Genomic DNA, 144179 nt, shown 5'->3' with positions numbered 1-144179 from the left:
AGATGTTAGTAAGGTGAATATAGGACATATGACTTTAGATCAGCTAAAAGATCGACTTAAGTTGTTTGAGGATAAGAAGGAAACTAAAAGAAAATCTAAAAGAAATGGGAAGGTAGGGATTAATAAACACAACAATTACACACCTGATAGGTATGCTCCTAGAAAAAGCTGTGTGCATTGTAAAAGTGTTAATCACCTATCTGATAATTGCAAATCTGTTAAAAATGCTCCCATGCCTTCAAATCCCTCCATACCTAACATGTCTATGTCATCTCTGCATGCTATGCCTGTTATGTCTCACCAGAATCCCCATGCACATTTTGCAAACATGCCATACATTAACAATCCTTATTTTACTGCATTTAGTATGCCTCAAATGCCATACAGTATGCCTATGTGGAATAACATGCTTGCACAACATATGCCTTATCAAATTCAATCAAATGTGTTAAATGATTCTGTGACTAACCCTACACTTCAACCAACCACATCTGAGACCAAGGTTGACCCAAAGTTACATAAGTCAAAAGATGCAGGAGGAATGAAGTCTAGGAAAAAGACTAACAAGGGTGGACCCAAGGAAACTTGGGTACCAAAATCAACTTGATTGATTTTGTTGTGTGCAGGGACAAAGAAGGAATCTATGGTACTTGGACAGTGGTTGTTCAAGACACATGACAGGATATTTCACCCTGCTCACAGAGTTTAAGGAGAGAGCTGGCCCTAGCATAACCTTTGGAGATGATAGCAAAGGATTCACTATGGGATATGGCTTGATTTCAAGAGAAAATGTCATCATTGATGAAGTTGCATTGGTTGATGGTCTCAAACACAATTTATTGAGCATCAGTCAACTATGTGACAGAGGGAATACTGTTTCCTTCAATTCTGAAGCCTATATTATCACAAGTAAAAAGGACAATAAAGTGGTTCTAACTGGAGTTAGAAAAGGGAATGTGTACTTAGCTGATTTCAACTCTATAGATGCAGAATCCATTACTTGTCTTCTCAGCAAAGCAAGCCCAGTTGAAAGTTGGCTATGGCACAAGAAGTTGTCCCATTTGAATTTCAAGACAATGAATGATCTAGTCAAAAAGGACTTAGTTAGAGGAATGCCTCTAGTGGAATTCACAAGGGATGGACTGTGTGATGCTTGTCAGAAAGGAAAGCAAAAGAAAGTATCATTCAGTAAGAAGCTTGAATCTGCAATTGATGAACCACTGCAACTTCTACACATGGATCTTTTTGGACCAGTCAATGTATTGTCAATTTCAAGGAAAAGATACTGCCTAGTGATTGTAGATGATTTCTCAAAGTTTTCATGGGTTTATTTTCTTGGATCAAAGGATGAAGCTAGTGAAATCATCATCAATCATATCAAGCAAGTCAACAATTATCCTGATTTCAAAGTAAGGAATATTAGGAGTGACAATGGAACTGAGTTCAAGAATTCAACCATGAAGATGTTCTGTGAAGAAAATGGGATCATGCATGAGTTCTCAGCTCCAAGAACTCCACAACAAAATGGTGTGATGGAAAGGAAGAACAGATCACTAATTGAAGCTGCAAGGACAATGCTTGAGGAGTCAAAACTCCCAACTTATTTTTGGGCTGAGGCTGTTAACTGTGCATGTTACACTCAGAATATTTCTCTAATCAATCAAGCAAAATGCATGACTCCCTATCAATTATTCAAGAGAAGAAAACCAACTTTAAACTTTCTACATGTCTTTGGTTGCAAATGCTACATCTTAAGGAATCAATCTGATCACAAAGGAAAGTTTGATGCAAAGGCTGATGAAGGAATATTTATTGGTTATTCTGCTAGAAAATCATATAGGGTCTATAATCTAAGAACCAACATTGTCATGGAATCTGTACATGTTGTGTTTGATGATAAAAAGATTGATGGACTAACAGATGAGGGACATCATGAAGGACTCAAATTTGACAATATTGAGATATATTGTGATGATAGTGAAGATGAGAATGATGAAGAAGGCATCTCAAGAAGAAACCAGAGTCTGCCTTTGGATAATGCACAAAATGCTGCATCCGTTGAAAGTCATAATTCAGCTTCCGTTGAAAGAAGCAATGCAGCATCCGTTGAAAGACAAAGTGCATCATCCATTGAAGTTCATAACGAAGCATCCGTTGATCACAGTCTGTCAACGGATAATCAATTCACCTCATCAGTTGATAGAACTCCCAATTCCTTTCAAAGGATCAGCAACTCAGGGGGAGTTTCAACAAATCAACATTCTATCTCACATCATGACAATACTGAGGCAACCTCATCAAGGGCTAATCTACCACCTCAAAGGAAATGGACCAAGAATCACCCTTTTGAACTGATCATTGGTGATGCTACATCAAAAGTACAAACTAGGAGGGCTACTCAAGATGAATGTCTGTATAGTAGCTTTCTATCACAGGAGGAACCTAAGCGAGTGGAAGAAGCTCTTTTGGATCCAGATTGGATTTTAGCAATGCAAGAGGAGCTAAACCAATTTGAGAGGAACAAAGTATGGAAGCTGGTACCCAAGCCAAAGAACAAGAGTTCTATTGACACAAAATGGGTATTCAGAAACAAGATGGATGAAAATGGCATTGTCATAAGGAATAAAGCCAGATTGGTTGCTAAAGGCTACTCTCAACAAGAGGGAATAGATTTTGATGAAACATTTGCTCCAGTTGCCAGACTTGAAGCCATCAGAATCTTTCTAGCCTATGCAGCTAATGCCAATTTCAAAGTCTATCAGATGGATGTCAAGAGTGCATTTCTAAATGGAGAATTGGAAGAAGAAGTTTATGTAAGCCAACCTCCAGGTTTTGAAGATCCAAATTTTCCAGACCATGTGTATTATTTGTTGAAAGCACTCTATGGACTAAAGCAAGCACCTAGAGCATGGTATGAGACTTTATCAAAGTTCCTTCTAGATAATCACTTCACAAGAGGTACTGTTGACAAAACTCTCTTCTTTAGAAATGTTAATGGCTCTAAGATACTTGTACAAATTTATGTAGATGATATTATATTTGGATCTACAGATGATAAACTTTGTAAAAAGTTTGCTAAATTAATGCAAAGTAAATATGAAATGAGCATGATGGGAGAGCTAACTTACTTTCTTGGTTTACAAGTTAAACAAGTTAGTGGTGGAATTTTCATTAGTCAAACTAAATATATTTATGATCTTTTAAAGAAGTTTGACTTAATGGATTGTTCACCTGCAAAAACTCCCATGGCCACTGCCACTAAGCTTGAATTAAACAAGGCTGAAAAGTCTGTGGATATTACAAGTTATAGAGGCATGGTTGGCTCACTTTTATATTTAACTGCTAGTAGACCTGATATTATGTTTTCTACTTATCTCTGTGCTAGATTTCAAGCTAACCCTAAAGAATCTCACTTAGTGGCTATTAAAAGAATTTTCAGATATCTCAAGGGGACTCCAAATCTAGGAATTTGGTACCCTAGAGAGTCTGGTTTTGATCTAATTGGCTACTCAGATGCAGATTATGCAGGTTGCAAAATAGACAGGAAAAGCACAATAGGCACCTGTCAATTTCTAGGGAACAAGCTTGTATCATGGTTCAGCAAGAAGCAGAATTCTGTTTCCACATCAACAGCTGAAGCTGAGTACATTGTAGCTGGTAGTTGCTGTGCACAAATACTATGGATGAGGAACCAGTTATTTGACTATGGTATAACTGTTGACAAAATTCCAATATTTTGTGACAACACAAGTGCCATTGCCATTACTGAAAATCCAGTGCAGCACTCAAGAACCAAGCACATTGATATCAAGTACCACTTCATTAGGGAACATGTGATGAAAGGTACAGTGGAACTTTATTTTGTTCCAAGTGAAAAGCAGATTGCAGACATATTTACCAAGCCACTTGATGAATCAACATTCACAAGATTAGTAAGTGAGTTAGGTATGCTTAACTATTCATAATCTATGTCATCTATGTAATCTGTCTTGTAGCCTGAAATGAATTTGCTGCAAGAACAAAGTTGGCTTTAATCAAGACTTATCCTGTCAACGGATATTCCCTATCCATTGAAAGCCAAAATTGTTCTATCAACGGATATCCGTCATCCGTTGAAAGACAAATACATTTATGGTAATTTTATCCCTCAACGGATAAAATGGTGTTGTTCATCAACGGATAACTATTTACCTTATCCGTTGATGTGTCACGTCAGTGAGTAAAGGCCGTTGATTCTTTTACTCAACCGTTGATACAGATATACAGTGTTGTATGTATTTGTATTTACGGTAGTTTTCAGAATTTCTACAGTTTTTATTTATTCCTGAACGGCTGTCACTTACTTAAAAGTATCATTTAATTATTTTATTTATGTTTTAATTCAAGAAAGTATAAAAGCCCAATTGAATTCTTATTTTCACTTTACGCTTTCTTGCAATTATCATTCTCTTTCTCTCTAAATTCTCAAGTTTTTCTCTGCAATCTCTACTCACAACAATGGCACCAGTAGTCAAAATTATGTCTCAAACAGGATTTGTTTATGAAAAGAATAATTTCATAGTCTTGGTTGAAAAGAATGAAGCCCATTCTGATTATCACAAGATAATGGACTTCATCAAGAACTGCAAACTGAGCTATGCAATGCTGGAAGCCCCAACCATCTACTGTGAAGTGATTGAGGAAATTTGGACAACTGCAGAGTTCAACTCCACAGATATGACTATTGCCTTCTCTCTCAAAGGTAAGGACTATTGCATTAATTGTGATGATATACAATCTTGCTTTAAGTTGCCTGAGAATAATGCCATGACACCACATACTGATAAAGATGTCTCTGCAATGCTAGATTCCATAGGCTATGCTTTTGATTCTGCTAGTTTAGGTAGTATTAGAAGGAAAGGCCTTAGGAAAGAATGGAGTTTTCTTGGAGATGCCTTTATTAAGGTTTTCTCTGGGAAGATTAGCAATTTTGATGCTATCACTTCATCTCTTGTTAATATGCTCTATATGCTAGTTTCTGATAGGTACTTTAATTTTAGCAACTGTGTTATGCTAGAATTAGGTTCCAGATTAGGTAACAAAGCTAATAGACCACATAACATCTACTATGCTAGATTCTTTATGTTATTGGCTAACCATGTTGCTGAAGGTTTGGTTATATCCAATGAGAATAATAAACTCAAATGTTGGGCACAAGAGAAAAGGATCCTTGCAGACCTTTTGAGAATGAACCTCAACAGCCAGGTGCCATTGGTATACTTGCCAATCATGAATGCACCACAGGTAAGTGAGGTAAATACTTCTATAACTCCTACTATTTCCAACCCCAATGTTTCTTTGCCTTCTAGTGTGGCTATGGAACCTGTGTCTTTGTCCAAACAGGCTCCTACCAAAGCCACCAAATCTAAAGTTTCCAAAGTCAAGTCAAAGAAACCTACCTCTGTTGTTTCTCAAAAGACAACAGTTGTAATAACTACCATAAACCCTGAAGGGAGTGAACAGGGTGTGAGTGGTGAGGGGAGGGGTGAACATCAAAAATCCCCCCAGGATAAGGTGGGAGAGGTGAGTGGTACCCAAACCAGCCAAGCCACAGTCTCTCAAAAGACTGTGGTGGTTCAAAAGGAGTCCAACACATCCCTAGTTGCATCCTCCCAAAAGGTTGTAACTATTGAAAATAGTCCCCAACCAGGGACACAGAACAAAAGAGGGAGGGACACTGAAGCCACACATTCACCATTTAAAGCCTTTTCAAGGAAGAAGAAGGCCAAAACCCTAGTTTCCACACAAGGGACACACACAGCACAGATACATCCACCAGTATCTGTGCCTTCTCAAATTCAGCTTGATGTGATTCCAGCAAATGTGGAATCACAGCCCCATTCTCTCAATATAGAAATACACCATTCATCAAACTCTCCAACACCCTCTCTGGATGTGGATATGATATTCACATCAATTCCTGATTCTCCCTCATTAAAACTCAGGGAGGAGCCCCACTCAAAACCTGGTGATCATCATCTTTTAGATGATTTGTTGGATCATCAGCCAATTCTTTCAGATGTAGTTGCAGAATCTGTGTCACCACACTTAAAATCAATCCACACAGATTCAACAATTATGTCACTTTCTATATCTACATCTTTTCCTTCTTCAACAGATATCTCTCATCCGTTGACAAGTGGTTGTTCTTCAACGGATAAGCTTAACAGCAGTTATCCGTTGATACCATCAGTTTCCACTTCAACGGATATTCCCTATCCGTTGATGGTCTCTACACACTTAACAGAAACAATTCCAACTGTAGAGGACATGGCAACTGTACAATCACTTTTAGGCTTGAGGGAAGGGAGTGATTTTTTGAGTGAGAGGCTGGGTTGCTCCCAGGCAAAAGGAGAGGTTGAGAGTCACCAAATGCATGCTATTTCTTCCAGCATGGCAAAAGTAAGTGAGAGGAGTGCCACCTTAGAAGGTGAAGGTGAGGGTGTGAGGGTGTGTGTGAGCCAGGGGGAGCCCCTGATGCAAGAACAGAGAGAAATTGAGAGAAAGGCAGGTACAGAAGCTATAAGGGTGGATCCAGCCATTGCTAGTGAGTTAATGAAAGTGGATGATGCAGATAAGGAAAGACAATTTCAGCAACATTACAAAGCTGTCATTGATAACATTTCCTTGGATGCTGACACTTTTACTCACCCTGTTTCAGCCTTTCAATTTTTGGCTGCTCAGGGCAATGTGGAGGCAGAACAGACACTACACATTGTACACACTTCAGAATCTCTTCTCAGAGACAAAGCTGCTGTCAACAGGCTGCCTTCTCAAGCTGGTGAGCCATCTGAAGAATTTGGAGTAAATTCTAATGATGATGACTCTAATTCTTTGAATGAGAGCATGAACTTAGGGGGAGTAGAAGGCCCAAGTTCTGCTCCTGCTCTTCCTGAATGGGCACTGGCCAAATCACCAACACCAGGAGAATTTGGTGTCACTTTGGTCAGACAAGTCATGACAATTCAGAAGGCCTTTCTGGAGACTCAAGATGCTGGTACCAAGGCAATTCTTCAAGCTCATCTAGAATCTCTGCATCTCTTGCAGTTGCAGCATTACCAGCAAAATCTAAGTGTGGATGAGCTCAAGCAGGACATTATAGATCTGAAATCCTACAATGCTGAGAAATTGGATTCAGTTATACCCTATGGTACTATGCAAGATTTGTTGGGGAGACTGAGGAAAGCATCTGATGCTGACAAGAGGCTGGCCAGATTGGAAGATAGGGTTCAAATCATTGAAGACTCTATGGTCACCATTCTTCAGAATCAACAAACTCAATCAAATCTACTCATGCAGCTGGCAAAAGCACAAGGCTTGACCCCTACCCTTGATGATAACAAAAAGGGGGAGAATAAAGGGGAAGGGGAAGGAGAGCCATCTACAACAGTTCAGATTTCTCAAGTGCTAGTTCCTGTCATCACAACTTCTCCACCAATTCAAGTCAAAGGAAAGCTAGATGGAATTGATCTAATCCAGATAGCAGCAGCTGAATTGCAAGTCAAAGAGCAAAGGAAGAAGATTGATGAAAATATGCAACTAATATTTGGTTCTACAACTTCTCAATCACAATCTGTGAAGCATAACATAAAAGTGGAATCAATTATTATGGAACTCAAGCCAGTAGAGAGGCATAAGGATGGAGAAACTTCTTCCAAAGATCTGCAACCTATGGTTCTCAAGCCCAACAACAGCTTCAACAAGGACTCTACAAAGAACCCTCTAAGCCTTGCTCAAATGAAAGGAGTGGATTTTCCTCTTCCAAAGCCTGATGAAGACAAGCTTTTGGGTAGAAGTATCATAAAGCTCAAAGAGAACATGGATGAGGCTGTAAGGAGGAACATGGCTGTTATCTTTAGAGAGGGAAAGAGCATCTATGTGATGCAAGGACATCCCAAATTCTCAAAAGCCAAGAGGGAAGAAACCAAGAGGTTGAAGGAAGAAGCCAAACAGCTAAAGGCTAACAAAAGAGCACAAGCAAAGCTTGAAAAACAGCTAAAGTTAAGTCAGGCTGAAGAACAGAAAGAAATTGAAGACAAAGGTGAGGATAGAGCTATGGGGGACATGGTTGGTACTGAGATGGAGGAAAGAAGTAAGGAAGAATGGCAGAAAGGGAATAGAAAGAAGGTCAATGCAAAGAGAAAGATGGTAGATGAGACTGAAGAAAACCAATCAATATCCAAACCACTACCCTCTATTCCTGAACCCATTGTGCCTGACCCCTTCATAAACATTCATGGTGAACCAATCATTCCTAAGGAGGAACCAATTGATTGGGACACCATCAAATTTCCCACCTTCCTAACCTCTTTTACACCATCAAAGAAGCAGAAAAGAAGAATCAAATCAACACCCCCTAAAACCTCAATCAAATTCACACAGAAGCCTAAGCCTAAACCTCAAACCTCTAAAGATGATTATGTTCACATTTGTGACATAAAAGAATTTTTAGACATTGAACTCTATCTGGATGAGCTGGAGGATGTAAGGGGAATAGCTGCCTACAGACAGCTACCAGAAAGACTAGTGTTCAAATACAAAGGAGCTGGGGAAAGAACATGGCCTCTTCACAGAATTCTGAATGAAGGCTACTCTACCTTGATTAGAGTCTACTCAGCCATACAAAAGGATTCTGGCTTTACCAGGACTACCAGGACTGAGATTCTCAACAAGATTGCCAACATAAGGAAAACTTGGAGGGAGCCCAATGCCTTGCCTAGAACTTTACTCATTCAAGAGAGAGGTATTACAATTCACAAATCACCTCATTGGTTGATGGAGTTCAGAGACAACAAAGGAGTCAGAAGATTTTTCAGAATTGAAGATCAGCTAAAGATTGCCAGTAATGAAACTCTCAAGGATATGCAGTCTAAGTTAGATATCAATGAAGAAGATGAAGCTGAATTCTACAGACAACTTCAACTTCAAATAGAGGAGAATGACAGGAGGCTAGGAAAGAAAACCAGGGATCAAAGGAAAAGAAAGTAATTTGCTCAGGCTAAAGGAGCACCCTTGGAAACAATGTATTTCTTCAATTTCATCTCAGCATATACACTTTTGTAGCACTTTTGAATTTCTGCTTTGTTACAGTTTATATATTTGTTAAGTGTTTTGTTATCATCAAGCTAAACCCAAATTTATGCCTACAGTTCTAGTAGACATAAATAGGGGGAGATTGTTAGGAATATGTGTATTAGTTTGATGATAAGTTCAGCAAAACACTTAAGTAGAAATCTAGTATTTGTAGCCTCAACGGATAAGACCATCTTGGCTATCCGTTGAAGGAGTAGCCTTACTTAGCAATAAGTTTGGTATTGTAGCACATTTCACTCTCTGGTTTCTAGCTGTAATTCTTAGATGTTGTTAGGAAATAATCAGTCATGTTGACTACTAATGGATGTACAAATAAGAGGGCTAATTGTAAATATTTCATGCCTTGTAATTTTATATAAGTGAAGAAGTGTCAACGGATATTGAAGACCTTCAACGGATAAGAAACAAAGCTTCAACGGATGTCTATAATGCTTCAATGGATAATATCCATCAACGGATAAGTACTTCAACGGATAAAGCTTCAACTGCTAGAGCATCAACGGATAAAGCCATCAACGGATGAAAGCTTCAACGGATGCTCAGTCTCATAGCAGTTGATAGTGACAGTTAACAAAGCTGACAGAGGCACATGGATTGACAGAGATGTGGTAGCCTATTTCAGGAACAGCAGAAAAAGCAGCCGTTTTTAGTCTGGTTCAAAATGGAAAGTCAACAGATAATTCCATATTACACTGGATAAAAATGGAATAGAAACAAGTGGAGAACTATTGTCTTATTGTACTTTATCTTTGTCTTCACTTGTAAACTTGGTGATATATAAACCAAGTAGTAGCTAGTAATTAGATGTGAATTTTCCCTGAGCTGTTTAGAAATATCAAGAGAGAAAATCATCTAGTTTGTACTAGGAAGCAGCTGTGATTTAATTTTGAATCACAGATTTTCTGAAATAACACATCTCTGGTGGAACAACAAATCCACCAGAAAAGTTTTTAAGTTCTTTGTGTTCATTACATTTGTGTTTGAATATATATCTGTCTGCATCAGCTCCAAGCAATTCACACACATTTGATCACTCAAACACTTAGCCTTACAAACTGCTCAAAACTTGAAAAAGTTTTGAGATTTACATTCAACCCCCCTTCTGTAAATCTCATTGTTAGTCCACTGGGAATAACATTAAGCCTCCAAATCATTCTCAATCTCTTCCAAGAAATCAATGAAGAAGATAATGAATAGTGATTTCAAGATTTTTAACTTGATTTTTCTTGTTTTTCCTTTAAGATCCAAGCATCCCTAAGACATCTCAAGGCTTCTTAAGGCTTCCTAGCTACTCACATCACTTCAAGGAAGGTATAACATCTTCAAACCCTAGATTTACTTTTTATATTAGGATGATTTTGGTTGATATGGTAAAAGAGTAGCTTGATGCTTGCATGTTTAGAGTTTGGGTTGGAGTTGTAGTAAATTGGATGTTGAAATCTTATTGATTAGTTAAAGGACTTAAGTATAGTTTTAAATCCATGTTTGAGAATAACATAAATTGGAGAACTTGAGGTGTTGGGGCTGTTGTAGTGTGATATGGATGGATTTTGGTTGTATGAATGAATTGGGGTTGATTGATGGTTGTTTTGGAATGGTATAAATTTGGGAAATCGCGTAAACATAGTCGTCGTAATGTCCGATTTACTTTAGACTGCTTTTGTTCATAACATTAGGACCTGATAACTATCTGCTAGGTTTTTACCATTGCCATGTTTAGATAGTTCATGTTACGAGCTTCGTTTTGATATGTGGTTCGTTTGATTCCGATGTACGGTTTAGGAGAAACGGCCGTTTTAAGTAACGACGTTTCACGAACGAACCATTACCCCTCGCCTTACTTTGAAACATAGGATAAAGACCTTAAAGGACTAATCGGGACTGATTTATTTTAATAAATCAGCAAGTACACCAAACATTCTTAAAAATATTTTCGAGTCTTCAAAATGATTTCTAAAAGTTAGGGCGGATCCCAAAATTCATTATTTTATATTTAAGATCCTCCTTTCGAAGGGGATTTAAATACTCGCTCAAAACCTGGGGGATCCGGCTCTGTGGTGTATTTTACATTCGCAACGTGGTTGCTGTTTCGAGAAAACAATTTGATTACTTGCCCAACGTTCGGGAAGTAAGTCCCTCTAATTGAGTCGGCATAAGCGACAGGCCGGGGTACGGTCTATCAAAGTGTAAGTGGCTGGGTGGCAGTCCATCAACGCGTAAGAGGCCGGGTGGCGGTCCAGCACAAGGTCCTTATGTGACCAGGGTGATGACCGGTGGGGGATTCATCCATCTACTACTAGAAAAGGTTACTTATTGGTATCTTTGCCTGATCAGCAAGATATCGGGTTTATGCCAAAATTCTTTTCTTTCCAAATTCATTGGATATTGCAACTATGTTCATACTTTACATGACAAAGGTTTTCAGGAAATGTATGAGAGATATATATGGATATATATATATATATCGGGACTTAATGAAGTATCTCATAACTTCATTTCATTCAATAATATTTCAAAGATTGAATCTATTCAAGTCTTATCTTGTAGTCTCATCTATATGATGAACTTTTGAATCTGATTATACCTTGAACGGTGGTAGTTCAAGTAGTATTCGGAAAAGATATAAGTATATTGGAGTATCTTATAACTTCATCTTTTCAACTTATAAGTGGTTAATTATTATCTTATGCATGACAAAGATTTTCACAAAAATGTTGAGACAAGGTTAGATATATGAGATCACCTTGCAACGATATTTTTATACAGTTATAAACTGGAACTCTGTGTATATTATGCATGGAAGAGGACTTCCAAGATTTTGAAAAGTATATATGTATATATACTGAATATTTTGCGACTTCATCGCATTAAGATATCAAACTTGGTTCATTTCTTTTGACCAAGACTTTCATGAGTACTATGAGAAGGCTCATATATTGTTAATCATTATATATATTATTTTGGTGGGCTTGCTGCTCACCCTTACTTTCTTCTTTCATCACACAACAACAGATAGAAAAGATGAACAGGACCAAGCTCCCGATTTGCAAGCGGTTGAAAAATGTTCTGCAGTCTTCTGGAAGCGTTGGTGCCGCCGTAGCTGAGGTAGGAGCTACCAATAGGCTAGGTTTTCAACTATTGATGAACCAGACTTATGTATAATATGAATTGCATTAATGGCAAGGAATATGTAAATTTATTCAGAACTCTTTTAAGGTGTAACGGTTTATAACTGTGGAATATAAGGACTTGTGTTATTTTTTGAGTGTTCATCTCTGAGACTATAACTTGTGGTGTATGTGTTTATTGTGGGGTCACAGTACAGAGTAGTTGATTATTTATTAAGATTGGGTGTTATTAAGGGAAATGGAACTCGTGACAACCCGGATCCCCGACCCCGGATTCGGGGGTGTTACAACTATAATCTTGATGAAACGACTCTTGATGAAATTTATGGGATGCTCAAGACTCATGAACTTGAGATGGAAAAAAGAAGCAAGAAGAAATGAGGAAAGTCAAGGACAGTTGCTCTTAAGGCTGAAGAAGAATCCCCCAAGGCAGCTACCTCAAGAAAAGGCAAGGGTAAAGCTCTCTTCACAAAGTCTGATACTGAGTCATCAAGTTTTGATAGTGATGATGACTCAGAATCTGAAAGCTTGCCTGAAATAGATGCTGATGAAGACATGATGAAGCTGTGTGCCCTTATGGTGAAAGGAATCACAAATATTGCATACAGGAAGTTCAGGAAGGGAAAGAAGTTTTCCAGGAAAGGTGCAAGTTCTGATAAGAAGAATTTCAGAAAATCTGAGGGCAAAGGAGGAAAGTCTGACAGAGGAGATTATACAAATGTCAAATGCTACAACTGTGGTGAGAAAGGCCACATATCTCCTGATTGTAATAAAGTGAAGAGTGACAAAGGCAAGACTCTTGTCACAAAGAACATAAGCTGGACAGACACCTCAGATTCTGAAAGTGAGGAGAATTATGCCTTGATGGCAAATGCTGATATGGCAAGTGCTGAAAGCAGTTCTGAAGCTGCTGAGTTAAAGGTACCCAAACTACTTATGCCTTTCATACTGATGATATTAATGAGTTGAGAAGATATCTTAAAACTGTTATTCCCAGTGGACTAACAATGAGATTTACAGAAGGGGGGTTGAATGTAAATCTCAAAACTTTTTCAAGTTTTGAGCAGTTTCTAAGGCTAAGTGTTTTAGTGAGCAGATGTGTGTGAATTGCTTGAAGCTAATACAGACAGATATATATATTCAAACACAAATGTAAAGAACACAAAGAACTTAAAAACTTTTCTGGTGGATTTGTTGTTCCACCAGAGATGTGTTATTTCAGAAAATCTGTGATTCAAAAAAAAAATCACAGCTGCGTTCTAGTACAAACTAGATGATTTTCTCTCTGAATTTTTCTAAACAGCTCTGGAAAAAAAAAATCACAGCTGCGTTCTAGTACAAACTAGATGATTTTCTCTCTGAATTTTTCTAAACAGCTCTGGAAAATTCACCATCTAATTACTAGCTGCTACTTGGTTTATATATCACCAAGTTTACAAGTGAAGACAAAACTGTAAAATACAATTAAAAGATTCTTCACATGTTTCTTCTTCATTTCTATATCCAATGCAATTTAGGTTTAGCTGTGAATCTTTGAATACTTCCTTGTTTGCACCAGAATGAAAATGCTGCATTTTCTTGATTCCTCCTAGAGGCTGCCACATTCCAGTTTGTCTCTGTCAACCCATGTGCCTCTGTCAGCTTATGAATTGTCACTATCAACTGCTATTGAACTAAGCATCCGTTGAAGCTTTCATACGTTAATAACTTTATCCGTTGAAGCTTTATCCATTGATGCATTAGCAGTTGAAGCTTTATCCGCTGAAGCACTCATCCGTTGATGGACGTTATCCGTTGAAGCTTTAGAGACATCCGTTGAATCTTTGTTTCTCATCCGTTGAAGGCCTTTAATATCAGTTGATACTACTTCACTTATACAAAATTACAAGGCATGAAATATTTACAATTAGCCCTCCTATTTGCATATCCTCTAGTAGTCAACATGACTGGTAATTTCCCATAACATCTAAGAATTACAACTTAAATACAGAGAATGAAATGTGCTACTATACTAAACTTATTTCTAAGTAAAGCTACTCATTCAATGGATAGCCAAAATGGTCTTATCCATTGAGGCTACTAACACTAGATTTCTACTTAAGTGTTTTGTTTAACTTATCATCAAACTAATACACATATTCCTAACAATCTCCCCCTATTTATGTCTACTAGAACTGTAGGCATTAATTTGGGTTTAACTTGATGATAACAAAACACTTATCAAACATATGAACTGAAATAAAGTAGAAATTCAAAAGTGCTGCAAAAGTGTGCATACTGAGATAGAATTGAAGAATTACATTGTTTCCGAGGGTGCTCCTTAGCTTGAGTAGATTAATTTCTTTTCCTTTGATCCCTTGATTTCTTCCCTAGCCTCCTGTCATTCTCCTCTATTTGGAGTTGGAGTTGTCTGTAGAATTCAGCTTCGTCTTCTTCATTGATGTCCAACTTAGATTACATATCCTTGAGAGTTTCATTACTGGCAATCTTGAGCTGATCTTCAAGTCTGAAAAATCTTCTGACTCATTTATTGTCTATGAACTCCATCAACCAATGAGGTGATTTATGAACTGTAATTCCTCTCTCTGGGATGAGTAATGTTCTAGGCAAGGCATTGGGCTCCCGCCAAGTTTTTCTTATGCTGGCAATCTTGTTGAGAATCTCAGTTTTGGCAGTCCTGGTAAAGCCAGAATCCCTTTTTATAGCTGAGTAGACTCTAACCAAGGTAGAATAGCCTTCATTCAGAATTCTGTAAAGAGGCCAAGTCCTTTCCCCACTTCCTTTATATTTGAACATTAGTCTTTCTGGAAGCTGTCTGTAGGCATCTATTCCCCTTACTTCCTCCAGCTCATCCAGATAGAGTTCAATGTCTGTAAATTCCTTTATGTCACAAATGTGAACATAATCATCCTTTGAGGTTTGTGGCTTAGGCTTAGGCTTCTGAGTGAATTTGATTGAGGTTAGAGGAGGTGTTGATTTGATTTTTCTTTTCTGTTTCTTTGATGGTGGAGAAGTGGTTAAGAAAGTGGGAAATTTGATGGTGTCCCAATCAATTGGTTCCTCCTTAGGAGTGATTGTTTCACCATGGATGTTTACGAAGGGATCAGGCACAATGGGTTCAGGAATAGAGGGTAGTGGTTTGGATTTTGATTGGGTTTCTTCAGTTTCATCTACAGTCTTCCTTTTTGCATTGGCCTTCTTTCTGTTCCCTTTCTGCCATTCCTTTCTTTCCTTACTTCTTTCTTCCACATCATCACTAAGCATGTTCCCCATACCTACATCTTCACCCTTGTCTTCAATTTCTTTCTTTTCTTCAGCTTGACTTGACTTTAGCTATTTTTCAAGCTTTGCTTGTGCTCTTTTGTCAGCCTTTAGCTTTTTAGCTTCTTCCTTCAACCTTCTGGCTTCTTCCCCCTTGGCTATTGAGAATTTGGGATGTCCTTGTATCACACAGATACTCTTTCCCTCTCTAAAGATAATAGGCATGTTCATTCTTTCTACCACATCCTTGGTCTCCTTGTGCTTCATGATATTACCACCCAAAATCTTGTCTTCATCAGGCTTTGGAAGAGGAAAATCCACTCCTTTCAACTGAGCAAGGCTTAGAGGGTTCTTTGTAGAGTCCTTATTGGATCTGTTGTTGGGCTTGAGAACCATAGGTTTCAGATTCTTGGAAGAAGTCTCTCCAACCTTATTCCTCCTTTCTGGCTTGAGCTCCATAATGATTGGCTCCACCTTTGTGCTATGCTTCACAGATTATGATTTTGAAGTTGTAGAACCAAAAATTTGTTGTATCCTTTCATCAATTTTCCTCCTTTGCTCTTTGACTTTCATCTCAGCTGCTGCTATCTGGATTAGATCAATTCCATCAAGCTTTCCTTTGATTTGAAGTGTTGGAAAAGTGGTGATGGAAGGAACTAGCACTTTAGATATTTGAACTTTTGTTGATGGCTCTCCTTCCCCTTCCCCTTTATTCTCCCCCTTTTTGTTATCATCAAGGATAGGGGTCAAGCCTTGTGCTTTTACCAGCTGCAATAGTAGATTTGTCTGAGATTGTTGAGTTTGAAGAATAGTGACCGCAGAATCTTCAATGACTTGAACTCTATTTTCCAACTTGGTCAGCCTCTTGTCAGCATCAGATTCTCTCCTCAATCTCAGCAACAAATCTTGCATTGTACCATAAGGCATGACTGAATCCAACTTCTCAGAATTGTAGGATTTCAGATCAGCAATATCCTTTTTGAGTTCATCCACACTCAAATTCTGTCTGATTTGCTGCAACTGCAAGAGATGCAGAGAGTCTAGATGAGCTTGAAGAATAGCCTTGGTACCAGCATCTGTAGTCTCCTGAAGGGCCTTTTGAATAGCCATAACTTGCTTGACCAAAGCTACACCAAACTGTCCTGGTGTAGATTTCTTTGTCCATGCCCATTCAGGTAAATCTGGAACAGAACTTGGGCCTGCATCTCCCCCTAAGTTCATGCTCCCATCCAAAGAAATAGAGTCATCATCATTAGAATTTACTTCAAATTCTTCAGATGGCTCACCAGCTTGAGAAGGCATCCTATTAACAGCAGCTTTATCTCTTTGAAGAGATTCTGAAGTGTGCATTATGTTCAAAGTCTGCTCTGCCTCCACATTGCCCTGAGCAGCCAACAGTTGATAGGCTGAAATAGGATGAGTAAAAGTGTCAGCATCCAAGGAAATGTTATCAATTTCAGCTTTGTAATGTTGCTGAAATTGTCTTCCCTTTTCAGCATCATCCACAATCATTGACTCACTAGCAATGGCTGGATCCACCCTTATAGCTTCTGTACCTGCTTTTCTCTCATTTTCTCTATATTCTTGCATCAAGGGCTCCCCCTATCTCACACACACCCTCACACCCTCACCCTCACCTACTAAGGCGGCACTCTCCTCACTCACTTTTGCCATGCTGGAAGAAATAGCATGCATATTTTGACTCTCAACCTCTCCTTTTGCCTGGAAGCAACCCAACCTCTCACTCAAATTATCACTCCCTTCCCTCAATCCTAGAAGTGATTGTACAGTAACCATGTCTTCTACATTTGGAATTGATTCAGTTATATGTGTAGAGACCATCAACGGGTAGGCAGTATCCGTTGAAGTGGAAACTGATGATATCAATGGATAACTGCTGTTAAGCTTATCCGTCGAAGAACAGCCACTTGTCAACGGATGAGAGATATCCGTTGAAGAAGGAAAAGATGTAGATATTGAAAGTGACATAATTGTTGAATCTGTGTGAATTGATTTTAAGTGAGGTGACACAGATTATTCAACTAAGTCTGAAAGAATTGGCTGATGATCCAACAAATCATCTAAAATATGATGATCACCAGGATTTGAGTGGGGCTCCTCCCTAAGTTTTAATGAGGGAGAATCAGGAATTGATGTGAATATCATATCCACATCCAGAGAGGGTGTTGGAGAGTTTGATGAATGGTGTGTTTCTATATTGAGAGAATGGGGCTGTGATTCCACATTTGCTGGAATCACATCAAGCTGAATTTGAGAAGGCACAGATACATGGAGAAGGCACCTTGAGTTTATTGTGCCCAACATTTGAGTTTATTGTGCATTCATTATTAGAAAAGAGTTCCTGTGCCCAACATTTGAGTTTATTGCTCTCATTAGTTATGACCAAACCTTCAGCAACATGGTTAGCCAATAACATAAAGAATCTAGCATAGTAGATGTTATGAGGTCTATTAGCTTTGTTACCTAACCTGGAACCTAATTCTAGCATGACATAGTTGCTAAAATTAAAGTACCTATCAGAAACTAGCATATAGAGCATATTAACAAGAGATGAAGTTATGGCATCAAAATTGCTAATCTTCCCAGAGAAAACCTTGATAAAGGCATCTCCAAGAAAACTCCATTCTTTCCTAAGGCCCTTTCTTCTAATGCTCCTTAAACTAGCAGAATCAAAAGAATAGCCTATGAAATCTAACATAGCAGATACATCATTATCAGTTTGTGGTGTCATGGCATTATTCTCACGTAGCTTAAAGCAAGACTGTATATCATCATAGTTAATACAGTAATCCTTACCTTTGAGAGAGAAAGCAATGGTCATATCTGTGGAATTGAACTCTACAGTTGTCCAAATCTCCTCAATTACCTCACAATAGATAGTTGGGGCTTCCAGCATTGCATAGCTTAGTTTGCAGTTCTTGATGAAGTCCATCATCTTGTGATAATCTGAGTGGGCTTCATTCTTTTCCACCAAAGCAACGAAATTGTTCTTTTCATAAACAAAGCCAGACTGAGATATAATCTTGACTACTGGTGCCATTGTTGTGAGTAGAGGTTGCAGAGAAAAGATTGAGAGTTTTGGGAGAGAAAGAGAGTAAAAATTGCAAGAAAGCGTAAAGTGAAAATAAGAATTCAATGGGCTTTTATACTTTCTCGAATTAAAATGTAAATAAAATGATTAAATAATACTTTTAAGTAAATTACAACCGTTTGAGAATAAAGAAAACTGTAGAAATTCAGAAAACTGCCTTTAATACAAATACATACAACTGTGTATATATGTATCAACGGTTAAGTAAACGAATCAACGGCTGTGACTCACTTAAAGTAACTGATGTGACACTTCAACAGATGAGGTAAATAGTTATCCGTTGAAGATTAACACTATTTTTATCCGTTGAAGGATAAAATTACCAGAAATGTATTTGTCTTTCAACGGATAATGAACATCCGTTGATAGAACAATTTTGACTTTCAACGAATAGGGAATATCCATTGATAGAATAAACTTTACTTAAAGCCAAATTTGTTCTTGCCACAAATTCATTTCAGGCTTCAAAGCAGATTATAATGAGGACATGAATTTATGAATAATTAAGCATACCTAGCTCACTTACTAATCTTGTGAATGTTGATTCATCAAGTAGCTTGGTAAATATGTCTGCAATCTGATTTTCACTTGGAACAAAATGAAGTTCCACTGTACCTTTCATCACATGTTCCCTTATGAAGTGGTACTTGATGTCAATGTGCTTGGTTCTTGAGTGCTGCACTGGATTTTCAGTAATGGCAATGGCACTTGTGTTGTCACAGAATATAGGAATTTTGTCAACAGTTAGTCCATAGTCAAATAGTTGATTCCTCATCCACAGTATCTGTGCACAGCAACTACCAGCAGCAATGTACTCAGCTTCAGCTGTTGATGTTGAACCATGACACAAGCTTATTCCCTAGAAATTGACAGGTGCCAGTTGTGTTTTTCCTGTCTATTTTGCAAGCTGCATAATCTGCATCTGAGTAGCCAATTAGATCAAAACCAGACTCTCTAGGGTACCAAATTCCTAGATTTGGAGTCCCTTTGAGATATCTGAAAATCCTTTTAATAGCCATTAAGTGAGACTCTTAAGGGTCAGCTTGAAATCTAGCACAGAGACATGTAGAAAACATTATATCAGGTCTACTAGCAGTTAAATATAAAAGTGAGCCAACCATGCCTCTATAACTTGAAATGTCTACAGACTTTTCAGCCTTGTTTAATTCAAGCTTGGTGGCAGTGGCCATGGGAGTTTTTACAGATGAACAATCCATTAAGTCAAACTTCTTTAAAAGATCATAAATATATTTAGTTTGACTAATGAAAATTCCACCACTAACTTGTTTAACTTGTAAACCAAGAAAATAAGTTAGCTCTCCCATCATGCTCATTTCATATTTACTTTGCATTAACTTAGCAAACTTTTTACAAAGCTTATCATCTGTAGAACCAAATATAATATCATCTACATAAATTTGAACAAGTATTGTAGAGCCATTAACATTTCTAAAGAAAAGAGTTTTGTCAACAGTACCTATATGAAGTGATTATCTAGAAGAAATTTTGACAAAGTCTCATACCAGGCTCTAGGTGCTTGCTTTAGTCCATAGAGTGCTTTCAACAGATAATACACATAGTCTGGAAAATTTGGATCTTCAAATCCTGGAGGTTGGCTTACATAAACTTCTTCCTCCAATTCCCCATTCAGAAATGCACTCTTGACATCCATTTGATAGACCTTAAAATTGGCATGGGCTGCATAGGCTAGAAAGATTCTGATGGCTTCAAGTCTGGCAACTGGAGCAAATGTCTCATCAAAATCTATTCCCTCTTGTTGAGAATAGCCTTTAGCAACCAATCTGGCTTTATTCCTTATGACAATGCCATTATCATCCATCTTGTTTCTGAATACCCATTTTGTGTCAATAGAACTCTTGTTCTTTGGCTTGGGTACCAGCTTCCATACTTTGTTCCTTTCGAATTGGTTTAGCTTCTCTTGCATTGCTAAAATCCAATCTGGATCCAATAGAGCTTCTTCCACTCTCTTAGGTTCCTCCTGTGATAGAAAGCTACTATACAGACATTCATCTTGAGTAGCCCTTCTAGTTTGCACTTTAGATGTAGCATCACCAATGATCAGTTCAAAAGGGTGATTCTAGGTCCATTTCCTTTGAGGTGGTAGATTAGCTCTAGATGAGGTTGCCTTAGTATTGTCATGATGTGAGATAGAATGTTGATTGGTTGAAACTCCCCCTGAGTTGCTGATCCTTTGAAAGGAATTGGGAGTTCTATCAACTGATGAAGTGAAATGATTATCCGTTGACAGACTGTGATCAACGGATGCTTCATTATGAACTTCAACGAATGATGCACTTTGTCTTTCAACGGATGCTACATTGCTTCTATCAACGGAAGCTGAATTATGACTTTCAACGGATGCAGCATTCTGTGCATTATCCAAAGGCAGATTTTGAATTCTTTTCAAGGTGCCTTCTCCATCATTCTCATCTTCACTATCATCACAATATATTTCAATGTTGTCAAATTTGAGTCCTTCATGATGTCCCTCATCTGTTAGTCCATCAATCTTTTTATCATCAAACACAACATGCACAGATTCCATGACAATGCTGGTTCTTAGATTGTAGACTCTATATAATTTTCCAGCAGAATAACCAACAAATATTCCTTCATCAGCCTTTGCATCAAACTTCCCTTTGAGATCAGGTTGATTCCTTAGAATGTAGCATTTGCAACCAAAGACATGCAGAAAGTTTAAAGTTGGTTTTCTTCTCTTGAACAATAGATAGGGAGTCATGCCTTTTGCCTGATTAATTAGAGAAATATTCTGAGTGTAACATGCACAGTTAACAGCCTCAGCCCAAAAGTATGTTGGGAGTTTTGACTCTTCAAGCATTGTTCTTGCAGCTTCAATTAGTGATCTATTCTTCCTTTCCACCACACCATTCTTTTGTGGAGTCCTTGGAGCTGAGAACTCATGCATGATCCCATTTTCTTCACAGAACAACTTCATGGTTGTATTCTTGAACTCAGTTATATTGTCACTCCTGATATTCCTTACTTTAAAATCTGGATGATTGTTGACTTGCTTGATATGATTGATAATGATTTCACTAGCTTCATCCTTTGATCCAAGGAAATAAGCCCATAAAAACTTTGAGAAATCATCTACAATCACTAGGCACTATCTTTTCCTTGAAATTGATAATACATTGACTGGTCCAAAAAGATCCATGTGTAACAGTTGTAATGGTTCATCAATTGCTGATTCAAGCTTCTTACTGAATGATGCTTTCTTTTGCTTTCCTTTCTGACAAGCATCACACAGTCCATCCCTTGTGAATTCCACTAGAGGGATTCCTCTAACTAAGTCCTTTTTGACTAGATCATTCATTGTCTTGAAATTCAATGGGACAGTTTCTTGTGCCATAGCCAACTTTCATCTGGACTTGCTTTGCTGAGAAGACAAGTAATTGATTCTGAATCTGTAGAGTTGAAGTCAGCTAAGTACACATTCCCTTTTCTAACTCCAGTTAGAACCACTTTGTTGTCCTTCTTACTTGTGACAACACAGGCTTCAGAATTGAAGGAAACAGTATTCCCTCTGTCACATAGTTGACTGATGCTCAATAGATTGTGTTTGAGACCATCAACTAATATAACTTCATCAATGATGACATTTTCTTTTGAAATCAAGCCATATCCCATAGTGAACCCTTTGCTGTCATCTCCAAAGGTTATGCTAGGGCCAGCTCTCTCCTTGAACTCTGTGAGCAGGGTGAAATCTCCTGTCATGTGTCTTGAACAACCACTGTCCAAGTACCATAGATTCCTTCTTTTTACCTGCACACAACAAAATCAATCAAGTTGATTTTGGTACCCAAGTTTCCTTGGGTCCAGCCTTGTTAGTCTTTTTCCTAGACTTCATTCCTCCTGCATCTTTTGACTTAGGTAACTTTGGGTCAACCTTGGTCTCAGATGTAGTTGGTTGAAGTGTAGGGTTAGTCACAGAATCATTTAGCACATTTGGTTGAATTTGATAAGGCATGGATTGTGCAAACATATTATTCCACATAGGCATGTTGTATGGCATCTGAGGCATACAATGCAGTAAAATAAGAATTATTAACATATGGCATGTTTGCAAAATGTGCATGAGGATTCTGATGAGACATAACAGACATAGCATGCAGAGGTGACATAGACATGTTAGGCATGGAGGGAGTTAAAGGCATGGGAGCATTCTTAACAGATTTGCAGTTATCAGATAGATGATTAACACTTTTACAATGCACACAGCTTTTTCTAGGAGCATACTTATCAGGTGTGTAATTGTTGTGTTTGTTAATCCCTACCTTCCCATTTCTATTAGATTTTCTTTTAGTTTCCTTTTTATCCTCAACCAACTTAAGCCTATTTTTCAACTGATCTAAAGTCATGTGTCCTATATTCACCTTACTGGCATCTTTGGATGTGCTAGCTCCTTCTTTGACAAAGTTTTTGAAAGTTGAACCAACCTTCTTATTGAAATTTTTCTTTTTAGAATCACTTGCCTGTTTTAATTGATGAGCCTTAAACGGATGCTCTTTTTCTTCCTTCAACGGATAACTTTCATCATCCGTTGATTCCACATCCGTTGACAATCCATCAATTAATTCTAACTCCTTTTTGTTTTTCTTCCAGGCATTCTCACAGAATGATTCAATTCCCCGAACCTTGACAATCTGAGCACTAACATCCCTAGATGTTTTCCAGGCCTTGATTACCTCTTGCTTACTTTCTAATTGTTTAGAAAGAATTTCTACTTTCTTAACAGCTTCTTCTAGTTCACTCTCAACAGTCAAGCATTTAATTTTAATCTTTTCAAACTCAATTAACTGATCCTCTAACACAACATTCCTATCACTTAAAAACACATTATTCTCTTTGATTCTTGTGTTTTATTTAGCTAGTGATTTAAGGGAAACACACATATGATATAATTCATTGGACATATCATTTATGGCTTCATTGCATTCAATCTTAGAAAGCTGAGAGAGATCAGTAGTAATTACCTGGTTGCTTGATGAACTAGTTTCATTTTCATCAGAATTAGCCATCAGGGCTAGGTTGACATATTCCATATCATCATCTTCATTGGCTCCATCAGCTGCCCAATCATTTTCCTTAATCAGAAAAGCCCTTTCCTTTTGTTTGAGCAAATCAAAATATTTCTTTTTGTAATCCACTTGCTCAAATTTCTTCTTATCAGAAGTTGGCTTTCTGCACTCATTTGCAAAGTGCCCACTTATGCCACATTTATAACATTTGAACTTAGATTTGTCCACCATGTTATTGTTTGGCTTAGTGAATCTAGCATTTTTATTGAATTTCATCTTTGCAAACCTCCTGGACAGAAAAGCCAGATGTTCATCAATATCATCAGAGTCATCTTGACTGGAATTGTCTTCATCCGCAGCTACTTGCTCCTTTCCCTTGCTTGATTCTGATTTTCTTGTGCCAATTTTGAGACTTGGCATTGTCTTTTCCTCATTCCTGGCTGCAATCTTCTCATTGTCAGCTACAAGTGCAACTGATCCTCCTTTTCTCTTTCCCTTTTCCAACAGCTCATCTTTCTCCATCTCAAGTTCATAGGTCTTCAAAATTCCATATAATCTTTCAAGTGTGAAGTCCTTATTGTGGCGCCCTCCAAACCCGGGTCAGAAGTTTGGGGTCCACAACACATACTCAATATATAAACCTGTATATAAAATATTATTTGCAATGACCCTGCTTTACATAACCACGGATCGCAACAGGTTAAAGTATGAAAACAAGCCACAACCTTAACTTTTATTACAACGTACCAAATCCCAACTAATTTAGTTTACAACTGATATGAAATTATTCTTACAACCTTATGATCTCATTACTGCATTAGGCTCCTGCTAGCTCGATCCAACATAATCTGGAATCCTAACTCGTACATTGAACTGGGAAACCTCGCTATCAACCGTATCCTTCTTAACTGTAAAATATATAAAAAGATTCGCAAGAGTGAGCTAACTAGCTCAGCAAGTCATAATAGCAATAACTGAGTTTAAACAATGATCAAACGAGATGATTCAAAGGAATCAAGTTTCTTGTTAAACAACCAATAGAAATTTTTAAAACCAAGGTTAGGCTGCTGATCACTCACGCACTAACCCCGAGCAAAGCACACAGCACTACTCTAACTACTGGATCCAAGGCACACATTGGCCTAACTTGACCATCGATATGGTCTGACCACGAATCTGGTCCATACAAAGAAAACTATCCAATTCTAAAGCAGTTCAATATGATAAACAGTATAATTCAATAAAACCAGATAATAATCAATAGCAATAAAACATTTGTATAAGAGCATGGTGAAAATTCATGGGTACCAGAAAGGGTATGTCAAAGTATATAAAAGAAATGGCCTTCAGCCTGTAGGATAATCGGGTATTAAATGAATAATGTTTTTACAGGGTTTTAATATTTTGATGTCACAAGGTAGGGTTGAGTATAAAAGTTTCTGTATGTTTAAACAATTATGTTCCAGTATTTGGTACATGATGGTTATATATTTGTGGAGTAGTATCGTATTTGTGTGGTTTAATATCTAGTAAATCAACAAGAAATGGTTCACAAAGAATAAGGCTTACGGCTCAAAGATCAAAAGATGTGGCTCAGGTTCAAGGCTGAAGGATTCAAAGTATTTCCAATATAAAACAGAGCTATTTTGAATATTAATTATATGTCACAAGAGAATTTAGAAATATTTGCAATATATCTTGAGAAAGGTTTAGAAGTACTTGCCTTATCATAATCAATTTCAACTTCAGTTGTACTTGTCTAATGACCCCATTCAACAATCACTCGTCGGCTTCTTCTATACCTCGCTTTTATCCTCTGATCACTTGCTGTATTTTTTTACATGTAAATTCTATTTTCTGATCACCTGCTTCTCTTTCTTACGCCTTGCTTACTCTTCTAGGCATCATAAGTATCTATTAATATTTAACTCATACGATTCTATTCGACATACATTTCTATCTACCCTTCATTTTACCCAAATCCGATTAACGGATTAAAAGTTACGCTATAAACAAGTAATCACCGAACATATAGACCGACAGTCAACCAACAAGTCACATATAACACATAACACATCAAATAATCAATGACATATCATTTATAAAGAAGTCTCGGGTCATAAACAGGCTTTCGGGTATTTAAAATATTTTTTAAAACATTTTTCAGAATTAAAACGGGTTGTTGGATCAATTTCAGAGTAATAAACAAGGTTCGGTTGGCCAATTCTGGCTTCAAAACAATTTTATAATAATTATCGAGCCTTGAAAATAATATTTTAAAGCTCGAAACTATTTTTCGGAATTTTTAAATCATTTTTAAATAATTAAATCTAATTAAATAATTAATTAAAATCAATTAATAATCAATTAAATCAATTAATCAATTAATGTTCGAATTAATTGATCAATTAATTAATTAAATATTAACTAAAATTAATTAACTAATTAATTTAGATTTATTTTTGAATTAAAAATAATTTTTAGAATTAAAAATAATGCTTTTTGGAATTTAAAATGAATTTTAGAATTTAAATAATGAATTTCTGAATTATTTTTAAAAAGGAAATCCAGAAACACTTTTTAAAATATAACAATGGGTTGAGAAGGATCAAAACCGGGTTGTGATAACCAGGTAAACGGGTCGGTAACCGGGTCGGGACAAACCGCCGGTTTCTGGGATGAACCCAGTTTCCGGTGGCCGCCGCCGGACTCCGGCGACCTTAATCTGCCCGCCACCATGCTTTTCTGTCTTGCTTTCTGTCACGAATTCATTCCTCAATGTTCTGAGAATCCAAAATCACCATCCAGAATCACAAACTATAGCAGAAACAAGAAATCCGGCGAATTCGAGCATGAACTCCGGCGATAATTAAAAAAAACAACTCCGTACTTTCCAGGAATCGTTTGTGACGTATGAATACATGATTCGATTGCAAATTTGATGAGGAACACGATGCACCCATGCAGATCGACTGAAAACCCCTAACAAAGATTCCCCCAAATCGAATTGAAAACATTCAAACAATATAAACCCTAATTTCTTCAATCAGAGAATCAAACTTAAAATTAAACATGTTATTGAACTCCAAATTTGAAGTATAATATACCAAAATGATCAGGAAAACAAGCTCTACAACATAAAATCATCAAATCATTCAAATAATCATCCGTACAAAAATTCATAATTTAAATACCAAGAAATTCGAATATAAATAATTTAATAGGAAATCACCTGATGTTTCTGGGTTGAAATTGATGGAAGATTTGGATTCTAGATTTCAGTAGCTTCGTTTTGAGTATATGTACGCCAAAATCGGATATCGATAACGCCTCCGAATTTGTGTTTGATTATGAAGAACATAATATAATTATAGTATTTTCTCTGTAAAAATTCTGTAAATACTGTTTGCAAATGATTTCTGATACAAAATAAAATACGGTAGAGGCTATTTATATTTACGGAAAAATTAGTATCCCGTCGGATCATTCCGGATATAAAACAGTACGTTTATTTGTAAAAACTGATCCAAACGGTATCGGTTTTCGGGATAATTATCCAAATCAGTACAATTTGTACTGTGGTCTTGGTCTCAGCGTCTGGTTACACGTATTACGAAGTGATAATTGTAATAGTTTAATAAAAAGCTCCCGTTTATCGAAAATACGGGTTTTATTGATTTACCGAAACGAATATTTGTATCGAAAATGTTGCGCCGGGACCCGCGCAGGACAAACCGTACGCCGGATCGAAAAAGTCGAAATATGGAAAATGCTCGGAATATTACAATTAGGTTAGGAAGGAGTTCTCGGAAGAGTTTCGGGTTCCAAAAACGTAACAACGGGTGACGTCGGTTGGTTCCCGTTTTTATAAAATAGATTTTAAATACCCGGAAAAAGATTTTATAAATTTCATATGATTCTTATAAATTCATAAATCACCATAAAAATAATTAGGAAGATATGACAATTATCTATATTTTATTTTGGACATATAAAAATTAAAATACTCAATTAATATTATTTTTGAATATCCAAGTACAGATAACACTTAACAATTAATTCACAGAATAGATACTGAACACAGATAATAATTATTCAATAGCAAAAATAATTACACGATATATCCCGGATATTACACTTATAATCTTGAGAATTTCTTAGAGAAACAGTCATAGGCTTCCATTCCTTTGGTAGAAACCTCAGAAATTTTAAATTGGAGTCCTTGACTTGGTACACTCTGCCATACAACTTCAATCCATTCAACAGTTTCTGAAATCTGTTGAAGGTATCATTCAATGATTCTCCTTCTTCAAAATGAAAATATTCATACTGTTGAATGAGAAGCTGCATTTTGTTTTCTCTAACTTGCCCAGTACCTTCACAGATAAGTTGCACAGTATCCCAAATTTCCTTAGCAGTTTGGTTGTTAATGACATTGTCAAACATATCTTGATCTAGGCCATTAAACAGAATGTTCATGGCTTTCTTATCCTTGTGAACCTCTTCATTATCTTCAACAGTCCATTCTGCTTTTGGCTTGGGAATAGACTGTCCAACAGCAACTATTGCAGTGGCAGATGTGGCCACCTTGTGAGGGATGTGAGGACCATTTTCACTTTCCAGTGATGATAGTTATCTCTTTCCAGGATTGGAATCTTTACACCAATATCTTTCTTACTCATGATGTTAGCAGAATAGATCTTTAAACTCTTTGTATGTTAAGAGCTTGCTCTGATACCAATTGTTATTCCCAGTGGACTAACAATGAGATTTACAGAAGGGGGGTTGAATGTAAATCTCAAAACTTTTTCAAGTTTTGAGCAGTTTCTAAGGCTAAGTGTTTTAGTGAGCAAATGTGTGTGACTTGTTTGAAGCTAATACAGACATATATATATATATATTCAAACATAAATGTAAAGAACACAAAGAACTTAAAAACTTTTCTGGTGGATTTGTTGTTCCACCAGAGATGTGTTATTTTAGAAAATCTGTGATTCAAAAAAAATTAAATCACAGTTGCGTCCTAGTACAAACTAGATGATTTTCTCTCTGGATTTTTCTAAACAGCTCTGGAAAATTCACCATCTAATTACTAGCTGCTACTTGGTTTATATATCACCAAGTTTACAAGTGAAGACAAAACTGTAAAATACAGTTAAAAGATTCTTCACATGTTTCTTCTTCATTTCTATATCCAATGCAATTTAGGTTTAGCTGTGAATCTTTGAATACTTCCTTGTTTGCACCAGAATGGAAATGCTGCATTTTCTTGATTCCTCCTAGAGGCTGCCACATTCCAGTTTGTCTCTGTCAACCCATGTGCCTCTGTCAGCTTATGAATTATCACTATCAACTGCTATTGAACTAAGCATCCGTTGAAGCTTTCATCTGTTGATGACTTTATCCGTTGAAGCTTTATCCGTTGATGCATTAGCAGTTGAAGCTTTATCCGTTGAAGCACTCATCCGTTGATGGATGTTATCTGTTGAAGCTTTAGAGACATCCGTTGAAGCTTTGTTTCTCATCCGTTGAAGGCCTTTAATATCCGTTGATACTACTTCACTTATATAAAATTACAAGACATGAAATATTTACAATTAGCCCTCCTATTTGCATATCCACTAGTAGTCAACATGACTGGTAATTTCCCACAACATCTAAGAATTACAACTTAAATACAGAGAATGAAATGTGCTACTATACTAAACTTATTTCTAAGTAAAGCTACTCCTTCAACGGATAGCCAAAATGGTCTTATCCGTTGAGGCTACTAACACTAGATTTCTACTTAAGTGTTTTGTTTAACTTATCATCAAACTAATACACATATTCCTAACAAAAACCATGTTCATTAACTATAGAGATCAAACTTTAACATGTGAAAGATTAACTTCTGAAAATCTTGCTTGCAAAAAGAGGAATGATTATTTAGAAAAAGAGTTAGTCATGTTCCATCAAACTCAGAAAGATAGAGATGATGCTTTCTATGTTAGGGATGAAGTGCTTAAAATGAATGAATCTCTAAAAGCTGAGTTAGAAAAGGAAAGAGAGATTATCAGGACTTGGACTAACTCTGGCAGAACAACTCAGAATTTGTTAAGTAGTGAAAACTGGAAAGAGGGCTTAGGTTATGGAGATGATAAGAATGATAAAGGAACTGTAGAAATTAAGCCTATAGTTGTTAATCAAAAATCTAAGTTAAAGCCTGTTAAGTTTGTAGCTGTAAAGTCTGATAATAAGAAATCAGAAGTTAAAAAGGAACTAACTTCTGACAAACTAAAACAGGAAAAGACAACTGAAGTAAAGGTAGGCTTAATGACAAAAAAGCAGCTTAAGCATAAGCTGAAAGATGTTAAGAATGCAAACAAGGTAAAATCACCTAGGAAAAATAGGAATGGAAAGGAAGGTGTGAATAAAAGCAATGATTATAAGCCTGTTCTTGATGCTCCTAGAAAAACGTGTCATAACTGTGGAAGTTCTAGCCATCTGGCTTCTTTTTACAGGAAGAATAAGAACATAAACTCCTTACCTTCAAAGTCAGGAGTTAAGAGTCAGTCTGTTAGATATAAGCCACAAAATCCTTGTTTTCATTGTGGTAGTTTATGGCATTCCATTTATACTTGTAAGGAATATCATAGTCTGTACTATGATTATTATCAAATAAAACCTTCTTTAAAGAAAGTTAGCATTGTTCCTTTGAGTGTAAGTTCTGATTCAAAGTCTGATAGTGTAAATTCTGATAAGAAAAATGTTAACATAAACTCTGATGCTAAATCCACTGCAAATGTTAACAAACTTAATAAGGCCAAAGGATCCAAGCAAGTCTGGGTCCTTAAAACTAATCATTAGTGGTCTTTGTGATTGCAGGGCAACAGGAAAAACATCCAAGTTCTGGACAATGGATGTTCAGGACATATGACTGAAAATAAAGCCCTGCTATCAGACTTTGTGGAGAAGGCTGGCCCAAGTGTTTCTTATGGAGATGGCAACATTGGAAAAATGTTGGGATATGGCAATATCAATCTTGGGAATGTCATCATTAAACAAGTAGCTCTGGTCTCAGGACTTAAACACAATCTGCTAAGTGTTAGTCAAATCTGTGACAGAGGTTATCATGTGGATTTCTTTGAAGAACACTGTGAAGTTATTAGTAAATCGACAGGAAAAGCTGTTCTAAAAGGATACAGGCATGGTAACATCTATGAAGCCAAGCTTTCAACAAGTACTGATGGTTCTGCAATCTGCACTACGCCATAGATGGCCTATCGCAACCGCCCTCTTCAAGAATGTTACATAATATGTTACCCTAGATATGGTACTCATGACCTAATCTAACATTGTATTTTTTATGTTACCTTAGCCAAAAATGTGATGTTGCACTAGGTAAAAAGTGTTGCAGCTTGTCACATTCTTGTCAAAATGTTACCTTAGAGTATAAAAACATATATATAATAGTTTTTAAAATTATATCTTAATTTTATAAGAATACTTAAGGTGATATACAAATTTAATAAATGAGTTACATGTGGATATAATAAATATTTAATGAAATTTTAAATAGGAACTTTTAAAACTAGTAAATTTAAAAATACTTAAAATTGAACTTTAAAAGTAATAAAAATTAAAAATAATTAAAATTCCTCGTGTTTTAAGACGAGCACTAATATAAAAGTTTTAAAAATAAAAAGTATATATATATACGAATTTTTAAAAGTAAACAAATAGAAATAAGTAATTAACGTTTTTTGTAAAATAATAACTAAATTTTTATTTATTAAAAAAATAAAACACAAAATATTTTATGAAACTTTTTGGGTAGTAAAATGTTTAAAACGGGGCAAAAAAATTTAACTAAAAGGCCGCCCAAATTTTGGGTAAAAGGCCGCCCATATTTTCATAACCCTATAAACAATCTCTCTCAAATCTCAAACTCCAACAATCTCTCTGGTTCTCGTATCCGGCCGCCCAAATTTCCAGTACACTCGTCTCTCTCATATCTCTACTGTTAGCTTCCAAAATCTCTTCAATTATATTAGCCGATCATCGGTGTTTGAATCTACAACAACAGATTACTTCTAAGTATTTCGTTATTTTGTCGATTAAGTCTCGAATTGATCTCCTCGATTCTGAATATACAGATATTTCGCAACAATTCAGGTTGTTTTTCATTTTTCGTATATGTCGATTTAGCTGTTTCTCGTAATGACATTGTTATAGTTGTTGGCTGAGATGCACTAATTGAATTCATTTGGTTATAACTCATTTTGTCAAAAACTAGGGTTTTGAAGAGTGAAGTGCAGGAGCTGGAGGAAAGTGGAAAGGAGATTCAGGAGCTTAAGAATCATGCAGAACAAGTATATTTTAAAGTTAGTTTAGCTATGTTGTATGTTTATTGAAATGGGATGTTTGTTTAGTTTTGATTGTTTGATCTGTTAGGTTTTTATTGATTTAAAGTTTTTGTAAGTTTTGATCGAGTGATTTATTGTGTATGATGTTATAAGATTATCCTGACTGTATCTAAAATCTAGTAAAATGGATGTTATGTAGACGTAGTACTGTGGAGTAAACCATACCGTGTTGTGTGTGTTGATATTTTTGTTATTTGAAGAGTAGGCTTAGGTTCAGGTAAGTGTAGGCATACAGAACTGATTGTGCTAAATTCAGAAGGTTGAGTCTAGTTCTGTAAATGATATGTAGACGTAGTCCAGAAATGATCGAGTGTAGCACAGCCACGTAGAAGGTTGAGTCGAGTTCTGTTAATGATATGTTGTTATTCATATGTTAATGATATGCCTCATTTGTTTGATCTTTTTGGCACAATGTCATCCTTCTTGGCACAATGACAGACCACCTCAATGTTGGGTTTTTGTGTTAGTTTGTGGCTAATTTGGAAGCCTATGGTTTGTGGTTTGATATGACTATTGATTGTTGGTCAGATTTAAAGTTGTTTGGTGGAGATTATGAAGGAATGAAGATTTGTTCACTTCATGCTATGCCTTCTTTCATATTTCCCATGTAAAGCTTGTCATTGTCTTATATTAGTCATGACTTATTGAAAATTGGATGTTAACCTCTGCACAAATTCAGTAGGTTGTATCAGAAGTACGCAAGACAGTTTAATCTTTAGGCTTCATCGAAGCTAAAACACCAGTTTTACAGGTTTGTTTCGCTTAGGCTTGCATTTTGTTATGTTATAATTTGCATAAACTTCCTGTTACGAACTCAAATATGAACTTGTACTTTTACGTATTTGGTACCCCGTGCATTACATTTTCTAGCTCCATGATATTTCACTACGCAGCTGGTTCCAGTGGCAAACCCTTGACCAGGTTCTCTGTTTCCTTAGAGCTAACACTACATACGACCTTAACTATCTCTATTCACATCTCTTTGATCTTCTTTTTGCCCATGGTTCCCATCTGGCGGTCCTCGTTTGTCCTTTGCCAGCGGTGTTTCAACCTCAGCTTCTCCGCCTTGAAAACCATCGATGGATCTGACATGCACCTTAAAATTTTCATGGTCATCATACTTCTACCCAAGTCTTCGATGAACTTCAGACACTTGAGCAGAATAGGGGGAGATAACTCCAATTGTAACCTTTACTTTGGCTGCTTCGCATGTTGTACGTTGTAAAATACGGATTTAGAAAAACTGTCCGCTATAGCTAGTTACTACAAACAGAAAAAGTATAATCCTCCAGTAGGGTTAAATTTTGTGCGACTCAATTTAATTACATTTAAACAACTACATATGCTAATAAATAACTCCCTTAATATACCTCTGTACAGCAGCTGAATTATTTTAAGCAGGACAACTATTTCTAGCATGTTTTTCAAGCTATGCAAGTCAGAATTATCCTCCCTACCACAAGAAATATTCAAAAAGGAATAGGTGCCAAACATAGGACCAGGTATGTAAAGCTTCTCATAAATGTTACTTCTGACAATTTCTGCATCCATTATTCGATTCTGATAAAATTTTGCATTTGGAAATCTACTTATACTGGGATGCATTCGGTATTGAATGTCAAGGAGGTTTCTGGAAACACCAAGGGCACTTAATCTCTGGAACAAGCTTCAGCCGATGCCAACTTCAGCAGAAACCTAACATAGATAGCACATGGATTAGGTAATTTACTCTAAAATCGAGATATATATATATATATATGTTACTTCCATTGATATTACACTAATGGACTTATTCTATAAATTAAATATATCTATACATTTTTCTAAAATACTGGACTCAAGTTAAAAAAAATTATCTTATTGCAATTCTTAGAAACAACTTTCTCTACCTTGCTACTGACAAATGCTGGCAGCTAGCATTCATCGCCAAAGAGAACAGCATGATTAATTCTGGGGACTTGTAGAGGGATCAACAGTTCACACTCCTTCAATTGGGCAGCTTCAATTGAACAGTGATGTTATGTTATGATTTAGGATGTCAAAATAAGTAACAGTCCATTATAAAAATTGCAGTTTAATTTTATTTCTGCAAATTTTTCAGTTTATCTGTCGGAATGCATATTATTTTTTTCTCTGCACTGACTATTTGTATATGTTCATATATATTGGGATTTGATGAATAGATGTAAACTGAATTTTACATCACTGAGTCACAGGAAGGAAGAGGTAACTTGGAGTCAAACTAATTTGTGCATTATCTTTGGGGTATCGTGCGGTTAGGGACATGCTGGTAAAAGAGGACACTTAACAAAAAGTGGACCAAACACTATGCATTTGAAGTCGAGGAGAATGTCATCTGGTGTTGCTATTTTATCAAGTTTATCTTTTTTTTCTAATGTTTAGTAAAGAACTTGAACTATTTTGTTTAGTTAAAATAATTGTTGTTGTCTTAGTTTTAGACATGTGATGGTTTGAATGTTTGAGTTGGTTTGGATGTAATACATTTTGTGGTATGTAATGATATTTTGGGATTATTCGATTTCGAATCGTAGAATTTCATGTAGTATTGCTTTTTACATATGAAAAATATGTTAATGGTATATATGTTCAATTTACAAACAAATCCAATAAAATTAATATAATACAAATCATTATAAAAAAATGGGGCCCACCTGTGGGCCCCAATATGTGTCCCACAAGTAGGCCCCATTTTTTTTGCAAATTCAAAGTGCAAAGGTAACATACATAGTGTGATACTATAGACATACATTGATGTTACCTTTGATGTCTATTGTAACACAAAAGTCCATGTTGCACCAGGGCAAAGGAAATGTTACCATAGGGGTCAAAGGTAACTCGAAAAAAAGCAACTTAAATTTTATGTTACCTTAGGTCTTTTGGGTGGCTATGGTAACATTTTTTTGGCCTGTTGTAACATTTTTTGGGTGTTGCTGTAGGCCATCTATGGTGTAGTGTTGTCTGATGAGTAGAGCATCAATTGAAGAAAGCTGGAATTGGCACAAGAAACTCTCTCATTTAAATTTCAACAATATAAATGAACTAGTCAAGAAAGATCTTGTGAGAGGACTGCCAAAGTTAGTATTTGCTCCTGATGGCCTTTGTGATTCTTGTCAGAAGGCTAAACAAAGGAAATCCTCATTCAAGAGCAAGACTGAATCATCAATTCTTGAGCCTTATCACCTACTACATGTTGATCTATTTGGTCCAGTAAATGTCATGTCTATTGCAAAGAAGAAATATGCTATGGTCATAGTGGATGAGTTCACCAGATACACATGGGTGTATTTCTTGCACACAAAAAGTGAAACTGCATCTATCTTGATTGATCATGTCAGGCAACTGGATAAATTGGTCAAAGATTCTGTGAAGATAATAAGAAGTGATAATGGTACTAAGTTCAAGAATTTGATAATGGAAGAGTTCTGCAAAAACCATGGAATCAAGCAGAAATTTTCTGCTCCTGGAACTCCACATCAAAATGGAGTTGTTGAAAGAAAGAATAGAACTCTCATTGAAGTTGCACGTACAATGCTTGATGAAGCAAAGCTTCCAACCTATTTCTGGGCTGAAGCTGTGTAGACTGCTTATTTTACTCAGAATGCAACACTCATTAACAAGCAAGGAAAGACACCATATGAGATGGTGAAGAAAAAGAAGCCAAATCTGAAGTATTTTCATGTATTTGGATGCAAATGTTTTGTTCTTAAGACTCACCCTGAACAGCTATCCAAATTTGATCTAAAAGCTGATGAAGGAATCTTTGTTGGATATCCACTTTCCACAAAAGCCTTCAGAGTCTATAACTTGAGAACAAGAGTGGTCATGGAATCTATCAATGTCTCTTTTGATGATAAGAAGATTACTGGACTTGAAGATTTCGATGATCATGATCAGCTGAGATTTGAAAATGAAGACTTAAATTATGATACTGAAAATCCTGACAGTCTAAATCCTGATACTGTAAACTCTGATGGATTAAACTCTGATGTTATTAAAACTGTGGTGACTACGCCAAAGGAAGATGCACCTATACAGGGGGGGCATACTCAAGATACAACCACATCTCAAGAAGTATCAGAACATACAACTGGCTCTTCAAGTTCTGATTCGTCAAGTTCTGATAAGCCAAGTTCTGATAGTTCTAAAAACTTAAATTCTGAAGGATCCAACTCAGAGAGCATAGTTTTAGGGGGAGCATCAGAAAATGTTGATAAAGATAGAATGGATCATGGGGGAGCATCCAGTTCTAGAGAAAACCTTCCATCTGCAAGGAAGTGGACTAAATCACATACACCTGACTTAATTATTGAAAATCCTGATGCAGGTGTCAGAACTAGAACAACTACTTCGAGTGAATGTCTTTACAATTCTTTTCTCTCTCAGAATGAACCAAAAAAAGTGGAAGAAGCTCTTCAAGATGCTGATTGGGTGCAAGCAATGCAGGAATAGTTAAATGAATTTGAAAGAAACAAAGTCTGGACCCTAGTGCCAAGACCAAAGAACGGATCTGTTGTTGGTACAAAGTGGGTATTCAGAAACAAAACTGATAGTGATGGCATAATTACAAGGAATACGGCAAGGTTAGTTGCAAAAGGATATTCTCAACAGGAGGAAATTGATTATGATGAAACATTTGCACCAGTTGCTAGATTGGAAGTCATAAGGATATTTTTGGCTTATGCTGCTCACAAAAAGTTTACTGTCTTTCAAATGAATGTGAAAAGTGCTTTTCTTAATGGAGAATTGGAGGAGGAAGTATATGTTGAACAACCTCCAGGCTTTGTAGATCCCAAATATCCTAATCATGTCTACAGGCTTGATAAAGCACTTTATTACCTTAAGCAAACTCCAAGAGCATGGTATGAGACTTTAGCTCAGTTTCTTCTGGAAAGTGGATTTAACAGAGGAACTATAGATAAAACAATGTTCTACCTCAACCATGGAAAGGACTTACTTCTGGTTCAGATATATGTTGATGATATCATCTTTGGTTCTACAAATGACAGACTTTGCAAGAAGTTTGCCAAACTGATGCAGTCAAGATATCAAATGAGTATGATGGGGGAACTTAGCTATTTTCAGGGCCTTCAAGTCAAGCAGAATGAAGAAGGCACTTTTATTTGTCAAACCAAGTACACCAGAAATTTGCGGAAGAAATTTGGAATGCAAGATTGTTCAAGTGCATCCACTCCCATGGCCACTGCAACAAAACTGGATAAGGATACTGGTAAATCAGTAGATATTACTGATTACAGAGGTATGATTGGCACTCTACTCTATCTAACTGCTAGTAGACCTAATATCATGTATGCTACCTGTCTTTGTGCAAGATTTCAAGCAGATCCAAGAGAACCTCACTTAACAGCTGTGAAAAGAATTTTCAAGTATCTTAAGGGAACAGCTGATCTGGGACTGTGGTATCCCAGAGAATCAGATTTTAAACTAATAGGTTACTCAGATGCAGATTTTGCAGGTTGCAAAATTGACAGGAAAAGCACAATTGGAAGCTGCCAATTTCTTGGAGGCAGATTGGTTTCTTGGTTTAGTAAGAAACAAAAGTTAATTTCCACATCAACTTCAGAAGCAGAATACATTGCTGCAGGAAGCTGTTGTGCACAGATTTTTTGGATGAAGAATCAGTTACTAGATAATGGGTTAACATATTTTAAAATCCCTATTTACTGTGATAATCAAAGTGCTATTGCTATGACAGGTAATCCAGTTCAACACTCAATGACAAAGCACATCAGCATTAGGTACCACTTCATAAGGGAACATGTGGATGAAGGTACAGTGGAATTGTACTTTGTTCCAACAGATCAACAACTAGCAGATATCTTCACAAAACCACTGTGTGAATGTACTTTTACAAGATTGGTAAATGAACTTGGAATGGTTTCAGGTTCTTTCTCTAAATCTGCTTAGCTTTTGTTATGATGCATCAGCCTTTATGATCAGTATTTACAGAAATTACTCTCTTTGTGTATTCTCTGCTTAATTGAAAATTGCATAAGTACTGATTGTTGTTTGATGTGAATTTCTAAACTCTGATAGTGAACTGACTGTTTCTGTGACTATTCAATCCTATGAGGATAACTGTGCTAGATGCTGACCTAGTAGTCTTTAACATACTAGAGATCCCATGTTAGAAGTAATTATTTATGTGGAAATCTATTGACACAAGCAAATTCTGATATTGAGCTTAGTCACGTTTACTTTGTCTATCTTATTACTAAGTCAAAAACTAGAATAATGCTTCTCATCTGTTAAGTTCTGATGTTAGTAAATCTGATGGATGTACGAAGTGCTGATAAACCTCACTCATCAAAAGAAAAAGTAAAAGAAAAGGGAATAAAAATCAGGTACTCCTTTGAGATCTAGAGTAAAAATGTGGAAGGGACGACCCAAGTGCATTGCCGGTATTAAGTAATATGCATCAGAAAAGGAAATAATTATTTTTCTTGGTGACTTTTCATACTCTATCATCACTGGAGATATACTCTGATAATAGCATAAATTCTGATAAGCAGTCGTGATTCACTTACACTGAGAAGCCACTGTAAAATGGAATTTCAAAAGATGCATAAAATAAGCACAAAACAGTTGAGGTGGACTCGTGCATGAACTCATTCAAAAGTAAACTTCAGAATAATGACAGATTTTTAGTAAAGTTCTTAGTTATGCCTTATTTCTAAGATGTACTGAAGTGAATCAGACTTTACTCTTTGTCTGATATTTTGCTTAATGCACACACTTACACTCCATATGAATGATGAAAATTTCTGTGGCGTTCAATGTTGTTTTAGATGAACAGTTTATGTGTCAGATTGCATAAATTCTGAGGACAAGTTCTGATGGAAGTTCTGATAAATAAGTTCTGAAGAACCGAAATCAGAATTTGTATGAAGAATCAAAGAGATAGACATTCATTTTTCGAGTTAAGAAATCATGTTCTGATGACTGTTAAGTTTTGATATAAGTCTAAGTGCTGATATTAAATTCTGATCCTCTATTTGACTTATTTGTGGTTAAAATCTGAAACGGTCTTATTTTAAATCAGAATATGTACAGGTGAGATATTAACAGTCAATACAATTAGGGTTAGTGGAACACGTACATGCACAATAATATTTACTTGTTTCTTGTGCGCATTAAACCCTGTTTTACACTTCCAATGACTGTTTTTCTTCTTCCCAGTCTAGGGAGACGAGGTAGAATTATTTCTACCTGTTAGCATTAAATTTCCTTGCGTCTCCTGGCATTCTATTGCCTATATAAACCAACACCTCAAATCAGCCTACACATCATTTCTTTTCTCACATACTCACTCTCTTTTCCTCCATACCAACACAATCATGGTCAACTATAATATGTTTTTAAACTATGAGACCTTCAACATGGAGTTGAGCTGTGAGGACTGGCAGCAGGAATGGCACGTAACTGTCATTCCTGATGAGATTTGGGACTCGGTTCCCCAGGAGGTTCTCACACACCTCCTGTTCTTTTACATGGACTACCATCACCATCTGGAGTGATTGGAAGAAGAAAGGCTGGAAGCTCTCCGTCAACAAAAGCGAATCATTCGACTCGCTATTCTTTTTGTAGAAAGTCGGAAGAAAAAATAATTTGTTTTCTTCTTCCTGTTTTTCTTCATCGTCAGCTTTGTCCGGCTTCCTAGCCAAGGACAAAAGCTGTTGATGTTGGAGTTTGTAGCTTAGGAAAGTCTTGTAATGTTCTGATGTAAATTTCAATTTCATGAATGTATTCTCTTAATATATTAATGAAATTTTATATTTTTGCAAGATTTTGTCTCTGAGATGTTTTAAATTCTGCTGCATTTTTAAATCCTGATATATCCATATTCTGTTGACCATTTTAATTACTGATATAAATTAAGTTCTGATTTTAAAATATCAGTACTTGTTTACTTGATTTATTTTTTTGGTCATTCTCACACTTGAATATTTTTACAGAATATTGGTTTTGCAGTGAAAATGATTAAATAAGTGGGAACAGTTTAAATTTTGAATTAAAACTGACTTGCCTCAATTAATGGGATTACTTGATAATGGTGGTGCTACTGGTACTCCCAGCATTGTTTTTGAAGTCAATGATATTGAACATGTGGTAACTCCTGGAACAGTTCGTAAAGCTCTACATTTACCAGAATGCTGCATTTTCTCAACACCGGAGGAACCAGTTCTACAGCAGCTCATGGCCAATTTGAGGTATGAGAAGAGTTTGGCTAAGCTTGGACAGTTGAAACGAGCACATATCAGAAAGGAATGGAGCTTTTTCTTCGACTGCATCACTAAAGCCTTCGGGAATAAGTGTTCCAACTTTGATGTCATTCCAATAATGAGTCAGCACATCGGGTATGCTATTATTAACCAAACTTATTTTGATTTTGCAAGTGTTGTGCTAGGTTTTATAGGGGATAGGATGACAAAGGATAGGAATGTTGTCTACTTTGCTAGATTCTGTCAGCTTATACATAATTTCTGTTGTGCTGATGAACCCCAACCTACCACTGACTTATTTCCACCCTTTAAACTTGCAAAACGAGCTTTTAATGACTTGGTAAATGCTGATCTTAAGAAAATGGTGGTTAGACCTTTACAGATTCCTCAGTCTGTAAAACAGATCCTGGTAAATGCTGATCCTCAAACCTATAGATCTGTTTATCCTGATGTTCAACCTACCACCACATCCCAAACACCACAACAACCATCCGAACATACCACTCATACATCTATACCTCAATCCTCTATCAGAACACATCTCAAACCTTCACAGATAGCTCAACCTTCATCATCAACACATACTGTGAAGCCTTCATCTTCCAAGCCCAAGAGGACAAAGACTGTTCCTCAGACACCACAGAAGAGAAGGAGGATTGTTCTGAGAGATGAGTCTGATAGTGAGGAACAGGTTTCTGCATCAGAACCTGTTGTTAAAGAAGCTGAGAAGGTCCCTTCTCAGAAGGATTCTGGAATTGGGGGATCTAAGCTTCTCAAAAGGCTTAGAAGAATGACTTATGCTGAACCTCCCAAGGAATCCCCACCTTCTAAGAGATACAAGAAACAGAGAGCTAAAAGGCCAGCTTCAGATGATGAGGAAGCAGCAGCTAAGGAAGGAGATCAGGAATCTCTGATCTCAAAAGAACCAGAATTTGCTGAAACTACTGCATCTCCCTCTCCATTGTCCCCAACTCAGGAAGCTGCTACCGATAAGGCAAACACACCATCTGTGTCTCATGTACATGAAACTGTATCTCCTATAGACCCAGGCACAAGTGCTGAAATTGATATTCACAACCTGGTTGTGCCTGAGGTTCTCTACTTAGAAGCTCCAACATCAATTAATCCATCAACAACACCTTTTACTGATGCTACTCAAACTCCAGAATTATCTACAACACCTTCTCTGCATCTAGATGTTGATGATCAGAATATAGGTGAACATCAGGATATGGCTGTTGATCAGAACTTGGAAACAGATCAGCACTTAGAGGATGATGCTGAAGCCTCAATTGCTTCTCATACTGTTGTTTTATCAGAAGATGCTGATTCTGTCAGTTAAGATGCTTCAAATGCTGATACTACTGGTGATGCTGCTATTAATGCAGATGCTGATGAAGCTGGTCCTTCAGGACATGCACCTCAACAAACTGTTCATAAATCTGAACTAGTTAAGAAGTTTATTACAAGAACAGCACCAGTATCTTGAAGTGAAACTCCTAGAGGACAGGAGTGGAATAAGGAATGGAACTCAGTTACCTTTGTTCCATCTGAAAAGATTCTTGTTGAGCACTTGGCAAAAGCTGATGAAATGTTAGTTAATGATGATTTCAAGACACAGCTTCGAGTCACTGCATTGAGTACTAGACATCTTCAAGGTCTCCATTCAACAACTCATGCAGAGTTACATAAAATTCAGGAACAATTGCTCAAGCAAGAAACAACTCAGAAAATTGATAAGAAAAAATTCTTCCAACCTACCTTTGACAGAGTTGCTTACATTGAGAAGACCCAAGAGAAGCAATAGTCTCAGATTGATGATATTTTAAAAAATCAAGCTCAACAATCTCAACTCGATGAAATCCAAGCCTCAGTGGAATTGCTTGTCTCTCTTCTCTTACCTGCTGATGCCAAAAAGGGGGAGAAAGTAATTAAGTCCAAATGCAAAACTGTTAAGACACTGAAGGGGAAGGATGATGAAAAAGATGACCAGGGAAACTCTAGAATGGGTGGAGGTCATGGTCAAGGTAGAAGTTTCTCATCAAGAAGAGCTGAAATTACAAGTCACAGGATAAGTTCTGATGCTGGAAAAAGAATTACTTCTGCTACTGGTAAAAGGATAAGTTCTGATGAACTTTTGGATCTTGATGAAGAAATATCAAGACAACTATTTCTGAAAGAAAATTCAGGAATGGACTTTGAGAGTCTGATGGAAGAAGAAGCTAGACTTAAGTCAGAAAAAGTCAAATCTAAATCTGAAGCTTCTGTTGGTAAAAAGAAACTTCCAAAGGCCAAAGGCATTGTGATAAAAGAAAGAACAAATCCTGAAGCAACCAAGGCTAAATCACAATTGCAGATAGATCCAAGGTCCAAGGGCAAAGAGAAAGTTGGTGAACCAATCAAGGTCTCCGTGCCTCCTGTGGATGAAGAAATTACTGTTGAAGATGTTGATCTTGCTCTGACTTCAAGAAAAATTTCTAAGACAACCTCTGACATGGCTCAAGTTGTTCAGAGTAAAGATATAGTTATTTATGATATCTCAAAGAAGCAAGTAACCTCTGACATAGCTCAAGTTGACTTGATATCAGAAGATAAATCAAAGGAAACATCTGACATTGCTCATGTTAAACCTTCAAAGTTACTCCTACCAGGATTCACCAAAGCCAAACAGACTCAACCTTTGAAGACTGCATCAAGTGGTTTTGAAGCAAGAGTGGTTACTGGAAAGGAAGCAAGAGATAAATCTGGATTGGGTAGTGCTGATGAAAGAAGAATACAGAACACAACCAATGATCCAACTTCCTTAAGTGAACCAGGTATTGGAGCAACTCCTGAAAGATTGAATCAACTAGAATTTGTACATATGGTTTACCATACCTACTTGAAAGAACACATCTTGTTATACTTCATGATAAATGGTAGGGTTTATCATATAAGGGAAAATGCCATTTCACTGAAGTATTTTGAAGAATTGGAACATGTATTATTCTTACTTCAAGTGAATGACAAAATAACAGAAAGTGCTGCAAACTATTTGAAGAGTCAAATTCAGAGACAAAAAAGGCTTTATTCTGTAAAGTCTGACAGCACATATCTTCCAAAGTACAGAGATCACAAGGGTGATATTGTTGAGATGAAGCCTAACTCTGCTAAGATTATAACTACCTTTCTGGGTTACAAGGCTGTGGAATTCAATCTTGAGTTTGACAAGGCATATTTGATTAGACTGGATCAGGACATAAGGAAAGCTAAAATTAATGATCTCAGGGCTGCAATCTTTCAAACTGGTGAAGATTCTGCAGAACTTAAAGATGCTAAAAGGAGGATGATTGATGAACTCAGATATGCTGAGAGATGTTTGTTAAAGAACTATCTCAGAACAACTCATGACATCAGAGAGATCAGAAAGTGAAGCCAAGTCAAGATCTACAACTGCTCAAATTCTGATATGTATACAGACTGAAGTTGTTATCAGAAGTTAAAGTTGGTAAAGCTTTAATGACTGTAAGTTGTAGTTATCTAGTCAAATTCTCATGCATTTGTACTTAATGTTTTTGACATCATCAAATATCTGTTAAACTTGTATATTATGCTAATTTAGAAGTTGGGGGAGATTGTTAGATATATTTAATAATGTCATGTCTAATATGATTTATGTTTAGTTTTCAGATCTTACTTAAACAGGACAAATCAGTAATTAACTGAAATCAGCACTTATACTGAAGTCAGAACTTAAGTCATCAGTACTTAAGGTTCAGGAGATATTTATCAGAAGATAATATCAGGACTTAAAGGAAATATTCAGATAAGGAAGGCAGTTGATTAAAGGAAAAGAAGATCAAGACAAACGTAAGAAGAGATATGCATGAAGAAGGAATTCTATGAAGAATAGAATACTTGGAAGAAAAGATATATGATTGATATATTTGAGGAAGCCGAATTATATTCCATATCAATTAGCGATTATCTTGTAACTCTGTAGTATATAAACACAGACATAGGGTTTATACTATAAATGTTATCATTATCGAGAAGATTATTTATTGTAACCCTAGCAGCTCTCGTGATATTTGTTCATCACTGAGAGAGGACAGTTCCATACTGTAACAGAACTTATTACTTTGAATAAAGTCTGTTTTCTGTTACTTGTGTTATTAGAATTTGATTTGATTGTGCTGTACACTGTATTCACCCCCCTCTACAGTGTGTGTGACCTAACAGTATGATATGCTATTTTGTTACAAGAAATAAAGATATCATAAAGATATGAATTATATAATTATAGAAATTGTGATGTCAAAACCACAATTACAAATAAGGCAGAATACATAATTGGCCATATTTTGGACAGAAAATCAACTATGTCATAGAAAGATAACCTCAAAATTGTTACCTGTGGTCAGTTTGTAAATATCACGAACTTACGAAATCCCTGAGTTTCCAAATTTGTAGTCATTGAAACCATGATTGTGAAACTATAGTTTTCATGAGATATTAGTTATAATAGAAGTGTAATTCACATGTGTTTTAAATATACACGTGGGGTATCATATGCATTTTCAGTAGACCCCAAAATTTTATGTGCAATTCATAGGACTTGAGTTGATACTATGATTAGTTAAGCACCTTAATGGAATCACCAAAGGAATTAATACATAAGCCCAATGGCATCTTTAGTCGATCATTATAAAAAATCTCAACAACTCAGTTATACCAAACATGGAAAATGCCAAGTTTGCAATGATACGTCTACAAGCGAAATCCATGCCAAAAGAATTGGCAATTATATCAACATTACATGTTTTTGATGGTAGCGTAAGTTAAAAACATTGGAATAGTTCATCAGAAACGACATCATGGTCATGAGATGTTTTCAGTCCAATTCATCTCCATTCCATTATCCCTCAACTATGTTCCCTGGACATTATCTGCATCAACAAAAAGATCATTTGTATCTTTAAATGTGTATTTTTAAATTGAGGTAAACAATCAGTTAAATATAAACCAGAAATAGTCTATGTAAGTTCAGCAATGAACATCAATTAATATGATGTGCAAACAGAGATGTTATTAGTAGAGTTCTCACCAGGCTTTGGGGTCTGATTTCCAAACATCATTTGCACTCCATATTTGTCAAAAATGACACCATCAAACCGATCAGTTTTCCAGTTTGTGAACACAATAAAATCTCCCAGGTTGAGTTCAATATTTTCTGGGATTTTATTGAGACCAAAGAACCTTTTCTCATATTTATATAAATAACCTGTAAACACTGTGTCCAAAGGGAGACAGTAGAGAACAACATCGGGAATATGCTTTCCAAAGCGTGTCATGAAAGGATGTGGAATATCCTGCATCAAAATTGATTACATATTTATCCTATGTGTTCCTATTACGTAAATAGAAAGTTTTGCCCGATTGAAGCATTTTACAAGTTTAAAAGAAAATAACTTACAACCAAGCCATCATAGATTGTATTCTCATTAGCTTCAACTAAAAGTTTCCATCCAGCTCCAGCAACATTGGCTGATAAAGTTGTAAAAAGTATCATTACAGTCATGCCTTAAAACAATGTCAATGGCCAGCCATATAGTGAAGAGCATATTACAGTTTTACCTTGCTTGGCCACATAGAAATTTGGTTCTTCTGGTATGACATACTCGATTTTACAGCCCGTCTTATTAAAAATGTGACCCCATAAATTTCCTTCACCTTTGTAGTTGAGAAGAAGTTTACAACCAATTCCATCTTTGAACAAATTGTTTAGTTTCCCAACTCTACTTAAAGCTTCCCTGTTTTTCTCATAGGAGAAGTGTAGACATTGGCCATTTGGTAACATTATTAATCCATTACCAGGAAGATTTTCGCCATATGTAGAAACAATTGAGAGTGGTAATTTTTGAAGGCATAAGCAATGACTTATTTATTAACTCTATTATCAAAGTCAGTACATGTATTGTGACAAAAGATTAAGTTATTTACCAATTCATCCATGAGAGGTTGCATCGTGGCATCAACCTGAATGATAAAGTCTGGAAATTTAACAGCCTCGCGATTTTGCTGTTAAGATGGAATAATATACATTAAAATAATTAGCAACTACAAATTCTTAAGTCAAATTGGCCAATTAGCGAGACCTGTGCAATGTAACAATTGTAATTTTATTATTTTTAAGCTTCTAATCCAAGCACAATAATTTTGTTAATGGATTACAGAATATTGTAGTAGCTCGTGCTACTGTGAATCAGTCAGATGCAAAATCCAGAAGCATTGTTAAACATCTGTTATTACAATCATGGAAGATACCATTACAAATCAATGTAGACGACTTGAATATTTACAATGACTGCCCCAGTAATAAACCAATATAACCAAAATCACAACATACGCTGCTAGGCAAAACGGATTAAGACTATCAACCACATTCTTAAAAGAATCGGATTGAATTTTTACCATATAAGTCAACAAATAATATGGAAATACTATATGAAAAAATACCCAATATAAATCAATACACAATGTTATCATGAGATTACATTGTCAATCCTAAACTAATCTTAATAAGTAATTTCATAGAATCATCAATGTAAACTATTCACTATAGTTATTTGTATATAAACATGAGCAAAGATAATAAACATCTATTGAAGATTGATATTGAATCATCACGTTCCCCGAACTGTAACGTATAAAACAAGAACTCATTTTAGTGATTGACTCCTTATAAAACAAGAACAAAGTACAAACATACCAGTTCCCCGAACTGTAACGTATGATCTGTAATAACCTTAAAAAACTTGGCATAATGCTGAACATCATCTGTCTCACCTGTTAAAATGCAACATGGGAAACAATTTTAAAATCTCATGTTTTTAAATAGAAGTTGTTAATGACAGAATACCTCCATAAGTTCCATCTTTTGGAATGACAGTTTCATCTAAAACACATATTTTAAACTTCAGTGCTTCGTCAATATGGTAGAGAGCAATGGTATCACCAATTTTAATTTGTGTATCTCGAATGAACCAATTCCACTCATTAGTAAAAAGGACTGCGTCAAGAACCCGTTTTACATGTATAGGTCATTCTTGATCCTCAAAACAAAATATAATGACTGGAGACTTTTCACATAACCCCAATTTGTCGCAAGTATCTGAATTAATAACCTAGAAGGAACAAAACTATTAGAGACAACACATTAAAAAAATGATAATGTTTAAAAATACATTTTGAAATATGGTAATCTATTTGTTACCTCTGTGAATGATGTGCCCAACAAATATTTGCCTTCAATAAGTATGTGCTGAACAGTGCAGAAATTAGTTGTAGCATTATAACAAAAAGTGGTACTCAGTCTTTCTAGCTCAGTATCAGTCCAGGTCAAGTTAGAATCCCATGCCACTTCTGTATATTTCATTTCCACCGCATACGGATTATATACTTGAAATTTGAACTGCGCTCCTCCTTCATATTCCAGTAGAACCATGTGGTAGGGCTTCATTAAGTGGAAAGTCATCATATCAGACATATTTTGGATGCTCTTAGAGTTTCTCGGATATTTTCCCGTCCAAACAATATTCAAGGGTCCTAACAACTTAACATCACCAGGGAGGTGACTCCCATAGTTTACATAAAATGGCAATGGCGGAAACTGCATAATTTGAACAAAGTAAGCAAAACAGATACTCTAATATATAACAATTATAATTATCACATAATGAGCAATTGAACTTTAAGAAAGTACAGAGTTACATACTAATACATACCAATTCCCCCTTTCTGTAAAAATCACCCATATTTGTACAAACAAACATATCTGAACTTCTTTTAGATCCATTTCTGCATCAATTTACATTCAACGATCAATCGAACATCAAATTCTTATTCTAATAATGAGAATACGTAAAAGAGAATTGAACAACTTACTTCTTTCGGAATGAGTACCCCCGATGAAATGGTATGGATTAGTTATTGTACTGAATGCAACACTTCAAGCTCTAAGCATAAATTACCTGAATCAGCTTCAAATTGAAAGAGAATGTGTGAATTGTGAATTTTAAGTGAGTTTTGTCTATTTCAAATTGAGAGTGTATGAATTGTAATTGAGCTATGCTGATTTGCTTTTTCTTTTTGTTTTTGGAATATGTTTGTGTATTATTCAACTATTTTGTCCATCCTAAAAACCTAATTTTAAATCTTAAATTCATATTATACTTTTCCTTATAAATTGTATGGAAATATAAATGCTCTATTAACGTATTTTAATTAAAATCAAAAAATTCTATAATTATGTTTTATATCAATACAGTACATAAGTTTAGAAAATCTTTAATAATTTGCCGATGTACATACTTTTTTAGATGCAGAATATGTGATGTCATCTAAGAATGAATGTGAGTGTTGTATTATATGTATATCTTTTTTTTCATTAAATTAAATCACATTATTTAATTTTGGTATTGTCTAAACTATTCATGACAATATTATTTGACAGTTTTTTACCTAAACTCGACACCGTTATATTTCAGTGAAAAATAAACTATTCAAATGGTAAAAAAAATGGTAAAAATATTTATTTGGTGCGAATCGTAACAATTAATAAAAAAAAATTGCTGGCATGCGTAGCTGACTCATCAAACTGGAAAAGTCATTTTACGTTCTCAGTTACTAATATACAATAAAGACAATTAACCAACAAAATTCATTTAGCACATAATTTATAATTACAATACAGAATTATACTTTATTCACTTAATCACGTCGCAAAATTCCCAGTCACTACAGTATGGATTGCTCAAATGCATGATTGTAACATTTGATACAAAATATTCTATCAACTCAAACTCAATCCCCAAGTTTTAAATATAATTCATTTCATCTATAAATGTTATATCATTATATGTTTACTTAATAGTTATTTGATTTTATGATATGAAGAACATGCATGGATGAATGAAATCAGATTCGAACAATTACTTAATCACTCATCACTAATTTTCAACAAAATTAAAGATATACACAGAAGTATCATATGTAACACCATATGGGAAAAAAAAATCAATTATATAAAGGTGTATATAGAGGAGGAAGTAACAAAATGGACCTGGTGAATAACAATAATGCCTCCGTTTTTTATTTAAGTGATAGTTACTTTGTAGTTGTAGTAAAAATAAAAATTGAAACTTTTTGGTGCCTGATAAAAAAATAGGAGATGTGTCAATTGTATTTCAATTTGGCCACAATTTGGTATCCATACATTTTTTCGTAAAATTAAACCACATTAAATAATTCATGTTATTGTCTAATTTGAAACTTTTGTTTTTCTCTTATATATTAGCAACAAAAAAATAAAACTAATATCATATCGCAACTATTCGTAGCAATATTATTTGAGATACTTTTATCTAAACTCAACACCATGATTTCCGGTGAAAAATAAAATATTCAAATTATAAAAAGAAATGATAAAATAATTTATTCGGTGCTAATCGTAAAAAATAATAAAATTAATTTTTTTTTGCTAACACGCGTAGCGCGCGGGTAAAGTTCCCTAGTTTTTCCAATAAAAAACTTGCGAGAGTTAATGAATCGGGTTTGTTCTGAGTTATAACCTTACATGAATGCAGAACATAACGGATGGTGCAATTGTTTCCATCATAAATACGGAGGATGCAAGTTAAAAGAAAGAGGGAGCAATGTCAATAAATAAACCATAAGCAATCTTTGTGTCGAAATCCTAACCCCCTAAAAACAACTCCTCATGCACTAGGCATTGTTAATTTATAAACATTTTCAAGCACCGAAGTTGCATGCTTATGTTAATTAACCCTCAAATATTGGTTAATAACTCTTTCATGACAGGTTCTTAAGAGCACACCAGCCAGATTATCATTCCTGTCCTTGGACAAACACAAGTTCACTCAACATACCAGAATAACTATTCAACTTCTTTCGCAACAAAATGCCCCTTTTAGCACCTACTTTGTCTCTGATTCTCTTAGCTATATTCATATCATGGACTCCTGCAAACATTCAGGCAGCAAAGAGCAAGGATTTGCTTGCAGCAATTGAAGAAATGCAGAGATCTACGTACTACACGTATGTCGTACTCCTCAACATGGCACCCGACGATTTAAATATACAGGGGAATGTCACTTTCCTAATGCCTAATGATCGGATTTTAGCTAATTCATCCTTCCTCAATAATGATGTTTCCCAGTTCTTACTCACTCATGCTATCCCCGGTTCATTGTTTTTCGAAGACCTGCAACATTTTCCAACAGGCTCCATGATTCCCACCCTAAAACCTGATAGCATGCTCCATGTTTTGAATAGTGGTAGGCGGCATTTCTTCTTAAACAACATTCAGATCGTTAGTCCGAATATATGTACTAATTCCTCAATCAAATGCCATGGCATAGATGGCGTGATCACGCAGGTTGATCAGCAACATTCCAATCCTCCTCCAATCTCGTGTTCTAATTCTACAAATGCCCCTGATTCAACGGTTGCAGCCCCAGCCCCCAGCCAGAATACGATTGCTCCTTCGCCAACAGAAAATACCATTAGTCCATCACACTCAGCTTCTAACCCTCAGTTTTCGCCTGCTGGATTAATTCACTTCCTAAGTACTTGCGTTTTGATACCAGGACTGTTTTTCATATAGCTAGATAGGCTGGTTGTCACACAATTTTATGTATCGGGTGTTATGATGTTCTCTAAATTTATTATGCTCCCATGATCCATTTGTTTCTTAAATTCTTTTAAAAAAAAACTACACAAATCTCTTTCATGTTTCCTCTATGTTCCTCCTCTTTATTTTTCCAATCAGTAAAGACTTATAAAAACTTGTCTACAAATAAGAACACACGATACAACAAGAAGCAATCATGCTAAAACAACAAGCTGGTTAAAACCAGGTACTATTTTAACAAGCTGTAATGCAATCATTTATCACCGCTCAGGTGAAAAAAATAGATACAAAAAACATATGCTAATCTATCATCGCTCATTTAATATGGACAAGTGAGAAAATAATAATGCAAAATTTTAGATGTACGTATGTGTACATGTAGGGGTGTGTGTGTATAAAAAGATAACAACTGTAACGTGTAAAAGATTTGGGGGTATTTGGTTTTCTGCCTCTTTTACTTGCCAACTGACAGAGAGTGATGCACACACTCGGTTCTTTTTTTTGAACTCGTGGTTGATGTATCGGGTTCGGATACTTGGATGGTCAAACCGGACATTTTGAAAGTTCGATGCTTCATATGTATAACCATGTCATCATAAATGGTTAGGGAGTAATATAACCATAAATCACTGATTACCACAGAATCATGTTCAAAATGACCTCGACATAGCTCGTATTTCATTTCACATAACTTTTGAATGATTCACATACATACCTCCATGATAACAACTATGACCACCACACTGCTAATCTTTAACTGAAATACCGACACAGATGCAACACCGTTATAAAATATAACCAAAATACTTTGAATTAATTAGGAAAATGAAGGTGATCCTCCTCAAATGTAATATTCAACTATAGCATCATAACAATGAACCAGTGAATTGTACAAATGTTTAATTCCAGAAGAAGACATTCAGAAGTGCTATTGATCGTTCTCAGAAGACAATCAATTTATTGTAATGCACACTTTTACTAAGAGCTCATAGAAGGGAACTTAGGTCTTTGTTGGTTGCCAGGACTGGTACCTGGTCCAGTCTCTCTGCCCAGCATGGAGAGTGTGTCCCTTGGAATGATAGATGTACTCGTCACCCTCTCCGGACAAGTTCTCCTTGTGGTCCAAACCGTACCTCTTTGGTTTCAGGCTCAAGAGCTACAAGACAGTATTTTACCATATTCAGCACATACTCAAGAAATTAGTTTTCAATTGCTTTACAAAAATACTATATAAAAAGACTAACCTCATCTCCTGTACGATCAGTTATGAAGTGTAACCACCCATGCCATTCTGGTGGAACTTGAGAAGCATTGTATCGCCCCTTCGAGGCATATTCCACCCACCTATGCCTTCCTATGTAATGAAAAACAGTGTCATTGGAAGAATTAAAAGGAATACTGGTGAAACACTACATACATTTTGTTTTTCCTGACTTGCTTCAAACAAAGAAATCAGTGGAACTTGAGCATAGCTGAGTTATATATGACCCCTGAAATTAAACTAAGCTACAATTGCTTTATTTAGTACTAAAACCATAGTGTGGTTATCAAAGCGCGACTAGTCGACCTATCTGATAAAAAGTTTGTTGACTTGTCATGTATTTGAATTTAAATGTCATTCACGTACCGTAAACTTTTAATGTTTCGACTTTTTTTGAACGAAAATATATATATATATATATATAATTTAATAATATAGCCGGACTTTAATAATATAGTATAAATATTTTATAAATTATTATAATTATTAATTTGTTGACTAGCCGGACGTCCGACAACTCAACTTGACATACTGTCGTGACAACCATGAATGATAATAGACGAATATATAAATAATGTTGTCAATCTATTAGACTTGAACTGGTTCCATAAGGCTTATGGTGAAATATCTAATTGTGATACTGTATCACTGTAACTTTAAGTTTAAATTTGCAAGACATATGGAAAATGGGTAAAAGTTCTAACAATACAATATGTCACTATAATAAACAGTCAAAATAAATGCCCACCATATTGAGTGTCTCCAAGCTTTTCGTAGTATTTATTACCAAACTTATCAACGCCGACAACAGTTGCACCTAAATTATGTAACTTTGTTTGCCTGCAATAAATAAATCATAAACTTGTGTGAACACTGTGTTGCAGAAATCAAAATGTGACTTGCTCAGATATGGCAAATCCACAGGCAAAATAAATGAAGATGATAAAGATGAGCGACACCGAGATTTTTTTTATAAAACATGATTAAGATCAAAGACATGTTTGCGTTGTACAAATAGAGAATTAGCTAACACTGTTTGTTGGTTTCCAAGTCCTGTAAAAAATGGTGTAACTGAGAGCCAACAAGCGCATATAAAATATATTACTTACAGAAGATTTCCGTCTGCAAGGCACTTCCTGTAAATTGGAAAACAGAAGCGCACCAGTTAATATATACATCTACAAAACTATCAATGTTTAACAAAACACAGAACCACAACCGCATTAAAAAGTAATTATGTGAAGGAAAAAAATAGATAAAGGTTACAAGGCTACTCTTACGTCAAACATGAAAAAGGCTCTAGTTTTCGAGTACCAGGGCTTGCTATTTATGTATTAATGTGCTGAAAAGTGAATCTATACTTAATTTTTTTTTAAAATTAACCTCATCTTCTGATGGATAAGTCCTAGTCGCCAAGTTCACAAATTCACAATCAACTTTCACTTCTAACACCCATTAACATCCCTACACATTCGTAGGTGCCAAGATTAACAAAATTAGTCATTTACTACCTCGATTTGATAAATGATTAGGGTCTAAAATGTTGGAGACAATAATTATGTGCTTCATATAATCCTCTGGATGTATTTATACATCTAGCGTTTACTATTTGCTTTAGACTATAATCTAACAAAAAGTTAATACATAGGGATTTTAATTATTCCCTAGACTTTTGCATAGTCTGTACAGTGTGTACATATAACGGACTAGGTGGGATATGCATCACAAATTATACCATAATGCTAGAAAAGAAAATTAAGAATCAGGAGGTTTGGGAGGGGACATGTAGTGCGTGAATGGGCCGAAGTGCAAAGTATTCTTTCAAACAAAATTAACATCACGCAATGCATTTATTACGATTATGGTGTCCAGGATTAGCAATCTTTTGAAACAAATATACAGCAGTATTTGCATACAACAGAATCCAAGAAAGCAATGTAACGACTCAAAATTAGTCAATGCAAATTCAGAGCTGAGATATTTGTTGATAGGGTGATAAAAGCACGCAATGATACGGTGACAAGACAAGACAGAACCATGGTAGGGACGTAGTAGAAAAAGGATGAGTCAGATCTACAACAGAAAAAATGAAGGCCTTGTAGAATATTTCTCGTCGTGTCTTGTAGCTGGAATCAGATATAAAAAGGGTGATTGATGTGATCACTTGGTCAATAGTGAAAGCAACATGAACTGAAAGGGGTGAAGGAAGGACAAGCGGTAGTAAACTGGATGCCGGGGGGGGGGGTATGGATAGCAATAGACACGGAGGGAAGAGAAAAGGTGAGGAGGGGTTGAAAAAGGTGGCGGCATCATTAGACATTGATGAAAGAAGTGGAGGGTGGAGGATCCTTGACAAGAAAGAAAGCTGACCGATGAGGAGGTGCAAGCAAGTGTGTGGGTGGGTGGTGGTAGACTGTGCTTTTTCTGGACTTTGGAGTCTTGTGGAGGAGAGTAACAAGAATCGAATACAATGTAATTCCGGTAAATCAAGTGGGGTGATTGTTCCCTGGGCTCTTGCGTTATCTGTAGAGCATGTACAAAGTGAAATGCATAATATGTATACTGCTCCGTGGATTATATTTGGTGGCAATAACAACACAAAACTCTAACAAGTGAAATGCATAATATGTATATTGCTCCGTGGATTACATTTGGTGGCAATAACAACACAAAACTCTAACAAGTGAAATGCATAATATGTATATTGCCGATAGAAATGACAACCAACAATAACTCTAGGAAGGTAGGAGACTGCGTAAAAAAAATCAGTAATTTATAAGAGCTACTGATAAATCATAAGCCTGCATCAGAAACCCGAATGAAATGAAATATACAGGTGGAAATGTAATAAAAGGTGAATTTGCATTAGAAACACAGTTGGCCCAGATTATCGATGAGCATTCACTAATCCTTAAGTTAAAACGAAATCAGTGAATGAATAACTCTATCCGGGCAAAATAAGATAAAATGAAATTGTAAATGAGCTAACTAAATTCATGTCAAATTTAATTTATCCCTAAAATTTTCAGATGCGCACGCAGAACAACAATTAAATCAGAGGCTTGAAAGCAATAGGGTAGCTTACAAATTATCAGGCAACATAAGTAAATCCAAAAAAAAAAAAAACAAACAAAAAACAAATTGAATTAGATTTATATATAAAATTAAAAGAATAAATGTATATAAGGAGGGAATCAAACGAATTACAAGTATCCTTCGTGTTTGATATCACGAATGAAGGTGAGCAAGCCCTTCTCCTTGATAGATGCAAAGACGGTCTTGACCAGGGTTGTTGCCATCCTCTAACCCAGCTGCTGCCCTCTCTCCACGCCTCTTCCGGTATCTATTTCCTTCTCAACAATTTTACTTCTTCTTTTTATGACGATGCAGTAAACTTTTACTCACTGCAGGAAGCAGGATTACAAATATGACCCTTACTTATTTTCTGTGCAAAGAAAAAGCATTTACTACGTTAACGAATCCTACGAATGCATTAAATTCTCCTTCATATCTATAAATAAAAAATATAATTAAAAAATAATTTACTCTTTTTACGGACAACGTGTAACTACTTATCTATTATACCTTGATGAACACTCTTGATGAACACTAGTGAAAAAACCCTAAAATTTGTACTAAGAATGGCACTTTGGTAATTATTTCGAACCATATTTTCAATTTTTGACCAGTAGGTAGGGGTGAGTATTTGGTTCGGTTAACTGAATACCGAACCGAAATAATCGAAATAATTTGGTTCAGTTACTGAACCGAAATAATTCGAACCGAAATAATTCGGTTCTGATTTTTTATGTTATTCGGTATTTCGGTTTTTTCGGTTTTTTCGGTTTTTTTACCGAAATACCCGAATTACCGAAATTACCGAAATATAATAAAAAATATATATTAATATATATATTTATATTTATATTTATATATTACTTATTTTTACCTAGCTAATTTCTTTTTTTTCACTTGAATTATCAATTCCCCGTTCCCAACTTCGCTTTTCCTCTCTTTTTATTTGTTATATTTAATTGCTATTTGCCTAATTTAGATTTTAATCTATTTAGTTTTCATGATCTTCAATTTAGTTGCTAAAATAAAAAACTAAACTAACTATTTAGAATTACTTTTATTGTAATTAAGACACCACATCATAATATTCAGGTGCATGAAAGTGAAGTTAAAAGTATAAGGTTAACTGTTGTACGATCATTAATCTTTGTTGTAATTTATTAAATATTTTATTATTAAAATTTTAATTTTTTTTCCTAATTCATTTTTTTAATTCGATTTTCGGTTTTAACCGAAATAATTATTTTGGTTCGGTAAATAACCGAAATTATTTCGGTCCACTATTCGGATCTGATTTTTACCGTTATTCGGTAACCGAATTATATTTCGGTTCGGTTACCGAATAACTGAATACTCATCCCTACCAGTAGGTCGACCCATATTCCTAAATCAACTAATTCCTATATGAAATTGCAAAGATCCATGGAGTATCCATATCTTAAATGGTACTCCCTCTGTCCCTAAATACTTTTCCCATTTGTGTCGGACACGTTTGTCAATGCACGTTTTTTATTGTTAATATCTTTAATTTCGTATTAGTATTAAATATAAAAATTTCACTGTATTAAAGTACCGTAAACACGAATACAACAAGATCACTCATGACTATATTTGATCTTTTAGATTAACCGTAAATTAATAGTCAATCGCTTAACGTGAACAGTAACAAAAGTCAAAATGAGAAACGTATTGTGGTACGGAGGGAGTATTTATCTATACTATACTATAATAACCGGAATGATGTATAATTTGGTTCAACGGTTATTCCCTAATTTTGAAAAAATTAACAGATTTCTATAACAAAGCTTATATATATTATTGATGTTATCGGACCATTTTCAACTCAACTTCAACTTTGTACTTTCATATTATTATTATTATTTTGCAAATTTATTCTTTAATCCAATTCTAACTTTTATGTCAAATATTTTTATATTCGTGTAGACTTTGTTAAGATTATTAGTAAAAATTTATTAAAATAACTTTTCTGAACAAGTTATTTTACAATTAAAAAGCAAAATTTTATATGTGATTAATATAATTACTTAGTATATCTCCTTTACTATTGAAAAATCATATTTAATTTGTTCAGATATGGCATTTTAACTTTGAAGTTAAGTCAATATATTAAATTTTATTCATAGTAAAAACTACAAAAACCATAATATTAGGATACTAAAAAATGGATAAATACAAATGTCACACCCGGAGATTATTATATAAATTAGTTTATAACTTTATTAACATCTATTTTCGTATGAATGTGAGAAATCGAAGACTGTGCTGATGGAGTTTTTCATTTAATGTTAGGAGGGTTTTAAAGGTAATCACTCGTTACTGCATGGACTAAAATATTACTGCATTTAGCAGCACCTTTTTTATTAGTTATTTTTAAATGATTTAAATATTAACAATTTTAATAAAAAATTTAATTGAAATTTAAAATTTAGATAAAATAATTAAAAAGGCATTAGGTTGTATATTTGAATATCGAGTCTTGTTGTATTTCATTAGGAAATTATATTTTGTGCAAAACTTGTAAGAAAATGTTTTTTTTATAAAATAAAAAAATTCTTTTTTGGAAATGAAAAAATTGAAAACTATATCAAGAAACAACATTTTTTGCAAATGAGAAAATTGAAAACTGTACGAAGGAATTGTTGGGTTTGTGAAATATATAAATTAAATCTATGAAATTAGAATATTTGTATTTAGATTAGTCTTCTTTTTAGGTTTGGACTATATTTTATTTAATCTTGGTATTATGATATGTTCCTGATTTGAAAGATATCGTTTCTATATATTTTCTAGTTATTTATTTATTGTGACTCATTTTAGGTAGAGGATAAACTTTAACATCAACTTATAATTATTAATCAGAATTAATAATTATTAAATATTAGAAATTTGGACTATGCCAAAATGCGGCATAACAACTAGCCCCCGGTTTTTCTGTGTAGTTTGCTGCGGTGGAGAACTAAAATTCTTCGAGCTTCCAAATTTCCCGAGTCACTGGAAAAAACTGATAATAATATATCAGTAAACCACATGGAGCATTATAGTGCTCATATTCACTATGTGAGTGCAAGTATGACATCATGTGAAAACCAATGTATGATATATTTTTTGCCAAGGTTTTCAAAAGTGCGAGTATAGTAATATCGTTTTGAAATCCATTATGGTCTTCATTTTCAAGTTAGGACCTTAGCGTTTTGTATATATAATCTAAATTGGTATGCACGTTATTCAAGTATCATTGACTACACATTAGGATGTGTTAGGCGTTAAATCAGCTATAGAGGGGGTGAATACAGTTTAAACAATCAAATCGATTTAAACAACTCAACAGAAAGAACAGTTTTTATATTAATGGATAAAAACTGATTACAATACTCTCTCAAAGGATTAACAAATATCCTTGAGAGTTGTTAGGTTATATGAATGATATATCAATTCGAACCAACATATTAAGTGTAAACCTAACATGTGCTTATATAATGCACAAATACACAATCAATCTAGAATATATGTTACAATAGAATAAGAAATCCTAATACATATCCATCTATTTATTGCTACAATAAGTAAAGTATTACACCGACACATCTCTGCAAATATATCCTCCTTAGATATCTCCTGATTTCCAGCTTGACATATACATATATGAATAAATATTGATGACAAATACTGATCAACAAATACTGATGATAAATGTTGATGACGTCATCATTGTTAAACTCTGATATCAAATACTGATTGGCAAACTCTGATAGTTAAATACCGATATTATCAATTTCTTCTTACAATCTCCCCCAACTTGTGCATTATGAAAATATGTACAAGTTTCTAATTGATAATATGAAAACAATCTAAATGTAGAAATACTAACAAATGTACAATCTTACAGTCAGTGGTTTAGACTTTAACTTCAGTCTTCAACCTTGGCAAATCCAGTAGCATCATCAAAGAATTTCTTGAGTAGATTCTCTTCAAGAATATTTAGATACATCTACATTTTATGTTTGATATCCTTGAGCTCTTCTGTAGATTCATCATTCTGATAGATAGCAGCTCCGAGGTCATGAATATTTGATCTTCCAAGTGACAAATCATCCAGCTCCAAGAAACCAACTTTCTTACCATTTGGATTGAAAGTAAGAATATTTATACCAAGGGATGTAGTCACTATGGCTCCTAATATAGGCATATCAACACCATTTTCAGTATCATCAATGTACTTTAGAGTGTATTTTGATTTGTAAGTCATTCCTCTCTGCTTTCTGAATACCAGGTCTTTCAGATAAGCAGATCACCTAACAGTTGTAGAGTTGATTATCTTTAGTAAAGCTATGACATATTCCAACTCTTGCCGTGATTTGTCTCTCATTTGCTCTTGAGAAATCTTCAACCTCTTTCCAGACTCAAGAAAATACATTATCTTCTCTTTTGACTTCTTTGTATCATAAAAATCAAGCACTATCTGAACTGATAGAATCTTCTGTAAGTATTTAAGTTTCACATTCTCTCCTACTCTTGTCAGATTCCCTGGCTCTCTTAGAATTAAAGCATTATCAGTGAAATTATCAGCATTTGGAAGTCCCAAACCACCTCTTCTTCGAGCCATTCTTGCTTGTGAATTACCACTGTAGATTTTATTAATGGTCTTAGAATAATCTCTTTTTGGTGCAGGTATCTTGCTTCCCTATAGTAGATTTTTATTCTCTTCAAAAGTCAATTCTGGTTTATCAGAGTTTAAACCTTCAGAATCAGAGTTTGAGTCTCTTTCAGGAATAGGATGATCGACTTTTATTTCTTGAGTTGTTTTATCAACAACATGAGTAGTTACAGAGGTTATGACTAGTTGGGCTTCAACATTTAATTCTTCAACTTGAGCAATGTCAGTGGTTGGAATGATTTGTAATTTCTCAGCCCAATCAGATCCAGGAATCACTTTTCTTTTCTTGTGAACCTGATTGGATTGTTCTTCAAGAACCTTTCCTTCATCATCATCATCATCATCATCATCATTATCATCATCATCATCATTAGCTTGGCTTACTGAATAGACTGTATCTATCAGTGTTTGAGTTGTAGTGGATGCTGATTTAGGCTTTGATTTTGACTTTGACTTTGGGTTTGACTTCTCACCAACCTTCTCTTTTCCCTTATAACTCCTATCAGCATTTAAAATGACTTGAGACCTTAGAACATGTCTTTTAGCCTCAGTTTGCCTGATTTCTTTGATCACCACTCCTTTGGTTGGCCTTTTTCCAGGAACATCTTCATATAGCGAGACATTATCAGTATTTACTGGTCTCAAATATTTAAATTTCTCCTCTATCAGCCTTTCAACTCCTGGATTTTCTCTTTCAAAGATTCTTCTACTCACCTCAAAATCATAAGCTGATATATTAGAATCCCTATAAAATAGATTTATCTTCCTTCCTTTGTACTTCAAAGTTTGTAAAAACTGATTTGCCTCAGCATCAACTTCTATCTCCAGAATACCTTGGTCTTCTTCAGCATTTGTGACTGTCATAGTTTCCTTTGTAGTCATAGTTAATTCTTTTGTAACTGTTGTAGATTTCTTCCTTCCATCTCCACTACTCCTTCCACCGTCACTCTTTCTTTGGATAGTGGACTTAGAAGTGCCACTAGAGCCAACAATATTTCCACCCTTATTTCTCCCAACTAACTTTCCACCCGTGCTCCCACCATCTGGAGCATCATCCTTGTCATCATCTTTTACTGGAGCTGCTTGCATTTAGATTTGATATTATCTCTCCCTTTTTGACATCATCACAAGCAAGAGGGAAACAATCATCTCCATGGATTGTTGGACTTCATCCAGTTGCACAGACATTTTATTCAGAGTGGCTTTCAACTTAGCCCGATTGGATTCAAGTTTGTCTTGTCTGGCAAGGACAAGCTTCAATTGCTTTTACAAATCAAGCTCATATTTAAATTTAACCTCATATCTTGAGTCAGTCCATGTGAGAGTTTGATTTTGCCTGAATAGTATGAAGGGATTTGACCAGTAACGCTGAAGCCTTGAGATGGGTGAGTACATCAGGATTTGAGATTTTTTCTCAATTGTCTCTAAGTGTTGAACAGCATGAGGAACATTAATAAGATAATTTGGATCCTTCCATTTAGATACCCATTCCTCATCCAAGTACTTCTTGGTGTTGGCTTTATCCATTTCAGCTATCTTCAGTTTCCTGTCTATTTCTGACATGCTTTCAGGAAAGATGATCTCATCAAGATCTTCATCAGGATCTAGTGTTACATTGATGTTGGATACATCAATATTATCTCCATCATTAGACTCACTATCATGAACAGATTCATCATCAGCAACTGGTTCATTGACTATCTGTGTTACTTCATCTTCAACATCGACATTTAAGATTGAGTCAGGATTTGGAGCAGTATGTGATCCAGGTGCTTCAAAAATTGCCATACCATCAGCATTTAAGTCTGCATCTTTAAGAATGGTGGCCATATGAACTGGAGCATCAGTTTTTAACTCCATAATATCAGTGCCATTAGAATGTTATGGTGATTCAAGAATTGTGGCTTCAACACGAGTGGACTGTTCTATGATTTGATTAATAGCAGGAATAGGGAGTGCAATAGTGGATGGATGAGAAACTTGAATGGACTGCTCTAATACCATATTTGATGAATCAGAGTCTGATGGAGTATCATCTGATATTTCTTGATTTGAATCACTTGAACTTGACTATTGATGTGAATCATGTTGCTCCCCCTCAACATGTGCTTCGGTATTTGTAGTATTTCCACTGATATGTGGCTCATCAGAGTTTAAAGTGATATCAGGATTTGTATTTTCAGAGTTTGTCAAATCATCGGGATTTATCTGTTTAGCATATGGTACTTCATTTTTAAGCTCAATTCTTCATGATCATCTACATTTTCTAGACCTGTAATCTTCTGGTCATCAAAAGATACATGAATAGATTACATGACCACTCGTATTCTCAGATTGTAAACTATAAAAGCTTTTGTAGACAGTGGATATCCTACAAAAATGCATTCATAAGCTTTTAAATCAAATTTTGTAAGCTGTTCAGGATGAGTTTTGAGAACAAAACATTTGTAGCCAAATATGTGAAAGTACTTCAAATTTTGGCTTCTTTCCCTTCATCATTTCAAATGGTATTTTTCCATGCTTGTTTATCAGAGTTGTATTTTATGTGAAGCATGCAGTTTGTACAGCCTCAGTCCAGAAGTAGGTCGACAATTCTGTTTCTTCAAGCATGGTCCTTGCAACTTCTATAAGAGTTATGTTCTTTCTTTCAACAACTCCCTTTTGCTGTGGACTGTGAGTTCCAGGGGTAAAAAAATCATGTTTGATCCCCTTGTATTTACATAATTCTTTCATAATATTCTTGAATTCAGTTCCATTGTCACTTCTAATGATCTTTACTTTATGTGTTGATCCTTTTTCCAGTTCCCTTACATGATCAAAAAGAATGGATAGAGTCTCGTCCTTGGTGTGCAGAAAATACACCCATGTGTATCTTGTATATTCATCAACAATCACAAGTGTATACCTCTTAACAAGAAACAAAGAGCAAAAGAAGAGTGCAAGAACTTAGCCATACAAAATCTAGATCTTTATATAAAGACATTAAACTTTTTACCAGAGTAACATTATAATACCCGATTTAACTCTTGTATATTCTTAGGGACATTATAAACACTATTCGCTAATTAAATCGTAAGCCATACAAAAGCTAGATCTTTGTATATGATTTAACTAGCTTTGCAGCCCGTGTAATGCATGGGCATACTCTAGTATTCACAAATTGATGCTCTATATGTTGAGTTTTATCATGTTTCTTGTTAGGATTGATTGCAATAGAATGTTAGTATGCTTTTACAACTGCTATATTTGCCAGATGTTGAAGGTAGAAGCTATCTTAATGTTTGAGAACACATCAGAGAAAGATTTAGCAGCCAAGTTGTTGGTTAATAGGTAAACTGTTGTGAAACCGTTGAGAGGCGGGAGGAGCCAAGTGAAGAAATTATATTTGGTTTGGGAGCTGTAGACTTGTGTATAGTGAGTGTGTGTTTATCTCAAAGCCTGTGCACATACAAGCTTGAGTTATGTGCCAACAAAGTATAACTCTAGTTTTTCAATGATATTGATTTTCATTTGCCTATGCCCCATGGGATACTTTGAAATAAAATGATAAGTGGATTTTATATCTACTTGAAACGCTTCATTTCAGGCTTAAGTTGGTGTTTTGGACTCAAGTTGGTGGTATTTTTGATGTGCTTTTGTGTTTGTGCATTTCAGGCATCAGTTAAAAGAAGAAGGAATCTTTTTAAAGAATTATGATGAAAAGAGATCAAAATTGGAAGCCTAGGCCATTCTCAAGTTGTAGATAATCTCGTTAGCTTCGTGTGGGCAGTTGAATCACCTAATTCTGACGAGCAGAACTCAAGATACGGACAAAAGAAGAATTGTCAGAATTTTTCCAGAATTTCAGCGCGGCCGCGTCAGAACCAGCACGCCCGCACCGCTGAAAACACTATTCCAGCGCGAATGCGCCCGAAAACAGTGCCCCTGCGCCCGGTTTCTGCCCCAGAATCTTGATTTTAGTCGAAATTGAAGATTTTGAGAGTCCTGGTCATCCTGGAGCCTATATATACCCATAAAAAGACGTTTTTAAGAACAAGGAGACCTGATAGAGCAATAAAAAGACCTAGAGAGCACGAGAAGGCTACGAAGAAGAAGATTTTTGTTTTCTTTGATTTAGGCGATACTTGGATGCTTGTTTTCGATTTGTTCTTGAACCCTAGTACTCTTATATTGTTTATTATCATGCTTTCATTGGAACTCATGGTGATGATGAGTTCGATTATGAACTAATCATTATCATGGGGTTCTAGCGGATTTATTTATGGATTTTTTTAGTTAAATTATATCGATACCTTAGTGTGTGGTGATTGTATGATAACCTAGTATTGGTTGTGCTTATTCGTCTTATGTGTGTATCTAACATATAAGATAGCGTGTTAATCTCTATTGAAGCAAAAGTGAATATAGAGATTTGGAACTTGCCATGCTAGCATAGGTTCATGTGTTATTGTTATGCATGATTCGTAGGTAATTTTAACCATCTTACTTGCCCTATGTAATCACGATAGATAACTTGCACATTAAACCGTTATGTTTTCAATTCTTTTAGACATATAAAGACTAAGCATAATTCGTGTCTATTTAACTTCTATCTCTTTTATGGATGCTTGGTAGTATGGTACTCGTGCAACAAAAGTTGGCGTTTATCAGTTTCGTGTTATATGATTAGTGTCATCACCATTACATGCTAAGGTTAAGAATAATGACTTTGAATGAAGTATTTAATGAAGTTAGGATCCCATGTTTATCATATATATTAATTTGACAATTCTTGTTCTCTTAGTTATAATTGTTAGTTTAATTCTTAGTTATAAACAATCTCAACTTGTTATTTGTCTTAGCATTGAACGATAGCCATACCATTGTTGCATATGTGCATAATCTTAAGTTAACCTAAACCAGTCTCTGGGGGAACGAATCTGATCTATATCTTATACTACTTGCAAATGCGTATACTTGCGTGAATTTTAGCGCGTGTTTTCGCCCTAACAAGTTTTTGGCGCCGCTTCCGGGGACTCGGTATTAATTTTTAGTTTATGTGCTTGTCATCAGTGGTCGTTAAAGTTCAATGACTCGGACTCTTTTACTTTCGTGGTTTACTTGTTGTGTTTCATGTACTCATTACAATGGGAGATCCAGCAGCACGAACTAAAGCCTTGATGGATTTTTCTCAACCCGCGATCAATGACATTCAATCTAGCATTGTCAGGCCAACTATCACAGCTAATACCTTTAAGATCAAGCCTGGCATAATTCTTATGGTACAAAATTCAGTTCAGTTTGGGGGTGCTCCAACGGAAGATCTCAATACGCACATTAGAGATTTTATAGAGATCTGTGACACCTTCAGGTTCAATGGTGTTTGTGAAGATGCTATAAAGCTTAGGCTTTTCCCATTCTCTCTGAGGGATAAAGCTAAGTGCTGGTTACATTCTCTACCAGCAGGTTCTATCACCACTTGGGAGAATCTTGCTCATAAGTTTCTTACTAAATTCTTCTCTATGGCGAAGACAGCTACAATCAGGAATGCTCTTACTCAATTTACGCAGCAATCGGGAGAATCATTATATGAAGCTTGGGAGCGCTACAAGGAGATGCTTAGGAAGTGTCTTCATCATGGAATGCCTGATTGGATGATCATCAATTATTTTTATAATGGTTTGGGAGCACAGTCCAGACCCATGCTCGATGCAGCATCAGGTGGAGCCTTATGGGCTAAGAGCTACGATGAAGCTTATAATCTAATTGAACTGATGGCTGTTAATGAATATCAGTATCCAACCCAGAGATTGTCACAAAGCAAGGTAGCAGGAATTCTTGAAGTGGATATAGCTACGGCTATCACTGCTTAACTAAAGGCGTTGTCTATGAAGATCGATTCCCTGGCTAACTATGGAGTTCATCAGAGGATGAGTATTTATGAGCTATGTGCAGGTTCACATGCGACGGAGCAATGCGTTATATCTAGTGAATCAGTTCAGTTTGTGAGCAACTTTTAGAGATCGCAGCAACCAGTTCCAGATACTGATCATCCTGACAACTGGAATTATCCTAACTTCAGATGGAGCAACAATCAGAATGCGATGCAACAGCCTTATTAGCAGTATGTAGCAAAGCAATTCAACCCTCCTGGTTTTCAGCAACAATTTGTACCATGACAACAACTCCAACTTCAACAACAAATTCATGGAGGTGAAGGTCTATCTTTGACTAAAAAATCTGAATTGGAGGAGTTGCGGCTTATGTGCAAAAATCAGGCTCTTATATGCCAAAGCCAGGCTGTTTCTATCAAGACTCTAGAGGACCAAATAGGGCAAATTGCTAACGCCTTATTGAATCGACCACCAGGAATGCTTCCTAGTGATACAGAAGCCAATCCAGGCAAAAGGGAAGTTGAAGAACAGGTGAACGCCATCACCTTGAGGTCTGAAAAGGTCGCAAGACCCAAAAATTCAGCAAGACGAAGAGCCTGAAAAATCTCAAGTTTTAGAAAATGAAGTTGTGACTGAAGAAGAAGTGCTGAAGGATGCCGAGGTGGAACCAAGGAAGAAAACTGTGAAACACACTCTTCCTGAGGGTAATACAAGGGAGAAACAGGTCTATCATCTACCCTTTTTTTCTAAGAGGCTGCAGAAGCAGAAGTTGGATAAGCAATTTGCTAAGTTTCTAGAGGTGTTCAAGAAACTTCACATCAACATACCTTTCACTGAAACTCTTGAACAAATGCCTAGCTATATGAGGTTTATGAAAGGTATTCTCTCTCGAAAAGTGAAGCTCGATGACTTAAGACCGCTGCTCTTACGGAGGAATACAGTACTGTGCTGCAACAGAAGTTGCCTTTGAAGCTTAAAGATCCTAGAAGCTTCATTATTCCTTGCACCATCGGAAACTTGTCGCTCGACAAGTGTTTATGTGATTTGGGAGCTAGCATCAATCTGATGCCCTTGTCTATCTTCAAAAAGCTTGGTCTACCTGATCTGAAACCAACATGCATGTCACTGCAACTAGTTGATCATTCCATCGCTTATCCGCGAGGAATAGTGGATGATGTCTTAGTTAAGGTGGATAAACTCATCTTCCCTGCTTACTTTATAATTCTTGATTTTGAGGAGGATAAGAAGATTCCCATTATCTTGGGAAGACCATTATTGGCTACAGGTCGAACAATGATCGATGTGCAAAAAGGAGAGCTTACGATGAAGGTTCATGATCAAAAGGTCACTTTTAATGTGTTCAAGGCAATAAAGTTACCTAAGGAGGAGTGCTTTAAAGTAGAGTGGGTCGAAGATGAAGAAGGAACAGAGCAAATGCAGGTTTTGAATGCACCTCCGTGGAAGAGAAAGTTGGATATGCCATTCGATTCTCTTGGGTTAGCAGGGCTGAAAATTTCTCAGGAGCGTCTCGAGCCGCCTATTGAAGATACTCCCACGTTAAGCTCAACCCACTGCCAGATCACTTGAGTTATGCATTCTTAAGTGCACCCCCTGACAAGGGGCTGGGATATATTTGTGATGATATAGAGGGTGGCCGAACGAATACTCTAGTGCCTACATAAAGTTCTTCTCATGTGCAGCAGGTAGTTGATAGGACTGGTGTTGGTGATGAGCAGTACATGCGAGTAACTAAGCGTATGAAGTCCATGCACGACATTCACCATCGTTTTGCTGCAGATTTGACACAGGCTTTGGGAACTATTTTCCGAGCCACTGGTGTCGAGGTTAACTGGCCACCTGATCCTCCACCCGAGGAGGGTGATCTTTCTGATAACTAGGTATGCCTGAAATCCTTATTATTACCTTCAATGAGGATATTGAAAATTTTAAGTTTGGGGGTGATAATGTAAGGATTAGTTTGTGTGTGTCCATATAGATTCATATGGATTCATATTGCATGATTAGTAGTAGTTCATTCATATTTTTGCATGATTGTTCATTTAGGACATATTTGTTTGCATTTTTGTTCGTGTTATTATGTGAGTCCATGTAGTTGCATTTATATGCATATAACATGATCCCTTAGGTTGAGCTATTTCTGATTGATTGGTTGAAGTTGATGTGAGTGTAGTGATGACGAATAGAGGGATGTTTAAGTCCTATTTAATTGATTTGCATGCCAGAAATAAATAATTGCATAAAGTCTTATAGGATTGCTCTTGATCTAGATCATGATCATAGTTGTTTGTTGTTGAGATTTAATCACTTGGTTATATTTAGAATTTGTGATACTCTCATAATGACAAAAAGAACACTGAATTTTTAAACTGGAAAAAAACTTGGATTTCATTGCTAGTTGTGAATCAGGCTAGGTGTCAAATGGCTAGTAGCCGGCTCATATTTTTATGAGTAGTCTAGGGTTGAATGAGATGGGGCAAAATGTACTCATTCAGAAATTGTTGAAAAAAAAAGAAAAAAAGAAAAAGAAAGTATGTGTTTATGCATAATTGATCAAGAGTGAACTCTTTAATACTCGAGTTATTATGTTCTAGGGGACTTTGTGCTTAGTGACCTAAGGATTTTATAGTCTGGGATCCGCTAACCTAACACTCGCTACATGGGTATTATTGCATAAGTCTTTTGGGACCTCATTTATAGCACGGTCAAGTAAGCATCTTTGTTATGTGTTCAATAATAGCATGAATCCTTGTATAACTCTAGTAGAAAGGAGGTGTTGTGAGTCATTATGCGGTTAACGTCTATTCTAGTTATAAACTTGTGATTGTTTTGATGAAAGATAAGTTATGGTTATTGATCTAGTATCGAGAGTATATCTGTTAAGCATCCCACACACGCACGTTTCTGGTTTGTGAGTTGGTTTATGGGATTTATTCAAACTCTGTTTTAAGTCATTGTATTCTTAGATGCATTGGCTTATTCATTTGGTTATGGTTATTCTGAGGGGATCGATGGCATTATCATTTAGTTGCATTCACGTAGTTGCATTCATGCATTAGGTTTGTTTTATAGTTTTTTGAGTCTGTTTATGCTTGAGGACAACCATCGATTCAAGTTTGGGGGTATGATAAGTGGATTTTATATCTACTTGGAATGCTTCATTTCAGGCTTAAGTTGGTATTTTGGACTCAAGTTGGTGGTATTTTTGATGTATTTTTGTGTTTGTGCATTTCAGGCATCAGTTAAAGGAAGAAAGAAGATTTTCAAAGAATTATACTTAAAAGAGATCAGAATTGGAAGCCTAGGCCATTTCCAAGTTGTATAGAATCTCGTTAGCTTCGCGTGGGCAGTTGAATCGCCTAATTCTGACGAGCAGAACTCAAGATACAGCCAAAAGAAGAATTGTCAGAATTTTTCCAGAATGTCAGCGCGGCCGCGCCAGAACCAGCGCGCCCGCGCCGCTGAAAACACTATTCCAGCGCGCCCGCGCTCGAAAACAGCGCGCCTGCGCCCGGTTTCTGCCCCAGAATCCTAATTTTAGTCCAAATTGAAGATTTTGAGAGTCCTTGTCATCCTGGAGCCTATATATACCCATAAAAAGACGTTTTTAACAACAAGGAGACCTGGGAGAGCAATAAGAAGACCTAGAGAGCACGAGAAGGCTATGGAGAAGAAGACTTTTGTTTTCTTTGATTTAGGCGATACTTGGATGCTTATTTTCGATTTATTCTTGAACCCTAGTACTCTTATATTGTTTATTATCATGCTTTCATTGGAACCCATGGTGATGATGAGTTCGATTATGAACTAATCGTTATCGCGGGGTTCTAGCGGATTTATTTATGAATTTCTTAAGTTAAATTGTTTCGATACCTTAGTGTGTGGTGATTGTATGATAACCTAGTATTGGTTGTGCTTATTCGTCTTATATGCATAGCTAACATATAAGATAGCGTGTTAATCTCTATTAAAGCGAAAGTGAATATAGAGATTTAGAACTTGCCATGCTAGCATAGGTTCATGTGTTATTGTTATGCATGATTCGTAGGTAATTTTAACCATCTTACTTTCCCTATGTAATCACGATAGATAACTTGTGCATTAAACCGTTATGTTTTCAATTCTTATAGACATATAAGGACTAAACATAATTGGTATCTATTCAACTTCTATCTCTTTTTTGGATGCTTGGTAGTATGGTACTCGTGCAACGAAAGTTGGCATTTATCAGTTTCGTGTTATCTGATTAGTGTCATCACCATTACATGCTAAGGTTAAGAACAATGACTTTGAATGAAGTATTTAATGAAGTTAGGATCCCATATTTGTCATATATATTAATTCAACCATTCTTGTTCTCTTAGTTATAATTGTTAGTTTAATTCTTAGTTATAAACAATCTCAACTTATTATTTGTCTTAGCATTGAACGATAGCCATACCATTGTTGCATAGGTGCATAATCTTAAGTTAACCTAAACCAGTCTCTGTGGGAACAAATCTGATTTATATCTTATACTACTTGCGAACGCGTATACTTGCGTGAATTTTTGCGTATTTTCGCCCTAACATAAAAGTCAAAGCTATTAATGAATGTTTGATGTTGAAGTCATTATAATATCATGGTGATAACTTTACATACATCCAGAAAAATATACCATTTCCAGCCTCACCGGATTATGCTTCAAAATTCAAAAAGCATATAACTGTATCACTTGATCTATTTTTGCGCGGCAAGCAGTGGCAACATGGGATACAAGTTCCCTCAACTAGAGCATGTAAACAGTATTGATCCACAAACTGAGATGCTAGTATTTACGTGCCTCGTTCCGCATACACATCTTATGGCACATAAAATATTATAAAGTACTTATGAGCATCTGGTTTACGGATCAAATTTATTACAAATTCTTAAGAATACCGACCGAATACTGGTCATAAGTTCGGTAGCTATTATGTTTTACCGAGTTGATTGTCGTATCTTGTGTTTTGTAGAATATGAAACCCTTAAGAAATACTAAATGGGTTGTGTTTTTAGTTTCACGCCTTACATCTACCCGAAATTAAAACTCAAACCTAGAAGTATCATTTACATTTACGGAATATCGCTGTGTGTTTTATAAAATTTCTAAATGAATCAAATTCTGTGGACAATAATGGCGGTTTGAGCGTCCGTCATTACTACTTGTGCAGATAATTTTCGTTGTTTAAAAGAAAAATTTAGCTTTTTTCAGTAGTACCTGATTCTTGTGATTCAACACAATTGTTAGTTTCTCACTACATAATATGTATATCCATGTATGTAATATCCCGTATTTTTCAGAATTATTATTATTATTATTATTATTATTATTTGAATATATTTATGTAATTTTCTGATTTGAAAGGAATAAAATGGTGGATATTTTATTTCCGTTTCTTGAGTTCGTGTCTTTAATTGGATTAATGTGGTAATTAATAGCTGGTATCAATATTTGTCAGTATTGTGAAAGTATTTAAATACTTTTAATATTTCAAAATTTTATCTGAAATTCGATCGTTTTATCAATATCGGTAAAACTGAAGGTGTTTCCCAATTTTGGGGACCGAGTAAATATTTTACTCGCCTCAATATTTTATTTGTGTCAGAAATGCTATTTGGTATTTTACTCGTGTTTACATGGGCATAGGGTGAGTTTTAAAATATTAAAAATGATATTTTATAGCTATTTTGTTACATGTTAAATGAATTATTATGTGTTTATTATTATTTAAAAATGTGTATTGTCATGATTTAGCGTGCGATAGATTTATATGTGGTCCTGTAAGGACCAACATGTTTTCCGGATGTTTATTATGTGTTTAAAGCGTTTATATGAGAGTTTACACAATCTGGACGCGCGTCCAAGTGCGTTTTTATCGAGATACTTGTTTTATCTCGTTTTATGTGTGTTTGCATGCATTATATGTGTTTTCGGGGTTTTCTGTTAATTTAGGTAATGTTTCAGTTTCTCAAAAATCAACGGACCGGGAACCCACCGGGACGTCAAAGCGCACAAAAATTGTATTTTCATTTTTAGAGGATCGTGAGACTTTCAAATATTCAATATTTTTGCATTTTCGAATTATTCATAATTTTTGGGGAATTTTGGCATAAATTTTTATATTTATTTAATTAAAAATTATTCCCCGAAATTATAGTTTTGGGGCCTAATTATTTTAATCAAGAGATAAAAACACCCTGAATTGATTTTGGGGTATTTATTTTCCAATAATATAAATAGCTACTTTTTTATTATTTTCATAATTATTCTAGAATAGAAAAACAAATTTGGGGTTATAATTGTGTTCTTGACACAAATCCAATAATTTTGAGAGCGTTTCCGATCCGTTCTTGAAGCTTGAATAACCGATTTAAAGCTCTCATTGAGCCCTTCATTTTGATATCAATTTCAGCAGTTGAGGTGGGTTATTGATTAAAATCGATATTTTATGTTCTTGAGTCGAATTCGATTTATGATTTATGCTAGTTGTTGGATGATTTGGACGTTATAATTAGTTTTACCATGTCCAGAACAGTCAAATTAGGTATAAAATTGTATTGTTTGAATTTGGGAATGATTAAGTCGAGTTCATAAGTTTTCTAGTTTTTAATTTTTGATTTTTCAGTTTATTGATGGCGTGTTTGTTGATGCTGTGTTGTGTAATAGATTGTAGAGAATCCCAGCTACGTTTTGGTATTTAATTCATCGAAATTGGTTGAGAATTGTGTAGTTTCGGGTTTTGCCAAAAAATTATTTCGGATTTGGCCGAAGAATTCAATCAGATTGTTGTTTGTTGTTGCTGGTAATCAAACAGAGAAGAGGATGTTACGTTGCTGGAGTTTGGTTGAAAAACAGGGTCTAAAGGTGGTATTTTGGGTCGATAGAGCTCGACTGGAGGCTCGCCGGACTACCGGCCGGAATCTAGAAATTTCCAGATTTCCGGTGGCGTTCTTGGAAGCTCCGGCCAAGTTCAGCCCTCCTCCCCACCATTTGATTCAGGGTTGATGACAACCCATATCTCCAAAAGTGTTTGTGTGATTTATTTTTAAAAATAAATCAAAATTCTAATTTTAATTCCTATAATCATTTCTTCTTTCCTAAATAGATTTGGGTAATTATTTTAATAATTAACTGAATTATTTTAATTTCAAAATTTTATTTCTTTTATTATGTTCAAAAATCCAATTTGATTTAATTATTTATAATTTATTTTAGTCTATTATTTATAGATTTAATAAATTGATTAATTCATTTAATCAATTAATTTTATTTATAAATAGTTAAATAAAGTATAATTATTTATAATTAATTCAAATAATTTTAAAAAATTATTTTTTGAGCTTTTAAAATTTATATTTTGGTATTAAAAAATCAATTAATATTATTATTAATTAATTTATTCCCATTTTATTCTTATTTTATTCGTAATAAATAAACCGTTCGTCCATTTTATACGAAACGAACGCGTCTAGACTCATAAAAATATTCCGCTTTCATTAAAAATACTTTCGAGACCCAAATTCTTTTGTTTCAAAAGGTCTCTTATTTTACGAGTCATTCTGTTTCGATTATTGATCGATAAATCATATATTTGACCCGGTTTCAGTTTTAAACATACCAAGTCGAATGTTTTGACGAACCGAGGCATGTGTGATATGAATATGTGATGCTTGGTTATATTTTTATATGTCATGTGAATTACGTGCGTACGTGGGTCAAGAGTCTTATGTTTGACTATTTTCTTTATGTGTGGGCTATCGTATGGGTAGATGATAAGGTTTTGACTCGTAGTTCGTCGAGTAATTATTGTTTAGACGATTAAAGTTGTATCTTTTAATTATAGATATGGATCGCTCAAGACGATCTAGACCAAATGTTGGATAAAGAGTGAAATGGAATAGTGTTGGCTATTAAGCTTCTAGCAATCGCAGGAGCAGCATATCAGTGAATTATTGGAATAAAAGACGGTGATGTCTCGAGATGCCAGACTGAGATAATTATGTTATTGCGAGTGTGACTAACTGTTAAACACCAAAGGCAAGTATCCCTATCTTCACTTATCGTTCAAGTGATATTTATTTTGAATCCTATTATGCAAATTCTCTATACTATTCTAATTCCAGAATAGTTTAATGATTTACATATCAAACTGCTTACTTATGATTATGCAAGTACTCTTATGCTATTCTAAGTTCAGAATAGTCTAGTGTTTTTACTTATCCAAATGTTGGATTTATAAATGCTTTATATTTTAAGAAAAATGATTTTTTATAAGTATTCCTACCCAAGAGAATGAGGGCATAAAAATTATAAGGGTGTCGAGTATTATGACCCATTTCAATAAAAGGTTTTAAGATTGGAAGGTTACTGGTTGCGTAAGAGGCCGAGGCGGCGGTCCATAGGAGCGCCATGTATTATACATGATATAATACCTCGCTAGGACAATATGTGCCTTGGGTGCCTCCGTTTGTTTAGTTGGATATGCTTTAGCATACCGGTGTTGCTCCACGACTGATCACCGGCGATAAAACACCGTCGTTCGAGGATTCCAATCTAAATTTTTATATCATTTTTGATAATCATATGATAACTAATTTATCAAATATATCTATTATGGATTAAAGGAGAAATACAGTTTGATTCAGTTTCTGCTTGATATTGATATTTAGTTTGTTGTTAAATATCAAAGGTGGTAATAATTTAATGATTGATGTTGACTTCAGTATGGGATGTTGTGAACATCAAAGTTATTATTTATATCTAATTTGATATGACAATAAAATGAGTATTAATATCAAGAGTTCGGTTTTAAATAAAGTTTAAGATTCAATTCCATAATCATTATTTCATGTTATTGTTGTTTACGATATTTCCATAAACACTGTTTTGCGAGTTTTATTCTCGTCGAGATTCAAAGTATTGCTGAAGCATTTTCACTCAAACATACCAAAAGAATTTTGAATACAATTAAGGAACCAATTATGGGGTTCCTTATCCAAATTTTTTGGTTCAACAATCATGATTTTAAATGTTTTGCTCTAGTGCAGATGTCGGTTTTATATGAAGAAGACCATCTATATGCTATAATGAACTTGCTGAGCATTTCTTTCGCTCATACTTGCATGTTTTTAAATTTAACCTCCAGTGAGGATTAGCTGGCGCTGCTTAGCTGCATAATTCGAGAAAGCACAGAAAAAGCTTTTGGAAGGTGGTTGGTCCAGGGTTTGCGGACGTAAGTAAGTTCTATCTTATAAAGTTATATATATATATATTAGTTATGTTATCTTAAATTTGGGCCTAGTATACTTCTTTTCGAAGTTATACTAGTGGGTTAAGTTTTGATTTTGGGAATTTTATGAAAAGAGTTTTAAAAGAAAGAGAAAAATTTATTTTTGGAATTTGAAATTCTTGTTTCTAGAACTATAACCTAAAAAGATCTTGGATTAGTTTGGGGTCATAGATGCTAAATATATCTTTTGCTGGCATTTATTTATTGATTAAACAGGTTATTTTGGATTGAGGTTTCATTGTGATGACCAAATCCTCTGACCCCGGATTTGGGTGTTTTACAATGTAGGTGTAAAAAAATTTAGTAGTGAAGTGGTGTTCTATTATTAAATTTATATATTATTACTATGTGTTAGTGTGCGCTCGATTATGTTTTTTTCTGCATGAATGTACTTTAGTTGTTCATCTGAAAATTTTACTTTGATCTTTGAATTTGTATATACAAGAGTACATTGATATTATTTCGTTGCTAAACAATAGCACATATGGTACTCATACTAAGTGTAAGAAGTAGAAAGTGAAATGAGCTTTCAGTCTGCTTTGACTATTAAGAGAAATGTGTCTGAGGTTGTGAGGATCATTATACTCTTTCCTTTGATATGTAGTTGGATGTAAGCTAAAAATTCATTATTATGTGAGTAATGACAAAAAGGTTCTCTGGCTGAAAGGTGCAGTATTATGTCCTCCCTTTCTCTCACATACCTCGTTGATCCTCTCTAATTTTTCTTCTCATGCTAATCTATTAATTAATCTACTTTTTTATTCTTGGTTCCTAATGCTGTAAGTTATATATCTTCTTTTGCTAGTTTTTAAGATTCTTTTTTTGATTTGTGACTTACATAACTTCTACATCCCTAGGTAGAATTAATATTTCAGTCTCTAAATCTTAACAATGTTTTGTTATCAATATTTCAAGCATGTTGTCACCTAGTTTTGTCTCCCTAAATTTCCCCTTTCTACTTGACATTTTCCTAGATATATATTTCTCTCATTTTTTCCACTTCCTATAAATTTCACATAGCCAAAATTTCCCTCAAGGCATGTTAAATCTACTATGACCATTAAGAAAGCCTATTCTTTTGGCACTGAGGGAGATATATATTATAAATTTATAAGAAAACTTCTATGTCATTTGAAGGGGAAATTATAGAGAAAGGAATGATATCAATTGCAACTGAATTTATGTAAGAAGCATGATGAACACTATTGCTGCAAATCTTATTATTGCCGAAGAACTTGTTGGTGCTTGTATCCTTACCCAGGGTAAAGCTTAGCTAAGCTTTCATAGCAAACAGGGAGGACAATATATAATTTTGGAGCAGAAACATCTTTGTTTAGGGCTCTCTACTAAAATTCTACACGCTGGCAATGACAACGGTTGTAGTGTAAAAATAATATTACTAAAGCAAGCTCTCTTTGTTCCAGTAATGGCAAAAAAAAATGTTGTTCTGTAGTGTTTACATAATTGGGACAAGAAAACACCCTTAGCACATATGTTCGAACGTCATTACGCAACCAAATTTCTCCGTCCTTTTTAAACTCCATTGAAAAATGATGCCTCTTAACACTTGCACATTCCGTTAAATACAAACAAATTAAATCTTCACTTAGACTGGATTTATTAAGAATCAATATTTGGTCTGGAAAGTATATGTGTTATTCCCAAACAATGCAACAAGAATTAAAGAAGGGGGGTTTGAATATAATTCTGGCCTCTTTTTCTGATTTTAAAATTATTCTTACTAAATATATAACATGTTTGATTTTGCAGGAAGTGCGAAATGAAAGTAAACTAGATTTCAAACACAAAGCAATAAAACACAAGGTTTTAAAACTTTTGGATGGATTCGAACTTACCCACCAGAGATATATATATAAAGTAGAGAACTCTGTGATGCTTGAATAGCACACAACTGCTTACAAGTGAACTTATAAACTTACAGAGAAATTCTTAACAGATACAACTTTTTCAATCTCTCTGAAAATTATGCTTCCTTCAATTATTGTTCTACTTGTTACACTTGGTTTATATATTACCAAGTTACATGGCAGTAAGAAAAGATAATAAGATAAACTATATCTAGTCTAACTTCATGTTGCTTATTACTCTATTCCAGCATCTTTGAATATCTTCTTAATTGCATGAAAATGGTAATGCTTCTTTGTTCTCTAAAACTTGTACTTAGGCTGCCACATTCCTTTTGCATACAATCAACGCATGTGACTGTTAAGTCACTATCAACTGCTCTTTTGAATTTGAACATCCGTTGAGACTTCATTGGATCATCCATTGAAGCTGTAGTTAATCATCCGTTGATACTTTGGTTGATCATCCGTTGAAGCTTTATAGATCATCCGTTGAAGCTTTATCTGAGCATCCGTTGAAGCTTGATTAATCATCCGTTGAAGCTTTGTAACTTATCCGTTGAGACTCTTTTCTTGATAGTTAATTCCATTTCATTTATACAAGATTACAAGGCATCATATATTTATAATTCATCAACCTATCTTGCATATCAATCTAATAGTCAACATGACTTAAACGTTTCTCAAAGATCTAGTTCACTAAGCTATTCAAGTATGCAGAAATGTGCTACTTAATCTTATTTTACATAAGCTACTCTTTCAACAAATATTGAAAGTGATCATCCATTGAAAGCTACAAACACCAAGTTAAATCTACTAAGGTATTTTGTTCAACTTATCATCAAGTTCACAACATATTCCTAACAATCTCTCCCAATTTATGTCTACTAGAATTGTAGCCATAAATTAAGAGAAACTTGATGATAACAAAACACCCTAAATGTACAGATTGAATTATCGTAAATAAAACTAGCAAGTACTGCAATTTATTTGAAAATTGAACAAAGTAAAGTGTACAAAGAGTTCTCACAATCATTATCAAGGTGCTCCTCTAGACTGAGCAGATGTTTTCTATTTCCTTGATTGTCTGGATTTCTTCCCAAGCTTCCAGTTATTTTCATCTATTTGATTTTGAAGCTGTCTGTGAAATTCAAATTCTTCAGCATTTGATAGATCCAGCTTTTCTTGCATTTCCAATAGAGTCTCATTGCTTGAGATGCTCAATATGTCATCCAATCTAAAGAATCTTCTAACACCTTTGTCATCCATGAATTCCATCAGCTAGTAAGGCCTCAAATGCACTGTACTTCCTGTGAAGGGAATTGTTAGAGTTCTTGGAAGTGCATTTGAGGCTTTTCTGCTCCTCAGTTCTTCTATCTTCTTTAGAACCAATTTCTTGCCTGTCACATTGAATCCAAAATTCTTCTTGAAGGATGAGAAGATCTTTATCAAAACATTACAACTTTCTTGGAGAATTCTGTAAAGGGGCCATATGATCTCTCTACCACCTTTGTATTTGAATACCAGTCTCAGGGAGATGTCTGTGAGCATCAATCCCTCTTACTTCTTCCAATTCATCCAAGTAGAGATTTATATCTAAAAATTCCTTGATGTCACAAATATATAGAAGATCTCCCTTATTGACAGTTGGTCGAGCTTTGGCTAAGCACTACGCCATAGATTGGATTCCGCAACCCCAAGAAACCGTTACTAAAGGCCAAAAAAGCGTTGCTAAAGGCCAAAAAAAGGCTATGGCGACTCTTTTTCGGGGTTGCAATTTTAGGCGTTGCCATAGAGTTTTTTACGACCCCGGTGACACCCTATTGCAACCCTTGTTTATCCGTTACAGACACGAGCTATTGCAACACCAATGGGGTTGCAATAGGTCTTGAAAAGTGTTATAGTAGGGTTTGGGCTACCAGTACAATATTTGTGGGCCATATATGGGGCCCTTTATCATCTATGGCAACACACCTATTGCAACACCTTTAATGTTGCCAAAAAGAATTTATGTGCATAATTTAGCACCCTATTGCAACGTACTAATAGGCTATTGCAACACCTGAACTGTAAAAAATTGAAATATAGTTTTCAAATACTTGATTTCCCATAAATTCAACAACATTTATAACCAATTTAATTCATCCAACCAGTCTTAACTACACATCCAACCATTACATTCTGTCCAACCAATAATTATAATCCATCACACCAAAATATAACTTAAGAAATACAAGTACTCTTGCTAAGAACTAAATGTGCAAGATAACGCAAAAGCATACAAGTCTTTGAAAATAACGCAGAAGAGAGATAACAAATGGTCCAAGTGCTACGACCACCGATAAGAGGAGTACCATCAGCTCCTCCCGTGTCACCTGAAATTGTCCTACATATCTAAGCCATGTCAATGTTCAACCCGGGGTTTGCTTCAAGTAATTTCTGCAGGACCAAACTCACGTTGTCTTGAACCTTCTTATGCAAGTGCTATCTGCGGTCTTATAATCTGTTTCGCGAACCTGCATGGAGATGAATTCAATCAGTGCTAAAACAAAGATAATATAAGATTGATCCCACTCTTCCGGGTGACTGGAAATACAACAGATACATCTTTTAAGATAAAAGATAAAATACTGTTGTAATTAAAGCTTATGACCTGTATTGGATCAAGCAAACATCTTCTAAGACATAAAAAAAGACTATCATAATTAAAGCTTATGCTCTGCCCTTGTTTTTTATGGGCTCTTACCAGAGGTTTTAAACGTGTGACCAAGGATAAGAAGTACACACAGGACCATCACGTCAAACAAGGTCATCTTTCTAACATACAATTCAGGTTTGGTACATGTGAGCTTTGGACACTCTGTCCTAATGTAATATTTTGTTTATTTATGTAGATGGAATGATGATTCCTATGATTCTGTGAGTAAATTTACTACATCGTAGCATAGGAACCTGGGGGATTCTGCCAAGGCAGTGAAATTGGATTTTCAATAGAACACAAGTTCACAAACCTCTAGTATGCCACAACTTTATACAAATTCAGATTAAGTTTTTTATTCTACATGTAGTTAAAATTTGATTTCAATGTGTAAATTTCAAACATACATTAAACATCCCCCACCCACCACATGTCCAGAGATGAGAAAAATTAGACAAAAAATAATACGTAACCAAAAACAATGTACCTTAATAAATTGGCCATATGTAACACATTGGCTGTTTGGGTATCTATAATATACAGCAAATCCCGCACTCACGTTCACATATCGATTCATTTTTCTGAAAAAGACGATAATGGCAGTGGTAAATTGTCATAGAATGCATGTAGCAAGAAAGTAGATTACCAACCTTCCTCCATGGACCTGTCTTTGCTGCAGTGGATATTTGATAATCAGCCTGCAAAAACATAAATTAAGCATAAGAAATAAAAGGATCACAGACCGATGGACATAATTTACGATTGATATATTAGACAGACTAGTTCACCTCTTCAAACTTTTCAAAATTTTGGGTATCCAACTCATCATTAACTTCTGGAATAAATGCAGCTTTCATTTGATACAGTTTGTCCCATTCAATACCAGCGAACCATGGGTGAGTTCTCCATGCAAGTGAGTTCAAGTGAGTTCTCCAATTCACTATCTGCACCAATTAGAAATATTTAATTTGTCAGCATGATGCAGACTATAAGTAGGTTTAAGAGACACATGGGGTTAGAATTATGTATGCAACTGTACAATTAATATCATTTAATAATTACGTGACAGAAAATCTAATAATTCTTAACATATTTGGGTCAGGAAAAAACCACATAAATTTAACAAATTTTGATATGCATCATGCTTCATTGTTATATGACGGAAAATATACACTGAAGTTGCAACTATTAGTTACATAAAGGGGGTGGATCTGGAATTAATGGCAATCATCTCTTCATGCTTAATGTCTAGCCCATATAGCGGGTAAGATTATGACAAAACACTCAACCTGGTAGAATTGCCAACCCCCTATGATGAAGAGATTGACAATCCTGCAAGAGTCATATTTTAGTCATAAACATTAAAACTAAATACAGAGGATTGGTATCTTAGGATGAGTCTTCACTCTTCACATGGTCTGTAATTATATATGAAACTAAATCTTATAGATATACAGCAAATGATCAGAAACTTTTGATGCAAAATATGAGATTTTTCTTTCAAGATGCACACAACTTTGCCATAATAAACGGTGGAATGATATTATTACATACAAATGGAACAAAAGGATAACATTATAATTTGCCTTGGCATGTTTGTAAAGATGTGAATCCAATGAATACATTAAACAAAAGTGACAAGTATGAGAGAATAGGATAATACAAAATTGACTTGGTATAAAAGAAACTGATCAATGCAATAATATTCATATTACCTTTCTACAAGTAGTCATGGGTTTGTCAGAATAAAAAGGAGGATACCCAACAAGCATTTCATACATAATAGCACCAAGAGACCACTTGTGATTGTACAAAACATAATCAATCAGGTAATCTTTAGAAAATAATACTTTTAATTAAAGAATAAGGGATAATTCAGAATCAAACCAATCGCATTCCATTCCATATCCTCTCTTAAGTAAAACTTCTGGCGCAATGTAATCAGGTGTGCCAACAGTTGAATAAGCCTGTATACAAGAGGATTCATATTTTTATTAAAAAAGTGTTTTCTAATAAGGCATAAGGTTAGAACATTGAGTTGTACACTACATTGCTTGAATGTTTAATTAGCACAAATTACAAAAGAAACAAGGTATTGTACATATCTCAGGAAAGAGAAAAGAGAGTATAATCAAGAGAACTCTCCATCTTAAGATGGTAATACGTTTCATGCTTGCAGACAACCGTTGTCTTTATTGTTTTATGCCAAGTACAAATTCAACTAGCACCAATATGTGAAATACTCTTAAATAAGGAAGCAAGGAATCCATGATTTACCTGCTTCACAAAGACAAAATTTATACAACTCTGTATCCCAAATGGACACTCAACAATCATTATGAAAGGTGAGCGACTCAACGACATTATTTACACTATAAGCAAGACCTTCTATTTTGTCATCCGCATTGAGACTAGTCCTAATAGCATCTTACACACAAATAAAATCATTACACTCTAATATTTGTCATTACACTCTAATACTTCCAGTGTAACAAAAGACGATTCATCTATGACAATTTACTCAATCAATTACGAATTCACCACTGCCATCTTGAAAATCTGTAAAAAAAAAAAGAAAAAATAACAAAGTGAAGGAGAGGGAGAGAATGAAATAAATAGAGCGAGATAGATAGATAGAGGGAGAGAGATACACAATAATTACACACATATCAAGTGAGGATTATACCTTAAATCAAAATCAAACTGAAAGTTCAAACCCTAATTGAACACTTGAATCCCAACTCACCTCGGACCATAATTTAGATGTAGAGACAAAGGTAGAAGACCTAATTTGGATAGAAAGAAAGAAGAAGATAAGAGTCAGAGTGGGGTGTACTGATTCCCCCTTTTCATTTTTGGCTCTCAATGAAAATTTCATTTGCCGCCTTATACAAGACTTAACCGCCCAGTCCCAAACCCAAAATTCAACCACAAGGCCTAATATATTTAATTTTACATAATTTAAATGATGTTTTCAATATTTTAGTCTATAATATTTTTTAAATTGTACACATTATATTTATTATAATTAATTTATTATAATTTATTTTTATAAATTCAAATCTATTACATACTTTGATTTTTTAATTAAAAAATTATTTTTGGAGAATTTAATCAATATTTTAAAATAATTATTAAAATTTATTTAATTAGTTTTAAACAAGTAAAAGAAATTTAATATTTATTAAATATTAAAAAATTAGTTATTTTGCTTATATTTAATTTCTACAAAAGTCCATAAATTAATTTATTAAAATCACTTTTAAAAAAATAATAATTTTGAGTTATATTAAAGAATATATTTCAATTATTATATCATTTCTATGTTAATTATTAATTAGTTAAATTAAAAAATTATCTTTAATCATCTATGTCATTTTGGTAACACATTTTGACTATACCGCAACATCAAAAAATAGGGGTTGCGATAGACATGGGTTTAGAAGGCTATTATTACACTTTTGTTTACAACCCTAGTGTGAACGGTTGCGGAATCCAATCTATGGCGTAGTGAAGGTTTTGTTTCTGAGAGTCACAGGCTTGACCTTCTCGATTGCTCTTATCTTTTCTTCTTTGCTTTGTTGAAAATTGGTAAATTAAGCTCAGGAAGAGGCAAACTTTCCCAGTCTACTGGCTTATCCTTGGGAACTATTGGCTCACCATGAAAGTTCCTTGTAGGATCCACCTTAAATTCTTCCTGCACCACTAAGGGCTTGGATGTTTGAGTTGTAGTTGTAGACTGGTTGGGAATGTAATCTTCCATCTCATCATCACTGAAGTCCAATTTTCTTTTGGGAAAGAGCTTGTATCTGAAATTCCTTCTCTGTTGAGGTTCATTTTGCATTTTCTGATCTTGACCTTCAGCTACTACATATGGTTTCTAAGAAATCTCAGTTGCAGTTTTCATAACTTGAAGCTTGGCTACTACAGAAGCTTGCTCTTTCTTCTGTTTGAGCTTCTTAGCCTCTAAAGCTGCTTGCTTCTTTTCTTGCTTGATTCTTTGTTTTTCTTCCTTTTTAGCTTCTGCAAACTGAGGGTGTCCAGCCACCACACAAATTTCTTTCCCATTCCTGTAGATTTTGGTAATTCTTTTCTTTTGTACTGAGTCAGTTGGATATTTGAAGAATGCAATAGACCTTGCCAACAGCTTCTTTTCATCTAGCCTTGGAGTCTCAAACATAAGATCCAGTGGGTTCTTGTCAGATGACTTTGGATAATTTCTTTTGGGCTTCAAAACCAAGTTGGCTTTTGGAGACTTTATGCATGAGGGTTGGCCCTTTTCCAAATTACCCAGACTTATTTCATTTACAGAAATTTGTCTCAACTGAGAGAAATGAGAAAAGACCTTGTCTTTCTTCTCAATTGGACCAAAATTCTTCTGGATTTCTTCATCAATTTGCTTCCATTTATCATCCAGCTCTTTCTCAACTGCTGTTATATCAATCTTTTTCAATTTGTCACTTGATTCCAGCTTTGCTGCTGCTAGATTGATTAGATCAATACTATCTATGGCTGGTGGCTTAGTGAAAGCAATTGATGGCACAATCACTTTGCTGACTAGAATGTTGATAACTTTATCCTCCTCACTTGCTGACTCCCCTTGACTAACTGAGATGATTAATTCTTTCTCACCATTTTTGTTAGCATCAAGTTGAGTAGATGGAGGGAGTTGTGCAACCACCAATTGTTGAAGCAAACCAGTTTGGGCTTCCTGATGTGCAAGTATTTTGGCTACTAACTTCTCCATATTTGTTAGTCTAGTTTCCATGGCCTCAACCTTTCTGCCCAGATCAGCTTCCTTCCTTAGCTTTTGAGCTATTTCAGTCATAGTGGTTCCTGGAAGTCTGGCATCCAACCGTGCTACAAGATCTTGCTTGACATCAGAAATTTCTTGTTTGATTTCATCCATATTTTGACTGTGTTGGAGAGCCTGAATCTTGTGTAGCTGCAGAGATTCCGGGTGTGCCTTGAGTAAACTTTTTGTGCTGGCACTTGTGGATGCTTGAATTGTTGTTTGGGTGTCATGAATAAGCTTGAACAAGGTGGAATGGAGATGTGAATATGAGCAGTCCTTGGTTAACATCCAGGAAGGAATGTCTGCATCTCCCCCTATGCTCATGTTGTCATCCTCATCATCCTCACCATCATACCCAAAGGATTCTTCATCCAATTCAAAGTCATTACCAGCTGTGGAAGGCATAGTATTTATAGCATCATTGGCCCTTTGCATTGAAGCAGTAGTGTGCACCAAATTTAGCATTCTTTTAGCGTCCTCATTGCCCTGTCTAGCTAGAGTTTAATAAGCCGAGACAGGATGAGTAAATGTCTCCGCATCCAAGGAGATAGAATCTATAACAACTTGATATTCTTGCTGAAATAGTCTCTCCTTTTCTGCATCACTGACATCTATTGACTCACTAGCAATGGCTTCCATCCTCATCTCTCCTATACTTGCTTTTCTCTCATTTTCTCTCTCTTTTTGCATCAAGGGATCCCCTTGGCTCACCACCCTCACACCCTCACCTTCACCTACTAAGGTGGGACTCCCCTCACTCACTTTTTCCAGGCTGGAAGAAATAACCTGCATATTTTCTCTCTTTTCCTCTCCTTTTGCCTGAGAGCAACTCAGCCTCTCACTCAATTCACTCCCTTCCCTCAGTCCTAAAAGTGATTGTACTACTACTAAATCATCTGCACTTGTGACAGTTGTTGAAATGTGAAGTGGTGCAGTGATCATCAACGGATGAGGAACATTCGTCGAAGTAGTAGTTTGAAGTGTCAACGGATGACTGCTGTTAAGCACATCCGTCAAGATACAATCACTTATCGACGGATGAACAATATCCGTCGAGATAGAAGAAATGAATGAGTTTGGAGTAGAGACTACTGTTGAATCTATGGGGATTGATTTGAGATATTGCACAGATGTTTCAGTAGACTCGGAAAGAAATGGCAAGTGAGCCAACAAATCATCTAAAAGATGATGCTCACTTGCTTGGATTTTTGGCTCCTCCACGAGAATTAAAGATGGAGAATCAGGAACTGATGTATGAATCATATCTACATCTAGTGAGTGTGTGGGTGAGTTTGGGTATTAGGTGCTTCTATGATTAAAGATTTTGGCTATGACTCCACATTTGATGGAGTCACATCAAGCTGACTTTGAGATTGTGCATGTACTGAGTCTTTGACTGTAGTAGACACTGTATGTGCACCTTGTGTATCCCCGGTATGTTTAGATTTCTTCTTTCTGGCATAAGTTTGGGGTGAGCTTGTGTCCCTTACCCTCTTGGCCTGTGCTCTTGGCTGAGTGCTTTGTTCAATAGTCACATCCTTTTGGGAGGATGTAACTAGCAATGGGCTAATATCCTTATTAATCACTGCAGTTTGTTGGGAAACTGCAGCGTGGCTAGGATGGGATTCACTCACCTCTCCAACCTTATTCTTAGGGCTTCTTTGATGTTCACCCTGTCCCTCACCTACCTCACTCTCCTTTACACTCCCCTCTTGGTGTTTGGTGGACTTTGCAACTGGTTTCTTTTGAGAGAAACCAGAGGGGGCTTTCTTTGTTTTAGATTTAAAAAATTTTGGTTTAGAGGCTTGGGTAGGCATCTGTTTGGTCACATTCACATATGCCATTGCCACTGTTGAAGGCAAAGAAATAGGTGGTTGAGAAGTAGTGGTAGAGACATAGATGTTTACCTCACTTACCTGAGGCAATTCCATGACTGGCATGTACAAAAGTGTAACATCCTTGTGATGATTTTCCCTGTTCAACTCAGCAATAATTCTCCTCTCTTGGACCCAACAATCTAACTTGTTTGTTGGGTTCTCAATAGAGAGATCCTCAGAAACAAAATTAGCTAACATCACAAAGAATCTAGCATAATAGATATTGTTAGACCTTTTCTTAATATCTCCTAATTTACTTCCTGTCTCATACATGACAGATGTGCTAAAATTAAAGTACTTATCACTGAGAAGCATATAGAGAATGTGCACAAGTGAGTAAGATACTGCATCAAAGTTGCTAATTTTACCAGAAAATACCTTAATAAATGAGTCACACAGAAAACTCCATTCTTTCCCAATACCTAATCTCCTAACATCACCCAATTTAGTGGCATCAAGAGCATAGCCCATGGAAATTAGCATGTTACTCACATCAGTGTCAGTATGTGGAGCAAGTGTGTTATTTTCAGGCAACTTAAAGCATTTTTCAATAGCATCACAGTTAACACATTGTTCATTACCTTTGAGAGTGAAGGTAATAGTCTTGTCCTTGGAGTTGAACATTGTTGTAGTCCAGATTTCCTCAACAACTTCACAGTAGATGGTTGGGGATTCAAGCATGGCATACTTCAATTTGCAATTCAGTATAAAGTCCATCATCTTGTGAAAGTCTTCAGGTGACGGAATCTGCTTGTTCACCAAGGCTACAAAGTTGTTCTTTTCATAGACAAAACCAGTTGAAGACATAATCTTGACTACGGGTGCCATTTCTGAGATTGAATTTAGTTGCAGAAGGGAAGTACTTACTTTGGAGAAGAAGAGAGTTAGAAAAATTGATTTGAGAAGGATAAAAGAAAAGATTAGAAATGAATTTTGCTTTTATACTCTCATAGAAATAAACTGTCAAAAATGATAAAGAGAAATAAAGTAACCAATCAAAATAGACCAAAATTACCGTTTAAAAATAAGAAAACTGTCAAAATTCTAAAATTATCCGTTGAAATATACATATAGATTGTAAGTAAATTCGACGGATAATGTTCAGAATCAACAGCTAAGATTGAGACACTTCGACGGATGATAATAAAGGTACCCAGAGTAATAATTGATACTTCGATGGATGATGTGTTTCAACGGATATTCGTTCTCAACGGATAATGAACATCCGTCAAGATACAAATTCCGACTTAGTCAAAATTTTATCAAGAAAAGGAAATATCAATTCTAACTCTGGCTACATTACAACTTGCAAAATTATCAAATATGATTTAAGAGTAATTAAGCATACCCAACTCACTTACCAAACTATAGAAGGTGGATTCATCAAGTGGCTTGGTAAAGATATCTGCAAGTTGCTTCTCACTTGGAACAAAATGAAGTTCCACAGTACCATTCATTACATGCTCCCTAATGAAGTGGTACTTGATGTCTATGTGCTTTGTTCTTGAATGTTGTGCTGGATTTTCAGTAATGGCAATTGCACTTGTATTATCACAGAAAATAGAAATTCTGTCCACTTGCAGACCATAGTCCAACAATTGGTTTTTCATCCATAGAATCTGTGCACATCAACTACCAGCAACAATATATTCAGCTTCAGCTGTAGAAGTAGAAACTGAATTTTGCTTTTTACTGAACCAGGATACTAGTTTATTTCCTAGAAATTGACAGGTTCATATTGTACTTATTCTATCAATTTTACAACCTGCATAATCTGCATCTGAATAACCAGTTAGATCAAAACCAGAATCTCTAGGGGACCAAATGCCAAGTTTTGGTGTTCCATTGAGATATTTGAAAATTCTCTTAATAGCTACTAAATGAGATTCTCTAGGATCAACATGAAATCTAGCACAAAGACAAGTAGCAAACATTATATCTGGCCTACTAGCTGTTAAGTATAAAAGTGATCCAACCATGCCTCTATAGCTTGAAATATCCACAGACTTTTCAAAAGTGTTTAATTCAAGTTTAGTTGTAGTGGCCATGGGAGTTTTTGCAGATGTGCAATCCATTAGGCCAAACTTCTTTAAAAGATCATAAATATATTTGGTTTGACTAATGAATATTCCATCACTAACTTGCTTAACTTGTAGACTAAGAAAGTAAGTTAGTTCTCCCATCATGCTCATTTCATACTTACTTTGCATCAATTTGGCAAATATTTTGCAGAGTTTTTCATCTGTAGAGCCAAATATAATATCATCTACATAAATTTGAACAAGTATACTAGAGGCGTTAACATTTCTAAAGAATAAAGTTTTGTCAACAGTACCTCTTGTGAAGTGATTTTCTAAGAGAAACTTTGACAGAGTGTCATATAAGGCTCTAGGTGCTTCCTTCAATCCATAAAGTGCTTTCATAAGATAGTAGACATATTATGGAAAATTTGGATCTTCAAAACTAGGAGGCTGACTGACATAAGCTTCCTCCTCCAAATCTTCATTCAGAAAGGCAATTTTGACATCCATTTGATAGACTTTAAAATTGGCATGGGCTGCATATGCTAAAAAATTCTGATGGCTTCAAGTCTTGCAAAAGGAGCAAAAGTTTCATCAAAATCTATTCCTTCTTTTGACAGTAGCCCTTAGCAACCAATCTAGCTTTATTTATGACAACTATGCCATTTTCATCCGTCTTGTTTCTGAATACCCATTTGGTGTCAATTGGATTCTTTCCTTTAGGCTTGGGTACCATCTTCCAAACCTTGTTCCTTTCAAATTGGCTTAGCTCCTCCTGCATAGCTAAAACCCAATCAGGATCCAACAGAGCTTCTTCTACCTTTTTTGGTTCTCCCTTAGAGAGAAAGCTGCTATATAGACATTCTTATTGAGTTGCTTTCCTTGTTTAAACTCTAGAAGATGCATCACCAATAATAAGCTCAAAAGGGTGATCTCTAGTCCATTTTCTCTATAGTAGTATATTATCTCTAGATGAAGAGGCCTAATTGTTGTCTTGATGATTAGTAGAGTTTTGATGATCAGAAACTCTCCCTGAGTTTATGGATCTTTGACTTGAAGATGGGGTTCTTTCTGACTGTGATCTTACTTGACTTCCAATTCCTATTGAGGGATCAACGGATGTTGTTCTTTGCTTGTTGACGAATGATGCAGATTGTCTTTCGACGGATGATGCACTTGGTCTTTCGACGTATGTTGAATTATGTGCTTCATTAGTTATAGACTTTTATGCATTGTCCTTGGATACTAGTTCTTGATCACTATCATCATCACTATCTTCATAAATCATCTCCGTATTGTCAAATTTGAGGCTCTCATGGAAATCTCCATCTTGCAATCCTTCAATCTTTTTATCATCAAATACAACATATACTTATTCCATAACAATGTTGGTTCTTAGATTGTAGACTCTATATGCTTTTTCTACAGCATATCCAACAAAAATTCCTTCATCTGCTTTGGCATCAAACTTTCCATGTTGATCAATTTGATTTCTTAAGATATAACATTTACAGCCAAAGACATGTAGAAAGTTTAGAGTTGGCTTCCTATTCTTGAACAATTGGAAGGGTGTTATGCACTTTGCTTGATTGATCAAAGAAATATTCTGAGTGTAGCATGCAGTATTCATAGCTTCAGCCCAAAAATTTGTTGGTAACTTTGATTCTTATAGCATTGTCCTTGCAGCTTCAATGAGAGATCTGTTTTCCTTTCCACTACCCCATTCTGTTGTGGAGTCAGTTCCATTGTCACTCCTGATTCTTCTTACTTTGAAGTCAGGATGATTATTGACTTGCCTTATGTGATTGATGATGATTTCACTAACTTCATCTTTGGATTTTAGAAAATATGTCCAAGAGAACCTTGAGAAATCATCTACAATTACTAGGCAATATCTTTTCCTAGAGATGGACAACACATTGACTGGTCCAAACAAATCCATGTACAACAGTTGCAAAGGTTCTTCAATTGTTAAATCAAGCTTCTTTCTGAATGATGCTTTAATCTGCTTTCCTTTTTGGCAGGCATCACACAATCCATCCTTTGAAAACTCCACCTGAGGAATACCTCTAACCAATTATTCCTTGACTAGTTCATTCATGGTCTTGAAGTTTAGATGGGACAACTTCTTGTGCCATAGCCAACTTTCATCTTGACTTGCTTTACTGAGAAGACAAGTTACAGATTTTGCATTAGATGAGTTGAAATAATCTAGTTACACATTTCCTTTTCTCACTCCAGTGAGAACTACTTTGTTGCTCTTCTTGTTGGTCACAATACAGGCTTCTGAATTGAAGGTGACTGAGTTGCCCTTATCACAAAGCTGGATGATACTCAATAGATTATGCTTGAGTCCATCCACTAGGGCAACCTCTTCAATGATGACATTATCCTTTGAAATCAAGCCATATCCCATAGTATAGCCCTTGCTGTCATCTCCAAAGGTGATACTTGGGCCAGCTCTTTCCTTGAACTCAGTGAGCCGGGTAGAATCTCTAGTCATGTGCCTTGAACAACCACTATCCAGATACCAAAGATTATTTCTGTTTCCCTGCACACATCAAAATCAAATCAAGTTGATTTTGGTACCCAAGTTTCCTTGGGTCCTAACTTGTGAGCCTTTTTCTTTGGTTTCTTAGGCTTGTCCTCATTTGACTTAGGCATTTGAAGTTCATCCTTTGTCATTTGAGTTGGACCTTTGAGACCATTCATTGGAACATAATTATCATGCACATTTTGGTTAACATGAAAAGGCATACTGTGTGCAAACATGTTATTCCAATAAGGCATGCTAAATGGCATTTGAGGCATACTAAATGCAACATAATAAGGATTAGGTGCAAATGGCATATTAGAAAATTGTGCATTTAAATTCTGTGGAGGCAAAACATTCATAGGCAGTGCAGGCATAGTAGTCATGTTGGGAAAAGAAGAAGGTGTAGACATGGGAGTAGGCATGTCATGTTTGTAATTAACAAATAAATGATTAACACTACCACACTTAACACAGATTTTTCTTGGTGCATATTTATCAGGTGTATAGTTGTTATATTTGTTAATTCCTACCTTCCCATTCCTATTATTTTTCCTTTTTGATTCTGTTTTAACCTCAGTCTTTTCCAATCTATCATTCAATTGCTTGATAGACAGATGTCCAACATTAACTCTCTTTTCTTTTCTCACTTGACTTGATTCTCCTGGAACAAAGTTTTTAGAAACTGATCCATACTTTTGATTTAACTTAGCTAACTTAGCTTTGCTAACTGGCTTTTTCTCAGTCGACGGTTGTGGTTCCTTGTCTTTCGACGGATAGTCCTTTTGGTTTTTCGACGGATAACATTCATCATCCGTCAAATCCACATCCGTTGACAATCCTTCAATCAAATTGGAATCAAACTTCTCTTTGCTCTTTTTCCAGGCTGCATCGCAAAATGACTCTATCCCTTGAACTTTAGTGATTTGTGTATGGATATCTCGAGAAGATTTCCATGCTTTAATCACTTCTTGTTTTCGTTCTAGCTGCTTCTTAAAAATCTCTTCTTTCTTTAAAGATTCAGTCAGTTCATCCTTGGCAGTTTTACATTCAATTCTCACTTTTTCAAATTCAATGAATTGAGACTCTAGCACATTATTCCTTTCACTTAAAAACAAATTATTTTCTTTTATTTTAGCATTTTCCTTAGTGAGGGACTTAAGAGTTACACGCAAATAATATAGCTCAGTAGACATATTATTGATGGATCATTGCACTCAGATTTAGTTAAATGTGCTAGGTTAGTGGTAAATACCTAATTACTGGATGAACTAACTTCTGCTTCATCTGACTTGGCCACCAGGGCTAGGTTGACATAGCTTGTTTTTTCATCTTCATCCAATTCATCTGTTGTCCAGTCATTCTCTTGTGTGATGAAGCCCTTTCCTTTTGTTTGAGCAACTCAAAATATTTTTTCTTGTAATCAACAGGCTCAAACTTCTTCTTACTAGAATCAGACTTTCTACACTCACTAGCAAAATGACCTACCAAGCCACATTTGAAATGTTTGAATTTAGATTTATCAACCATATTTCTATTTGGCTTGGCTGCTTCAAAATTCTTCTTGAATTTGAGCTTGGCAAATCTCCTGGATAAGAATGCTAGATGTTCGTCTATATCATCCATGTCATCTTGTCTCAACTGTTCTTTATTTTCAGCTACCAGCCCTTTACCCTTGCTTTCACAGACCTTTGATGTAGATTCAACAGCTTCAACCTTCATCTCATTTTCCTTCTCTTGCTCAGCAACCAGTGCAATGGATCCTCCTTTCTTCATTCCTTTCTCCATCATTTCATCTTGCTCTATTTCAAGATCATAAGTCTTTAGAATCCCATATAGTCTTTCCAAGGTGAATTCCTTGTAATCTTGAGAGTTTCTTAAAGAGACTGTCATGGGTTTCCATTCCTTTGGTAGAGATCTAAGGAATTTAAGGTTTGAGTCCTTTGTTTGATAGACCCTTCTATGCAACTTCAGAGCATTCAGTAGCTTTTGAAATCTACTAAATATATCAGTGAGTGACTCACTTTCTTCACAGTGAAAATGCTCATATTGCTGAATTAAGAGTTGCATCTTGTTCTCTCTTACTTGCTCAGTTCCATCATAAATGATTTGAATTATGTACAAAACTCTTTTGCTATTTTACAGTTGATTATGTTGTCAAACATATCACCATCAACACCATTAAACAGTATGTTCATGGCCTTTTTATCTTTCCTGACTTGTTCAATGTCTGGAACAGACCATTCATGTCTGGGTTTTAGAATTGATGGTTCATTGCCTGTTGTAGCTCTCATATGTACATGAGGACCCTTCTCTATGCAGTCCATATAAGCCTCATCTTGGGAAAGAAGATGTAGGTGCATCTTCACCTTCTAGTGGTGATATTTGTCCTTGTCCAGAAATGGAATTTTCACTCCAGCATCTTTTCTAATCATCTTGTTGATTGTAGTGATCTTTACACTCTTTGTACTTCAAGAGCTTGCTCTGATACCAATTGTTATTCCCAAAAAATGCAACAAGAATTACAAAAGGGGGGGGGTTGAATGTAATTCTGGCTTCTTTTTCTGATTTTAAAATTTTTCTTACTAAATATATAACAGTGTTTGATTTTGCAGGAAGTGCGGAATGAAAGTAAACTAGAAATCAAACATAAAATAATAAAACACAAGGCTTTAAAACTTTCTGGTGAATTTGAACTTATCCACCAGAGATATATATATAAAGTAGAGAACTTTATGATGCTTGAATAGTACACAGCTGCTTACAAGTGAACTTACAAACTTACAAAACATTCCAATTTCACCTACAAGTTTGGTAAAAGTTGCTTCATCCAAAGGTTTAGTAAAAATATCAGCTAATTTTTTTTCTGTAGGAACAAAAATGAGCTCAATGGTACCATTTGCAGCATGTTCTCTAATAAAATGGTACCTTACATCAATGTGCTTTGTCCTAGAGTGATTAACTGGATTAGCCACAATAGATATAGCACTAGTATTATCACATATAATTGGGATTTTGTGTAACATTAGGGCATAATCCATTAACTGATTTCTAATCCAAAGCACTTGAGCACGGTAGCTTCCAGCAGCTATGTATTCTACTTCAGCTACGGAAGTTAACACAGATTGTTATTTCTTTCTATGCTAAGATACAAGTCTTTGTCCAAGAAACTGGCAGCTTCCACTAGTACTCTTTCGGTCAACCCTGCATCCAGCAAAATCTGCATCTGTGTATCCAACAGCTTCAAAACTAGTTCCCTTAGGATATCATAATTCCAAGTTTGAAGTTCCCTTCAAGTATCTGAAAATCCTCTTCACAACCATCAAATGTGATTCTTTTGGATTGGCTTGAAATCTTGCACATAGACATGTTACAAATATGATGTCTTATCTACTTACAGTTAAGTAAAGCAAAGATTCAATCATTTCTTTATAGCTTAAAATATTTACACTCTTGCCTTTTTTATCTTCATCCAACTTTGTTGCTGTAGACATAGGTGTAGAAGCAGGTGAAAAATCAACCATACCAAACTTTTTCAATAAATCTTTAACATACTTAGTTTGGTTGATGAAGATCCCATCACTTCTTTGACTGACTTGAAGTCCAAGAAAGTAAATTCCCCCATCATACTCATTTCATATTCACTCTGCATAAGCTTAGAGAATCTTTGGCAAAGATTTTCATTGGTAGAACCAAAGATAATATCATCCACATAGATCTATACTAGGATCATATCATCACTATGCTTCTTATAGAGAGAGTCTTGTCTATGGTACCTCTAGTAAAACCATGTTTAAGTAAGTATTCTGACAATGTATCATACTAAGTTCTAGGTGCCTGCTTTAGTCCATATAGAGCCTTGACTAGCTTGTACACAAAATCTGGAAATTCTGGATCTTCAAAGTCAGGTGGCTGTTGCACATAAACTTTCTCTTCTAATTCACCATTTAGGAAGGCACTCTTGACATCCATATGATACACTTTGAAATCAGAATGTACAACAAATTCTAGAAAACTCCTTATTGCTTCAAGTCTTGCAACTGGAGCAAAGGTTTCATCATAATCAATTCCTTCTTCCTGTGAATAGTCTTTTACAACCAACCTTGCCTTGTTTCTAGTAACTATACCATTTTCATCCATCTTGTTCCTGAACACCCATTTTGTTCCAATTACACTTTTGTTCTTTGGTGTAGGAACTAACTCCCAAACTTTGTTTCTTTCAAACTGATTAAGCTCTTCTTGCATGGCAGATATCCAATCAGGATCCATTAGAACTTTTTCAGTTTTCTTAGGCTCTAATTGAGACAGAAGGCATGCATGTAGGCACTCATTAGCGGTTGCACTTCTAGTCCTTACACCAGTGTTGGGATCACCAATTATTACATTTGGATTGTGACTCCTGTCCCATTTTCTGGTGTGAGTTTGTTGACTGGTGCCTTCATCATTTTCTTCATTATTGGTATGACTAGTAGATCCTTCTTCTCTTTCTCCCCCTGAGTTTGTGCTATCAAATTCAGGTGTGTGAGATGAGCTTCTATTTTCATGATTTTCCTGTTCATTAGTATCTTCAATCATCATTTGTTGTGCATTGACTTCAGCCTCTTCATCAGAATCACTGTCAATATTGAGATTTTCAAATGCAAGGGCTTCAGCTTCATTATCATCAAGGCATTCCAAGCCTAGACACTTGTCATAATCAAAAGTCACATCTGTGCTTTCCATAATTTTCTTTTGATCAGTTACATAGACCTTGTAGGCAGTTATTTCCAATGAATATCCCAGAAAAATTGCTTTAAAAACCTTTGAGTCAAATTTTCCCACATATTCAGAGTTGTCTTTTAAAATGTAACACTTGCTTCCAAACAGCTTTACAGTAGGCTTTCTCTTAGACATGATTGAGTAAGGTGATTTGCCATACATCTTGTTAATGAGATATCTATTTTGAGTATAGCATACAGTATTAACAGCTTCTTCCCAAAAACTAGTTGGTTATTTGGCATCTTGCAGCATTGTCATTACAGCTTCTACTAATGTTATGTTCTTTCTCTCAACTACCCCATTTTGTTGAGGTGTTTTGGCAGCAGAGAATTCTTGAACAATGCCTTTGTTTTTACAGAATTCACTCAATGTTGCATTTCTGAATTTTATTCCATTATCACTTCTCAATCTCTTTACACAGTTTTGATCTTCAGCCTATTTTTCTATCTTCTTTATGTGCTCGATTATGATTTGTGGAGTCTCATCTTTAGAGTGCATAAATTCTACCCAAGTATATCTTGAGAAATCATCCACCATCATAAGTGCATATTTGTTTCTTGAAATTGATAAGACATTCATTGGCCCAAACAAGTCCATGTGAACAAGTTGCAATGGTGCACTTATGAAATTCACAGTTTTTGACTTGTAACTTGATCTTTTCATTTTTTCTTTCTGACAGGATTCATAGACCTCAATTTAAGCAAACTCTAATTTTGACATGTCTCTCACCAGCTCTTTCTTGACCAGTGTGTTGATTGCCTTGTAGTTTAGATATGAGAGTTTCTTATTCCATAACTTGTTTTGCTCTATGGATGCCTTGGTGTAGAAGTAAAAAATTCTATCCTCATTTGTTGATTCCAAATCTGCAACAAACAGGCTTCCTTTCCTTACTCATTTCAGAGCAACTTTATTGGTTTTCTTGCTTATAAAGATACATTCTTCTTTGTCAAATAGAACTTTAAAACCTTTGTCTGCAAATTGGCTGACACTGAGAAGATTTACTTCAAGACCAGCTACCAATACTACATCATCAATGACAATATTTCCAGAAATAATCTTGCCATATCCCATTGTGAATCCTTTGATGTTGTCTCCAAAGGTCACCAAAGGGTCAGCCTTCTCCTCAAATTGTGATAGTAGGGCCTTATCACCTGTCATATGCCTGGAGCATCCACTGTCTATGATCCATATGACCTTCTTCATTTTTTGCTGAATACAATGAGTTTAAGTGTGTTTAGCAATCCAAGTAGTGTTGGTTACTTCCTTCTTGTTAACTGATTTAGTAGAAGTAGAGATAGAAGTCTCAGAAAGAATAGCATTCATAGATGTTTTTGCATTTTCCCTTGCAGCTGTAGATCCAATACTGACATCTTTGAGATCTACTCTCAGCTTGTGACATCTTTTCATTACTTTAAAGTTACAGGGAATGTAGTCAAATTTATCATAAAATGAATAGGGATCATTTGCCTTGGCTTCATTATACTTGCAGGCTCCTTCAACTGGCTTGCTAACAACCTTTTTACAAAGGTAAGTTAGGTGATTCATAGAGCCATACTTTTCACATTTCTTCCTTGGAGAATCTGCAACATAGGAAAAATTGTTGCTTTTGTTTATCCCAATTTTCCCATTTCTATTCTTCTTCTTCTTTCTTGCATCTACAGTTTTCACTTCCTTGACAGGTGTCTTGGAATCTTGGTTGACCATGGGTTTCTTTTCATCTTTGGAAGTTGGAGTTGTTTCTGCATTCTTCTTCTCATTATCTTCATCAGCAATTTCTTGCTTTATGATCAACTCTTCTTCACTGAAATCCACTTCACATGCATTGAATATAGGTGAACCAACCTTTTTAAGCATAACTGGAAGATCTTCATTTTCATTTGCTTTTCCTTTTTCACCTACAGCTTTCTTTTTGTTGTTCAAGGCATATTAATCAAGACCAATAGCAATATTAGCACATGGATTGTTCTTCTCATGGTATTATCCAACTAACTCAGATGCATTCCTGAAAGATTTTAGCTTGACTTCATTCTTTTCTAGCTTCTCCCTTAACACTGCTTCAATCTCATTTACACACTTGAGCTTGTTATTCAAATATGCATTTTCTTATTTCACAGCTTCAAGCTCCACCAACAACAACTCAGTTTCTTATTTCTCATTTATCTTTGTCAATCTGCTAACCTTTTCATTAGCATTAACCATACTTGTATGAATGTGAAACATTTATGTGCTCTTCTTTTCAAAAGTTTCTTTATATTGACTCACATTTAAATCAGTAGTGGTAAGAGTTGGTACCTGTGTCTTTGATGAGGATGACTCTCCTTGCCCCAAGGCCATAAATACATAATTTCCAACTTCCTCATCTTCATCATTATCAGAATCATCCCAACTCTTTCCCTCTGCAATATAGGCTTTGCTTTATTATTTCTTCAGAAGAGCTTCATACTTTGCTTCCAGTTCAAGATAAGCTATATCTTTCTTTTCTTTCTTGGGTTTTCTGCATTCTGTAGAAAAATGTCCTAGCTCATCACAGTTATAGCATCTTATTTTTGATCTGTCAACAGATCCGGTTTTGTAGCCATTTTTGCTATCAGATGTGTACTTCCCTTTTCCTTTCCAGCCGTTGTCTTTGTTGAATGATTGTCCTTTTCCCTTGAAGAATCTTGGCTTACTTACTCTTATGTTAGAGAACTTTCTTTCCTGATAGGCCATTAACTGATCTAGCTCATCAAGTTCATCCAGGGTGTAGAACTCATCTTCTTCCAATTCTAGTATGACTTGTTCCTGTGAATCATTGTTTCTTTGCTCACTAGTTGAGACACTTTGAGTCTGGAATTTTGGCTCATCATTAGAGATCTGGCTTTCATTAACAATAAGAGCACTTGAACCATCTACAACATGCCTTTGGCCAGCTCTTAATGATTTCCTTTGAATTATTTCCAATTCATATGTCTTTAAAATTCCATATAGAACTTCTAAGGTCAATCTGCTCAAGTCTCTCCCTTCTCTGATTGCTGAAATTTTCTGTTCCAAATGGTCAGGGAGTGTGAGCAAAAATTTCAGGTTCACTTCTTCAGCTTCATAATATTTATCATGCAGCTGCAAGTCATTAATCAACTTGTTAAACCTTTCAAACACATTAGTAATGCTTTCCTTTGGCTTAGCCATGAAACCCTCATACTGTGAAATCAGTTCCTTCTTTGATTTGACCTAACTTCCTCTGTTCCTTCACAAAGTATCTCTATCTTCTCCCAGATCTGTTTAGCAGTGTCATAGTTTACAATGTTACTTTACATTACATTATCAAGTGACTCAATCAAGATTAACTGCAAGCCACTATCTAGGGAGACTTTTTCTTTCTCAGGCTCAGTATATTCTGAAGGATCTTTAGGAGCATAATGAGCTGGAATGACCATGTCTCCATTTGTAGATTTCTCAACTCTTACCATAGGAGTGAAATGCCCATTCTTGAGAATCTAAGTGTATAATGGATTGGCCATCCAGATAAACAACAACATTTTCTTCTTTCATAGAATGTAGTTAGTCTTACCAAAAGTAGGGATTTTGATGCTACTGATTTTCTGTGTATTCATTCTTCCAAGATCTTGAATCTGTTTACTTTCAGATTTTGCTCTGATACCACTTGTTAGGTAATGAATTACACACAGAGGGGGGTGAATGTGTTTTATGTTTTTCTGCTTTCTTGAAGTGTTTTTGGTGATGAATAAAGTAAAATAAAACCTTATAGTGAAATGTGTTAGTACTGAATTTAAACAGATAACATAGTGAACACCGATCTTTCAAAACTCACTTAATTTTATATTAAAATTAAGAATGTTTTGCTATAAAATTTCTAGGCTCTTTGTTAATAAGAGCTTAGCTTCTTCCTTGAAAGAATACAAGATTTCTGATCTAAATTGTTACATCTAAAATAAAGCATCCAGTTTTTACTTTATAGAACAATAAACACTGGTTATTACACAGTATGCAGTAGCATGTACCAAACCCTATTTTTGGATAACCAAAACTTTCTATTTCTGGCTTAGTGTATCTTTTCTAATCTTTCATGCCTGTAACTTTACTTAGCTAGTTAATCTTGGCCTTTGATCTCGTACTCTTCAAGCTGCTTTTGTAGACTTGTCAATCCAACTGATTGGATTATTTGTTGATTGATAATCTTGGATATCTAATTGGCCTGTACTTTGTACTTTGAGTTTTACCTCGAGATCTCCAGTTTGATCAATAGAGAACTCGACATCTCGATAAGTATATTGGCTTATCAAGATCTCTAATAACTCTATAGATGTTTGACTTATCGAGGTCTCTGAGTTCTCTATAAGAGAATTCGGCTTTTCAAGATCTCTTATCTTCATGTCTTCATTTTTAATTATTGATGTCTCTGAGTTCTCTAGTGATAAATAGACTTATCGATATCTCAGATATCTCTAGTGATATTTTGACTTATCGATATCTCAGATATCTCAGAGTTCTCTAGTAAAGAAATGACTTGTCGGTATCTCCAATCTTCATGTCTTCAATTTGGCTTGTCGATATCTCCGAGTTCTCTAGTAGCTTTCCTGACTTCTCGATAAGTCATTCTGGAGTTCTCGAATGACTTCTCTATAACACTTAATCTGTTACTTGTAAGGATCTTGACTTGGAATATTTTTCCCAAAACATATTTATTCAACTTCAAGCTTCTTTATAATTCTTCTAAGGCATGATCTTCTTGATCTTCTTCTAGATAGAATTCTTAGGCTTAATACTGTTTACAAAAAAAGACTCCAGTCTGCCCTTGAACATTTTTACAGACTTAAGTGGTACAATACAAAATGCAAACTTAGATTAAAATACAACTTACCTGGGGTTTTCAATTTGACTTAATCTTGTTATAGTAAAGGTATGTCTTGGACAACAGTGTCATCTCTCACTACCACAATTATCTTATAGTTATAACACACAATTTACATTCTTATTGAGTGTGAGCTAAAAAGTATGTTGAATGGAAGGAAGTTTTATGGTGTTTTTGTTAACATATAAGGGGAAGGCAATGAGCTTCAATTATTTATCTTTGAAAGTTACATACTAATAGATATAACAACCCACGAAATTTTTTGGGAATACCGTATTCCATTATCAATCCTTATTTTACACGGGCACTCTGGGCAGGAATTGTAGTACCAGCCATCGTGGCGGGAGACATCAATATTTTTTTGCCTCACATAAAAACCTTAAAACCTTTTTTGCTTGAAGAGAGAGTTAGGAAAAAAAAGGTTTGTTTAATTTAAAGTGCGGAGTGCTTTTATTTGTTGTGATTACCTATTTGCCTGGTGGGAGTTCAGCGTCTAGTAACTCCTGGATTGTTGCAGGCGTGACAACATTTTCTTCCATGGAACAAATCTTTTTCGGGACGGTGGCAGCAGAGTTGTTGGGCCATTCCCTATTGATGCTAGCATTTTGTCCATGAGGTCTTTGACAGGTTCGTACTCTATGTTGAAGTATGATTTTGTAGCATCCCCGTTTGATAAGATTATATTAGTGCCTGAGGTGACATAATATGATTGTAGATGTAAAACTTATTGGTTATGCTACCTGATGACTTAAATATTTTGTTCCGGATATCATATCAGTAGCCTTCTATTTTAGTTAAATTGGTTTTTTTCCGTCTTCTTTATGGGCCTATTATTTGTGGAATTGAAATTGTTAGCTAGGTTTTAAAAATGTTGTTAATGTAATAGAATCAATAGAGCTATATCACTTAAATGGGTAATTTTAATGTGATTGTTTTTAGGTACACAATATTCTACATTGTTTGAGAGACTAAGTTGGCAGTAGAGAACCTGTGTTTGGCCTACTTTCTCGATCATACATGTAATGTGAAACATGAGTACTCCGTTAAAAAGGAAAGTTTGTTAACATTTATATTTGTGAATTTGGCTAAACCGAGTTTCATAAATCTGAGTGTTAGCTATTGAGTGCAACACAAAGGGGGGTGAATGTGTTTTCTTGATTTTTAGCCTTTTAAACAGTTTGGATATTGGTGAACAAAGCAATCTCTAATTTGCAGAGATATTGTGTTAAACAGGATCAAGACAACAAGCACAATAATTCAAAACTCACTTAATTTGTATTAATTAAGTTTATCTTAATACAAATTTTGTGTTCTTAAAAATATAAGAACTCAGCTTCTTCCTTGAGAGTATACTATAAAATTTAGATATGTTTGTTACAACTAAAAACAAAGGACCGGTGTTTACTTTATAGATTAGTAAACACGGGTTTACACAACATGCAATAAGATGTACTAAACCTTTTTCTAAGCAATCCCTGATTCTTTCTATTTTTAGCTTAGTAAATCTTTGCACAATCATGTAAGTCTATGACTATCCTTTGTCAGTTAATCTTGTATTCTTCCAGCTGCTTAGTAGACTTTCCAATATAGTGAATAGATCATTTATTGATTGATAATCTTGAATATTTAACTTGTATGCATTCTATATTTGAGAGGCATATCGAGATTTGCAGTTTGTTCTATAAAGAAGTGACATCTCGATAAGTATAATGACTTATCGAGATCTCTGATTCTCTATAGGTATACTTGACTTGTCGAGGTCTCTAGATACTTGCATGGAAAATGACTTGTCGATATGTTTGAGATCTCTACATGTAGAATTGACTTGTCGATATCTCTGAGATCTCTATAAGCATTTTGAATTGTCGATATCTCTGAGATCTCTAATGAGAAATCGACTAATAGATATCTCCAATGCTTCACATCTTTATTTAGGCTTGTCGATATCTCTGAGTTCTCTATATACAGAAATGACTTGTCGATATCTCTGAGATCTCTATAAGCATTTTGACTTGTCGATATCTCTGAGATCTCTAATAAGAAATTGACTTGTAGATATCTCCAATGCTTCACATCTTCATTTTGACTTGCCAATATATCTGAGACTTCTCTATAAGCCATTTTGGACTTCTCGATAAGTCATTCTGGACTTCTCGAATGACTTCTCGATATGACTTGATTTGTGACTTGTCGATATCTTGACTTAGAACAATTTTCATAAAATAATTTTATTCAACTCCGAGCTTCTACACTTTTCTCTGAGGTATGATCATGGCTTGATCTTCTTCCAGAGTTTATTCCTTAGCTTGAATATGTTTACAGAAAAATACTCCAGTCTAATCTTCTAACCTTTTTACAGACTCAAGTAATACAATACAAAATACAAAATTAATTATCAAATAACTAAATCGCAGGGTTGTCAATGTGACTTAGTCTTGTTATTTATATAGGCATGTCTTGCACAACAATCTCCCCCAATTTGTGAGGAGATTGCTTATCACAAATTCATGCCTGATAACAAGACTAACCCTAAGATAAAATAAATTACCTAAAACTTGATAGATTAACAAATACAAACTTTTATACATTTGATGATTACATAAGTTAAACAGTTACATCCATCAAGTGAATTTTTATATCCTGATTATTTCTTAATGAGGTCCTTTAGATTTACTAGCACTTGGAGTTATTCTATTATTTCAATCCCTCTTAGAGCTTTACAAGCTTGAGCCATTCATCTAATGTGTAACCATTGAGGTAACCAACTCCGAATCTTGTAAATCTTCCAACTTGTATGTTCAGAAAATGTCCATCCTTTGATATTCTACTCATCCCCCTTGACTTGAGCTCATTTGATCTCTGCTTAAACATCTCTATCTCTTTTGCATATTTTATGTCCCCTTCCTCTTTTTCAGCCTTCAATCTTGCATGTCTTTCATCCCTCCCACTCAACCTTTTAGACATCACATCCTTCCACATTCTTGTGCTTGTATCCTTATCCTTCATCAAGCTAATTGCCCACTTCAATTCTGTGGTTGAAAAAGTTTCCATTACTATCATGTTAAGCAAAATAAAGGTGCCATCCATGTAGCAGATTCTGACTTCTGCTAAAGATATAACATCAACTTTGACAATTTCTTTAGATAGTTGTTGGAAAAAGTCATCATATGTGATGCACATGTTTAGAGGCAAAAAGCTAGTTTGATTGAAACAGTTCCAGATGACCCCAACACCAGTTTGCATTTTCCTTGGTTTTCTTCCAACATTCTTGTAGTGAGTTATGGTTGGAGGTTTGAATGAAGTTAGGTTTGTGATTTTCTTTAGTATGCAATGGCTTGATCTGATTGGTATATTGAGTAGGGTGTTTGCAGTTTGTTTGTACAAGTATTTTGGATTTTGAGATGGGTTTGGTTCAGATAGTGTTTGGCTAGGTTTGGTGGTTTGAGTTTGTGAGATTTAGATTTGTTGGACAAGTTTCTTGGTACGTTCTCCATCTTCCTTTCTCTTCCTTCTACTTTCATCTCCCTTCTTTCCATCATCTCTTTTCTTTTCATCCTTCTTCTTACTGCCAATTATCTTTGTAGATTGACTCGGATTTGAGACAAAAGGTTTTTTCTCATCATTCTTCTGCTCATTATCATCCTTGTCATCTTTTGTATTGAATTGAGTTGTTGGTAACATGGTTTCATCATTCTGTAGATATCTACCCAAAATCCTGATCATCTCCTCATCTTCAATTATCTTCTTCTTCTTAGATTTGGGATCAGTTTCCAATGTCATGATGAGTCTTAGATTACCCCTTACACAGTTCTTGGGGATTGTGAAATATTTACACTTCATGGTTTGTGAACAGATGTAGGCCCACCCCTTGCTTGGATGGAGATAGGATTCAGGAAAAGTAGCTATCTGAGCTTTCTTGAGTTCATTCAGCAATTGGGTGTCCTCTGCAATGACTGGAATAACTCTAGCAATTATTACAGCCAGCTGAGATGCTCTCATGGATTGAAGATTTAAGAGAGACACCTGTACAAACCACGGTCATTGACATTGGCCATTATCCTTTTCTCCAAAAAGTTTCCAACCTTGACAATCACCACCCTAAGAAAATTGATGTTGTTGGCCAAGGCTCTCTTCAAAGTGATGTAGTTATTGTGAAGAGAGACTCTTAGCACTATTAATAGCTCATTGAACTATTTGTCTTGACAGAGTACTTCTGTAGCTTTTTGGAGTCTGTATTTTCCAACATCTTGAGAAATTTTTACTTGTCTAGAGCTTTGACCTGAGTGAGATGTAGATTTTCCAGTTCCAGCTTCTTTTGATTGTGTATATTTTCCATCTTCCATAGATTGTTGAATTATAGCTTTTATCTCCCCCTTAGTCTTGGTAGCAGGTAGAAGTAGAGGAGTTGGAATTTTTGGCCTCACAGCTTTAGGTAGGGCAGGTAGTGGAACATTCAAGGCACCCACAATAGCTCCCAAATAGACAGAATTCTGCATTTGGAGATGTTTGCGGGAGTCTACTAGGGTCCTTATGTCATTTTGTTGACTCTGCACTAGAGTAGTGAGAGGTGTGACCTGAGTTGTGAGCGAATCATTTGAGGCTTGCAGACTGGAGACTTGTTGTTGAAGAGATTGAATTTGGAGATTTGTGGATGTGGAGACTGGTTGTTGTGATCTTGAGGAGAGAGGAGCACTAAAGGTGGCTTGAACAGATTCATTGATGCCTTCCATCAATAATATTGAAGGTTCATATCTTTCTTGATGAACTTGGTCCAACTTGACTCTTGTGTCATTGTTGTTTGTGATTTGATTTTGGACAACTTCATGAAGAGCCATAAATGATTGCTTTAAGTTCTTGATGCTCTGCTCCATACTAGTGACATCAAATCTGGCCATTTGATCATTAAACTTGTTGGACTTATTTTTGATTTCTACTTGAGTTGGCACAAGGTCATCCAATTTATCTTTCACTAATCTCCTGATTCTGTCTTGATGACTGTTCATTATCTGTTGTAGTGCTTTACCAATAAGGTGAAAAGCTTTGAGTTGTGCATTGTAGACATCTGTAATGGCATCATAAACTTTATGTGGACTGAGATTCTTGGCATTGCTTCCTAAAATAGTGACATACTATTCTCTAAATCTAGCCAAAACCTCATCCATTTCAAGACTGAAATCTTTATCTAACCAAGCATCCACATTCCCATCCTACTCAGCTTCATTGACAATCTTCTGTTGCTATTTTTCAACATCTTCTTTGTAAGATAGCCTGATAGTCCTGATTGGACATGTCAGTTGTGAGTAGCTGTTGGGTAATGTTTGTAAGGCCAGAAAGTTGGTCCACAAGGAGATCATTCATGGTTATTAGCTGGGTTTGAGCATCCTGCAACCATTGTAAGATGAGGTGTGAAGGTTGTTGGGCAGGATTGGATGTAGATGGGATGTCTTTTTGGTACGAGGTGGAGGGTCGTGAGGTGGTAGGTAACCCTGTGATTGGTATCACAGTTGAACTCACAGTAGAAATTATGGTTGTGACAGTGTATTGTTCACCAGTAATGAGAACCTCCATGGGAATTTGAGGGAATTTGACTAGGTTACTGTCATTTACCATGGCCTCAAACCCTTGTTCTTCTTACAAAGAACTGGCACCTGAATGTGCTTGACTTGTCTCCCTAATAGTTGGATCATTGATAATTGGATTCCTAGCTACAATTGACAAAGCAATTTCAGCTAGGGCTTTGAGGGAAGTTGTCCTTACATGAGGAACCTTCAATTGAATTGGAGAGGATTTAGATATCTCCTCCTCAGGAGTACTACCCTCAAACCTTTCAATCTATGTAGATTAATTTGCACATGAAGGTGCATTTGGTACTACCACAGGGTCTTCAGTAAAAACTGATGAAACCCCTGTGTTTTTGTTGGTGTCATCAAGATCTACCCCGGCTTATAGCCTCTCACCAACTGAATGTGTTTCCTAGGTGGTGAGCACAGTCTCTTGAACTGTGTCACTTGATTTTGACAACACTTGAGAAGTGAATTAAAGTGTTACATTGTATGTAGAATAAATTTGATATATAAGATTAGTGATTTGAGAGTTGAGTGTTGGCAGCTCCCCCCGAATAGATGAGGGAGCTTCAAAAGATGTGCTCTCATTGTGTGTTCCATCATCATTTCTTATTTCATAAACTTGAGTGTGCTCAAGTTATGGTGCAGACTCTTTACAAGATGCACTAGGGAGAATGCTTTGTTCAATAGAGACACCTTGTTGAGAGGATGCCCCTAGAATTTGTTTTAATCCCTCTTTTACAACTGCATCCATTTGGGAGGATACAGAGGTAGTAAATTGAGTGGTCAACTCAGTTTTCTTTACCTTCTTTGGATTTTTGACCAAGGTAGACTCTGGTTGTGTTTGGTCCTCACCACTCTTATTCACAACAGTCAAGGGTGCCTGCTTTTTCTTCTTTTTATTCACTCCACCCTGTTGGGAGGATGAAGTGGTTGGTTTCCTACCTTCTAATGGTAGAGAAGGAAGGGTATTAGTTTGGGAAGGCCCATGTCGGTGTTCCCGTGTTTGTTCTTCCACAGGCATATGAGCCATAATTGTGCTATATGTTACAGTAGACCTCATATCAGGCATAGGGTAAGGGTAAGTCATGAATTTCTCCAACATAAATGTAGTGATTCTAAGACTTACAGGTACCTTATTCTTTGTAATAAGCGAGCCAAATAGTATTTTGGACACCTATTTACAATTGCATATATTTGTTCTATCAATACCATTAAGTAAATGAATGTCTTGAACTTTATGATTTAAAGTAGACATTATAAACCTAGAAAAGAAAATTTTCTTACCTCTTGTAGCCAAAGGCACTGTGAGCCTGGTGCTGAGTTCCTCCAGAATTAAGAGCACCACATTTATGTGTCTGTTGTTAGCCATGGAGAACACCAGCTTCTGAACCACACTTGAGATGTTGTCATACCCTGTCTTTCTGCAGGTGAAAGCCCTTACTATAGAATCAAACAAGAATGACCATTCCCTCCTCAAATGCTTCTTGTTCAAGCTAGCAAGGTTGATTTTTTCACTGTAATTGACAAAGTCCATGAATTCAGCTAGTTCCTATTGAGTAGGCACCTCCATCAAGTTATTAGTAGGAATTCTCAGAGCTTTGTTGACATCATCCTCATTAAATTCAACTTGTTGGCCTCGAATTGAGCAGTCCAACACTAGAGATACAACCTGAGACTCATGCACAACTGTTCTCACCACAGATGAGTTCCATAATTCATTGAGAACATCCATATACAAAATAGGATTAGCAGTTAAGGCACCTGCAAAGTATGTCTCAGACAGAAACTGGACAAAGCTCTTGAAGCTGTCAGGAACTTGATTAGCATCTGTAGAAGCCATGTAGTAGGTGCCCTCCTTGGGGATGAAAGCTCTAACAGTTTTTGATGCCATTTTAAGTATTTGAATTTGAGTGGGTAAGAGATTTGAAAGAGAAAAAGTTTAAAATGAGAGAGAACGGTTAAGATTTGCAAAAGCTAGGTCACTTGAGATCTCGAAAGTGTATAGAGGGGTTATGTCGAGATGTCTTGGTATTTATAGAAAAGGTTAAGTGACTTGTCGAGAAGTAGAAATAAACGGTTGGGATTTTCTTATCGAGAAGTCACATGTGAGAGTAGATACATATCGATATGTCACTTTCATGACTCTTATTGAGAAATCGGTAATGACTTATCGAGATGTCAAATAAATACCCAGTTTGTCCTGAATGGACTAAATTTTTCCAATTTTTTTTGAATAAATCAATATAAAATTCAATGAGTTTGTATCAAACGTATTTTACTAAAATAATTTATTAAATTAAATTATTTTAGTTCTAAGTTTTTCGAGAAGTCTAATATATATACATATAGAGAACTCTATGAATTAATATATATCGAGATCTCTACAAGACTTATCGAGAAGTCATAATGAGACTTGTCAAGAAGTCCTTCGAGAAGTCAAGAAAATGACTTGTCAAGAAGTCCTTCGAGAAGTCAAGAAAATGACTTGTCGAGAAGTCAATTAGACTTATCGAGAACTCAGTTCTCTATATACTTTTGTTCCTTTTTATTATGTCTTATGCTAATTTCACATATTGAAAATGTAAATTAACAATTAAACAGTTTTCTTAGAATTTGAAAAATTCCAAGCTAAGGTTGGAATTATGAAAAATAAATATGCAGAGAATTCTGAAATATTTATAACTCATATTCCAGTTAATTTCCAATTAAATTAAATAAACTTTGATTCACTGGTAATTAATCTGCTGCAACGCATTAGCTGAGTTTTTGCCTTTAGGATGAAGAAATTAACATTCCAATTTCACCTACAAGTCTGGTGAAAATTGCTTCATCCAAAGGTTTACTAAAAATGCCAGCTAATTATTTTTCTGTTGGAACAAAAATGAGCTCAACAGTACCATTTGCAGCATGTTCTCTAATAAAATGGTACATTACATCAATATGCTTTGTGCTAGAATGATTAACTGGATTGGAAATAATAGAAATAGCACTAGTATTGTCACACAAAATTGGAATTTTGTAACACTAGGCCATAGTCCATTAGTTGATTTCTATCCAAAACACTTGAGCACAGAAAATTCAAGCAGCTATGTATTCAGCCTCAGCTATGGAAGTTGACACAGATTGTTGTTTCTTACTATACCAGGATTCAAGTCTTTTTCTAAGAAATTGACAGCTTCCACTAGTAAAAAATTTTTCAACCCTGCATCCAGCAAATTCTACATCTGTGTATCCAACAACTTCAAATCCAGTTCCCTTATAATACCACAATCTCAAGTTTGGTGTTCCCTTCGAGTATCTGACAATTCTCTTTATAACCATCAAATGTGATTCCTTTGGATTGGCTTGAAATCTTGCACACATATATGTTGCAAACATAATATCTGGTCTAATAGCAGTCAAATAAATCAAAGATCCAATCATTCCTTTACAACCTAAAATGTCTACACTTTTTTCTTTCTTATCTTCATCAAATATTGTAGCTATAGATATATGTGTTGATGCATGTGAACAATTAACCATTCCAAATTTTTTCAATAAGTCTTTAACATACTTGGTTTGGCTGATGAAGATTCCATCACTTCTTTGACTGACTTGAAGTCCAAGAAAGTAACTTAATTCTCCCATCATGCTCATTTCATATTCACTCTGTGTGACGGCCTCAACCCCGGGGTCAGGAGTTGACGTCACTAAACACAATTACCCAAAATTATAACAATAGAGATATTATTAAAATATACTAACTTGACCCCAAACCAAGATCCGATCCAGGTTCAAGTATAATTCAGATTCTCACTATTACAAACTCTTTATTCACTATCTAAGACACACTAACTTTATTCAGCAACTCTTCAGACCTCATGGTCTGATACAAACTACCTCAGAGGAGCCAGGTCCAGTAGGGGCGAGAACACGGGTCGGTCTGACTGATCTTCTAGGCATCTGCGAAATATACATAACAGTTTGCAAGGGTGAGCATAATCGCTCAACAGTACCAAATATGAATAACAGATTAAAACGGTAATGTAACAATAATGGGAACAGAGCTGTAATCATGATATCAACATTTCATAATGATAATCAAAGTAACTGGATATCACTAACTAGCATGCTTTGTGAAAATAACATTATAGTGTGTTGCGTAATACCAGAGTCCAATTTTAGCATGCTAATCATTTTATAAAAACCGCTGTATCAATCAATCATGCTTTCATATAATTCACAAATCCCAATCAGATACATAGCGGATATGTGAAGACAGCTGATCAGGCTATCAACACCAGACGGCTCTAACTGGCATCCCATTTACCTGTTCCGGAACTCAGAGACTAGCTAGGTCTCTGACCTGCTGGACTAATCGGTTTTATAATGCGCGCAACCGAATTAGCCTCTTACGCCACCTCAATAGGCCTACTCTGGCACCAATGTATCCCATATCTGACTGTTTTATCCAGTTTTCAAAACACTCGTACCTATCTCATTTCAAAACCATTTATTTAACCAGCACACATATAAAAATCCAGTTCGCAAATCATTTCATTCAAGATAGGTACCTTTCGAAGTTACTTCTCCCCAAAACAATTCGAAAACAGTGATTTTATAACTACGGGGGATACGTAACTTAAAACGTTTCTGTTCCATTACGAGAATAAAACATTTAGCTATTCATATACACTGAACCATAAAAGAATGGTCAGGGATACTTGCCTTGCAATGCTTTACAAACCCTAATAGCTTTCACGCTGACTTTGATCCTGGAACAACTCGACTGGGATCTACAATTACAGAATACCCTAATTATACTGACATGCTTGATATCCTCAAATCCTAATAACCCCAAATCCGACAACCCGACTCGTATTATTATTATACATATAACCATGTAATTATATTTCTCGAACATAAATAGGAATATCACGTAAAACATAATTATATACGATTACAAATATATTTTTTTTAGAAAATTTTGGCAGCAACTTCTTTATTTATAAGACTACCCGTCGATTATAATCGACGTCAACAATTTTTAACAATCCACAACATTATTCCGTACAATCCAATACCAATCAAGATTAGTTATTTAAATCCAAACATAATTTACATAATTATTTTATTTTATTTATTTATAGAATTTAGGACTCAGAACATCGTCATCACCGTCCACCGTTGACTCACCGAAGTTCATTGTCAACGGCGGCACAATTTATTGGCGCCCGATATATTATGGGTTCCCAAATAAATTATACCGATTATTTTAAAATTTATTTCCAACACGAAAAATTAATATCACGAATGTTAATCAATAATTCCCTGCAATAATGGAATTTAAAAAAAAATTAAAATCTGCAATAATCCAACCCAATAGAACATAAACAGCCCACAAAATCCAAACCAACAACACTCAAACAGCCCAACAAGGCCCAACAACCAAAAACCCAACTGCAAAAACAGGCCCAACAGTAAGGCCCAAAATGTTCGGCCCAACTGCAAGCCCAAACCACAGAGAAGCATCGCACACAGCCACAGCACACGGCTGCAACCACACCAACACACGCGCCACCGCGCAGAACACACACACAAATTACAAACACACACGCACATCACAAACACACACACACACTTACTCACATAGGCACAAATATATATAACCACATGCATATACACAAATTAACAGCACAATCGAACCAGCCAAGCAAGGAATTCAAGCGGCGGCTCACCGAAAATGGCCGGAAAACAGAAACGGCGACGGAACAGGGTAGCCGAAACACGGGGATAACAAGAAACGAGAAGAGAGAGTGAAGAGAGATAACGAGAGAGATGAGAGAAGATAGATTTTGAGAGAGATGGAGTGCGAGAGAGACAGAGATGAGAGAGAGCGAGAGATTGAGACTGAGAGAGAGACTGAAATGGCACAAAGAAAAACAACTGCATCCAACACGTGTCCTGTGAAAATGGGATACGTGTTGGTTTATTATTAATTCAGAATTCTAAATCCCCGGAACCCCTTTTATATCCCGATAATACACTTTTAACGAACCAAGTAATATTGATAACATGTTGAAATAGATTCCAACCAATCCAAAAAGATTCGATATATTCCGAAGTAGTTAAAAACATAACTTTCAAAATTTTAAACTAAATTTTAAAAACACAATTTATACCCGCTTTTAACAAATAAACGAATCAACGCGCGGGTAAAACGACTTCCGAAAATTTCCAAAATAATTTTAAAATTCTCAAAATAATACGAACTTAATAAAATGTAAGTTTCATAATTTTTAAAGATTCCCACAATTAAATATGGATTTTAGCATTTAACACACTCAGAAATTCATTTAAAAAAATGAATAATTTACAAAATATTGATTTCTCAATTTTATAAAGTCCTAAAAATAATTATTGAAATTATAAAATTAGAAAACCAATTTTTAAGACAACGCCAATATTTATGGAATTAAAATTACAATAAAATCACTTTTACAAATGAAATAAAATCACATAACTTACCAATAAATCACATAATTCCAATCCCACATATCAACAAATCATAATTAATTAAATAACAATCAGTAATCGCTGCCAAAATCAATACACACCTTTTATTTATTTACTTAAACTTTTATTACACTTCCAAGTATAAAATAAAAATAAAAATACACGAGTCGTTATATCCTTTCCTCTTTAAAAAAGATTCTGTCCCCAGAATCTGACTCAGCTAAACAAGTGAGGATATTTATCAAGCATGTCTGACTCTAATTCCCAAGTAGACTCTTCTACTCGAGGATTTCTCCATAAAACTTTTACTATAGGAATTGACTTATTTCTAAGGACTCGTTCCTTATGGTCTAGGATTTGAACCGGTTGTTCTACATAGGACAAATCTGGTTGAAGCTCAATCGGTTCATATTCTATAATTTGATTCGAATTAGGGACATAGGGCTTCAACATAGATACGTGGAACACATTATGAATGTGCTGCCACTGCGGTGGTAATGCTATCTCATAAGCGACCTTTCCCACTCTCTTCAAAACCTCAAAGGGTCCTATAAATCTAGGGCTAAGTTTACCCTTCTGACCAAATCGTACTAACCCTTTCCAAGGCGATACTATTAGTAACACCAAAGCTCCTATCTCAAAGTCCATGTCTTTCCTATGCAAATCTGCGTATTTTCTTTGTCTATTTTGAGCTGCTTCCAATCTTTTCCGAATCAACACTATGGCATCTCTAGTCTGGTGAACCAACTCAGGGCCTAACACTTTCTTTTCTCCTACCTCATCCCAGTACAATGGTGATCTACACTTTCGCCCATACAAAGCTTCATAAGGTGGCATCCCTATACTGGCATGGTAGCTGTTATTATACGAGAACTCAATCAAAGGTAGGTGCTCGTCCCAATTACCCTTAAAATCTAGAACACAGACTCTCAACATATCCTCTATGGTCTGAATCGTTCTCTCACTTTGGTCGTCCGTCTGAGGGTGATAGGCGGTGCTCATATTCAATTTCGTTCCTAGGCACTCTTGGAATTTAGTCCAGAACCTGGAATTAAATCTAGGGTCTCGATCCGACATTATAGAAACAGGAACTCCATGTTTGGTAACTATCTCATCCAAGTATAACTTCACTAGCCTTTCCAACGAATACCTCTCATTAATCGGAAGGAAATGCACCGACTTAGTCAATCTATCAATGATTACTCAAATAGCATCATGATTCGCTCTCGTCTTTGGCAATCCTACTATAAAATCCATAGCAATGTCTTCCCATTTCCATTGAGGAATCTCCAGAGGTTGTAACAATCCACTCGGTCGTTGATGTTCTGCTTTCACCATCAGACACACGTGACATTTACTTACCCAATTGGCAATATCCTTCTTCATTCCTGGCCACCAGAAATTTTTCTTCAAATCCTGGTACATCTTGGTACTACCAGGGTGAATAGAAAACCTAGAGTTATGTGCTTCCTGCAATACTTCGTTCTTCAACTCTGTTACATCAGGAATCCAAATTCTGGACGAAAACCTATATAAACCTTGACTATCTTTTTGAGTACACAACTCTTCTCCTGTCAAAGTATCCAACTCATGTTCCATAACTCCTTCTTGACATCTTCTAATTTTTTCCATCAAGGCCGGTTGAAAAGTAATTTCATATAGTTGCTCTTGACTTTCGTTAGATCCTCGAACTTCAATTTCTATTCTTTCTAAGTCTCGTGCCAACTCTTCAGCAATCTTAACCATATTCAATCTTTCCTTCCTACTTAAGGCATCAACCACTACATTGGCTTTACCTGGGTGATAATTAATCGAACAATCATAGTCCTTAATCAACTCTAACCACCTTCTCTGCCTCATGTTCAGATCTTTCTGCGTGAATATGTACTTCAGGCTCTTATGGTCAGTGTAAATATCACATTTCTCTCCATACAAGTAGTGACGCCATAACTTTAAAGCAAATACTATAGCCGCCAATTCAAGGTCATGAACTGGATATTTTTGTTCGTGAGGCTTTAGTTGTCTGGAGGCATACGCAATCACTTTGTCATGCTGCATTAACACACATCCCAATCCTTTCAGAGAAGCATCACTATAAATTACAAAGTTTCCCGTCTCATCTGGAAATACTAACACTGGAGCCGTCACTAATCTTCGTTTTAACTCCTGGAAACTCCCTTCACACTTTTCCGTCCAAACGAACTTCTCATTCTTCTTGGTTAACTTGGTTAGTGGGGATGCAATCTTTGAGAAATCTTTCACAAACCTTCGATAATGTCCTGCTAATCCAAGAAAACTTCTTATTTCCGTTGGTGTTTTCGGTTGCTCCCATTTTGATACGGCTTCAATCTTTACCGGGTCTACTTTGATACCTTCTTTACTTATTATGTGACCAAGGAATTGTACTTCCGTCAACCAAAACTCACACTTAGAAAACTTAGCATACAACTGCTTTTCTCTTAACTTTTGAAGGGCAATCTGCAGATGCACCGCGTGATCTTCTGGATTCTTCGAGTATATGAGGATGTCATCAATAAATACAATAATAAACTTATCCAGATACTCCTTGTATACCCTATTCATCAAATCCATAAAAGCTGCTGGCGCATTCGTCAATCCAAACGACATAACTAGAAACTCGTAATGGCCATACCTTGTTCGAAATGCAGTCTTTGGGATATCCTCGGGCTTTATCTTCAATTGGTGGTAGCCAGACCTTAAGTCAATCTTTGAAAATTAACATGCTCCTTTAAGCTGGTCAAACAAATCATCGATCCGCGGCAAAGGATATTTATTCTTTATCGTCAACTTATTCAGCTCTCTGTAATCAATACACAATCTCATACTTCCATTCTTTTTCTTCACAAATAACACTGGAGCACCCCACGGGGAAACACTGGGTCGAATAACTCCTGAAGTTGCTTAGCTAATTCTTTCATTTCAATCGGGGCCATTCTGTATGGAGCCTTAGAAACTGGTTCAGCTCCAGGTACCAAATCAATGGAAAACTCTATCTCACGATCATGTGGCAATCCTGGTAATTCTTCTGGAAAAACATCTGAGAATTCTCTTACTATAGGGATGTCATCCAAAATAGGGGTCTCTTTCTTCGTATCCACTACATGAGCCAAGTACGCTTCACATCCTTGTCTCAACAATCTTCTTGCTTGCATCACTGAGAGAAACTTTATATCTTGCCTTTGCCCTTGGTAACTGATCCTTCTATTATCGGAGGTGTACATAACAACTCTCTTTTTCTTACAATCAATATTTGTCCTATATCGAGACAACCAATCCATACCTAGAATAACATCAAAGTCTCCCAACTCGAAGGGTATTAAGTCAACAGGGAACATATACCCCGAAATCTCTAGGGAACAACTAGGACAAAATTGTTTTACAAGTACTTTATCCTTATTAGCCACTTCTATAGTTAAGGGTTCATCTAAATCTTCTAGCATCAATTGCATTTTATTCACACAACTCACATATATAAAAGATTTGGACGCTCCCGAATCAAACAAAATGTTAACAGGTACGGAATTTAGAGTAAGCATACCTGCAACCACATCAGAATCATGAACTGGAGACTTCTGGGTCATCTTAAAAGTCCTAGCTCTCGCAGTACTGGTTGTTGGTCCTTGAGACACACTCCTTCCCGCATTACCTTAGGTCACTGACTTGTAATTCCTAGCTATGTGTCCCACTTTGCCGCAACTAAAACAAGTAACTCCTTGAATCTCAGACTTACACTCCGTGGAATAGTGACCTTTCTGTCCACACTTAAAACAATTAACATTCTCTCAGCACTGTCCACTGTGCTTTTTCCCACACGTCTTACAATCAACTACTGGTTTACTCATCCTCATCGGGGCAGAGTTAACTGATGTTGCACCGGGCTTAACTTGGGGAAAGTTCTGCCCTTTAAACTTTTTATTCTTATTTCTGCCGAACCAACGCTGAAACTTCCGACTCACTATTCCTGATTCTGACTTTGCAGGTCCACTTTCAAATTTCCTCTTCTTTTCACCCTGCTCCTTTGCAGCTAACTTCTGATCACTCTCTATTACCAAGGCAGCCTGGACTACCGAAGTATATGTCTTGAGTTGTAAGGCTACAACTCCACTCCTTATTTTTGGCTTCAACCCTTGTTGAAACCGCTTCGCTCGTTAGGCTTCTGAACTCACATATTCTGGTGCTATACGAGCCAATTCCGTAAACTTCGCTTCATATTCCGTGACACTCCTATTTCCTTGTTTCAGCTCCAAAAACTCCATCTCCATTTGACTTTGGAGACAGGCTGGGAAATACTTTTCCAAGAACAACTCTGTGAATCTGGCCCAGGGAACTGGACCTTCTCCTTCTAGGGCTCGCGTAGATTCCCACCAATAATTCGAATCATTTCTCAGAAAATAACTAGCATAATCAGTTTTTAAATCCTCACTCACCTTGGTGAGCGCAAACGCCTTTTCCATTTCCTTTAACCATATCCTGGCAGCAACAGGATCTACCTCTCCTTTAAACTCTGGGGGCTTCACTGCTTGAAAAGACTTAAAACTAACACCTTGATTTGCCCCTCTCATCTCATGCTGCTGTTGGATTTGTAGTTGCTGCTGTTGGATTTGCTGTTGTTGTTGCTGTATGAGCTGCTGTTGCTGTTGTTGTTGCTGTTGCAATTGTTGCTGCTGTTGCTGGAATTGTTGTTGCTGTTGGGCCAGCTGTACAGTCTGCTGACGCAACAAGTTCATCAAATCACTCATGGAAGGATCCCCAGCAGATCCGTTATTGGGCTGAGAATTTTTATTTGGTGGCATCTCCTGAAACATAATAGTCATATATAAGGAAATGGATTGCTCCAGCAGTTTATATTTATGCATCAGGAGAGCGTTGCCACTAAGACATTATTCTCATCCCCCATTATAATTAGATCCGTCCTGAGTGAATGATTATAATCTAAAAATGCCAGCAACAGAACAACAATAATAATAGCAACAATAATAGCAACACACGATATATAAAAACTGAACGATAATATAAAGCAGCTGAACTACAGTAACCAACAGAATCCAACTAGTACAACTGAAAATCCAAATACAAAGAACCATCCAAATACATGCCAAAATTGGCTGTCATAACAGCCTCGCCTACTACAAACTATCACAACATAATGTACATATACAAAGTAAATAACCACAGAACTCCTAGAAGTCAACTCGGAGCTCTGCATCCCTCTACTGCAGCTCTGTCTAGTCTCTACCACTGCCATCAATGGAACCTAGCTCAAACACTAGCCAGGTCACTAGGTCCTGATACTGCACAGCTCTGAACTCTGAACTAATAAAACGGTCAACAGACCTAGCCCTCTCTACAGCCATCTGGGTCAATGCTCTCACACGGGCCCGCACCTCAGGGGAAGGGGAAGAAATATCCTGAAATGGTGCAATAGGTACCTGGTCCAACTGGGCAACAAACTCTGGACTCTGATCTCTGATAAAGGAAGTATTCACCGCCCTATGCACATGATAAGGGATCGGTGAAGAAATACCACTAGGGGCCACAGGGGGAGCCGGAGGTCTCATCATAGAAGAACTGGGACCGCAGCCGGGAGGGAAATCCCTGACAGCAGACACAGACCTACGTACCTAACGGGGAAGAGGACCAGATCCAGGGATGTCTCGAGGCACAAAAGAAGGGACTGGTGGAGGAGGCATAGGGGTCTCCTCGGCAACAGCATCAAGGGGTTTCTCCGAATCTGAGCTATCCGAATCAGAAGCCCAAGATGGAGAACTCGAAATCGCAATAGGCCACTGTCAACATAATAGTATAAAGACAAGACACAACCAGGTCAAGGCAATTCTATCAAAACATTTAATAAATGCCAGGGTAACGCCGTCGGAACCCTCGACTGTCTCTAAAGGTTTGCTCCTCTATAAGAGTTGCTGACTCACACTTAAAGACTCACATTATCACCTACTTGACACAATCCCTAACCTGAATCAGGGACTTGAACCTGTAGCTCTGATACCAACTGTGACGGCCTCAACCCCGGGGTCAGGAGTTGACGTCACTAAACACAATTACCCAAAATTATAACAATAGAGATATTATTAAAATATACTAACTTGACCCCAAACCAAGATCCGATCCAGGTTCAAGTATAATTCAGATTCTCACCATTACAAACTCTTTATTCACTATCTAAGACACACTAACTGTATTCAGCAACTCTTCAGACCTCATGGTCTGATACAAACTACCTCAGAGGAGCCAGGTCCAGTAGGGGCGGGAACACGGGTCGGTCTGACTGATCTTCTAGGCATCTGCGAAATATACATAACAGTTTGCAAGGGTGAGCATAATCGCTCAGCAGTACCAAATATGAATAACGGATTAAAACAGTAATGTAACAATAATGGGAACAGAGCTGTAATCATGATATCAACATTTCATAATGATAATCAAAGTAACTGGATATCACTAACTAGCATGCTTTGTGAAAACAACATTATAGTGTGCTGCGTAATACCAGAGTCCAATTTTAGCATGCTAATCATTTTATAAAAACCGCTGTATCAATCAATCATGCTTTCATATAATTCACAAATCCCAATCAGATACATAGCGGATATGTGAAGACAACTGATCAGGCTATCAACACCAGACGGCTCTAACTGCCATCCCATTTACATGTTCCGGAACTCAGAGACTAGCTAGGTCTCTGACCTGCTGAACTAATCGGTTTTATAATGCGCGCAACCGAATTAGCCTCTTACGCCACCTCAATAGGCCTACTTTGGCCCCAATGTATCCCATATCTGACCGTTTTATCCAGTTTTCAAAACACTCGTACCTATCTCATTTCAAAACCATTTATTTAACCAGCACACATATAAAAATCCAGTTCGCAAATCATTTCATTCAAGATAGGTACCTTTCGAAGTTACTTCTCCCCAAAATAATTCGAAAACAGTGATTTTATAACTACGGGGAATACGTAACTTAAAACGTTTCTGTTCCATTACGAGAATAAAACATTTAGCTATTCATATACACTGAACCATAAAAGAATGGTATGGGGTACTTGCCTTGCAACGCTTTACAAACCCTAATAGCTTTCACGCTGACTTTGATTCTGGAATAACTCGACTGGGATCTTCAATTACAGAATACCCTAATTAGTTATACCGACATGCTTGATATCCTCAAATCCTAATAACCCCAAATCCGACAACCCGACTCGTATTATTATTATAATACATATAACCATGTAATTATATTTCTCGAACATAAATAGGAATATCACGTAAAACATAATTATGTACGATTACAAATATATTTTTTTTAGAAAATTTTGGCAGCAACTTCTTTATTTATAAGACTACCCGTCGATTATAATCGACGTCAACAATTCTCAACAATCCACAACATTATTCCGTACAATCCAATACCAATCAAGATTAGTTATTTAAATCCAAACATAATTTACATAATTATTTTATTTTATTTATTTATAGAATTTAGGACTCAGAACATCGTCATCACCGTCCACCGTTGACTCACCGAAGTTCATCGTCAACGGCGGCACAATTTATTGGCGCCCGATATATTACGGGTTCCCAAATAAATTATACCGATTATTTTAAAATTTATTTCCAACACGAAAAATTAATATCACGAATGTTAATCAATAATTCCCTGCAATAATGGAATTTTAAAAAAAAATTAAAATCTGCAATAATCCAACCCAATAGAACATAAACAGCCCACAAAATCCAAACCAACAACACTCAAACAGCCCAACAAGGCCCAACAACCAGAAACCCAACTGCAAAAACAGGCCCAACAGTAAGGCCCAAAATGTCCGGCCCAACTGCAAGCCCAAACCACAGAGAAGCATCGCACACAGCCACAGCACACGGCTGCAACCACACCAACACACGCGCCACCGCGCAGAACACACACACAAATCACAAACACACACGCACATCACAAACACACACACACACTTACTCACATAGGCACACATATATATAACCACATGCATATACACAAATTAACAGCACAATCGAACCAGCCAAGCAAGGAATTCAAGCGGCGGCTCACCGAAAACGGCCGGAAAACAGAAACGGCGACAGAACAGGGCAGCCGAAACACGGGGAAAATAAGAAACGAGAAGAGAGAGTGAAGAGATATAACGAGAGAGATGAGAGAAGAGAGATTTTGAGAGAGATGGAGTGCGAGAGAGACAGAGATGAGAGAGAGCGAGAGAGACAGAGATGAGAGAGAGCAAGAGATTGAGACTAAGAGAGAGACTGAAATGACATAAAGAAAAACAACTGCAGCCAACACGTGTCCTGTGAAAATGGGATACGTGTTGGTTTATTATTAATTCAGAATTCTGAATCCCCGGAACCCCTTTTATATCCCGATAATATACTTTTAACGAACCAAGTAATATTGATAACATGTTGAAATAGATTCCAACCAATCCAAAAAGATTCGATATATTCCGAAGTAGTTAAAAACATAACTTTCAAAATTTTAAACTAATTTTTAAAAACACAATTTATACCCGCTTTTAACAAATAAACGAATCAACGCGCGGGTAAAACGACTTTCGAAAATTTCCAAAATAATTTTAAAATTCTCAAAATAATACGAACTTAATAAAATATAAGTTTCATAATTTTTAAAGATTCCCACAATTAAATATGAATTTTAGCATTTAACACACTCAGAAATTCATTTAAAAAAAATGAATAATTAACAAAATATTGATTTCTCAATTTTATAAAGTCCTAAAAATAATTATTGAAATTATAAAATTAGAAAACCAATTTTTAAGACAACCCCAATATTTATGGAATTAAAATTACAATAAAATTACTTTTACAAACGAAATAAAATCACATAACTTACCAATAAATCACATAATCCAATCCCACATATCAACAAATCATAATTAATTAAATAACAATCAATAATCGCTGCCAAAATCAATACACACCTTTTATTTATTTACTTAAACTTTTATTACACTTCCAAGTATAAAATAAAAATAAAAATACACGAGTCGTTATACTCTGCATGAGTCTTGAGAATCTTTGACATAAATTTTTATTAGTAGATCCAAAAATGATATCATTCATATAAATTTGAACTAGGATCTTATCACTACTATGTTGCTTGTAGAATAGAGTCTTGTCAATTGTTCTTTTTGTGAATCCAAGCTTAAGCAAAAATTCTGACAATGTGTCATATCAAACTCTAGGTGCTTGCTTTAATCCATAGAGAGCCTTGAGAAGTTGGTAGGCAAAATCTTGAAATTCTGGATCTTCAAAGCCAGGTGGCCGTTGCACATAAACCTATTCTTCCAACTCACCATTTAGGAATGCTATATTTATATCCATTTGATACACTTCAAAGTTTGAGTGTGCAGTGAATGCAAGAAAGATCCTTATTGATTCAAGTCTTTCAACTGGAGCAAGAGTTTCATCATATTCAATTCCTTTTTCCTGCGAGTAGCCTTTTGGAACCAACCTTGCTTTGTTTCTTGTTACAATCCAATTTTCATCCATTTTGTTCCTGTACACCCACTTTATTCCAATTATACTTCTTTTCATTGGTGCAGGAACCAACTTTCAAACCTTGTTTCTTTCAAACTGATTTAGTTCTTCTTGCATAGCAGATTTCTCGTTAGGATCAAGTAGAGCTTTCTCAGTTTTTTTAAGCTCAATATGTGAAAGAAAGCATGCATGTAGACATTCATTAGCAGTTACACTTCTAGTCCTAACTCCAGGATTTGGATCACCAATAATTGCTTCTCTTGTGTGACTATCCCACTTTCTGGTATGAGTTTGTTGACTAGAATTTTCTGCATTTTCTTCACCATCGACATGACTTGTAGAACTTTCCTCTCTTTCCCCCCCTGTGTTTGTGCTATCAAATTCAAGTGTTTGAGATGATTTTCCATTCACATGATCTACTTGCTCAGTTGACTCTTCATTCATTCTGTTACTTGTGTTGATTTCAACTTCATCTTCAGAATCACTATCAATGTTTAAATTTTCAAACTTAAGGATTTCAGCTTCATTTTCATCAAGGCATTCCAAGCCTGGACAGTTGTCATCATCAAAAGTCATATTTATGCTCTTCGTAGTTTTCTTTTGTTCAAGCACATAGACTTTGTAGGCAGTTCTTTCCAATGAATATCCCAGAAAAATTTCTTCAAAAATTTTAGAGTCAAATTTTCCCACATATTCAGATTTGTCTTTTAGAACATTACAATTGCTTCCAAATACATGCAGATGCTTCATAGTAGGCTTTCTTTTTGATAAGATTGAGTAGAGTGATTTGCCAAGATTTTTGTTGATGAGATATATATTTTGAGTGAAGCATGCAATGTTGACACCTTCTTCCCAAAAACTTATTGGCAAATTGGCATCTTGCAGCATTGTTTTAGCAGCCTCAACTAGAGTTCTATTCTTTCTTTCAACTACCCCATTTTGCTGAGGTGTCCTTGCTGCTGAGAATTCTTAAACAATACCATTATTTTTGAAGAATTCAGTTAATATTGTATTTCTGAATTATGTACCATTGTCACTCCTCAATCTTTTCACACAAGCCTGCTTCTCAATTTTCTTGATGTGTTTAATAATGATGTGTGGAGTCTCATATTTTGAATGCAAAAGTTATACCCATGTATACCTTAAGTAGTCATCCATTATCACAAGTGCATATTTCTTCCTTGAAATTGATAAGACATTAACTTGTCCAAACAGGTCCATGTGAATAAGTTGCAAAGGTGCACTTAAAGAATTCACAACTTTACTTTTATGACTAGACCTTTTCATTTTAAATTTTTGAAAAGCCTCACAAACTTCATCTTGAGCAAACTCCAGATTTGGCATGTCTCTCACTAACTCCTTTTTTACCAGGGTATTGATAGCTTTGTAATTCAGGTAAGAGAGCTTCTTGTGCCACAGCTTGCTTTGCTCAATAGTTGCCTTGGTGTAGAAGCAGCATATTCCATCCTTATTTGCTGAGTATAAATCTGTAACAAACAAGCTTCCTTTTCTTGATCCTTTCAAAGGAACTTCACTACTCTTTTTGTTGATAATTGAGCATTCTCCTTTGTCAAATGAAACCTTGAATCCTTTATCTGTGAATTGACTGATACTCGGGAGATTCACCTCAAAACCGGCTACCAGTGCTACATCTTCAATGACAATATTTCCAAAAACTAACTTGCCATATCCCATTGTGAATTCTCTGTTGTTATCTCCAAAAGTCACTAATAGGCCCAGCCATCTCCTCAAATTATGATAGCAGAGCTTTATCACCTGTCATATACCAGGAGCATCCACTATCTATGATCCATATGATCTTCTTCACCTTGCCCTGCATATAATGAGGATTAGGTTTGTTTAGCTACCCAAACAGTATTGGGTACTTTCTTCATTTTAACAGAAGTTGCAGAAGGAGAATCTGATAATTCAAAAAGAATTATATTCAATGACTGATTTACATTTTCCTTTTTAGCTATAGATCCAATTTTAACTTCTTTGAGATCTACTCTCAGTTTATGACAGCTTGTCATTACTTTCATATTGCAAGGAATGCAATCAAATTTATCACAGAAGGAATAGGGATCTTCAGCTTTTGCTTCTTTATATTTGCATGCTCCTACTTTTGGCTCACTAACAGCCTTTTTACAAAGGTGAGTTAGATGACTTGTAGATCCACATTTTCGACATTTCTTCTTAGGAGCATCTGCAACAAATGCAAAATTGTTGCTCTTGTTCAATCCAATTTTCCCATTTATGTTCTTCTTTTTCTTTCCTGCATTCCCAGTCTTGATTTCTTTGATTGGTGTCTTAGAAACTTGGTTGACCATGGGATTCTTTTCAGTTTTAGGAGTTGGAGTTGTTTCTTTGCATTCCTTCTCATTGTCTTCATCTGCAAGCTCTTGCTTGATGACTAACTCAACTTCACTGAAATTGACTTCACATGCCTTGAATAAAGGTGCATTAACCTTTCTCAGCATAGCTGGGACATCTTGATTTGTAATTTTTTTACCTTTGTCACCTTCACTTTTCTTATTATTGTTCAAGGCATCATAGTCCAAACCAATATCTATGTTAGTACATGGTTTGTTCTTCACATGGTATTGTCCAACCAACTGAGATGCATTCCTGAATGACTTCAATTTCACTTCATTCTTTTCTATCTTTTCCCTCAACACAGCTTCTATTTCACTTGCACACTTGAGCTTGTTCTTCAGGTACTCATTTTCTTGCTTGTCAGTTTTAAGTTCAACAAACTGCAGTTCTAATTCTTGATTCTCAATCTCAAGCTTCACATTTAACTTTGACAGCCTACTCACTTCCTCAGTAGCTACCAGCATGCTTGTATGTATATGAAACATCTCTACACTCATCTTTTCAACAGTCTCTTTATATTGACTTGCATCTAAATCAATAGTGGTTAGAGTTGGTACCTCTGATTTTGAAGTGGATGATTCTCCATGCTCAAGAGCTATGAGAGCATAGTTTCCAAATTCTTCTTTGTCTTCATCCACATCAGAGTCATACCAACTCTTCCATTCAGCAACATAAGCTTTTCCCTGTTGCTTCTTTAATAGAGCTTCATACTTGGCTTCCAACTCCATACAGGCTTTATCCTTTTTCACATTCTTTGGATTCCTGCACTCGGTAGTAAAGTGGCCCAATTCATCACAACTGAAGCACCTTATCTTTGATCTGTCAACATATCCAATTTTGTAACCTCCTTTGCTAGCTGAGTTAAACTGAGTTTTTGACCTCCAGTTGTTGCTGTTGGAGGACTGTCCCTTGTTCTTGAAAAACTTTGGCTTTTTGACCTTAATATTAGAGAATTTTCTAGCCAGGTAAGCAATAGATTGATCCATTTCATCTAACTCATCAAGGGTATAATACTCATCCTCCTCCAGCTCCAAAATAACTTGCTTTTGACGTCCTTTGCTCTTTTGCTACACAACATGAATGACTGGAGCTTGTGCATCTTGTTCATCTTCACTTGCTTCACCATCATTGACAACTAAGGCACTGGATCCATCAAGCACATGTCCTTGGTTTGCCCTTAATGAATTTCTTTGTTACATTTCATGTTCATATGTCTTCAAGATCCCATACAGCACCTCCAGTGTCATTCTACTCAAGTCTCTTCCTTCTCTTATGGATGATATCTTATGTTCAAGGTGGTCAGGAAGAGATATCAAGAACTTTAGGTTAACCTCCTTAACTTCATAATATTTATCATAAAGTTGCAAGTCATTTATCAGTTTGTTGAATCTCTCAAAAACTTCAGTGATTCCTTCCTTAGGCTTGGCCATAAAACCCTCATACTGAGACACCGGTATTCTCCTTTGATTAGACCTTACTTCCTCTGTACCCTCACATAAGATCTCAATCTTCTCCCAAATTTATTTGGCTGTATCACAGTTGACAATATTGTTGTATATAACATTGTCAAGTGACTCTATCAGAATTAGTTGTAGGCCACTATCTGGAGAGACTTTATCCTTTTCAGTTTCAGTGTATTTTGAGGGGTCTTTAGGAGCTTAACGAGCTGGGATGAACATGTCTCCATCTGTAGATTCCTCAACCCTTTACATAGGAGTAAAAGGAAAATTCTTGAGAATCTAGATATACATTGGTTGGCCATCCTTATAAACAACATCATTTTCTTTTTCCATAATGTGTAGTTGGCTTAATTAAAGGCCGGTATCTTGATGCTACTTAACTTTTGTGCACTCATACTTCCAAGATCTTTACCTGTGTTCTTTCAGATTTTGCTCTGATACCACTTGTTAGTTATTGAGTGCAACACATAGGGGTGAATGTGTTTTCTTGATTTTTAGCCTTTTAAACAGTGTGTATATTGGTGAACAAAATAGTCTCTAATTTGCAGAGATATTGTGTTAAACGGAAACAAGACAACAAGCACAATATTTTAAAACTCACTTAATTTGTATTAATTAAGTTTGTCTTGCTACAAATTTTATGTTCTTAAAAATATAAGAACTCGGCTTCTTCCTTGAGATAATACAAGAAAATTTAGATCTATTTGTTACAACTAAAAACAAAGGACCAGTGTTTACTTTATAGATTAGTAAACACGGATTTACACAACATGTAATAGGATGTACTAAACCTTTTTCTAAGCAATCCCTGATTCTTTCTATTTTTGGCTTAGTAAATCTTTGCACAATCTTTTAAGTCTGTGACTATCCTTTGTCAGTTAATCTTGGCCCTTGATCTTGTGTTCTTCTAGCTGCATCGTAGACTTTCTAATCTAGTGAATATATCATTTGTTGAATGATAATCTTGAATATTTAACTTGTTTGCATTCTTTAGGGGTGATCGTGGTCCGGTTTGGTTCAGTTTATATGTTAAACCGGAACCAAGCCCCATAACTGCGGTTTTGAAAAAATTCAAACCAAACCACACCTCATAACCCAATAAAACTAAACCACTCGGTTCGGTTTTATTCGTTTTGGTTTAGCGGATTTTGGCAGTTTAAGACATTTCTTATTAGTGAACTCGGGGAATAAAGTAACATTTTTTATTTTCTTTTTTTTCTGAGCAACATTTCTTATATCCAAACATTCTTTCTTATAATTTAAATAAGTAATAATATATTTATTTATTCTATCATAGTAAAGTATATCATTCGTATTAGTTGCAAATGACTAACGTCTAATAACATGTTGATTAATTAGTTGCAATAATAAATGTTTAATATAAAAGTAATAAAAAATTCATCAACGTAATTTTTAAAGGAAAGCAATACACAATACACAATTTTAGTTACTAATTATAAAATATAATTATTTTATGTTATATATATTAATGCGGTTCAGATCGAAAGCGGGTTGATTTAAGGGCAAACCAAAACCAACCCATAACCTGCGGATTTTTAAAATAGTTGAACCGTACCCGCAAACCACATTTCGGTTTCGGTTTGGGTCGGTTTAATATCGGTTCGGTTTATACGGATTATGCGGTTTAACCCGAACCGTGATCACCCCTAGCATCTGTATTTGAGAGGAATATCGAGATCTCCAGTTTGTTCTATAGATAGGTGACATCTCGATAAGTATAATGACTTATCGAGATCTCTTAATTCTCTATAGGTATACTTGACTTGTCGAGATCTCTAGATACTTGCATGGGAAATGACTTGTCTATATGTCTGAGATCTCTACATGTAGAATTGACTTGTCGATATCTCTGAGATCTCTAATGAGAAATTAACTTGTAGATATCTCCAATGCTACACATCTTTATTTTGGCTTGTCAATATCTCTGAGTTCTCTACATGCAGAAATGACTTGTCGACATCTCTGAGATCTCTATAAGCATTATGACTTGTCGATATCACTGAGATCTCTAATGATAAATTGACTTGAAGATATCTCCAATGCTTTACATCTTCATTTTGACTTGTCGATATCTTTGAGACTTCTCTATAAGCCATTTTAGACTTCTCGATAAGTCATTCCGGACTTCTCGATATGACTTAATTTGTGACTTGTCAATATCTTGAATTAGAACATTTTTCATAAAAAAAATTATTCAACTCCAAGCTTCTACAATTTTCTCTGAGACATGATCATGGCTTGATCTTCTTCCAGAGTTTATTCCTTAGCTTGAATATGTTTACAGAAAAATAATTCAGTCTAATCTTCTAACCTTTTTACAGACTCAAGTAATACAATACAAAATACAGAATTGATTATCAAACTAAATCTCAGGTTTGTCAATGTGACTTAGTCTTGTTATTGTATAGGCATGTCTTGCATAACACTAAGAAATTTAAAAGACATTGAAAATAGTCAAATTATGAGTTTGCGCACTTTGTTGAGCTTAGTTTTAGTTTCCATATTATAACTGATGACTTTGTGTAGTAATTATCTATGTTATAACCATTCACTGATTCGGTCGTACTTGAGTAGAATTGAGGTTTCGTAATTATGGAGCCAAAATTTAATTATCTTGTAAGAAAAAGGTTGCATTAGTAGTCAATGGGAAGTCTAAAGTACTAACTATTACGTATAAAAGTAAACCATGTGAAGACTAAAGTCTCATTTGAGATGAGTCCCTAAAATAAAGTTTGTAATAGACTAAAAATGAAGATTGTTTGTGAAGCTTACATTCCACACTTAACGTGTACGTAAAATGTTAATTATGATATAGAGTACCACGTTTGAAAATATATTCAGAATTACAGGTTGTTGAAATTAGTTATAAAATGCTTTAGCAAAACAATTATTGTTGAGACTTAGAAAGTGAGGAGGAAAATTAGAGTAGGCTTGTGTTAGGGGAACCAACTTATACAACAATCTGAAATACATAATGTGCATCAATTTTAATGCATCTAGTAATATTTCTAATATTCTGAACTTATTTATATAATTTATTTATAATATTGAGTTAAAGCAGCTACCTGAGTATTTTATGGTTAGTAGTCCAGTTATGATGACAGGTTGCTTTCCAATATGTAGAAGTCAATGTTTCATTAAACTGAATCGCCTTGTCTTCCCATAAGGACACAATCATTTCAGTTTTCCTGCATACTCATGGATTTTCAAATCGTGTAACGTATTTAAAAAGGGGGAGTGTGGCGGTGAAATTATCACTGATAGTATGTGAATAGTAGAAAAAACACATGACCTATCATCAACTAACAGGACATCCATTTTTCTAGCCCTATTTGAGGCTTGTTCCAAAATACTGAAGCTTTTGACCACTCCAATATCATCTGCATAAATGTAATATGTGATTCTTACATTGATATATGTGTTTTTAAATATTATTTTACCTATTTTTTTTGGTTTGTTACCTATGAAATTTGTGGTATCCCACAGTAGGGAAGCTGCACTCTCAAAGCCGGTTAGATCAAATTTGAATCGAGGTATGCGCCCCGTGTCCTCGACCGACACTACCTTTGTTTTGTGGTTGAAGCTTATTGATTTTTCCATTTTGATTGACCTATACTTTTTTTGAGCAGGTACAACCCTGAAGGTTGTTATTGTGTAGACACCATCTTCTTTGAGCAGTGGAATGTAATATTCTTTTTGGTTATTCCAAATTATAACATCGAGTTGAGAAGTCTGTTATTCACGAAGATTGAGATGAGATATTATATGAAGGTCTTGTAATACATATTCTCAGAATGATAATAAACAAGAGGACATTAATTTTTTTTGAAAAAGACGGAGGAATTTACCTCCTCATTGACGAACACCACAGCCATATGTAATAGTGCTTTGTGTCCTTTTTGCTTGCTTCCCACTTGCGAGTTTCCCCGACGAGGAGGGTTGACTTGGGAGAGTGAGAGTGGGGGTTTAGAGCATAAATCATCGTGCAGCTTGGCGCCATAAGTTTTGATATGTTATAGTGTGGTTGCAGCTATACTTTGTATCTGTGTTGAGTACTCAATTTTGATTTTATATAGCGGCACTTGTGTAACCTACAAGAAATATTTAATTATAATTCCTTTCTTTTTTTGTAACTGCGTTCAATTATTTATGATCAATTACTGTTGAAATTATAATCACTTTTATGTATGCATTAGATGTTGTAACACTTTATATTTACAATTATTTTGATTAAAGTTATTTACTTTTCATTTAAAGAATATTTTTTATAGCAACGGCGGTTAGAGTTATTGTAAAAAACTATATTATATATTAGAGTACATAATAAATTATAATTTTTTTGGTCTCAGATACCACATTTCTAGATGTATCAAGACAATACTTACATTACATTAACATATGCCAATGGGTGTTTTTTTGTGTAAGTTATATCGACATTGATGCCATTAATATTTAGCAAGTTTTTTCATCACCTTTACAGCTACCTACACGTCGATAATAATTAATAATATAATGATTTATTATTGAAGGTATAAGTTAAATTTGAGTGATATTGTATTGATTTAGTGTTAATAGGTCTAAAAATGGTTATTACTGTGGATGTATGGTCTTTCAAAAAGAATGTATCTATATTCTACTATTTGTGGAATACCGAGTTGTTGTGGAATAAAAACCTGAGTACTTTAGTATTTAATGTTAGGGTTGGTGAGCTTTGAGCTTTAATGGCTGCTCTTGCGTTCGGGACTATCGATCCTTACAAGATGCCTACGTATCTCTGTGTTGTAGAAAATCAAGCAAAAAACGTAGTTCAAGATTGAGGGGTAGAGCCCTTTAAATAGAGTTGAGTCTAGGGTTAGACTTCTGTTGGGAGACTTGGTGGATAAGTCTCCAACTTAGATGGTGATTAGGAGTCCCCTTAAAGAAGGAGATCCAGAACCTTCTATGTAAGACTTCGAGTCCGTTTAAAACACACATATATCTGCTCTTCCAGCCGTATTGGGCCTAGTCCGTGAACAACTCAGGTTCGTGGATTTGGACGACCTCTGCTGGTGGGCTTTGGATGTTTGGGCCGTCATAGGCCTGTTACGAAGCTTTGGACCAGACAGGTCTGCTATGAAACTTGGACCAAATAGGTCTGTATTGGACTTTTCGGACAAGAAGCCCAAACATAATTAATGCGACATCTAATGTGTCTTTGTGATGTATTTTCTATCCATATTACGAGTATTTTTCATTTTTTTTGTTTTTTAAACCGTACTTTTGGCTAATTATTTGTTTGTAAACCTTTCAACATTCATATTAGTTGTTTTGTTTCCACAAAGTAAATAAAAAATTTGTTTGAGGTGGCGTTTTGTAGAGAGTATGAAAGTGCAACCATTTTTAGACCTTAGTTCTGCATATTTCTTTTATGTTGTTCGTTCTGATAATATTCAGAATATTTGTAGACAAAAGCCTGAAAGTTAGGAAAAATAATATAATTATTTTATATTATTAGTAACATTTACTATGTGAGGAGAAATATTTTTTGAATATTTCAATTAGTTTATTTAAATAGTTATGTGAGGAGAAATATTTTTTGAATATTTCATTTTTATCCCTTTTTAAGTGCATTATGTGTTCAACTTTTGGCATTGAGTAATACATATTGTATTTATAGCTATTTAATTTTTGAAATTAAAAATTTTGTTATATATGTTCAGTCCTGAAATTAAAAAATTTAATTTTGACCATATGACAATAGTCAAATCAAGTCAAGAATAACCAAAAATGTTTTGTCTACCTTATATTATATTTTAAGAAAATTTTATGAAACCTTTATGTATAGTAAGGAAATTAATATTAATTCATCAAAGGATTTAAAATAAAATGAAGAAAAAGAATTTCTAGTTGTAATGGTATTCTTTTATCATTATTGTTTCTTTTATTTTCCAGTAAAATGACTGATTAAGTATTTAACAATAAAGGGCCTTATATACTTAGCAAAAAAAAAGGTCTTATATAGATTGGATGTCGCAAAATAACATATAATACACATCACTGCAACATTCCTACATAACATAACTTATTCAAAAGGACACAGATTCCTTGTAGAAGGAATGACACTGCATAAAATACTCAAAAGAGGCTAGGAAATCAGAATAGATAGCCATAATGTAAATCAGTTAAATTTGATGCAGGTAGTCCACAAGCTTGGTCAGAGCAAGTACTTTATGCGTACTAAATAACACAGCAGCTCGATTCATGCTTCAGCGCCTTTTTGTGTACTTGATAACATTTTCAACCATAATTATCCCAATTATATTTGAATAGGAGGAAGGGTTTAGCACCACCTCAAATGTACACTTTGCACCATCTATAATTGGCCGAGCAATTGGGAAAGTATAAGTCTCATTAACCTAAAATAAAAAAATATAAGAATAATTAATAGTGTGTGAACCACTTTTTATGCATTCAGAGGAGATTAATTTAGAGTGCTAATGAGTAAGCAATATTACTTTATATCAAAATTAAGGTTACCAATATGCGATGTCTTAAGAGGCTCTCTTTGGAGTAGCTTGTCAGCTGTTCAATCTCAGTTGGCTTGAGTGAGAACTCGCTCACTCCAGTTTGGTCCATGACAAGGAGAACAATGCACAGGCTATTGAGAAATTCGTAGGAGTGTAAATTCAAATATTACGCTTAGAGATACGGATAATTGTGAGAGAATTGATTAACAACACTACCTGCTTATAGGTGTGATAAAATTTCTCTTAAATATGGCACAACTTATAATATTCGTGTAGGAGGATGTTTTCTTTGCAATCAAGGCATGTGTCGGTATTATGGTAATAACGCGGGATAAGATCAATGACTGTGACATTACACCGAAACTTATGTATTAAATGTTAGGAGCAATCATGTTAGTAGTGTTGAAAGGATTTTTTGTTGAATTAGAGTCATATTTTTAGGAATGGTAGAAAAATGTTAGAGAAGGAAATTACCTTTGGTAAACCCAAAGCGGCTCCTCCAAAAGTTCATGTAATGTTAAGTACGATATGCTACTATCTGGTTCGGGGAAATATTGGTATTTATATTTGGAATATTGAGATAATTGACATATAAACTCACCATATGTCGATCAGATATAACTTACAAGATTGTGCATCTCCTCACGTTCCGGATTAAAAAATAGACTCGTGGCTTTTGTTGATGTTAAATTAATTGTTCCTGCAAAATTGATTACTATATCATATATAGAGTGAAAAATGAAAATATTCAAACCAACATATCTTTGAAATTAATATAATATTTTTTATTTATTTGATGAGGCTTACCATTTTTTATTTTTTACCAATAAGCCCGTAACCACAAGGATGACATTTTTGTTTAGATAGTGCTCAAAATCAGTTTTAAAGATTGTCGCCTTTGTTCCTCATAAAGATATTTCAAATTTGGTATGGCTGCATGCGTATGTATAATATGAAACAAGTTTGTATATGAAAATTTGAATGACAAGTATAAGAATGAAATAGTTTGTTTCACATTCTATCAAGCAGAGTTAGATTTAGACTTTTGACATCATTATTCTTGTATTTTATATCCCTCGCATCCATGATAACTCCACAAATGTCTGAAGATGCGATCAAGAGAATAAATGTTAGGCACATAATGAAAGTAAATGACCTTGGAAGAGATATATCAAAATGAATACCGCTAAGAATAGCGTTATTGTTAGCCCTTGAAAGAATTATTGACCAAGAACATAAACTGAATTTATATCACGGTATTGAGGTTCTAAATAGATAGTCGATGATCTTAGTATATTTTCCAAAACCAGGGTTAAATTAGTTTCAATAGGCTTCCAAAATGGTTGCGCATCAACGACTTTAGAATCAGATATGTAGTATGTAAACCCTTGACATATCATTGGTAGCAGATGTTCCCTCTCAGCAAGTGGGTAAATAGCCCAGTAGTGTGTGTTCTACACATAGTAAAAGTTAGTTTTAGGAATTTTAAAATAAGAGGTGAACAGTTGCAAAGGTTTTTTAGTTGGACTTATATTTGTATCAAACATGATGAAATTGAGCATCTTGGTGTAATAGGAGTACAAGGAGAAATTTTCCCATATTCTAATAAATCGGACCAGAAATTTGTTGTTTCGATAGCCATATCCGTTTTTCCCTAGAGCTTCCATGTGTTTGAGTTTTGCTGCAGAATGTGTGTTATGCTAATAGTTTGGACAGTGTGTGTGGATACAAGATAACCTATCTCAGTGAGCTTAAATATGTTAGGTTGCTTGTGTTATTGGCAGTAAATATGTGTAATTATCATTTAAAGCCTCTGCCATTGGGACAAAAATGTTTTCCATCATTTGTGTAATGACTTTATTACTGAAATTGTAATTTTTAGGATTTTTTATGTTTCTATTAATGTTGTATCAGCGCAAAAGAACTTTTATGTTCATATACAACTCTAAATTTAGCCTTTAATTAGGTGGTTTTACCATATTTTAAGTTATTATTTATTACTATTTCTAATTAAGAACATCATAATTTTGGATGTTTAAGAAATTTGGTTGTTAATAAATATTTTATTGGGGAAAATTTTGGTATATGGCATAATTTTGGATATGTTTATTGGGGAAAAAAATTCATCATATTCCTATTATTGCAGGGGCATAAATTTATTTATTTTCTTATGAAAAACAAAAGTTAATGATTTGTTTCTTAAGAATTTTCATTTACTAAAAATAAACGGAAGATGGAGTGTAGGTTTTATATTTGTTTGCCTTTTTTGGCCATGGGTGTATTTTGCATTCAGCGAATGTGAGGTCTTACTCAAAATAAAAGTCATTTGATTGAATATAACCTATTTTTTAGGATAGTCTTTTGTCTGTATATCTTAAGGTATGTATGTATATATATGTGTGGGTGTCTATATATATATAATGATGTTTAATTTTCATTCTAATATAGTTTCTATTGACAGTAATATTTGACTTATTTGGTTTTAGGATTTACTTATTTTCTATAACAATAAGAAGTTTATTGACAAGACACTGACAGATAAAGTAGAATTACTAAGCATGAACATGTCTGCAAAATTAAACACAGAAGCAAAGTAACAAAATGATTCAATGATAGGATAAAGTTTAAATACAAATGATCCAAACACCTAAATTTGTGTTGGTGTTTGTTGTTGCTGAAAATAAAGTAAATATCAGAAAATGTCACCGAATATTTCTCAAAAGACAACATTCTTTGTATAACCATCCCAGTCGTCTTCCTCGCTAACACAAATAATTTTTAAACCGACAGGGGAGGTCACCCTTGACACGGAAACATAGAGTTGGCCATGACAAAACACCGGTTTGGGAAAATACAGACCTATAATTTTAACTGTTTGTCCTTGTCTCTTATTGATAGTCATTGTGTAACGGCCAGAAATTGAGAATTGCTTCCTCTTGAGCAGAAAGGGCATTATTTTGTCGGCTGGTTACATGCATATCCTCGGTATATAAGTCTTCTCACCTATTTTGTTTCCGATTATAATAAAACCTTCTATGAGGAATGGGAAACATTGGGTGACAACTAGTCGTGTGTCGTTACATAATCCTTTCTTTGGGTTAAGGTTGCCTTGCAGTATTATAGGGGCCCCCACTTTTATTTCCAACTCGTGATTTGGAACACCGACTGAATTTAAGAGAATTAAGGTATTCCAGTGGATATAGAACCTCGTCACTAGCATTAGAGGTAGTTCTCTCGCAGATTGTATCCGAGCTTTTATCTACTGTGGATGGTCCTGGTAATCTATCCAATACCTCTCGATTGATTTTGTCGACATACTCGTTTAGAGGTGTCAGAATGGTTCTATCACGCATGTACTCTAGGAAGCCATGATTTTGGTTGAGGTCTGAATATATCTCATCAACAATTGCTTTGATCGGGTCACCAGAATAGGTAACTTGCAGCTGTACTCCAGGTATAGCCTAAGGAAACAGTTGTGTTTTGGCTAGACTACTATAATATTACTAATATGTTGCTAAAATTATAATATACCATGGGGTCTGGTCGCAGATAATTCAGCATTTGGGATTCGATTAGTCACTTGTAAAGCTTCGTTAAGGTACATATTCTGTTCTCGATAATCATTCACTAATTATACATAGCTCATGTGGTAGGGATTCGATGTTTTTTTCTTTTATGGAGCTTTTTCTGTTGCGTTTTGTGCTCAAATCACTAACAGTTCTAAACACTGGTGTATATATAATATGTTATCCCACTTTCTCCCGGGGTTGCCGCCCCCGGACCCCGTCTGGGGCTACCGCCCCTGGACCCCGCCTATGGGCTGCAGCCCTGCCCCCGAACCCCCGCTAAATTTTTCAAGTTTTTAATTTTTTTACTTGAGCATGGTGTTTATTATGGCCTTAAGACCCTTAGATTAAAGTTTATGATTTTGGTTTTATAAATATGACTTGCATGTCATTTTCATTATTCTTATAAATGTTTAACCTCGAATGTAACTCGACTTTTCTTATGTAAGTACATTAGTATAGGTTGTTTAAATGTAATGTACTTCTACAAGGGGTGATCCAAGGGGAGGAGCAACCATGGAGACAAGATGAATGAAGACTTGTACTTTTATTTATATTTTACACCATAGATAGACCTTAATCTTTTCACTAGCTTGAAAGGATCATATAGGATAAATGCCATAACCAAGCACGTTTACATACCGTACTTTATATACTGATGTATGAATGTATGCGTAGAATAGTTAATGATGCATGCTTTAATTAGATTAATCATGCATGAATGTATTAGATACATCACTCATGCCATGCCTGCTAAACAAGATAAAATCTGTAACGACTCAAGATTTTAAAATTTACAAATGATTATGAGATTCCCGTGTTTATGAAACACATAATAAAATACTATTCTTCTTTATTTCCGACATGGGGCGATTTTGTCAAAAGCGGGTTCATTGAACTTGTAAGGTTGTGGGTTTTAAGCGAGACCGTTGTGACTCCCTCACTATCTGGAAATCAAACCATTTACGAGTATTGATTTGAAGTATTTTATTCAAGAAAAAATTGGGAGTCTCTTTATGATGGGATCATGATCGCTTTAAGATTAACAAAACCCTAAAGTTTATATTAAGTCATTTAGATGCCTTCCAACATGTCCAACGTGTTAACCCTTAGATCGATAAGGAGTGGGTTCATCAGAGCGAAGTACTCCCATATATCGTGGGAAGGCGTGTTGAAGTATATGATACTTTTTAGACTTTTAGGTTTGACTTAACTATGTTACCACATTAGGATTGTGAACTTAGAGGCATAGAGTTTAGCGAGATTTATTAGATAAATATGAACAAATATTGTTCCATTAAACTATCCAAGAGTTATATAATTGATATTGTTAGGAATATGATGTGTACTTGATGATAACTTGAACAAAGCACCTAGTAGATTTTATTTAAGTGAATTTTGTAGCTTTCAACGGATGATCAATTAAACATCCGTTGGAAGAGTAGCTTATGTAATAATAAGTTTAGTAGCACATTCCTGCATATTATAATGCCTTAGTGAACTAGATGTTGCAGAATGTTTAAGTCATGTTGACTATTAGCTTGATATGCAAGATAGGTTGGTTAATTATATATACTAGATGCCTTGTAATCTTGAATAAATGAAATGGAGTTAACTATCATGAAGGCAGTCTCAACGGATGTTTCACTAAGCTTCAACGGATGATCAACTTAAGTCTCGACGGATGATCAACCAGAGTTTCAACGGATGATCAACCAGATCTGAGTTTCAACGGATGTTCAAATTCAAAAGAGCAATTGATAGTGACTTGACAGTCACATGTGTTAATTGTATGCAAATGGAATGTGGCAGCCTATTTGCAGGGTTTAGAGAACAAAGAAGAATTTCCATTTCCATGCTAAACTGAAGTTATTCAAAGATGCTGGATGGAGAAATGAAGCAATATAAAATTAGACTAGAGACATTTTATCTTATTTGTTTGTCTTTTTATCATGTAACTTGGTGATATATAAACCAAGGGTAGCAATTTGAAATATAACTAAGTAAGCAATTACCAGAGAAATAGAAAAAGCTACATCTCTAAAGAATTTCTCTGTTCTTTGTAAGTTCAACTTGTAAGCAGCTGTGTGCAAACATTGCATCACAGAGTTCTCATATTAATATATATCTCTGGTGGAAAAGTTCAATCCACCAGAAATTTTTTAAATACTTATATTTGATTACTTTGTGTTTTGATTCCATCTATACTTTCATTCCGCACCATATCCAAATCAAACACAGTTATATATTCATAGTGGAATTGTTCTTAATATTGAAAAAGTACCCAGAATTACATTCAACCCCCCTTCTGTAATTCTTTGTTAGATTGTTAGGGAATAACATATATAATTGACAAATGTTGTCTACCTAAATAATCTAGTTTTGGGAGAAAAGCCAAAGCTGACCTAAGATATGATGAAATATGGATCTTGGCACACTAGAAGTATATAGAAGATATTCTTTCCGAATTAATAGTTAGGACTATTAATTTGATAAAAATGGTGGGAGATATATATTCTAAATATATATGAATAATCACTTTAACATAATTTAATAATCATCTGTAGACTAATTTATCTTATGCATTTTAAACATTGTAGATATCAAATGACAAACAATTCAAACAACTTCTCTGTGTGATCGGTCCTTGAGAAGGATAAGCTGACAGGAACAAACTTCCTTGACTGGCAGAGGAACTTAAGGATTGTCCTCAAACAAGAATGCAAGATCTATGTAATAGATGTTCCTCGCCCTGCACCTCTCCCTGAAAGATCATCCCATGCTCAACACACTGCTTATCAGAAATATATCGATGATGACACAAATGTTCAATGTCTCATGTTAGTGACCATGAGTGTTGAACTTCAGAAACAACATTAGAATATGGATTCTTATGATATGATTGTGCACCTTAAACGTATGTTTAAAGTACAGGCTCGTTAGGAGAGGTTTGATAATTTCAAATATTAAACGCATGTAAGTAGGGAGAACGTGATCAGGTTGGACCATATGTTATAAGCATGATAGGGTATATTGAGTACCTTGCCAAATTGGGTGCCTCGATTTCTATGGAGCACCATATTGATCTAATTTTGTAATATTTAAATAACAATTATTCTCAATTTGTGATTAATTACAATATGAATGAGATAGATAAGAACCCCACCGAATTGTTGGCAATGTTGAAAACTGTTGAGACCAATATTCAGAAGGCGTCCCCTAATCCCATGTTGATGGTGAATAAGGGGAAGGCGAAAGGAAAGGGTAAATGGAAAGGAAAAAAGAAGATGGGATATAAATCTAATTTCAATCTGAAACCTGATCCAACCAAGGCTTTGAAGCCTAAATGTAGTGTTCAAAAGATTGGTAATTGTCACTATTGCATGAAACCAGGTCATTGGAATGGAAACTGTCATGCTTATTTGGAGGATCTGAAGAAGAGGAAGAAGGTTGATGTTTCCGCTTCTGATTCAGGTATTTATATTATAGAAGTCAATTTATGTACTTCTACATCTTGGGTATTAAATACTGGATGTGGTTCTCACATTGGTATAAATGTGCAGGAACTGTGGGAAGTAGGATGTTGGAAAAGGGAGAAGTCGACCTACGTGTTTGCAATGGATCAAAGGTTGTTGCTTTAGCTGTAGGGACTTATCATTTATCATTGCCCACTGGGCTTATTTTAAAGCTAGATAACTATTTTTACGTGCCAGCGATTTGCAAAACATTATTTCAGTTTCTTGTTTAGACAAGAAAGGTCTTTCATTTTTGATTCAGAACAATAGTTGTTCCTTTTTATTGAATAATATTACCTACGGGGTTGCAAATTTGTTTAATGGTTTATATGTTCTTCATTTTGATTCTCATGTCTATAATGTAAATAGTAATGATAATAAACGTATTAAGACGTTAGACTCAAATCAAATATACCTCTGGCATTGTTGTTTAGGTAAAATAAATGAGAAACATATTTCCAAGTTACATCAAGATGGCTACTTGGATAAGTTTGATTTTGAATCATACGAAGAATGCAAATCTTGTCTCATTGGAAAAATGGATAAAGCTCCTTTTACCGGACAAGGTGAAAGGGCCACCGAACGATTAGGACTTGTACATAGTGATATATGTGGTCCAATGTGTACGATGGTAAGATCTGGCTTTTACTACTTCATTATGTTTAGTGATGATTTCAGTAGATATGGATGTGTGTACCTTTTGAAGAACAAATCCGATTCTTTTGAAAAGTTCAAAGAATACAAGGCTGAAGTGGAAAAGCAAATATGGGAAAGTATAAAAGCTCTATGATCAGATCGTGGAGGATAATACTTAAGCCTCAAGTTTAAAGGTTTCCTGAAGTAGTGTGGTATTGTATCACAGCTTACTCCTCCTGGAACGCCGCAATGGAACGGAGTTTCTAAGAGGAGAAATCGTACCTTGTTAGACATGGTGCGATCAATGATGAGTCTAGAAGATCTTCCAATAAGTTTATGGGGTTACACTCTGGAAATGGCAGCATATACACTAAACCGAGTTCCAACTAAATCGGTTCAAAAGACTTCATATGAGATATGGACTGAGAAACATTATAGCATGCCATTTATGAAAGTATTGGGATGCGAAGCGTTTGTGCAATGCTTACTATTTGACAAGCTAGGACCAAAATCAGATAAATGTTATTTTATGGGATATCCTGAAGAAACAAAATGGTATAGTTTCTATAATCCTACCGAGAACAAAGTGTTTGTTGCTCGGACCGCTGTATTTCTTGAAAGAGAGTTACTTTCCAAGAAAAATAGTGGGAGGAAGATCTCGATGAAGATCGAGTTATACAAAATAACATTGAACCATAGTTGGAAAGTTGGCAGGACGTACATCAAGATGTTCCTGCTCCGGAAACACAGGTTGTTCGTAGATCTAGTAGGGCTCGTCATGAGCCAGAGAGATATTATGGATTTCTCTTGACTCATGATAATGTGATGCTCATAGACAATGATGAGCCTTTTACCTACCTAGAAGTTATGAATAGTTCAAACTCCGAGAGATGGCTAGAGGCCATAAAATTTGAGATGGAATCCATGTATCAAAATAAAGTATGGACTTTAGTTGATCCACCCGAAGGGGTAAAACCCATAGGGTGCAAGTGGGATTTCAAGAAGAAAACTGACATGGATGGTAAAGTACAAACCTATAAAGCGCGGCTAGTGGCAAAAGGTTTCAAACAAATTCATGGTATAGACTATGATGAGACTTTTTCACCAGTTACTATGGTCAAGTCCATTAGGATTTTGCTAGCAATGACTGCTTACTACGACTATGAGATTTGGCAAATGGATGTCAAAACCGCTTTCTTAAATGAGAGCCTTGATGTAGATATATATATGATATAACCTGAGGGTTTTGTCGATACCAAGTTTGCTAAGATGGTATGTAAGTTATTTCAATCTATTTATGGATTGAAGCAAGCCTCAAAGAGATGGAATCATTATTTTGATGAAACAGCCAAAGAATTTGGCTTTATTCAAAACAAAGATGAACCATGTGTTTACAAGAAGGTTGGTGGGAGCCATGTGGCATTCCTAGTACTATATGTAGATGACATATTACTAATAGGGAATGGAATACCTTCTCTACAGGAAATTAAGACTTGGTTGGGAAATAGTTTCTTGATGAAGGACTTAGGCGATGCTACCTATATATTAGGGATCAAGATCTATAGAGATAGATCAAGGAGATTAATAGGCCTAAGTCGGAGTGCATACATTGACAAAGTATTGCATCGTTTTGGGATGCAAGAGGCAAAAAGAGGGTATATCCCAATGTCTCATGGGATATTGATCTCAAAAGATAACTGCCCTAAATCATTAGATGATAAGGGTCGTATGAGCAAAGTTCTATATGCTTCGGTAATTAGATCTATAATGTATACGATGATATGTACTCATCCTGATATTTCATATGCCTTGAGCATGACGAGCAGATACAAGTCTAATGCAGGTGAGGGTCATTGGACAACTATCAAGAATATTCTTAAATATTTAAAGAGGACTAAAGATTCATTCTTGGTGTATAGAGGAGATAATAAGCTAGTTGTAAAGGGTTACACCGATGTTATCTTCCAGACAGACGGAGATGATTCAGTATCTTAGTCAAGCTTTGTGTTTTGCCTTAATGGAGGTGCTGTAAGCTGGAAGAGTTCAAAGTAAGAGATGGTAGCTGATTCTACAATAAAAGCTGAGTATATTGCTGCAAGTGAAGTAACCAAGGAGGCTGTTTGGATACGGAAATTCATACGGGACTTGGTGTGGTTCCATCGATCACAAATCCAGTTGATCTTTACTGTGATAATAATGGAGCCATCGCGCATGCTAAAGAACCAAGGTCCCATTCTCAGGGAAAGCATATACTTAGGAGATATCACCTTCTTCGAGAGATTAACGAAAGAGGAGATATATGTAAATGTAAAGTGCATACTAATGAAAATGTTGAAGACCCACTGACTAAGGCTTTGCCGCAGTAAAAGCACAATGGTCATACTAGTTCCATGGGTATTAGATACATGGTTGATTGGCTCTATTGCAAGTGGGAGATTGTTAGTGTGTGTGCCCTAGAGACAACACTATTATGTTTATGTTATGAGACATTTGGATTATTAATTATAATTCTGTAGATTATTCTTTAGAAATTTATTATATCATTATTTTATGCGATAAAATGTTAGATTAATAAATGTCCTTGGAATATGATATGTAAATATATATCTTTAAGTACGTGACTTAGAAATGAGATTATGAGAATAGTATTAATATTCCTAAAGGTCCCTAGTCAAGTGTTATTGTTAAGGAATAATAATAATACATTGAGACTAATGTGTTTGTTGAGTGAAGATCACATCTCATTGATCATAGGTATAGTGATACTAAAGTAAAAACACTTTGATTATATTTCTATACGAGAATTAATACACTTTGATTCTAAAAGTTATCCTTGACCGGGTGATAATAAAATTAGACACTGGGTATATTATGAATCGTATGAGAAATATGAATGATCTAGATGGGATTTAGCCCTCCTATATTAAGGAGTGATATTTTTGGTCTCTTAATTGAGTGAGACTATAAAATGCATGGTCGTGTTCAAATACTGGTTTGTTTAATAGTTTACTCATTGATCAAGAAAAACCGGATTAAACGTTACAGAGGATGACACAATGCATGCCTCGAGTTTGATCTATTATTTAAGGCTAAAGGGATTATAATATATTGTACATTATTCATGAAAGGTTTAATTATATCACCAATTATTATTATTACTTGGGTAACAATGATGTATTACTAGATGCCGCTCATTATTTATAATTTTATTATTGGATATTAAAATTATTGCCAACGTAATAATAACCTAAAGGGTCACACACTAAGAACGTTTAAAAGGAGTTTTAATTTAAATTTCGAATTTAAATTATATGATTATAAATTCAATATTGGTTATTTAATTAATTGAGTTGAACTTAATTAGTTAAATCGTAATTTGAATTTTAATCTGATAACCCAATTAGTTTTGGTTTTACATGAAGCCCAAAACAGATTAGGGTTAATCCCATATATCTCTCCCCTACATGTACATAATGATGTAAAATTTTAGGGTTAAGAGGTTGGAAATCATTTTCAGGAAAAACCTTAGTTGCTCTACACAAGGAAAGGCTAGAAAATATAGATATAGAGAGAGAGGAAAATATTTCGGATAGTACCGGCTCCGGTGATCATTGGACGATCAGGCGTTCGTGTGGACATCTCTGGAGTGCAGATCTTTGGTTGAAAGGGCTGTTGTGATTCATTCATCGTGGACCTTCATTATAGTCACTTGTAAAACTTCGTTAAGGTATATATTCAGTTCTCGATAATCATTCATTAACTATACATAGATCATTCGGTAGGGATTCGATTTTATTTTATTTT

At 35.4% G+C, this 144179-nt stretch overlaps 3 protein-coding genes, 1 long non-coding RNA gene and 1 other non-coding gene across 18 annotated transcripts; 2 read left to right on the top strand and 3 right to left on the bottom strand.

The window, feature by feature from the left end:
* Window positions 1-50186: 50186 nt before the first annotated feature.
* On the top strand, window positions 50187-51168 carry LOC141706243 (uncharacterized). Its single transcript, XM_074509055.1, has one exon. The coding sequence runs from the start codon at window positions 50327-50329 to the stop codon at window positions 51029-51031; it is 705 nt and encodes a 234-aa protein (XP_074365156.1). The 5' UTR covers window positions 50187-50326; the 3' UTR covers window positions 51032-51168.
* Window positions 51169-51843: 675 nt separating this feature from the next.
* On the bottom strand, window positions 51844-55723 carry LOC141708332 (putative NADH dehydrogenase [ubiquinone] 1 alpha subcomplex subunit 12). The gene is made up of 5 exons (XM_074511907.1): window positions 55527-55723; window positions 53429-53455; window positions 53068-53159; window positions 52303-52412; window positions 51844-52214 (listed from the first exon to the last, which is right to left on the bottom strand). The coding sequence occupies exons 1-5, from the start codon at window positions 55616-55618 to the stop codon at window positions 52059-52061; spliced, it is 477 nt and encodes a 158-aa protein (XP_074368008.1). The 5' UTR covers window positions 55619-55723; the 3' UTR covers window positions 51844-52058.
* Window positions 55724-65585: 9862 nt separating this feature from the next.
* Window positions 65586-65692, bottom strand: LOC141709632 (small nucleolar RNA R71). Its single transcript, XR_012570197.1, has one exon. It is a non-coding gene; the product is annotated as a small nucleolar RNA R71 (small nucleolar RNA).
* Window positions 65693-79227: 13535 nt separating this feature from the next.
* LOC141708330 (uncharacterized) lies at window positions 79228-82732 on the bottom strand. 14 transcript variants are annotated; one of them, XR_012569442.1, is made up of 7 exons: window positions 82521-82732; window positions 82112-82393; window positions 81550-81801; window positions 80623-80778; window positions 80485-80532; window positions 80322-80415; window positions 79228-79652 (listed from the first exon to the last, which is right to left on the bottom strand). XR_012569442.1 is itself a non-coding variant. In XM_074511903.1 (7 exons), exons 2-6 carry the CDS (start codon window positions 81728-81730, stop codon window positions 80365-80367), a joined length of 357 nt encoding a protein of 118 aa, XP_074368004.1. In that variant the 5' UTR covers window positions 81731-82393; window positions 82521-82732; the 3' UTR covers window positions 79228-79652; window positions 80322-80364. The 14 variants fall into 14 exon arrangements, 9 of the variants coding, with proteins under 9 accessions (XP_074368004.1, XP_074367999.1, XP_074368000.1 ...); XR_012569443.1 differs by having other exon boundaries at window positions 81722-81801; XR_012569444.1 differs by having other exon boundaries at window positions 82220-82393.
* An 18131-nt stretch (window positions 82733-100863) lies between these two features.
* LOC141706242 (uncharacterized) lies at window positions 100864-130103 on the top strand. Its single transcript, XR_012568721.1, has 4 exons — window positions 100864-101088; window positions 101185-101294; window positions 129639-129685; window positions 129782-130103. It is a non-coding gene; the product is annotated as an uncharacterized LOC141706242 (long non-coding RNA).
* The last annotated feature ends 14076 nt before the right edge of the window (window positions 130104-144179 follow it).

Source organism: Apium graveolens, chromosome 2, assembly GCF_009905375.1.
Source record: "Apium graveolens cultivar Ventura chromosome 2, ASM990537v1, whole genome shotgun sequence".
In the NCBI taxonomy this organism is placed as follows: domain Eukaryota; kingdom Viridiplantae; phylum Streptophyta; class Magnoliopsida; order Apiales; family Apiaceae; genus Apium; species Apium graveolens.
The sequence above is the reverse complement of the archived record's forward strand: the minus strand, read 5'-3'. Positions and strand labels throughout refer to the sequence as shown.

Coding starts and splice junctions, on each gene's coding strand:
- LOC141708332 (XM_074511907.1), bottom strand. CDS start 55,618: ATGGCAACAACCCTGGTCAAGACCGTCTTTGCATCTATCAAGGAGAAG. Junction 53,456..55,526: donor ATCAAACACGAAGGATACTT/GTAATTCGTTTG, acceptor TCCAATTTACAG/GAAGTGCCTTGCAGACGGAA. Junction 53,160..53,428: donor CTTGCAGACGGAAATCTTCT/GTAAGTAATATA, acceptor TATTTATTGCAG/GCAAACAAAGTTACATAATT.
- LOC141708330 (XM_074511897.1), bottom strand. Junction 80,788..81,549: donor CCATGACTACTTGTAGAAAG/GTAATATGAATA, acceptor AAATATTTCTAA/TTGGTGCAGATAGTGAATTG. Junction 80,533..80,622: donor ATTTTGAAAAGTTTGAAGAG/GTGAACTAGTCT, acceptor ATGTTTTTGCAG/GCTGATTATCAAATATCCAC.
- LOC141706243 (XM_074509055.1), top strand. CDS start 50,327: ATGCCCCTTTTAGCACCTACTTTGTCTCTGATTCTCTTAGCTATATTC.